The 118101-nt window shown below is 37.8% G+C and overlaps 3 protein-coding genes across 3 annotated transcripts; 2 read left to right on the top strand and 1 right to left on the bottom strand.

The window, feature by feature from the left end:
* Positions 1–548: 548 nt before the first annotated feature.
* Positions 549–69401, top strand: gabrb4 (gamma-aminobutyric acid type A receptor subunit beta4). The gene is made up of 10 exons (XM_053478489.1): positions 549–628; positions 2898–2989; positions 36940–37007; positions 49404–49624; positions 57820–57902; positions 62806–62943; positions 65741–65893; positions 67917–68173; positions 68747–68836; positions 69045–69401. Exons 1-10 carry the CDS (start codon positions 549–551, stop codon positions 69399–69401), a joined length of 1539 nt encoding a protein of 512 aa, XP_053334464.1.
* Positions 69402–88848: 19447 nt separating this feature from the next.
* On the top strand, positions 88849–96280 carry LOC128507517 (V-set and immunoglobulin domain-containing protein 1-like). Its single transcript, XM_053478494.1, has 7 exons — positions 88849–89010; positions 90446–90606; positions 92086–92293; positions 93114–93269; positions 94430–94546; positions 94728–94857; positions 95993–96280. The coding sequence occupies exons 1-7, from the start codon at positions 88968–88970 to the stop codon at positions 96048–96050; spliced, it is 873 nt and encodes a 290-aa protein (XP_053334469.1). The 5' UTR covers positions 88849–88967; the 3' UTR covers positions 96051–96280.
* Positions 96281–106478: 10198 nt separating this feature from the next.
* Positions 106479–109194, bottom strand: gpr34l (G protein-coupled receptor 34 like). Its single transcript, XM_053478493.1, has 2 exons — positions 109119–109194; positions 106479–108096 (listed from the first exon to the last, which is right to left on the bottom strand). Exon 2 carries the CDS (start codon positions 108089–108091, stop codon positions 107108–107110), a length of 984 nt encoding a protein of 327 aa, XP_053334468.1. The 5' UTR covers positions 108092–108096; positions 109119–109194; the 3' UTR covers positions 106479–107107.
* Between the last annotated feature and the right edge of the window lie 8907 nt (positions 109195–118101).

A 118101-nucleotide genomic window follows, 5' to 3' on the forward strand; every position in this document is an offset into this window, starting at 1 on the left:
CCGGAACCATGGCTCGGCTGAAGATTCGGACCGGGATTTTATTCATCTGACTGACAAGAAGAAGCGCCACTTTGATTCATTCTTTCTTTTATACCTTTTCCTTTTCTTTTTAATTTTTTCTTTTTAATTATTTTTTTTTTTTGGCTTAGGAAGACCTTTCCCTCCCCAGTCCTCCTCTTCCTCCTCCTCCTCCTCCTCCTTCTTACTTCTGAATCTGAAGTCAGATGTAATCATGGTGTGTGATGTGCTGTTGGTCGAGCTGCTCTGTGACCTGCACGGATTTCCATAAGCGGGGAAAACACCTTGGGACCAATTACAAGCTTTTTAAATACCCCACTTTCTCTGCTCTTTTTTTTTTTTTTGCAGAGCAATTACACACACACACACACACACACACACATGTGATCCATTGGGTTTGATCTGAGCGATTGATTTGGCCCGTTTTCCGTTCTCTGTGTTGGATTTTTTTCCTTATGGTTTTGGACCACAGGCGCTTGGATTACTGAAGGTGTACATATCTATATATATAAATAAACGGATTTGTGGAAATGTTGGGTCCTCACCAAGAAAAAATATGTGGAATTGTCTCTGCTTTGACAGTGTTGTCGTCTGTCTGCTTTGTACAATGGTAAGAAAAATGATGGATGGATGGATGGATGGATGATTAATCTATATTTCTTTCTTTCTTTCTTTTGAAAGCGCTGGGTTTTTGGAGATCAATTGCACCAGGCTGCTTATTGCTATTGGCCATGGCTGATCATTCACTGATAGGGTCCAGTGTGTAGAGAATACTTGTCAATCCACTGGCATAAATACTTGAGATGTGTTTGTGTGTTTGCCTGTGTGTGTGTGTGTGTGTGAGTGCGCGCAACATGCGCGTATCCGTCTCCAGACGCATGCATTATCAATAACCCTGGCACTCTAACATTTATGATTTTTTTTAAAAAACACTCTACATGTATAAATGTTTTATTTATCTATGCCCTATATATATATATATATATATATATATATATACACGCACACCTACATGTATTCTTTGCATACACACACGTCTGCTCGGCCTGGAGCGACGTGACACTGAGACTAGCGCAGTCTCCAGCCTTTGACGTGAATGTGCGTCTAAATGCACAAGATGTTTTTCTCTCTCTTTCTCTGTTAAATCAAACGAGCTATAACTATCATTTTGCCGCAGACACATCTGATCAATGCGTTCATAGGCTTTCTCAGTCCACCCCCACCCCCCAGACTACTAGCTACCACCATCATCATCATCATCATCATGCCTTCTGATTATTAGCCCTGCTTCATCATGGCTTAGGAACATCAGATCAGACATTAAGTCTTCTTTTGTGCTGTCTAGATGTTCAACTGGTTTCTTTGGCACTGCCACCTTAAAGCATTGATGATAAGCAGATTATCAATAATTAAGGCACTCCCTGTATGTCAGGACGGATGGAGATGCTAACAAGTGGACATGTCCATATGGTTATTAAAATCAGGACATCTCCATGTTTGGAAAGCGCAGGCCTCGGATCGAGCATCTCCTACTGGTCTCATAGCTCTACACGCAGCAGATTTCCATAACGAATCGGTGGTGCTGCATTTCCCCCGTCGTATTAAGCATGAAATGAAATAGTGACTGGATAGATTTGGATTTGTCCTCATGTCTGATTTATGTACATACTTAGTCTGGTTTAACATCACCTTGGAAGTCGGGATGTAAATAAATTTATATCAGTGTGAGTCAGATTTTAAATAACCTAATTATTCATTTATTATTATTTTTTTTTTAAGTAAAACCACCTTTAATACGAAGCCATTTTGCAATGTTGGTATTCAAACTCCTTACTCCTAAGCATGTGCATAATCATGACCAAATGAGCTGTGCATGTGCTTGTGCTGTGTCGTGCTAAAGTGCAAAATGATATAGACTTCATCGTCATGCAGTACACCTTGATACAGTTTCGATGACTGGTGGAATATAGAGCTGGGATTCTGAATCGTCATCAATCATGATTTACATCTCAGATTGTCACTGATATCACTCAAGGCATCATCATTACAAACGACTGCATGCCTGTGAGAATTTATTCTCACAAAGCAGAGGTGGGAAAAGTACCAATAAACCCTACTTAGGTTAAAGTACAGGTGGGCTTTGAAAATCTGGAACTGTGTGAAAGTATGTACGTTAAAACCCATTCAAATGTTACTTAAGAGTAAAAGAGTAAAAGAAAGGGGGGGGGGGAGATCTGATGCTGATCTGACATCGCCGTCCATCCATGTCTAGATAGTTCGTTAAGCAATCAGTCATAATGGAACTATCCCGCTAACGCACACAAGCAGATTGTAGCTTTTGGCTTGCTGGTTAGCTAATCTTTAAAAAGCTATTTTAACGAGCCGTTTTTAATTAACCTAATTATCTAGTTAATTCAACAAGCGAATGTAAAAAAAAAAAATAACTAGCTAAATTTACAAAATGAAAGGTTAACATTTGAAAATTTTGCTTGAAAAGCTAATGAAATGTCTTATCTTTAATAAATCAGCAACTCCAGCTATCTCTTATCATTATGTAAAATATAATAGGATAAAAATACAAGGGAAAATATTTCTTTTTGTGGTTTATGTAGTTTATAGTTTAAAAGAAAAATAATTAAATATAATATATAAAAAGTCATTTTTTCTTTCTTTTGGGGATTTTCTTGAGTACGGATACAACCATTCAGCTTCTATAATAGTTGAGTATTATAGCACATAAATAGAGCATGTTCAAAGAAAATTATTTGATTAAGGTTTTCTCCAAAAGTGTAAACATGTTAATTGCTATTTAAAATGCAGCAGTTATGATTGTCCATCATTGTGCCTGTTTTTAATGACTGTAACTGTCTCCCCCATAGCAATTCTGCTGGATCTGGAATATCTGTGGCCAAATCGACAGTGGACAAGCTGTTGAGGGGGTATGACATCCGTCTCCGGCCGGACTTTGGAGGTACGTCCATCCCGTTCTCCCTCCTCTCCTCTTCACGTGTTTACTGCTGATGTGAAAACCTTTTTCTTTCAAAATGCTGAAAACTCTAAAAAGCTAAGCATCTTCTCCTGAACAGATTAGGCCAATGAATAGCTCTTGCCATCCTGATGCTCGCTCACGGATCATAGTGAAGTACGAAAAATATTAAAAGTAGTAGGAGGCAATAAGAGTCAAAATGTTATTAACATTGTAGAAGATCTTGCTGGTATTCATAAAGCTGCAGGAACAATTTCAGGGCTGGGAAACAATTTCAGTAGACGATCCGGACAGGAAGGAACGTCGGAAAAGAAGAGAATATTTTCAGTCTAGGAACAATACATTGTTCTTAATTCACAAATTTATATTTCTGATTACATTTACTTATCGCCTGTGTCTTCGGAAAAAAAAAAAAAAAAACGAAAAGGCAAAAACAGCAGAAGGACTTCTAAAGGCTGAGCAGACTGTTTCAGCCGGCCATGATTCATAGTTATGCACACGTTCACAATTTTAAAGAACCCCAGGGATGCTTCTTCATCCACAAAACACAAAATAACTTTGCCTCACACACAAAAATGCTTTGTTTGAAGGACGATGTGTCCAACCATTCATTACAGGTCTCGGGTTTGTCCCTTGACATTGCAAAGAGGCAGTAAATTTGCTACTGGAGGTGTTTTTTCTTTGCACCGTTCGACTCACCCTCAGCAAATTAGCTTGTATTTCACCAAAGAAGCAAATCTTCGCCATGGATTACAAAGGACACAACGGTATCAGGAGCTTCAGAGGAAGCGGACGCTAACTATCTGTCCATCTACCAATGCATCCATCCATCTAGCCATCCGTTCTCTCGTGCATTACCACTGTTTGTCTCCATTGAATGGGCTGCAACAAACAGAACAAATGGTATTTGAGAATCTACACATTATTCTAAATTTTCTTAAACAGGTAGAATTAGACGCTGTAATAAGACGCAATAATAAGATCTGCTAACTTTAAAGCATTAAAACAGCCAATGGAATTATGCAAGATTGTTTTCTTCTAATGTGAAAAATCTTGAGCGTCCCATTTGTTCATGTTAAATAAAATACATTTATAGAGATTACATAAAAAAAAATCAAGATAATCTTTTACTCTTAAAACCGCCTGCAAAGTGCGTAAAGATACATTTTAAAAAATTGGTCGTTTGTGTAACAATCTCAGCATCGACCTCATTTCCCCTCTCGTCTGTTCCAACCATTCAGCATCAGCGGTTACTAATCACCGGCCGATCATCTGTCATCATCTGCACCTGTTTCTCACTGGTCCGTGCCTTCGGTTAGATGCTTTTTTATGTTTGAATGATTCATAGGTCACTGTGTGGCTTAACAAACAAAAACATTTCTCAGGTACAGGGACTAGAAAAGAAGATGAGAGAAATCTTTCAGGAAGCCTGGAGAACTATTCCTCAAGACCACATTAAAAAATAAAAAGAAAGTCCGGATCTTTAAAAGCACAATATGAATTAATGAAGGGGGTGTCAATACTTTTAAGCTATAATTCTTATTAGCATTACTCATGAATAGAAATCGTAATTTAATAAATATTACTCTGTGTTTACATTTGTAATACTATAACACTGTACAGTAGTGGACCTGAAGCACGTTCCTCTTCGTATGTTTCATGTGTAATGGATTTGTTTATTCTTGTTGATCTCGCATCGGTTATTTCCTTCAAGTGTCCTTCTACAGAATTACACTGGTTTATTTGCACCGGTTCATTTAACACGTTCGTTCAGTGACTCGTCAGTGCCTGATACGGCGTTAGATGTTGGTGTAGGTGTGCGGTGTATGGGAATACCCAGCTGCTAGGTTTGGACCGAGGGTCTGCGTCATCTGCTTGGCGGTCAGGGCTAAGCTCTGCTTATACGACTGCCTTAACTCTTTAAAGAGACTAAGGTGGCTTCTGATTCCTTTTAGAGTACAAAGTAGGAAAGCTAAGGAGGTTAATCTAGACCTGGGGTTTCCGAGCGATTGTGTCATCTGAATCCCTTCGGCATAAATGATTTGTCTCGTACTGTATACAGGGGGGCTATACAGGGGGGCTGTATACCCCCCCGTGATCTCCAGCAGGCCAACATTAAGTGTAACATTTGCTTCGTGCTCAGCTTTTGCTGGGTATTTATTTATTTATTTATTTATTTATTTTTTTGCAATACTCATGTTCTTTTACATGCTTTGTTTTTTTATTTTTTTTTTTTTAAAGAAAGCTGCTCAAAGCATATCATGCGCTCGGAGGCGGGTTTAGCCTCGTCAATATCTGAGGACATAAATCTGACATTTGAAATTACTTCTCGCTGTACTCACAGAACGCCGGTCGCTTTGGACCTATTGTGTGTGATTTGTGCTCGGATGTTCTTCCTCTTGGGACGGCATCCCTGTCCTTTTTAAAAGAGATGTTGCTAGTCATGAAGAATGAATTAGCTAGCTAACACTGTCATTTCCATTTAACTTGCTCGCACTTGCAAGAGCTTTTAATACATGACATGAGATCATGTCAACCTCTGCTCACGTTTTACTACTGAGGTTATAATTCACTAAATAAGAATTCCCAGAAAAAGAATATAAATTGTCTCCATTAGTTTGTAAACCCCTGGTTGGAAAACCCCTCATCATACTGCCCTGCCCATTGCCCTAGCGCAAGGAATTATCACAAGCGTATCATCTGCACATAAAGTTAGTAGGTGTTTTTAAAGCCAATCGGTGTCATGTTAAGATTCTACCTATGAAATGCTGGACAGCTTTAGATACTCACAGCACTAACACATCCAGAGATGTGGAGCTCTCGCTGTTCAATGCAAAAAAAAATAAAAAAATTTTATCTTATCAAGTGAAATATTCTTGAATCGGCAAAACATGGTGTTGGTGCCAAAAAGTGTCTCACCCAGCTAAAAAGTGATTTTTTATAAAGGATCATATAACACCATTTTTCACAATAATCAATGTTTCTTATGCATGCACATTTATATTTTAATCAGATAAAAAGAAACACATTTGCCAAATACAATTTGATGTGGTGCTGTAACTTTTGTAAATTTTAATCTTTTAATGATCTTAATTGTCCTTCAGATGAAACTTGGACGATTTATATTTCATATAAAAAGACATAAACCTGAAAAGTGTATTATTGTAAAAAGATATGGCGACATAAATAAGACATGGTTACGGACACTACAGATTTTTTTTGGGGGGGGGGGGCCGGGGCAGGATCCTTAATTTTCCACAGAAGGCTTTAATTTAAACAATAATTTTTACAGGTCATATGCTTCTAGAAGCTCACATTTTAGTAATAGATTTAAACTTTAGAAGAAGCTTCTTTGGCAAACACATTTTCTGTTTTATACAGTATGTATAACATACAAAAAAATCTATATATTTTTAATAATATTACAACAACACAAATATAAGATTATAAAACTTTCTCATCAAAATTAAAAAAAAATTTAGTTAAATGTTATAAAAAATTTCAAGGGTAAAAATGTCTTGTTCTAATGCCAGGTAATAATAATTAATAAAATAATATTTAAATAAAACAATATCAATAATCTTCCAGTAGAACAAATTAATGTAAACAAGATTTCTTATTTTAAGAAATTATGGATAGGTTGGCTCAATTCATGAACATTTCACTTTCTAAGATTTTATTATTTTTTTTGCTGCAGTGTTCGAGCCAATCAAGTTTCATTGTCAGAAGCATTAACGCAGAGCCGGAGTCAGGCCGAACAGCCCGTGCATAAATAACACGCAACAGGTCGAGAATGTTATCAGCAGCTAATCAGGATTTAATTAGCCAGTTTGGTCATTCTGAATGAGCTTTGTTATGTAGAGGGTGAAATGGACAGAGAGAACGTTAACCTTTCCAAGCACAAAGAAAGAACCTGTGACTGTTGCTACAGCCCTTTTTTGTTCATGTAAAGAAAAAATAACACAATGGAGCATCAGACTTTTGTGTGTAAAGGGAAGGAAGGCTTAGTAACAGAAAATCAAGCCACCAGTTATTTTGAGACATAAGTAAAATTAACTTTGCTGAACAAAAATAAATAAATAAAATCATAGGAAGAGTAAATAAAATGTTCTTAATTTTAAGTAAAAGAATTATGAAATTTTATTATAAAATTACATTAAATCAAATCTTTTTCTAGACTTTAATTTGTACTAATTTCAAGTAAGACTTTTTATTTTTATTGACAAAAAAGGATCCTAATTTTAAGTATTTTTTTCTACATGATTTGCCAACAGAATTAATATTTGTAATTATATATAAATCTTGAAATCATTATAAACAAATTAAAATAAATTACATACAATTTATTTATAAAAATCTGAATAATTTATTTCTTAACTTTTTTATAACTCAATTAAAAAAACTGGTAATTGTAATCTTATATTAGTAAATAATACATAAATCTTACTATATTCCTGTTTTTTTAACTTTGTAACAACAAAATAATAAACATTTCACAAGCATGTTACAGGTAAACCCCCTTACACACTAAAAAAAACTATTTAAATATACTGTAATAAACTCAAACCTAGCAAATGAAAAAGTCTCTTTGCTGTATATGTAAATATTTCATAAATAAATTACATTATTTAAATAAATAATTAATTTAGATGCAGGTTTTAGCTATTTGTTAAATGATGCAAAATCTAATATGTATCAAAAGAATTTGGTATGAAATGTGAATGTGTACGAATCAAAATGATCAGATTTTAAATTATTTCTGATCCATTGAATCCATGCTGCTGGCTATCGGATGGATGCTATCTAAGTTTTCAGGCAATTATATATTATTTTACATTATGTGGCGTCTGATCTTATGCTTATATTCTAAGAAGCTGATCTGGAGTATTTGTTTGTTCGGGATACAGTTTGCAAATCTGGAGTATAGATGTTTTAAAAGCCTAAACTCAAGTACCTAAACTAGCATCATAAAGTATAGTCCTAAAGTTTAAAAGCTGGCATATGAAAGCTAAAAATCAATCTAATATGAAGCTGGGAAATACAGAAGTGGGCGTCGGCTGTAGCAGGAGTGATGCAATGTTTCCAACCCTAACCCTGTTATACCCTTCTAAAGCGATGATGTCTTTCCCGAACTGCTAATCCCAACATCGGATCTGGACCTCTTCCAGGAAATCCTAAATATGTAGTACACATACAGTAGAGCGGGATAAAGGAGGACACACACAGATATACACACACACTGTACTGTAGGAAGCTAGAAATATATCCACAGTCTTTAGGTTGCAGGTTTCTACCATTTGTTATTAAGTGAAGTAACTTTTCTCCACAAAGTTTTAAATCATGGTCAACTTCTAAACATAGAGATTAAATAAAAATTCTTTTGAAACAAAACTCTGGATGGATTGCATTCACATTAATGAGAATGAACGATGCCCTAAGTGTCTTTAGATTCTGCGTAGACTGTTAAAACTGTTAATTAATTAATACTATTGTTCTTAACTTATTCATAAAATAAAATCCAACATTACAAACAAAATAAAGGATTATCAAACCTATTCCCAGACTAATGTTACTAACTTTTTAAATGTAACTTAATTGTTCTATTGTCAGATAATATTGCTAATTCCAAGCATTTATTTCTTAAACAAAGCAAAATTATCTGCTAATAGAACAAAAAAAAATGTCTAGAATAAGGTTTGATAATCTTATATTTGGTTTGTTGTAATCTTACATGAAGAAATTTTAGATTTGACTAGAATTCAAGATACTTTCACTTGTAAGGATAAGAATAAAATTAAACCTTATTTTAAATTAGACATGGGTTTTCTTTATGTGTGTGTGTTCCATTTAATATTTAGATTTAAAAAAAAAAAACAGCACATTAAACCTACATTCACAAGTCCAATAAGCAAAAAGCCATTACTGGCTGGCATTACGCAAAACGTGAGAGTGAGGTGGTCATCCTTTTTAAAAATGAAGTGACAATGGAGAGTGCCTTCGCTTCTCAGTACCGATAATTCCTCACTTAAGGTCTCGCTTCCTGCTCTTAGCCAAATCATCGTCTTTAGTCTGACAGATAGGAATATGTGTATGTTTTGACGTAGTGAGCTGCGCACACACTCACACACACTCACACACACATTATGCATATATGGTCTTGCTGGTGGGACAATATTTAAGTTAAAAACTTGTTACCTGTTTTATAATGTACTGTCTCCTAGCGAGCTTTCTCTGCTGTGTGACTATACACTGGGTTATTCTGGTGATGTTTTAATGTAGGTTTAATTGTGATAGCGTTGCCTTGAGAGAGGGTATTTTGCTTAGTGTTTTGGGATGAGAGGCAAAAGTTTTGTTAGTTTAATTCTCACTGAACTTCCCAGAAGTTTATTGTTAAGCCGCCACAATGTTTGCTTTCAAGCTGTGCACTGGCCATCTGCAATTAGAAGAGCTGTGATGTTTAATTCAACAGCATCGGCATTTTGTATAACATTTAAGACATGCATCGAAAATAAGGCGTGTGACAAGGATGGGTGAATTTGAGGTGAACTGAGTTTTGAGGTGCATTTCTTAGCCGTGCACATGTGCATCACTCACCAAACCCAGCTCTCTGCTCGTTTTTTCTCCCCAGTTCACTGCTGATAACATGTCCAATGCTCGAAAGAACACAATGCTTTAATATTTTTATTGGGATCTAAAAATTTAACACAAACTTGGCCCTACTGATCAGAGTCAGTCCCAGCTGAAGTTTCCGTTGATTGTTTTTGATGCATTACAGCTTTATAGTGGTCTAATCTACTCTATACAAGATATATATGGTCTAATCTATGCTATAAAAGATACATGTGATCAGGTGACTCTACAGTATATAAGATATCTATGGTCTGATCTACCATATTTAAGATATTAGTGGTCTGATCTAGTCTATATCAGATATCTGTGTTATGATCCACTCTAAGATATTTGTTGTTTAATATACTCTTTATAAATGTGGTCCGATCCACTCTAAATGAAATATATGTAGTCCAATCTATTCTTTATCCAGTGAGATGTCTGTGGTCCGATCTATTCTAAATAAAATATCTGTGGTCCGAGCTACTCTATATAAAATACCTGTGATCCAATCTACTCTATAAAAGATATCAGTGGTCTGATCTACTATAAGATTTCTGTGGTTTGATCTACTCTGCATGAGATAAGTGTGGTCCAATCTACTCCATATGAGATATCTGGGGTCTGCTGTACTTTATGTAAGATATTAGTGGTCTGATCTACTTTATATAAGATACCAGTGGTCTGATCTACTCTACAGGAAATATTAGTGGTCTGACGTACTTTATATGGGATATCAGTGGTCTGATCTACTCTACATAAGATATCAGTGGTCTGATCTACTCTACATAAGATATCAGTGGTCTGATCTACTTTATATGAGATATCTGGGGTCTGCTGTACTTTATATGAGATAGCAGTAGTCTGATCTACTTTATATAAGGTATCTGGGGTCTGATTTACTCTACATGTAATACCAGTGGTCTGATGTACTTTATTTAAGATATCAGTGGTCTGATCTACTTTATATAAGTACTCTACATAAAATACATTATCATACAAGACTCATACATTATCTACTCTACATAGGATATCAGTGGTCTAATCTACTCTACATAGGATATCAGTGGTCTGATCTACTCTACATAAGATATCCGTGGTCTAATCTACTCTACATAGGATATCAGTGGTCTAATCTACTCTACATAGGATATCAGTGGTCTGATCTACTCTACATAGGATTTCAGTGGTCTAATCTACTTTACATAGGATATCAGTGGTCTAATCTACTCTACATAGGATATCAGTGGTCTGATCTACTCTACATAGGATATGAGTGGTCTAATCTACTTTACATAGGATATCAGTGGTCTGATCTACTCTACATAGGATTTCAGTGGTCTAATCTACTTTACATAGGATATCAGTGGTCTGATCTACTCTACATAAGATATCCGTGGTCTAATCTACTCTACATAGGATATCAGTGGTCTAATCTACTCTACATAGGATATCAGTGGTCTGATCTACTCTACATAGGATATTAGTGGTCTAATCTACTTTACATAGGATATCAGTGGTCTGATTTACTCTACATAGGATATCAGTGGTCTAATCTACTCTACATAGGATATCAGTGGTCTGATCTACTCTACATAGGATTTCAGTGATCTAATCTACTTTACATAGGATATCAGTGGTCTGATTTACTCTACATAGGATATCAGTGGTCTGATCTACTCTACATAGGATTTCAGTGGTCTAATCTACTTTACATAGGATATCAGTGGTCTAATCTACTCTACATAGGATATCAGTGGTCTGATTTACTCTACATAGGATATCAGTGGTCTAATCTACTTTACATAGGATATCAGTGGTCTGATCTACTTTATACACGTATAAGATATCTGTGTGTTAGTTGCTAACTGCTAAACCTCCAGATGGCATGTTGCATACATCACACATCTCCAAACGTCAGACCCCTGTTCCACGACGGGGGTTTTCCCTTTCACACAGATCTCGTCTCACCCTGTCACTACCTCCACTCAACAACAACAACTGAACAACAACCCCCAATTCCGCCTCTGTTCCTTTCATACATAATGCCGAGGCACAACAATGGATCAGTATGGAAGACATGTTTCCTTCCGCATTTCTGCCTTTTTTTTAAAAAAGAATTTATCGAGCATGAGTAAATGTTGTGTTGAGGCATAGATATAAAGCTTTGGTTAATACATCGGGCTAACAAACACTGCACGATGGTTGGAAAAACAAATTGGACAAAATGCCTTTCAGCGAAAGATGACCAAAACGCCATGGAGATTTAGTCTACACAGGATTAAATCTTGTGCCTAGCTGAATTGATGTAGTTTCACTGTTGCATTAATGAATCAGAAAACATTGATTACATTGAGGTCTTTAATGAAGTTGTCAAGTGCATAATCAGTGTCTCTTGCATTAAGTGAGCTACAGCAGACAAGTTCATGGGGACTTAATATGGGCATACAGTGTACACACAAACCCTTCTATTTGTTACTGATGGCGACAGCAGTAGCATCATCCCGCTGCTGCCGCCATCATCTCCCTACATTGCAAGTCTTTTATGGAAGCTCGGTTTAACCAGCTAACCAGCAATGAGTTGTGAGAAATTTAACAATCATTCCCATGTGCACCATGCTTGTAGTACATCGATGAATTCCGTAAGGTGTTGTAAAGGTTCCTACTAAGTTCACACAATTTTTGTGCAGTCGTAGTAGGAGTGTGGCTCATTTTGACGAGGAGTAACAATATTATATATAGCATATGCATCAGTGTGTAAAAAAAAAAAAAAGAAAAAAATTTGGTATAGTTAGGGTTAGGTACTGGACCTATTAAACTTCATGCCTATAGCTAAAAGGCTGAAAGTTAACTATGAAACCAGGTGATTTTAACTGAGCTGAAAATCAGCAAACTTTTTCATCAAGATTTGACTTTGTATGTTTAGAATGTTACAATAAGGATGTTAATAGAACTGTTAGTCTTGGTCTTGTAAAGTTTCAATAGTGAAGATATTGTGTAAGAGCAATGATATTATTTTATCCTGCTAGTCTGTCATTGTTATGTAAATTTTAAATTCTAACAATTGTTCCTTACATTAAAACATTTACTGCATAATATTTACTACACTAGAGATTGTTGCTTGTGCGATATCACATAAAAATAAAACCAACCATGAGCATTGCAGTAAACATTCAGGGTACGAGTGAACAAAGCAACTGGAGCAGCTGGAAGCTAACCTGGCAGAAGCAATGTTTTTAACAGAGCCGGCTGCGTAGTCAGCTATGATGCTTCTAGTCGCTAAGCATGATGAAGATTTCTCCAGGGTGAGCTTGGAATAGGAAGAGTGCTGAACTATGATGTACTATTTTAATACCAATTTATGATTATCATCTGTCAGGTGTTGGGTAATTTTCTGCTACAGGTACTCTATAGCTTTATAATTAAATTAATTGTTTAGTAAATATAAATTGTAAATTATTCTTTATGCTTTTGTCTTCATATTTTTGAATATTTAATATTATAAATAGAGTTAGCACATTTTATGTACAGCGGTACCTCTGCATATAAATTTAATCAGTTCTAGAGGCAAGTTTTTAAGGTGAAATGTTGTATTGTGAAACGCATCGTTCCATTGGAAATAATCTAAATGCAGATAATCCGTTCCAGCCACCCAAAAAGATTACCAATGTTACCAATTTCCAAAACTTTAATCATATTTTTAAAATATAAATCCATATAGATTTTTATATATCATATAAAAACAATCAAAACATTTAGAAAATACATGTAAATGAAGTAAAATATAAAATAAATAACTCTTACTTAAGCTTAATTTAGGATTTCTCTCGGCACCGGCTGCTTTAAAAACCGAACTGAAAGTGGCTCCCTTTTCTTCTTGCTACCGTCCTTGCTAACATTCTTGGGACCCATGTTTCTACGTCTTCACTAAATCTAAATCACTAAACAAAATGTAAACTTACTTCGCTTGGCTTTCCACTGACGCAAACAAGTTTTAAACAGCTTCCAGACTTACGCGCAACTTATCTGGCGCTCGTTTTGGCTCGGTTCGTTCGCTCGTACTGTATGCCGAAAAAGCTTTATATGCCGAAAAAGCTTCATATGCCAAAGTAAATTTCTTGCAAAATTTTAGTTCTTAACGCGAAAATAGCCTGAGGTATGCTAAGCTTGGTAGGAGTTAATGCAAACAGAACATTTAAGAGATTTAGACTATAATCCTGCAGGGTGTGGTGTCCTCTGGTTCCTGCACAGCGACTGGAGAAATCACTCTGTGTGGGCATCAGAGAAAAACCGAACTGTGTCTTTATATAACTGGAATTTGGCAGAACAGATGAAGAAATCCCTAATGTTCCCATTACCTGAGCGAAGGCAGAGCGATGTGTAATGGAATAAAGGCTCACATCCAGCTTCAGAGGGATTTCAGGACATAATCTCAATCCACGGTCTGTAGTCGCCTGGAAATAAGTGTTCCAGGTCTAAGTGTGTTGGGTTCAGAGCCAGATGTAAAATGTAGAGGGGAAATGACCTGCATTTAAGCCATAAATACCCTCTGGTAGGGTAACAATGTGCACACTGTACCTCAGCCTTAATTCTTTAGCTCTTCTTAATTCAATTTTATTTTATTTTATTTATATAGTGTTTTAACAATGGTCAAAAGCGCTTTATAAATAAGATAAACCAGCTTTACAAAAATGAATAGAAAATGTATAGAAGTGTGTATGTGTGAAAAAACTGTGTCTACATGATAACGAGATTGTCCCTGATGAGCAAGCCAAGGGTGACGGCGACAGTGTCAAGGAAAAACTCCCTGAGATGGCAATAGGAAGAAACCTTGAGAGGAACCAGACTCAACAGGGAACCCATCCTCATCTGGGTGATAACAGATAGAAATTATATAATATCATATGTGTTATGCAGGTGATAGTTCAATATAACAGAAGATATTTAAATTAACATGAAGTCCAGTTCAGCACAGGGAGTCAGTAGGTGCAGAGGGCAGATGGGGTCTGGATCACTGGGAGCACAGGAGCAGGATGCGTAGCTCCAACCAACATAAAGCAGAATCCAGCTGGAGCTGGTCCTTCTCTGGATGCCTCAGGATCCTCGCAGGGTTGGCCTTTGTCTACTAAAGCTGGTACAATCTCCAGATGCCTTGGGATGGGTAGAAAAATACAAAACAGATGGAGAGAATTAGTGTAGTTGCCATTCAGGAAAGATGTACTGGAGTATGAAGTTATGGGATGAGTTACGTGTATGCCAGATTAAAGAGTCTTGAGTCTACTTTTAAATTGGGAAACTGTGTCTGAGCCTTGAACACTGTCTGGAAGGCTATTCCAAAGCTTTGGAGCTAAATATGAAAATGCCCTGCCCCCTTTTGTAGATTTTGATATTCTGGGAATTACCAGAAGTCCAGAGTTTTGTGATCTTAAGGAACGTGGTGGATTATAGCGTATCAGAAGACTGGTTAGGTATGTGGGAGCTAAACCATTTAAAGCCTTGTATGTAAGTAATACTATTTTGTAATTAATTCTAAACTGAACAGGTAGCCAGTGCAGGGATGATAATATTAGGGAAAATACATATTTTCTGGATCTAGTGAGAACCCTGGCGGCTGCATTTTAGACCAACTGTTGCTTGTTTATTGAGGATGCAGGACAACCACCTAGTAATGCATTACAATAGTCCAGTCTGGAGGTCATGAATGCAAGAACTAGCTTTTTTGCATCAGATAAGATATGTTTGGCAATGTTTCTAAGGTGGAAAAAGGCAGTTTTTGTGATACTGGAAAAAAAAAAAGTTACTGTCTAATATTACGCCCAGGTTTTTTTACTGTCGAGCTGGTAGTAACAGTACATCCTTCTAAACGCAGGCTGAAATGTGAGAGCTGTTGTGTACTGGTTTTTGGCCCAGTAAGTAATATCTCTGTCTATCTCTGAATTTAGTAAAAGAAAGTTATCAGTCATCCAATCTTTTATATCCTGGACACACTTGGTTAGTCTTGAGAACTTTCGTCTGGTTTTGTTGAGATGTATAATTGGGTATTATCAGCATAACAATGGAAACTAATCCCATGTCTTCTAATGATGTCACCCAAGGGAAGCATGTACTGTATATTGAGAACAGCAGAGGTCTTAAAACTGACCCTTGTGGGTCCCCATATTTCACTGGCATTATACCAGACAGATTTTGTTGTTGTTTCAGGTGGATTGTAGCAGCAGTCATTTAAGGATCTGAGTAACCATCTTTTGTCTAAAAATGTAAGACACTATTAAATGGGATGAATGTGCTTGAAAAAATAACTTTACTAAGTTAAAATCTTATAGGAAATAATATTTAGCCAAAATGGATGCTTAGTTTTGTGTCAAAAATAACTTTCTATATTTACAGACAAATTATAAATATATAGTAACAACAATAGTAAATATATTGTTATATTGTCTAAGAGAGTATTCAGGACCTTGGACAGTTCAGTTTTTTTGTTTATAATTTTTATTATAGGTACTATTGTTACATTAATAATAAAATATTATTATATAATATAATAATATTATTATGATGTCAGTATTTTTGCGAAAGTTATTTTATGTGACTTTTGATATTTGAGATTTTTCGATTTTTCAAACTATTATCATTTATTCAAAATACAAAACAAAACAAGAAAAAAAATCCATTTAATGACTAACATACAAGGTGCATTCAAGTCAAATTGGGACTTGTGATGAAATTTCTGGTGAACAAAGGCATAAAAACCATTGACATTTACAGAAGTACAGTGATGAGACTTGCAGTAAAACATTTGAACAGTAAAAACCCTTTTAAAAAAGGCAGATTATTTCCACGTCCCCTGTACAGTCTTAACCTCAAAATCCAAGACATTTCCACATGTTTGGAAGCACAATTAAAGGAGTTCCTGGGAGGCCGGTTCTCCATTTAGATCTACAAAATGGTATCGATCAGACAGGTATGATCTAAACCATTTTAATGCCTGTCCCTGAATACCTATGTGATTTTGTAAGAGATCTATGAGAATATTATGATCTATAGTGTTGTATGTAGCACTAAAATCAGCTAAGACTAGTATTAGCTAGTATCAGCCTTGGTCCGAAGCTAAAAACAAGCATTTCCAATTTTATCTGATGCAGTTTCTGTACTTTGATGTGGCCTGAAACCTGACTGATATTTTTCAAGGATTTCCTTGTTTTCCTGCAAGAATGTGCATATTATATCAATAATATTATTGGTATAAACGGAAGGTTTGAAATCGGTCTATAATTTGTTATTTCATTCGGGTCTAAATTAGATTTTTTTTAGCTTAATAACTGCCAACTTGAAGGTTTAGGGACGTGACCTAGATATAATGAGGAATTAATAATGTTTAGAAGCGCTCTCCAACAGTATGCATCACTTCTTTTAAAAATCTGATTGGGATCTAACACGTTGTTGATTTAGCTGAGTAAAGCACTGAAATCTAAATGTGAAGCTTTAGGCTGAACTGGATCATGAGATGCTATTAGAGGTTGAACTTCCGTTATTTTCTTCCTGATACTATCAATTTTTTCATTGGAGAAGTCCATAAAGTCTTCACTTCTAAACTGTGATGGGAGACTCTCTGCGGACATCATAAGTTTTGTTAGCTCTTCAGCTCTTGCATCGTTTTGGCGTAGCTCTTTTCGGAAATAATCTTTTTCCGCACTGGACTGGATTTATTGCTGTTGTTTGTGTGAATAAAGTAAAATATGATCCAGGTCAGGGACAGAGCTTAGTTTTATCAGGGATTATTATTATTATTATTATTATAATTCTTAGAGAAATCCTAAGAATTTTGTTGTTGCTCTTTCCTGGACGTACTCTTCCTATTACAGCGAGCAGGTGGATTGTAGCAGCAGCCATTTAAGGATCTGAGAAGCCATCTTTCTACAGGTTAGAGTCTAAAAATCCTGTAAGACACCATCAAATGGGACGAACGTGGTTTAAAAAAAAAACTTAGAGAGTTAAAATATTACAGGAAATAATCTTTAGAGAAATTGGATGCTTAGTTTTGTGTTCGAAATAAATTCCTATATTTACAGACAAATTATAAATATATAGTAACAACAATAGTAAATATATTGTTATATTATCTAATGGAGTGTTCAGGACCATGGACAGTTCTCTTTGTTGTTTTTTTTTACAGTGATTTATAATTTTTATTATAGGTACTATTGTTTCATTAGTAATAAAATATACTTCCTAATATTAATATGATGTCAGTATGTTTGCGAAATTTATTTTATGTGACTTTGAATGTATTTTTTGAACTTCAAATTCATTTAATGACTAACATACGAGGTGCATTCAAGTCAAATTGGGACTTGTGATGAAATTTCTGGTAAACAAAGGCGTAAAAATTATTGACATTTACAGAAGTCTTCAAACACAGTACAGCAATGAGACTCTTAGCCGCAGTAAAACATTTGAACGATGAAAACGTTTTAAAAAAGTCTGAATATTGCCGCGTCCCCCGTACAGTCCTGACCTTACTCCAAGACGTTTCCACATGTTTGGAAGCACAATTAAAGGAGTTCCTGGGAGGCCGACGTACTAGTGAGACACTAGAATAAGTCCATTAGTGTATCAGGGGATTATATAGAGAAATAAAGGGAGTTTTTACTCTCAGAACTGTGTTCTATTATTCTGTACAATAAAAAGTCCCAATTTGATTTGAACACCTGTCACAGATGACATCATCAACAAAAACAAAAATGCAGAGTTGACGCAACTCAGAATGAGCGAAGGAATTTTAAATGAGCTTGTTTGATAAAACTTATCTTTGGTTTAAGAACAAAATCTTTATAAAGGTTATAATGTGTCAGAAAATTATAATCCACTGTATACTATTGCTGTGACTTGTTTAGTTTTTTTTTTTTCTTTTTAAAATAAAAGACAGTGGATTTCTTTTTTATATAATGCTACTCATGTAGAGCCTAACCCATAGAGTCTGTTTTGTACATACTGTAGGCTCACTGTTAATGAAATTATTATTTTACATCTCTATTGAGGCATTTGGCAGATGCTTTTATCCAGAGCAACTTACAAAAGTGCTTTGAAGTTTGCGGTATTGGATAAATACTTATTTATTGCCGTGCCATTTTCTTTGGGGAAAAAAAAATAAAGCACGTCAGGTTTTTTTAGTTAATGTGGATTTCACGATTCCTTTTTAAAACTGTGTACAGAACAAACCTTGAAGAGTTTTTTAAAAGAAATTGTTGTTCGCAGAAGTAAACAATGACACTCTGTCCAAATCGTGACCTAGTGAGGGGTGCACATAGTGGCTTTGCCATGGTTAAGCTTCTTAGTGTCCGGCTCGTGTGTGTGTTTTTTTCTTCTCCTTTGTGTTGTAGTTTAATGGGTTTATCCAGGAGAGGCTTTTGAGCAGATCATAGATCTTGGTGTTGCCGGATGACATTGATAACGACATAGCCTCAAACAACATAAGGCAAGATGCTATCAGACCTGACTTATGCTGTAGGCTACTACCTGGTGAATTCTCAGAGGAACCCTGTGATACAGTCTAACGTTTTCTTTAAAACACACGATATTCTTTGTTCTTTCCAAATTGTGAGGAAGCTCTTTGCTATTTCAGTTCATGTAAGTGAACGAGAGGGCTGTGTGTGTGTGTGTGTGTGTGTGAGAGAGAGAGAGAGAGAGAGAGAAAACACTGGACTAATTACACCCACGAGGATCTTATTTATGACCTCAATAATCAGGTCAGCCTCCGAGGACCATGATTTTTACGAGATTGAGGTTTCTCATTTAAAGTCATTCTTCCCAACGAGAGATACCTCTCTGTGTCCGAATCCATCCTCCGTAGCGTGCGGGTCTCTGAAAACTGCTCGTGTTCCTTGCATACAAAATATGTCGCAATTTTAATTAACAGAATGGAATGAGATCTGTGACTGTCTCACCTGAGGCCATGAATCATGACAGCACTTTTTATTTATTAATTCTTTTTATCTATTTATTTATTTTGTAAAAAAAAAAAAATGTTGGGCTATTGCTGATGTATGTAAGATAATTAGAAATATGCAAAGTGATTTTATGTGTGTGTGTGTGTGTGTGTGTGTGTGTGGTTCACAGCGTAGAGCTGTTCCTCTCCTATGTGTTCGTTTAGTGAGACGTCTATCGTGGGAGAAAGATTTCAGATTAGAGAATGTCACTCAGCAGGCCTTCATACACAATTCCACATCATCACTGATTACTACACCGACTCCTGTTTTAGCATGGAGAGGTGCGAGTCCTGATGGAACAGCAGTCTTAATGTCTCTGAGAGCTGTTTAACGATCCAAATAGCTGTTTCAGATTATTTCCGGAAACGCTAGAAAATTCCCAGCGACATGATTTCAGAACCGATGTTTCGATCCTGCTCGCTTAACTGTCCCGTGAACGTCATATCTGACAACATGACAGTAAAGCCCTCCTGCACACGTGACTTCATTGTCAGGTCCCATATCACAGGATGAGTCCTCTAGACACCCCTTTAACTTTTTTGTACAAGCTTTAAAAATATATAAATTAAAATAATCGATGTCGGTTCAGACGCCTGTTTACTAAATATTGTATTCTGATACAGTAACAATTCTAATATTTCATGCTTCTCAGGCCGGGTTGTACATCCTCAGGGTACATACCCATGAAGTACAAGCCTCTGATTTCTTTGGTCCTAAAGAAGAAACACCAGAAATCCCAGTAGAATTAAAACCATGGACCAAAAGCCACAAATTGCATTACCTTTGAGGAGCCCACCATTCCATCCACGTTGTAAGTGGCCCCTGCGGACTTCAGGGAAATCTAATAAAAACTCCAGTGGCCGGTAAATTGTATCAGTAAGTGTTCACGCTCTCCACCCCTTCTCTTACAATCTCAGTACCTTTAAAAGCTTTGGTAAAGGAAAAGTCAACGAATTAGGTTTGCGATTAGGGATCAGATCTCAGCCATGTACCAAGAGCGCTATGTTGCTTATACGGCATTTTATATTTATTTAAAAGGCTTTTTTTTTTTTACTATAAAATGATAATAGTCATTTTCACACTTTGCCTTTGCATACACAGACTTATAGAGAGAACTGGACAAACCCTCGTTGACGTCACCCACAGGCTGTAGGTTTTTTAAAGATTGATTTTGGGGCTGAACTGTAGGAGCTCTGGGCATCGCCATTTTGGCAGGACATGACTCCGCCTAGACCCCCATTTAATCCATAAATGAGCAAATCGGTGGACTGAATGGAGCCTGGCTGTTGGTTGAGTAACGCCTCCCTGACGCAGTCATCACAAGCTAGCTTAGTTTCTTAGGTTGGATTCCTGGCCAGGCTCGGTTCTTGTCTCTGTGTGCATGGAGGTTGCATGTTCTCCCCGTGCTTCGTAGGTTACCTCCGGGTACTCCGGTTTCCTCCCACAGTCCAAAGATCTGCAGGTTAGGCTAATTAGTGCTTCCAAATTGCCCGTAGTGTGAGAGTGTTTAACTTAAGTTAAGTCTCCTGGGATAGGCTCCAGGCCCCCCGTGACCCTGTATACAGGATAAAGCGGTATAGACGATGAGTGAGTGAGTGAGTGGTCTACTATACGGGGATCGACTTACTTTTGGAGCCAAGTGTCCTGGTGGACATTTGAGGAACTGCATGTTTTGGCACTTCTGTATTGTCCTCTTTTTTTAGAACCAAAAGTTGCCCCCTGGTTTGACCTCCTTAATTCTGTATAATTGGTTTTAAGCCTATGAGCCTTCCAGAGATGCAAACCTTGCTCCTTTTAAAAATGGTGGTCTGGGAGCTCATCTACCAAATGGTGGAAATGAGATCTGCATTAGTTTTCTGCTTTCTGCCAAGTAAAGTGTCGTGGTTTAACCTGTCATGTAGCTTCCTGTTTCAGCCTTAAACACTTTTACCACCAGGGTCATGTTTGTTATTTTTTTACTGCTAGATAAAAACATTTTTTAACAGGACTACATCCTAAAAAAAACAACGAAAAAAACGCTTCGTCTTTACTGCTCGAGTTCCAGTGCCAATGGGAACAGTGCCGATCATTTAAGACACACTTACGAGCCCCGCCTCCAAACGAGCCCAGAATCGGCCCTCGGGGCGACAGGCTAAGTGTGGTGGCAGTTGAGAATGATTATAAGCCTATTATGAGACATGAATAAGCTTTAACTGTTGCTCGTCATGCATTCGTGACAATGCTTGTGCGCATCTTTAAAGAAGAGAAAACTGCTGAAGCTTTATACAGGACATTTCCAGATCAGTCAGCAATTCACTCATAAAACAGGAAGAAGCTGGTCCGTTTCGAGTGGGTGTGCGCCGTGGTGGTTTCCTCGGACTCCTGTGGGCTCTGCAGAGGGAACGAGGGATACAGCAAGTGAGAGACAGGAGGTGAAAGTGTGTGCCCTGTCATCAGTTTGGGAAGGCAAGTGGGAGCACTGAGTGAGTCATGGAGCTCCCAAAATCTTGTGAGTGGGGTGATTTCTGTGTAATGAAGCTGGCAGAACATGGCGCAGAGAGAGAGAGAGAGAGAGAGAGAGATGCCCACTGGGTCCCTAGCCCTTCGTTCTTTCACATCACACCCCAGAGGCCACATTTTAAATCTAGCTGTCATCAGCACTGGTGTGTGGTTTTTATTGCCCTGGCTCTTGGCTGTTATGTCTGAGGGACTGTAAACACTCGGCCCTTTCAGCTCCTCTCTCACCTCACATCCCCCCACAGGGACCTGCCGGTTCCAGTTCCGGAGGACGGTACTGTAAAACTGTGACGTCTTCCTCAGATGATCAAAAACAGCTATTTGGTTTGTTTGATAGACTAAGAATTGAGGTCTGTGCTAGATTAATGTTTATACCGCTGCTACATGGACTGACATTCTGAACCACTACTGTTTTGGGATTTTGGGTTCCCCTTGTGCTACCGGTGCAGCTCCGGCCCCTTTGGGGCGTGGCTCTGCAGGCTCTGTGATGGTGTCTGGCACCAGGAGGTTTGCAGGGGTATCCTTTGGGTGCTGTGAGTTGCAGAGGGGGGTCTCCATAAATCGGACCTGTTTGTCCGGTGCATCCAATGGGGCTTGACCGGGTTGGGATCTGGGGAGTTTGCAGACCGGGTTGGTGGCCTCGGGCTCTTTGCCGGCTGAGCCCCATGCGTATTGTGATGCACTAGATGTTGAGTTTTTGTATTGTTTGTGCTGCATTGGCATTTCTGTGGGATTGGACCTGACGGGCTGGCCTTTGGTTCCCTGTGGGCATGGGTGAGCCTTGGCCGCCATGATTCTGACACCAGTTTACTGGCATGTAATTGATAATCAGTGGTGTGCAATTCAACTGGGGTTGGTCATAACATTCTGGAAGATTCATGCACACACTTGTGCATTTAAGCAGCTTTAAAATGTTACTTTTTAATTGATTATAGTAACATTTAATTTACAATCAGTTTATCATGTGACTCAGAAACTGGAAAACATAAAGTCATCAGTTCCTCAGCGTCAGGAAAGTGTTACAAAGTGCTGACACTGGAGACTCCTTACACACATGAAATTAAAATGTCTCCTGACCTAAAAATGCACTACATCAAGGATTTTGTTAAAGAACGTTCCATGTTACCCTAAACTGGACAGGCTGCTTTGTATGATGCTGTCAGAGCGAGTGTTCTGATATAAACCAGTCAGAGCCGCACCATTCCGGAAAATTAATCCACAACTTCTGATTTCCATAGCTTGAGACTATGATAATACGAGAAGTCTATAGCGTGTAGATACTAAACATCAGCAGCTTTGCACCGTGGGTGTTTTGTATAAAATGAGTCGCGTCTCCTGGCATCGGGTCATTTGTCTTTGGACGTAGAGCAGATGAAGCGCGTCTGCACCCCGGACCGTCCAGAAAAGAAAAGCAAAAACAAAAAAGGAGCCAGAATGGAAAGAAAGAAGCAGATTGAAAGAAAATCAGAGACAGAATTCAACCTCTTTGATGTGTACCAGATTACATCATGTTGCTGCAGTCACCTCCCACCTGAGCTTTAGGTTGTCATGGACACCAGCGCTTTCTCCAAATACCTTTGGCACAGGCGCTAGCAGCTAACGCGCACCATCTAAAAGACGTGTAAGATGATCAGATCAAACCAGAAGCAGCTGGAAAAAAAAGGAGAAATAAATCATGGTCCAATTGCGAAACCAATTACTTGTCAAGACTGAAAAAAAGGTGGGAATAATAGTGCAGGAGTGGTATGTTATATTTATATTAAAAAGCACTTACTAATCCACCCAGGTTCGGAGTCTGGAACATCCCTGTGTGCATTATTAAAAAAGTAATCTTGTACGTTTCCCAGAATACACAGCGACTCCTGCAGTATACACACGCCAGAAAATAAGGATGCATCATCGTTCCGCACCAGTTCTCCCAGTCCAACGTAAAGTGTCTTTGTTAATAATAAATGACTCGGTTCGACCAGCAGGCTTGTTAGTCCGTCCCCTCTCATGTGTCTCCATGAAAAATGAGAGTGTGTTTGTGTTTTTGTTTATGATTATGCACCATCCATAAATCTCCAGCACAAAATCTCAGGTATGTCACGGCAGAGGACGGATCACGCGTGACGTGTGAACAATCTGCATCCTAACAGGGAGAGAAATCCCGCTGATCTGTGGCTGGGAACGCTCGAGGAGGCGGTTTTTACTTAAGGATACTCTTGCACTTTCTTTTCCTGGAGGTGTACCCGTGTGTAGGAGTGTGTGTGTGTGTGTGAGAGAGAGAGAGAGAGAGAGTGAGAGAGAGAGAAAGCGAAACGAGGCCTATTTAGTGTGCACAGAACTGGGGAACACAGCCTACATCATTCAGCGTTGTGAAAACTCTACTTATCAGCAGAATCAGAAACGAGAAAGAAGCAACAAATGTTGCTTAAAAGTTAAAGCGAGAAAAAAAGGTGACATAAGCAGTACGCTCAATGTTCACTGGCTGGTGTGTGGGGTTTTTTTGTTTTTTTTTTGGAAAGTGCTGATCTCTAGGGATTTTTTTTATACATTGGCTTTAGAATGGTTAGAAAAAAGATAACGCAGCAGAGGTCAGAGGTGAACGACCAGCTTGGTACAACCACTCTGTACAACCGTGACGAGCAGAAAAGCATCTCGACATCTCAAACCTTAGCGCGAATGAGCTGCAACAGCAGAAAACCATCAGGTTCCGTTCCTAAAGGTTGAGTTGAGGCATGAATTGAAAGTACAGATGTAGGTGTAGAGGTGTTCCTAATGAAGTGGACGGCGAGTGATCGATGCATGAGTCGTATCCTTGGAAACCAGGATGCGTCTGCAAAATCTCTGAGACGAATAAAGCCAGGGTTAGATTATTACCGGCTTAATTACTGCAGGATGTGAGACGGAGTCAGACTCGTGGTATTTATTTAAAGCACATCTCTTCAATCGCACCTCGGGAGGAGACTTTTCAGCTTGTTTTTCTTTTCTTTCTTTTTTTTTTTTGGTTAGAAATGGCTTTCTGGAGGAACCTGAACTGTTCGAGGATCTGAACTGTTTGGAAAAATGCAGAATGGTTCATGTTAGGCGGCGGTGCGGGCACAGGATGTCTGCCGTGTCCTTTTGACTTACAGCACGGAGATATAGTCGAATATAATCGCCTTCCATTCTTGTTCTTGTCTGAGGGATTTACTCATCTAAAATTAAATGCAAGCCAATCTTTCCATCCTGCATTCATCACCATATACAGATCGAAACGACTCGTGTGACCTTAATTATATAATAATGCAGGTTTCTTTTAAATATTATTCTTATTCTTGGTGACGATGACGTGGCTTTTGATTGTTTGTCTGCTCCACTAGAAGGCTGTGCTCAGTGTAGGTGTTCCCATTGACCATTAAAGCATAATAAATAGGCTGTTGGTTCTGACTCATCTCCTTCCAGCACCACGTTTATAAATGTCAACACTGTGTTAATAACTACGAACGTCAGGTAAAGGAACGGACGAGGACTCGCCGATGATTTCAGCATCATCGTGGTTTTAACAAGGAACGTTTTCTGCACCATATAGTTTTTATTTTTAAAGGTATCATTTTTGGAGATATCCCTCCGTCTCTCCCTCCATCCCTCCATCCCTGTGTCCCTCCATCCCTGTGTCCTCCGCCTGGGGTAATCGAGTACCCCCGTACAACAAGATGTCCGTTCTCTGCTTAAACAAAAACAATAACGGTGTTGTTAAGATGTTGTTGATTGTAAAAGGAAGGGAGATAAAATGAAAGGCGGATTGAAAGCAACATACGGGGGGAGAAAACAACACTGTGTCTCCCTTCGCAATGCTAAAATGACAATGCTGCCCTGTTGCTATGTAACCCCTCTGTTGCTAAGCAATGAGTTGATGATTAGAATTCCGAATCCAGAGGAAGAGTGGTATTTTCTTTCCGCCGTTCTGCCAGGAGTTGCTTTCGCAGCTCTCGCCGCGCGTGCCTGCTTCAGTGGAATGCGTGTTACTCTCGTCTCATCCAGATCCGTTCGATGCAATTACGCCGCCGAAGCGCTGAGTGATAATATACATCCTTAATGTCAGTAATATAGTACGGGAGGCAGTAATGGATTTCAGCACCAGATTGTATTTCCATCTGCACTTTATCATGAAGTAAATCTTTAATGCGGCTGGGGATCTAAATACGCTCCGAATACGTTTGGGACGGCTTCGGAGATTTTTAAATCGGTATAAAGTGTAGTAATGATCCGTGAGTGGCAGAAGAGGGCAGTGTACGCCACCCCTTACATAATCAATGAAGACGGGCTCCACTGTGGGCACGGTGTGTTTATTTTCGCTTTGACGTGCGATCTGCATCGAAAAACATGATGCCACCGATAGATTTGAGTTCTCGAATCAGAACGAGGGGATTCATTCCCTAGAACGGCTCGAGGAGTCGAGAATGGCGTACATAACCGGAAGCTAATGATAAATGGGTTTGTGTAACAATCTTTGGAAAGGAGTCTCCAGTAACAGTCAGCCTCTTGTAACAGTCAGTGACGAGATTTCAAAATCTTAAAAATCTTACAAATAGAGGACTTCTTTGAGGTTTCTCGGTAACAAGCTTTTTTTTTATCCACATGTTTATTTTTGCCTTAATGAACTCTAATTTGAATTGTCACACACACAGCCATAAACAGTGTGATATGCAGTGAGATGCTTACACAACTAAAAAGAAAGGGTCCTGTGGGAATGAATTTCATTAGAGAGTACAATTAATAAAAAAAATGAACCCTTATAACAATAACAAAATAACAATAACCGCTTATTGATGAATGCTAATAATAAAAAAAACTGTTTATTGATCTCCATGGATGCTCAGGAACATTACATAAGTGATGTGTTATTCATTATTAAATTAAACTTTTCATCTGTTTAATTGTACTTTTTATTTCTCTATATAATCCCCTGATACACTACTGCACTTCTCCTAGTGTTTCACTCGTGCTTGGACACCATCAAGGGAGAATGTTTTCTCTTCCTCAGTACACGGGATGTCTGAAACGCCGGCCTCCCAGGAACTCCTTTAATGGTCCAAACATGTGGAAGTGTCTTGAAGCGAGGTCAGGACTGTACAGGGGGTGTCGAGCCGAGTTCCTGTAATGTCAGAGTGGTCAATGTGTGTACAGTTCCAAATTTCAAGGATCAGGCGTTCCACCACGGCCGGGATCGTTATTCTTACACTTACGTCCTTCTTTAAAGCGTTTGCACCATTCAGATGTTTGACCGCGGCTAAGAGTCTCATCTCTGTACTGCGTAAATGTCAAACGCTTTTACATCTTCATTCACCAGAAATTGAACCACAAGTCCCGGTTTGACTTGAACGCCCCTACAGTATGTAGCATCCACCTTATGGAAAATTGTGCATTATTATATGACCTTGATGGACTGTGAGATGCATTGACATGTTGTCTTTATGTTGTTGTTGTTGTTGTTGTTGTTTTTTTGTAAAGTTTAATCTCTTCGTCCCTCGTACAGCGTTCCAGCTTGCTCGTCTGATTGTGCCTCGTGTACTTTCAGACATACTCATGTTACGCTCCCCAACAGAATGATAGCTCATCAAGCCCCTGAGCTAATTGAGGTAATAAATCTCTAGCAGAGTACCGTGTTAGACCCGAGGGTCCGCGGCTATACATCATACAGATGGATGCTATACATTCTGCTGCTCCTGTATTAATAAAGCATGCAGAGCTCCACCCTAAAGCTACGAAGTACAACACATTATCGTCATCATTACCTGTTGGGGAGACATGTGACACGTCAGGGAGGAACCACTGACCTGTAAGGATCGGCCGGGGCTCTAGGACGGAACATCATCCATCATTCATCATTATAAATGTGTTCTTTTTTTTGCTCTTTCTTCCTCCTGACCGTGTCGAGCCGTCTCTCTCTCTCTCTCTCTCTCTCTCTCTCTCTCTCTCTCAGTCAAGCTGAGCTCCTGGTGACTGAGCCGCTGTTTAGGAAAACAACGGCATCAGGGGGAAACAAGCCGGTCGTCTGAACATAGTCAGCACCTCCAGAGATGCCACCTGCCAAACATTTGTCATTTAAATATGTACATAGATTATAGTGCCATCTGTCTGCGGAGAGGCAGAGAGGGGAAAAGGAATGGGTGTGAACACGCAGGATTGTACATCAGAAGACTTCAGGTGAAACAGAAGATGTATGCAAAAGGTGGAAGGAATAATCTCACGTTTGGCGTTTAGTGCGTTACCATTTGTCTTAGTCAGCTATCTCAGGAATCCTAGAAGTTAGCGCCGCGTGCTGCTCGCCGATTTTTCTTGTTGTCCCAAAGTCCAAGGTTATCATTTCTTTGAATTCTGGAATCAGATGTCGATTAATCTTCCATAAGAGCAGCCTCTGACGGTAGCTCTGCCTGAAACATAAATCACAGGATTATATGAATATTAATATCGTTATCGTTTCTATAGTAACAGCTGCTTGTTCGTTCTAGTGACTGGTGTCTGTTTGGGGTTTTTTTTTGAACAATGCATTTGTCTAAAATTCTAGATTACGCTCCCTTACAGAATGATTTTGTTTTGCTTGTTTTTTCTTTTGATTATCAGTTTTTACCTCTCAGCCTTCTAGCTCAAAGATCTTTTCCTGGTTCCAGTTTCAGCCAGCTGGTTTCTCTGGCATTTCCGTTCGTGCCCGCTCACTCACTCACTCACTCACTCACTCGCTCGCTCGCTTGGCACGCTGGTTTTCCTGCATGTACCAGTCTGTTAGCTCTAGTGGCTGTTGTATGATTTTGGACTAAGCCCTTGTCTCAGGATCTGGAGGATTATTATAGATTTCTCACACTTACATCCACCAGCCTCAGAGATCATGGCAGAATTTGTACTAATTTTTAAAAACAAATGTAATCTAGTTGGATTTCTTTCTTTTTTTTTTCTTTTTTTTTTTCAAATGTTTATGAATTATCAATAAGATTACTTCTAAAGAGTCCGAACACCAATGTCATGCAGTTTTTATTGGAAACGAATCCATACTCATCTTTCATGCAAAGGGTTTAAACCAGAAAACACTACTGTATATGCAACACTATATGGAGAACTACTGTAATATTTTGCTGAGGGGAAAAAAAAACCTTGGAGAAAGGACTTGAAAAGACTCAAAAAGAAAACGCTCTTAAAAACATACAATGCTATCTACAGTATATACGAGGGCTGTTCAAGTCAAAGCAGGATGAAATTTCTGGTGAATGGAGGCAGGATGTAGTGACGTTACAGACTTCAAGCTCAGTACAGACTCTTAATAAGACGCAGTGAAACAGTTTAACAGTGTGAATGTTTTAAAGAAGGCCGTACATCTATGAATGACGATCCTGGCCGCGCTCCAAGACATCAGCACATGTTTGGGTCATTAAAGGAGTTCCTGGAAGGCAGGAAGCAGGCAGAGTTAAATAGAGAAATAAATGGAGTTTTTAACTCCTTAACGTGTTGTCACAGATGACATCACCACCAGCCTGTTAGATATACGTCATTTTCAGTTTAAGAAGCAGGTGATCCGATCATGGCTCAGGTGTCCTGAGAAGACTTTCTACCTTTATGGTGTCCAAGCCCTAGTGAAACAGTACTGAAAGTACTTCGGATACTTACGATGAAACAAAAGTCCGCGAACATGTCCATAAAGGGGCGGCGGTAATGCAACCTACACACTCCATTCGCAGGGTATGTTAGCACGCGCGTGTCAGGGTCCGCATGCGGGCGGAGCAACACGGAACATCTTGTAGAGAAAGAAATGAGCTTTTCCACTAAGAGCACCATGTGTTCTGGTATTGAACTGTTATTCTGCAAAATCGAAAGACGTGCTTTGACATGAACACCAGGACCACAAAGGACACAAACACTGCAAGAGGTCAACTTGGTAGAGGTAGTCAGGAAATGCTGCAGGAAGTGAATAAAAGGCAGGAAGCAGGAAACATTTGTACAATACAGTGTAGAGGCAACTACTACGACAAGCGGTGCTTTAGTGACATAAAGTCCCTGATAAGTTCCCTGTTTGTTCTATCTCTTGACATCATAAAACCTGCTAATTGTTACAAAGCGCCGACACTGGAGACTCCTTCCAATAAGCAATAAGCTTCATAACACTGTCAATTATAAGTTGGTTATTATAAAAGGTGTTTATTAAAATAAATTAATTATTAGCCCCATGATTATGTTCTACGTAACCAACCGTACACGCCTCTTTGAATGAGTTGTTGCCATGGAAACAATAACAAGTACAGTACAAGCATGTTGCAGATGAAAGAAGTGTCAGCGCTGCTCCTGTAGAGAATAATTGAAAGAAATTAAAATCTTGTTGTTAAAAAAAAGGTAAACAAGTTTGAAAAGAATCATCTAAACTGTTTAAAGTTTTTTTTTTCATCAGGTGAAATTCGCCTTGATAGAAACACTTCAGCTTTAGATTAAGCCGTGTGCTTCCTGCTTGTGTTTAGAATGAGTTTAGAACTTCAGCAAATGGGGGATCATTATCTGCAATGATGATGATGACTCGCAAATCAACTCGTCCACTTTGGCCCAGCTCAAGTTGCAGAGCGTTCTCACCCACATGCAATATAACGCCACCCATTATACAATTATACAGATAATCAGGAAATAATATGGGCAACACACTCAGCAAACGCAACGTCAAAGTGTTTTTGACAGGAAGGGATTTATAGCGTGAGGCCCAAACAAGCTTTTAGTAGAATAGATGAGACTCAAATGCAGGAAAGTGGACTTATTTAGAACTGAACATCATCAACAGTCACAGAAACGCATTTATCTAACTCCGCTTCTGTTACTGAGGAAGGAAAAGCAGGGCAGGAGATCTCGGGGTTTGTAAATAGCTGATGAATCTACTTTGACGTTCTCCGGGGAAAATCATTGCTGGTTGGTGATACGGTGCCATGAAGATGCCTGGAGTTTTTTTGTCTAGTTCCCACCTTTATGAGGAGGAGTTGGCTTTGGAAATGCCTGAGCTGCAGGGGGTTTAGGGTGGAGGTGGGCTGCCGTGTCAGCGACTCAGCACAGAGACTCAGTGAAGAGGGAGAAGTGAGTGAGCTGCCATGATTAAACAGATGCACTTTCAGCAGGGTAATATTTCAGAATTGTATGAACTGTATGTATTGGACTTTTAATAGGGGGTATGGATGGGTTTTTAGGGGTTACCTGCAAGGTAATGTACCGTACCCAAGGAAGGTAATGGAAAACTTACTGCCTGACAAACTCCTTCTGACTTTTTCTCTGCTTGTGTGTGGGGGACATAGGGTCACAGTGTTGCAAACACATGTTTATACATGTACATGTATTATTATTATTATTATTATTATTATTGACGCTTGCAAAGCAAAGCATCACTTTTATTATCTTGCTTATTTTTCTTTCTTTTTTTGTGACGAGGTGTCGAAATCATGCGGCTTATTCAGGAATGGGGTGCTATGATTTTTTTAAAGAAGGGGGCAATTTACTGCCCGAAAAAATCCCATGGATTTACATTGAGACCAACTTTGACAGATTCTAGCGCAGAGCAAGAATTTTGTCGAAATCTAAAATTTTCCACATTTGAAGAGGCTTGCATGTTGTCCGCCCCCCCACAAGAGGGTATAAGTTGTACCCCTGGGGTGCAAGAGGTGCCCAAATTTGCCCCATTGACATATTATGGTGAAGGCAAACAGGAAGTGCTCACTATTGCATTCCCTGATGTGGTAACTATTGCTATTGAACGGTGGATTCCGTTGTCATGGAGACATGGTGGTGGGCTCATTTTACTCAGGCAACCAATCAATCCCTCAGGATCATTGTGAAGCTGTCAAGACACGCCCTAGCAACCACTTTAGAGCACCTTAGCAACTCATCCCATAAATAGTCATTATAAAAGGCCCAAAGGCCCCAGGGTTCTGCCCCGGCAACCACTCACATTTTCTTTAGAAAATTTACCTGTCTAGTTATTATTATTATTATTATTATTATTCCATCCATCTAGGAACCTCTGTAGTCCAACTAGGGTGGCTAATGATGGTGACCATTTTATTTATTCTTATTTTATGACTGTGGTAGGACCTCCAGTCAACAGTCACTCACACATTACGGGCAATTTGTAAACACCAATTAACCTAATTAACCTGCATGTCTTTGGCCTGTGGGAGGAAACCGGAGTACCCGGAGGAAACCATTATCATCCCTGTTCTACTCTCTTTATCTTTACAATAGAAATGTGAACAACCTGGTTTCAATTCTCAAAATTAAATCCACAGGTCCGCTGAGGTGACCCTTAATGGGTACAGTTGAAAAAACATCAACAAAACAACAGTTCCCAGTATCTGCTATAGGAAAATATCTTAACTGCAGTCCAATTTGAAGTACAAATCACAGTCTTGGCAACCGTGACATTAATTGTCCTGTGCGCTGCTCCACCTTCAATCCAAAAAGCAAGCAACAACTCATGGGCCTCTTCTAGCGCTACCATTTCTGACCACTAGGGGTAATAATTATAATAATTATTATGGAGCTAAATGGGGCAGTGAGCACGGCGATGTCGCCTAGAAAGGTGGTGGCACATGAGCTTCAATCTGTCAAATATTAACATTTCATTTACTGAAAAGTGCTCGTGAATGATGACTTTATTAACGTTTGTTAAACAGTTAAGTTATCCTTCATGGTGAGGTGCTGTTAGACCTGCCCCTATTGACAAGCCACCACTGAAGAAGAAGAAACACCGTGCATTGGGCTTACGCATGTCCGTGTAGGTGTCCTCCATGTTTTTAAAATTCCTCGTACATCTCAGGTGGATTTACTCCTCGTAATTGTCTTTATATGTAAATGTGTGTGTGTGTGTGTGCGCGTGTGTGTGTGTGTGTGTGTATGGTGCTCTGTGAACCACATACCCACAGTGTGACCTTTTTTTTATTATAATGAGACTATAATGGTATTATAGTGGCTGGTATTGAAAAAATAAAATGCATCATGGACATTGTGGGATGTAACGTCTTCCATGAACCGGTTTTCCTATTACAGCTTAATGCCTCTGTTTAAAGATGTACAGGTATAATACGCTTCCAATTATGTACTTAGATCCACTTAAATGTACAGGCCGTTGCCCTCGTTTAATCTTAAACACACACATAAACCTGCAGAGCATTTTTTAAAAACAAAAAGACAAAAACTGATCCGTTGCAGTGCGCCTCCGTTGTCCTTGTAGCAAAATAAGACAAAACACGCGGGTAAAATTATGCTTTTACGGAGCCGGTGTTCGGCGATACCCGAAGGTGTGTGTTCCTGTTGTGTGGCGTCAGGTTTCTTTGCAAACATTTTCCAAAACTATATATCTGTTCACTTATACTTATACTTCAGCGCTGTTATTTCAGCCAAAGTGAAAATATGAACTAATCCCAGTAAAAATATTCACTTTATCTTTTCTAATTAATATCTATTGGTGCAGGTGTTTGTTTACATTGAGACAGTAGCGCATTAGTAGATTATTTTACAGTAGATTATTAAATCCCACACATAACTGTTCATAACATCGCTTTTACTCCACATTTAGATTCACTGATGGTGCAGATTAAACTTCAGGTGAAGATCTAAGGACTGCAGGAGCTTCATAAAGTTCTGTCCAGCGGTCGATTTAAGACGCGCCCACAGTTCGACAAATGAAAACTCTGGCTACAGACAGGCACTTTTCTGAAACGACCGGGTCGTTCGGGTCCTCCGGTGTATGAAACATTAAGATCTCACTGAAAGAGCGAGTTTTGGTCTCTTCTTTTATTTATATAGATGATAATGATAATCAAGATAATAAAAATGATTTGTTCTTTTATATATAAAATTGCCTTGCAACAATCAATGTTTAGTATTTAAGTCCTTTATTCTATAAAACCTGCAGAATCTGACTGGGAACAGAGTCAGAAAGACGTCTTCAGTTCTCAACCCACGTGTGCTTGATCGCTTCCTGAAGTTCATGTGCAGCAGACGGTTTATTGACCACTTCTGCCTTTTTCATCATCGTCCAACAGTTTGTTATTGGCACTCGATCTGGAGGTGACCCGGGCCATGACACAGACAGTTTTACACTAGTTTTAACCTCATTAACCACAACTTATCTTCAAACTCATTAGTGACATCACGTGTTTTGTTGTTTTAGTACTGTACTTTTGGTACTGGTGATTCTCAGTGAGATGTGTTGTTCATAGCTGGCAGTTTTCCGACTCCACCACTCCCAGGAACTGAAGCGTTTTATGAGAACCAAAGTCCCGTGTGATTAAATCTCCTGGTTGTAATGCACGTTAATGCTCCTCGCTGACGTGATGCAGTCGGTCTCCTCACCAGCCTGGCAAATTCACTAAATTAGTCTTATCGATTACTTAAAGGAGATGTATTTTTAACTCTATCTTAAGCCTGCTTTTACTGGCTATTACTATGACTGGTGTGTGATATATTTAGTTATCAGAATACCATCTGTGTCGTCTCTTTCTGTATATAAACGTCTCGATTATCACGGCTTTGTCTCGCCCATAACCTGCATGCAGTCTTTAGACGTTCGTGACGTTCCTCAGTGACGACCGCAGAAGCACGGGCGAGGAAGTGTGTGAGTGATGGAACAAAGCCCATATTGTAGCATGGACATTTTACAACACAACACTCAGGGACTCCTAGCCATGGAACAATGTTAATTTCTTTTTTATTTTTCCCTTCTGTACTTCACGACTATCTGCTGCCGATCGTCAGAGCTTTGCACAATTGACGATCGGGAACTCTGATTCTCCGCTCCCGTGTACAAAGCCGTTTCACTCAGGAGGCCGCCAGGGACAGGGCCGATCGCTATCGGAAAACAAAGTGACTTGTAATGAAGCACGGCTCTGAAAACCATATGGAGCGAGAACACGGCAGACGAGAGCGAGCGCTGGCGAGATCATTTAACACTTAGTTTCCACTTCAGTCTCAAGGTTCACACAGAGACAACCCCAAATAGAATCTGCATTTACACCAGGCTGGTGAGGTATGGTGTCTCTAAATGATATTAGACAGTTATGATCGTCCTCATCATCATCATCATCATCATCATCATCGTCGGGTTCTGATGTTTACTCGGATTATATGAGCCCATAGCCTTGTTATACGTCAACGCCAACATGGCTTAGTGGTTAGCTCTGTTTCCTCGCACCTCCGGGTCCAGTCTGTGTGTGTGTGTGTGTGTGTGTGTGTGTGTGTGGATACTCCGGTTTCCTCCCACAGTCTAAAAACATGAGCTGTAGGCTAAATGGTGTTTAATATACTACAGTATGTTTGTTTGGGTGTGTGTGTGTGTGTGTGTGTGTGTGCATGTGATCTGTGATGTGTTGGTACTCCATCCAGCCTGTACCGTGCCTCATGCCCTAAGTTCTCTGGGCATGGAAAATGGATAGATGGATATTTCCAGAAACACATTTCGCACTAGTTGCAAATTATCACTCCGACAAAAATCAACAGCCAAAGATAATTTATTTAAGACTAGCGTAGGCACACGTCATTGAAATAAAAAATAGTTTTTTAAAAAGGAGATAAAAGGTCAAAGCTAAAAGAAATCTGATTAGCTTTAATGTAATCAGTGATGTTATTATTTCAGGTTGAAGCCCACGGACATGTCTGGGTTTTAGCACCACGGTCTCGGAATATGTGAGACCAACTGGTTTTAAACCTCCAGCAGGAAGAGTAAACATACACTGATCTGTCCGTTCATCTTTGAGGGTTCACTTTGCATTTTTTTCGGAGTAAGCCACGCCTCTTCTTTTGTTTGGGTTTCGTAGTGATTTTGGCGGCTTGTAGGTGCATTACTGTCGTTTCCCTTTCTTTATTTCTATAGATATCTCGCAGTAAAACAGACAATAATTTATCTGCCATATGAAGCTGGAATGACTCGCGTCTTGAACTCTCTTTTTTGAACTAACACCATCTGGAAGCCCCGCCCCCTTCCCCCATTTCTAGCAGCGCGCTCTCTCTTTCATCAGCGCATGTTATGCTAACAAAAGACACGACCAGAGCTGGTGTTTGTTACTCCATTCGTCAGGAATTGTTGGGCCTAAAAGTACTGAAACGATTAATAAAAATATTGTATTTAAAATATACAATTATGGTATTTTCTTGGTGGTGGTGGTGGTGTTTTTTTATTTATTTTATTACTTAGTGAACATTACTGCGGAATGATGTAAAAATCCACCCTCCGTCTCAGGAGCGTTGCGTGATCGTCTCTGACTCGGCAGCTTATTATATTGCCATACGTCTCCAACTCTCCCCAAACCTAGCAGGTTAGAAATCCTTATTTCTCCATCTGATTCTAAATCATTCATCATGATTTTTAAAAGTAGTCAGTCAAAGTACAGCCAACAACAAATCAATAATACACAAGCTCCATTTACATACGGACTCTCTTATGGTACTGTGGAATCTGTGAAACGCCCGATCAGCAAAGAAATGAATGAATGTTAAATTATTCTTGTAATTAAATTCTAAATTTATTACAAATCAAAAATTTTCCGAAATGGGCCTGAGCATATGTTTTATACCCTGTTACCAATTGCATTACTTTGAAAGAGCAGTATTGATCAGAACGAGCAGTTCCCAGAATGCCTTTCTGCACTCCTTCTGTTCTCTGTGAGTAAGTAATGTGCACCTGAAAGAATTGCCATCATTTGATGGGAGCAGGTTTACTGTAAATGCTTCCTGACCTTGTGTCAGTGTCATTATAGCTGACCGCTGGCACAGAAAGCATCCTGAAAGAGAACTGCATTACGTGGTTTACTTGCAGCTCAGAAACCGACCTGACTCCTATGTTTATGTTTTGTTTTGTTTTTCTTTCAGGTCCCCCAGTCATTGTGGGAATGAGCATTAATATCGCCAGCATTGACTCCATCTCAGAAGTCAACATGGTAAGTTACGCTTTAGTGCATCTTACTGTAATAGACGACTTCCATTGGCATTCCAGAACACCACGGCACATCTGGTGGAATCGTTTAGAACCGAAACCACAGTGACAGATCAGCTTGTTCCTCAGATAGGAATGGACTGCGGTTCTATTTCCGGTTCAATCAAGGAAATAGCTCTCGTGTATTGTACAAAAAAAGACACTGCAGTGTATCAGTTTACCATCAAAATGTACAATTATATACAATATTTTCAATGTGTAAGTAAAGAAATTAGTCAAATTAAATCAGTCCGGGAGCACAATGATAGAAAATGATGATAGAAAATTCTAATTTCGGAAAATCCTCATCAAAACAAGAGATCACAGTCCTATACAGTGGAAAACAGCTTACAATGGGGAGAAAACAGAGTAGAAACAGAGACAAAAATGCGTCTGGGATTTCCTTCATGATTTAAAGGTCAGAGACAACATTTCACTGTGAGATTCATTTTCTTAGGCGTGGTTCTGACTTTTGGCTCCATGTTTGTGTGGGGAACGGGGGCAGATTTAGCCGAATGGATCAATGCGCTTTACATTGTATATTTATGTCAAAGGCGTGTAGGATTCACTTTGTCGGCTTTAAGAACAAATCAGACTTACAAACGTGCTTCTGGAACGGAACTCATTCGTAAGTAGGGGACCCACCTGTGTTGCTATATTTATGCTACAGTTACAGTGGGGTAAAAATTTATTTATTCAGCCACCAATTGTACAAGTTCTCCCACTTAAAAAGATGAGAGAGGCCTGTAATTTTCATCATAGGTATACCTCAACTATGAGAGACAAAATAAGAAAAAATAATCCAGAAAATCACATTGTAGGATTTTTTTAAGAATTTATTTGCAAATTATGGTAGAAAATAAGTATTTGGTCAATAACAAAATTTCATCTCACTTTGATATATCTCCTTTGTTGGCAATGACGGAGGTCAAACATTTTCTGTAAGTCTTTACAAGGTTTTCACACACTGTTGTTGGTATTCTGGCCCGTTCCTCCATGCAGATCTCCTCTAGAGCAGTGATGTTTTGGGGCTGTCGCTGGGCAACACGGACTCTCAACTCCCTCCAAAGATTTTCTATGGGGTTGGGATTTGGAGACTGGCTAGGCCACTCCAGGACCTTGAAATGCTTCTTGTGAAGCCACTCCTGCGTTGCCCAGGCGGTGTGTTTGGGATCACTGTCATACTGAAAGACCCAGACACGTTTCATCTTCAATGTCCTTGCTGATGAAAGGAGGTTTTCACTCAAAATCTCACGATACATGGCACCATTCATTCTTTCCTTTACATGGATCATTCGTCCTGGTCCCTTCAAACACGAAGTTCTATTTTGGTTTCATCTGACCATATGACCTTCTCCCAATCCTCTTCTGGGTTATCCAAATGCTCTCTAGCAAACTTCAGATGGTCCTGGACATGTACTGGCTTAAGCAGGGGGACACGTCTGGCCCTGCAGGATTTGAGTCCCTGGCGGCGCAGTGTGTTACTGATGGTAGCCTTTGTTACTTTGGTCCCAGCTCTCTGCAGGTCATTCACTAGGTCCCAGGGTGAGATCTTGCGTGGAGCCCCAGATCGAGGGAGATTATCAGTGGTCCTGTATGTCTTCCATTTTCTAATAATTGCACACAGTTGATTTCTTCACACCAAGCTGCTTAACTATTGCAGATTCAGTCTTCCCAGCCTGGTGCAGGTCTACAGTTTAGTTTCTGGTGTCCTTTGACGGCTCTTTGGTCTCGGCCATAGTGGAGTTTGGAGTGTGACTGTTTGAGGTTGTGGACTGGTGTCTTTTTTACTGATAACAGATGCTATTAATACCATCTTTTTAAGTGGGAGAACTTGAACAATTGGTGGCTAAATAAATACCTTTTTTGCCCCAGTATATTTCATATGCTTTCTTTTTACCATTGTTGTATTAGAGCTGTGCAATTTAATTAATTTACATTTACATTTACATTTAGGCATTTGGCAGACGCTCTTATCCAGAGCGACTTACAAAAAGTGCTTTAATGTTTACAACATTGGATACACACTTACACTGGGTCAACTAGGTTAATAACTAAGTACCATTAGTCCAACACATCTGAGAAGAGTTTTTTTTTTTTTTTTTTTTCGGGGGGGGGCTTAGTCCAAGTACTGGAGAAACAGATGCGTCTTGAGTCGTCATTTAAAGATAGTCAAAGTCTCTTTTAAATGAATCTAAGAGTCAGTTTTCGACTTAGAATCGATTCACACTTTTCGAACATTTAAGGTTAACTTTGATATCTTAAATTCTTTAAAACTGACCTTAAAAATAGACCCCAGTCGCGGCAGAATTTGAGTATCGCCTCTTCCATTTTTAAGTTCATGGGCAGTTGTTGCAATACCGCCACCTACTGGGCTGGAGTGTGGAGCAGGAAATACAAATTTGAATGAGATATGACATCATCCACGTAGTTTCAATACATTAAAGTCTGTAAGAAATCTAGCTACTTGAGACAAATGATACAGAGCATATTAATACTATTAAATCTAATTAAATTTTATATCACAATCAATAATCGATTAGAAAAATTGAATCGACACGACAGCCTACCTCTGATTCACAGCTCTACAAAGAACAATTTTAAACCCTTTCAGAGATCCGCCCCATTTCCCCAATGCAAATGACTAACTTATCCTTCAAACACTATGATTCAACATTCTCTAAAAACCACCAAGGATTATTATAAAAAAAAAAAGTACATTTTTGTTTCCTCGGCTCTTTATGTCCCCATAATGTGCATTTGCAATTATGCAGTACTGAGGTCATGACCAGTTCTGTAGGGCTTGTAGACCTTTTTGCTCAATCTTATGTTAAGCATCACCCAGGAGCCTTTAAAAAGGGATTTTAAGAGCGGGACTCTACATTTATGCTGACAACACTCCCTAGACTTCTACCATGTAGACCCCATGCTGAGTTATTGCATTCATCATTTCCCCTATGCCAAGTCAGGGATCTCTAAGATTTTATGAGAGACTCAGGCTGGGCGACCGGTGCCTGCATTCATAAAACGCCACCGAGGAGAACGACAGTGTCTGGATCAGCTTTTCGTCTGAATCTGTTGAAACTAAGACCGGCCTGTACGACAGGGAATTGCTTTCAGGTCAGCGTTTTGCTGTGATCGTTTCTAAATGCATGCTCAGCCTTTTTGGGATGGGAGCACTTTACGCGGCCTGTCATCAAGCAAATAGCTGGAGATACAATCCCACTGGGGACCTTCAGTTCCCCGCGAGCCCCGGAGGCGATCTGTGGCCTCATCATCAGAGGAAGTTCTGGCATGCCTCCTGTCCCAGTCATCAGATTGCAGTCGAGACTTTTTGAGACAGCAGTCTTTACATGACTAAAATAAACCCCTGTCTAACAGATGTGTGAGGACGAGGCTGAGCTCGGAATATAAAAGCTCAACTCAGCTTAAGCAGTTCCTTACACCCCTCTTCTAAACCTTCGCTAAATCCTGATGAGACTATTTTTGATTCAGAGGCATTATAAAGATGACGTTGCTCACTGTCCAGATTTGCCTGAGAATAAAATGATGAATGAGGAGAGTCGAACGTGTTCTCGCGATGAAATCGAGCAACCTGGATACAGTTATAGCACGGTGCTGACCGCTCCAATCTCATTATGTAAAACACTAAACACGCGGAACAGTATTATAATCAATTGTCAGAACTGAATCATGAATCATCTAAAGCGAACACCGAGCACATCGTCGTATACAGAGCACGTAGAAAACTGCTGAATTGTACTGCAGGTGCAGGAACTCGCCTCCATTGCAACACCCCAGAGTTGCTGATGAAAGAAAAAATATTCGAATAAATCCCACTGAAAGCCACCAACATTCTTTAATGCAGGACACTTAAAGAAACAGGAAACTTAAAAAATAAATGAAAGGAATATTCAGCTTTTTATCACTATAGATATTTGTTAGCTCTGGTTTAAATAAGCAAATCAATATTTTAATCTTTGGTTATTTCTGTACATTTAAACAGTACAAAAGGCCCTTTATACAGTATGTTTGATGTCTTGGTATCATATTGGTATCTTTTTGTTGAAAACTTATTTAACATTTAACACAGCCTGGCCTTGGGATGGGTGCATGATGGGTGCATCGCATGTACAAATTGGAGCTGGAGTCTATTATAATGTCCTTATTATAATAGTCCTTATAAATGAATATAGTTATTAATCCAACTGCTTTTCTATTTAGTCTGAGAATTTGCACTACAACGTCCTTAATAAACACCGTTCTCATGTGAAGTTGTGCAGATCTAAAACTCTTAGATCTTATTTTAGTATAAATTCTGCTTTTTAGTACTGTATAATAAGATCATCACTTTCCCGCGTGATGGCGGATTATACTGTACATCCTAAAAGCCTCTTTTTTCCCTCATAGTGGTCATACTACAGAAAATATATCAGGTTTTCCAGGTGCATATCGTCCATACTGTAGGTCAGACCTCCATGCATCATCTTCTGCACGATCGATCCACAGTCCAGGAGAAACACAGACCTGAGATTGTAAGCCCCGCCCACAAAAAACCCTTAGATCTGAGTGCAGATTTGAGTATTTTGACCACGTGTGTAATGATCGGCGTCCACCTTGTGATAAGTGTTAAGGTTTTAAAAGACAAGGCTCTGGGGAAAATATGATGTCGGCTCAAAAGTTTATGTAACAGATGGGTGAAGCTTAATGTCGTGGGCAGATGAAGCAGTGTGAGGAACGTCTGAACTTCTGATTGATAATATTAGAGAGAGAGAGAGAGAGAGAGAGAGAGATTTGGCAAAAACAATGAATAAGCAAGACATTGGGAAATAAACGACTGAGTGGATGTAGTAGAGGAAGAATGAGAGAGCAGATAAAACAGAAGAGAGAGAGAGAGAGAGAGAGAGAGTGAAGGAGAAAGCCTGATATCCTGCCTTGTTTTCCCTCTGCAGTCCTTCCGTTTAAGGCCACTAGAGTCTTTTCCGCTCGGTCTCTGGCAGCAGATTTTATTTTAATTTGTTGGAAGCAGTCACCCAAGTATAAAGTTGTTTTCTTCCCACTATTCCTTCTCTTTTTACAAGAGCGAGTGTGCCTTTTAATTTATTCACGGTGTAATGGAGTTACTGCTGAATTTTTTTTTTTTTCATACTGGGATGTTATGATGTTCCAAGTTCCATGTGATGTTCTATGTTTTTTCTTCTTTTTTTTTTTTTTTACTTCTCTGTATATTTGAGATGAAGAGAGAGAGAGAGAGAGAAAGAGAGAGAGAGAGCAGATGGCTCAGCCCTTTACAGCATTAGGAGATGTACAGTACAGTAACTGGCATTTATATAACTGTAGACGAAATAAGATGACAAAAGCAAGGTGTCATTTAACGGTAACACTTTGTTGGGGCACTTTGAGCTTTAACTGGCATTGTTTCAACAACCTTATGTGGCATCCAGGACTGGACTTTCAGATTTTACTGAAATCTTACATTGATGTCATGAGAGTCAAACCGCTCTATAAAGTCTTCTCCGCTTCTCCTGCACGTCCCAAAGACTCTCCCTGTGGTTAAGGTCAGGAAACTGTGGTGTCCAGTTCATGTGTGTAAATGATTCCTCGTGCTCCCACAGCCGCTCTCACACACTCCGAGTCCTGGAATACGGCAGGGAGGTCATCAGTGAAGAAGAAGAAACCCTCCATAGATGTGATCCTCTGGTGGTTCAGTACATTCAGGTGGTCAGCTGACTTCATTTTATTGCCCCATAACGTTACTGAGTCTAGACCTGAGTAACTGATCAACCCCAGATCATAACACTGTCTCCAGAGGCTTGTACAGTGGACACTATGCATGATGGGAGCATCGCTTCATGTCCTTCCCTTCTCACCCTGAGCATGCGACTTTAGTGTTTAAGTGATCTCCCATCACGCTCATTCAGGATGGTTTTTTTCAACCACATTTCATCTGTGCAGTTGAGGGTTCAGCACTGTCCTTCCAGAGTTTAATGAATTGTCGGACAGTTCCTAACCCAATTCCAGTCCTAAGTTGTTGTCTTTCTTGGTGCAGGACAATTAATTGACTGATCTGAAACACAATAACATCTTTTCCAAGATCACGGGACACGTTTTCCCACATGCTGTGGAGCCCTCAGAGCATTTTACCCATTTCATATTCATACTTTTTTTTTTTTTTAGCATAACCTGCATTTTAATTTTAACTAACTACCCGAACATGACTAAGCAAAAAAAACTTTTTTTAAATAGTTACATAGGCAAAGCAATAGCAAGAATGACCAAGAGTATAATAATAATAATAATAATAATAATAATATGCTCTTTTTTAAATGTATCATTCCCATATTCCGGTAGTGGTAAATAAATAAATATAAAAGTAATAATAACTTTTATTCTACTTGAAATAAAACCCAGATACACAGTTGGCCGTCTGAAGCCTCCTCGATGGCATCCGTATAAAGACGTATTTTTTTTTATCGTCATTAACCTACTGTATGTTGTGTTGCCGGAACAGATCTGTCCTAAAAGTTTAAAGTTATACGAAGTTCCTCACTGCATCAGTTAGGGTTAAAAGAATTGTTGTAGCTGAATCATATGTAATCAGCGCAGTAATGATCCAATCAAAGGCTCTTTAATGCTCGTTTAAATCCAACCTGTGAGGTTACATTTGGCCAGGCTGTGTATGTACTGTATAGTGTTAAGTTGTAATCGCATGCTAGCATTAGCTGTGCCATGACAATAAAATTAAAATAAATGAAGCATGTGTTATTATACCTCCTTCTGATCATGTAGCCTCATATATCATCTAACTAGCTGTGTGTTTAGGCGCTAAACAAACGTTCCAATAGGTAAAAGTGTGTGTAGTCACGTGCTCAGTGACTCTTCGACAGCTGACCTCCTGAACACTCTCGGCCGCAGTGAAAGGTGTGTTTTCACATGGAGGACTACGGCAGTGTGAAAAGAACCGGCCCGAGAACTGTCCCAACACCAAAACACTCCAACATGACTGTGGAAAAGCTATTGGTATAATATGAATACAGCAGAAAACAGCGGCTAGATATCCGCCAACTAGACAGCGAATAAACGTTAGTTTAGGTGCTAGCTGACAAATAATATTTAAAAAAAATAATAATAATTTAAAAATGCTGATTTGTAAAATGCAAGCTGTAAATGTTCCTTCTGACTTCTTTTTCTAATTTTTTAACCACCGCCGGTCTTCATGCAGTTGAAGTCTCTGCAGTTTTCTCGACAGAGATTAATCCTGTAATTAATCAAACGTTTCATCGGGTCTCATGCATTACCTGACTCGGCAACTACAAGGTTACAGCATTTATTGCACCATGGATGGGTTTCGGCTACTTTTTAACAAAGTCCAGCCGTTTACTCCCGCGCTCTTTTCGCTTTAAAGTCAAACTCGGAAAACTTACTTTATATTGTTTTAACGATTCTTTAGGATGCCATTTAATTTAGGTATTAATAGCTCAGTGGTTAAGGCATTGGACTACGGTTCGGAAGGTCTCAGGTTCAAACCCCACAACAACCAAGTTGCCACTGTTGGGCCCTTGAGCACGGCCCTTAACCCTCAACTGCTCAGATGTGTAATGAGATAAAAATGTAAGTCGCTCTGGATAAGAGCGTCTGCCAAATACCTAAATAATATAATAAGTAATAAACAAAAAGGTGCGACAGTTTGAATTTTTTTCCGGTTTACAAAAAGCTCTTGGCTATAAAGTCTTCTTGCAAAGGCCTACTCCTAAATCTTCCAAGAAAGTAACATAGAGGATAAATGTAGAGAATGACTATATGACAACAGTGTTTATAATTTAAGCATTTCATTAATGTAACCTGTTAACTTTCCCTTTTCTCTTTTAATAGCAGGGATGTTTATGCAAAGTTACACTTTTTAGTCTCTTTTTGAAAATATTTAATTTACACTTTATTTGTATTGCAAAGACAAGATTTTAAAAACAATTTCATGCACTTGCAAATTTCCATCACTGGAGTTTTTTATTGTTTTGTTTTTTTCTACATAATTCACTCTTTTTCAATTAATTCTGCAGCAAGCACAATAAATAGAATATTTAAAATACCTATAATTTAATCAAAGTATTCTCGCTGAGATTAACAATAATACAGTAAGTGTTTAGTAATTTAAAAATTCCTAAAATCTGAGCAGGACAAAAGCCTCTTGTGAGCGGTGGAGCCCCTCCTCGTCACCACAGGGTCCAATCCTGTTTTTGGGGGAGATTTATTCCACCTTGTATATCTATTTTTTTTTTTTATGAATGACATTTAAATGAAAGAAAATGAAACAACAAAAAAAATAAAGCCATCTGAATTGATTATCACATACTAGTAATCATTAAAAACTAAAAATTGTAAAGTGGTTTAAACCATTTCAGTTGAATAATTAGAACAGTATTAATTAGGGCTGTAACAATCCTTTAATTAGATGATGATTAAAATTAACTGATTCAACATCCATCACTCAATTTATTATTTTATTTAAAGACCAAACAAAATTCAAAAAATAAACTGATAGATCAACTGGAAATCATTTAATAAACAAACATTCACATCACAGCAGATTGAGCATTATCATTCGATATCAAATCATCACCTTATGAATTAAATGACGTGATGTTTATTGTATAATGTGAAACCCTACAGGCCGTGTAGTTGTGCATTATAATATACACACGGACAAAAGAATCGGAATGTTTTTTTCATTACTTTTCATAATACATAACTTCACATAATCACATGTCTCATTTCATGCACATGCACGGCACCACCTAAGAAGATGCGAGTTACTGTAGGTTTTCCTGATAATAATATATACAAATAATAAAGTTTTGCTCTTCCATAACCCATTTATTAGGATAAACTTTAAGATAAATGCTTCTTCTAAATATGACACTGTTTCCAGCTTGCAGTTTGTTAAAGTGACACAAAAGCAGATGATTTGGTTCCCATTAGCTGTTGTATAAAAACATCCACCTTGATATTCTGGGTCTCCTTTTATCGGACTTCCTTCGATGTTGTGGCCATGTGCAGGACGTTCAGTCTGGATCATATCAGACCAGTGCATTGTTGTGATACCTGAATGCTGAGACACAGTGTTTCTCTCTGTCTCTCTCTGCAACCTTGGAGTGTTAGTAAAGTTCACTCAGGAACCACGTTTCCCATTCTTCACCTTATCCCAGTGTGTAACTCAGTGCCATAATGTCCGTCTGTTTAGTCCACTGTACATCTATAATAAATATTTCTCTCTCTCTCTCTCTCTCTATATATATATATATATATATATATATATATATATAATATATATATATATATAATATATTCATTATGCTATCTGTATAACTAAAAAAAAAAAGGCTTGGTTTGTACATTTGTCAGAACTCACTTTTTCAATGATATCTTTATGTTTCATACATTGGAGAAAAATTTTCTGTACACAAAACTGTCTGTAGAGACTTTACTGAATCTCCTGCAGTTCTTAGATCTCCGTCTAAAGTTTAATCTGCACCATCAGTGAATCTAAATGTGGAGTAAAAGTGTTGTTATGAACAGTTATGTGTGGGATTTAATAATCTACTTTATAATAATCTACTAATGCGCTACTGTCTCAATGTAAACAAACACCTGCACCAATAGATATTAATTAGAAAAGATAAAGTGAATATTTTTACTGGGATTAGTTCATATTTTCACTTTGGCTGAAATAACAGCGCTGAAGTGGTATAAGTGAATTTTAACACGCTGGAGTGGTTTTAAGACAAAACTTCATCTTTATCCTTTGATCTACTTTTTCCATTTCTCATCTGTGATTCACTCTCCGATTACCGAACAGGGAGTGTATTTGTCTGAGCACCAAAGAAGGACAACTTAGTGTAAACAAGGCGTAAGATACTCAACCTTACAGAATGGGATTTCTTTGTATTAATAAGTTAGACAGAGAGTTCTGCTGTACAGAGAGACACACAGACATGGACGTGGGCTTCAACCCCAAATAATAATAATAATAATCATAATAATAATAATAATAATAATAAAAATAATAATAATAATAATCATAATAATAATATCACTGATTACATTAAAGATCAGCAGATTATTATTAGCTTGAACCTTTTTCTTGGCTATAAATTTATCGCTACTGCGGATTTTTTGTGAATAATCATTTGCAAATTCTATCAAAATATAGTGTAGCAGTAAATTGCAGATTGTCCTCCTCCACAACCTCATCACTCAAGTTCATCATCTGTCTCAGCTTGATGTCCTGTGGAACTTTCTGGAAAGCTTTCTGTCTAATGAGACTGAGTAAGCTAGAGAGCTATCTTCAGGATGGAAACAAAACACTTTATTTCCCAAAGCTGGGAACAGCAGTAACCATGAATAATATTTGATCAGATTCATGATTAGTAAATCACGCTAAGAGAATCAACTATGAAATCTGGACAGTTTTTTAATGGCAGTCACGGATGACAGTCTATGAATTGTTTAAACATGACACACAACGCACCAGACTCCCTCAGAGATACCCTGCCCTGTCTACAGCTCTGTACATATTCCATTTCTATAGAGTTATGGCAGACATATCTATTTGAAAGTGCCGTGTGGAGGTTAGCACCATGGCCTCACACCTCACCAGGGTCGAGGGTTCGATTCTCACCTCAGGTGTCCATATGTGTGTGGGGTCTGTGTGTTATCCCCATGCTTGGTGGATTTCCTCCGTTGACTCCGGCTCTTGGCATTCCGCGTGCTGTGTGTGTTAGTGCGTGTGTGTGCCCCGTGATGGATCGGTACTCTGTCCTAGTGCCCCGAATCCCCTGGGATCGGCTCCAGGCGTCCTGCGACCCTGTACTGGGTAAGCGCTATACAGTAGAGAATGAGTGAGTGAGTGTTTATTTCAGGTTAGTGGAACAAAGAAAGATAAACAGTATCATGAGCATCCTACTCATAAATGAGCTCTGGATTAAAGTGAAAATCTCACGCTTGTATAACTTTTCCTGATTATTATAATTTGTTTAATCCAACAAGATTTCCGTCCTGATTTCCATCGTTGAACCAGACACAGTGTAAAACTTCCTATACAGTGAAGCATGACTTATTACATGACTTAGTAAGAGCCGACTAATCACATGACTTAGACTCGTTTCATTAGCCGAGCACCACATTTACAGCATGATATGTTAATTCAGGGTTCGGTCAGTGTCTCAGCGTCGGTTTAGCGATGTGTTACGCTATTAGTACATCTGCATGGATGGTGTCCTTTAACTGTTCGATAAAACACAGCTAATTGGAACATGAGTAGATTCATTTATTCACCTTTTTTATTCTGGTCAGGGTCACAATGGAACACTGGGTACAATGCAGGGATGGGCACACACACACACACACGCACACACACACACAGAGGCAATTAAGAGAGGCTAATCAACCTACCGCGTGTTTTTGAGAGGTGGAATTAGCTTGGAGGAAATCCATAGACATAAGAACAACCTGTAAGTCTCTGCACAGACACAGTGACAGGAGATCTAGACGGAATCCTGGACTGAATGCTGGACTCTGGAGCTCTCAGGCACGAACGCTACACGTTGCTCCACCATGCATCCCACACAAATAGATTCCTGATGCAATTAAATTACGGCGGAATTCGTTCAGTAAATGTCCGAACATCGTTCCAGAGAAGGAACACCGATCTTAACAACTACATTCCCATTTCGGTTTTTCGTGCGAGCGGTTCGCACGGATTCCCGTCTCTACCTCATTTTCCTCGACTTTATTCAAAGTATTGTCTTAATTAGTGTTGATATGAAATAATGAGATCCTCAAGTTCTTGTTTAATTGATCGTTTAACTTATTAACCGGAGTCTCAGTGGGACATCGCCGCACTCCCAAGTGGAGTCTTGTAAACTTTATTAAACGGATTAAAATTACATTTGCATTCAAATGGAACAAATATGGGACGAGCCAATCTAGACGCGGATAAATTAAAAGTCATTACGCGATTCTGTTTTGCTGATATTAAGTTGGATTCAGAAACATGCTCGCTTACTGGAGCAAGCGCTTGATCAAGAGTTATACAGGATTGTAAATTAAACATTGTTGGTTTCATTAAAGGCAAATTAGAAACAAGTTTGTGATTATAACCTATCACATGCTAAGTAGTCGGTGTCAAATAAAACGTTACAGGAGCTTGTTTTCGTTGGCCTGGGCAATTTAAAGATGTTTGCAAATGATTTAATTTGGGATTTTACTAGAGGCTCCTTTGCTGTACCCCTTTGTAGCCTGGATTCCTGTGTTGATTGAAGAGTTTTAAGAAGTGACGTTGGTTCTTCCTGCCCTCTCTCCCCAGGACTACACCATCACTATGTATTTCCAGCAGAGCTGGCGGGACAAGCGGCTGGCGTACGCAGAGATGGCGCTCAATCTGACCCTCGACAACCGCGTCGCCGATCAGCTGTGGCTGCCTGACACCTATTTCCTAAACGACAAGAAGTCCTTCTTGCACGGGGTGACAGTCAAGAACCGCATGATCCGACTCCACCCTGATGGCACGGTGCTGTACGGACTGAGGTAAAGAACGGCGACTTCACCGTTCCCGAGCATTTCACTCGTCATTTATACCATAAGAATCTTCTTTCATTCATTCTTTTTTTCTCTCTTTAAACATGTTTAAAAACAAAAACCTGCATTTTAGATTCAGAAATGCACCTGAACTTCATGGCGAAATCGGATCACTTTGAATTGGTCTTGTTCTGGGGCTGAATGATTATTCATTTTAATAAAAGAAAACCCCAGTAATGTGGAGAATGAGGTATACAGTAAGTTATTTTTATAATTTTCTGAAACCAACACAGGGTCAAAATTATACACACACCACACCTAATAACTGCAGCTGGTGTCACCTTTAGCGAGTGATTTGGTGGCCAACAACGAGCTTCTAACAAAACAGTTTTTGTGGTGTTCAATTAAATCTGCTAGTTTTTTTGGTACTGTCCAGACTTTTAAGCACAATCCACATATTTTTGAAAGGGCTGAAACTGTAAATGCTTTACATTTGTCCTGCTCTATCCATTTCACATCCAGCGTTGGTGTTTGTTTGGGGTCATTGTCATTTGTAACGTTCAATTTTACTGATGATGTTTTGAGTTTCTGTGGAAGAATTCTCAGGTCCTGCTCCTTCATCATGATTCCACACAGTTTTTGCAGGGCTCTGGTTCTACTGGCAGTAAAATAGCCCTAGAGTGTGATGCTACCACCACCATGCTTAACAGCTACTACAGTGTGCTTGGGAGTGAAACCACGCCTTCCACATACAGTACACACCTCTGATCAAAATTCTCTTTGTCTATTTGCCCAGTTACAAACCTTGTTTGAGCTTCATGCAGGGGCTTCGTTCCTGGGTGGCAGCTTTCAGTTCATGGCAGGCCTGTGCCTTGGTGGTTCCTGGATTGTTCCAGACTATCTGAACCAGTTTCCTCTCAGGCTGAGGGGGAAAGTTTGGAAGGTTCTTCCAGACCTTGGCAAATGTTCCTCCACCACCTAATAAATTGTCCTTATAGTGTACACAATAGTTTGAACTGATCTCGGAACCTGCAGGTGTTTAGAAATGGCTCTGGAGACGTTCCTGTCTCGTGTAAACCTCCCATCCTCTTTCTCAGATCCACACTTACCCTTTGGACCTTCCTTTGGTCAATCCCATGCGTTACTTTTTATGTTGCACATAGATGCTACCAGCCGAACTCAATCATCACCACTAGTAGAAAGACATTATAGGGACTTTCAGTCATGCTAAATTAATAATCTAATCTAAACTTGTGGTTGAAATTGTGGTTGAGTTTTATTCTATTAAATATGTGTGTTGTCCTCAAAAAAGACCAGTTCAAGAAATCATTGGCAGCCCAATATTCCCATGACATTGAAGGTCATAATAAGTGTGTGTGTTAACCTTTGAGTGTACATCATGTGATTCTTAGTAGTTTACTGCACATTTAAAATATAATCAACAATATTTGTTCATTTAGCCATTGTTTTTATCCGAAGTGACAATCGGAACAGAACACAACTGAGCAGTTAAAGGTTAAGGCTTTTGATCAGGAATCCCCCCCATGGCAGCATTTGGCACTGCTGGGACTTGAACTCATGACCTTCTAATTAAAAGCCTAAACGCCTGAGCCATGAATTTCCTCAACTAACTCACATTGACTCAACAAAACATACCGGTGAATTTCAGGAATTTCAGTGTTTACTCAAGGTTTTAATAAGCATATAAACTTTTATATTAAGCTTATGTTTTTTTTTTTGTATGTTTGCCCAAAAATAGACCCTTAAATTCTATAAGAATACCCTATTTTTAGTGGATATTGTTTTTAGCATTACACTATAAGGTGATGGACTGGACGAATCTCTCCGTACAATCTCGTAAAAATAATCAAATGAATTCTGTAAATGCACAGCGCAGTTTACAGACATCTTGTAGAACTTTTTTATGGCTTCAGATCCTTTTTTTAGGCCTCAGAAACTTCTGGTCACGAGCACAAGCTGAAAGTTCCTTTTTGGCACCACGGTACATTTCACAGTTCACAGTTACGAGTGACAGGTTGCCATGTCTGGAAAGCTTTCCATTTTGGGCTGTGTTATTTGGGATCTGTGAGCAGTTCACAGCACACCCAGGCCTTGTTGAAAAGGAGGTGATAATGGCATTAGGTGGAGAAAAATAGAGCGATCGTACACTTAGACTGTCCGTTTGAGATTTGATGTCATGAACCAGAGATATCACAGGATTCAGGGAAAAATATGTGTGTGTATATATATATATATATATATATATATAAATATATATATATACACAATATTTACACCCCTTGAACGTTTTGTCACGTTGCAACCACAAACGTAAATGGTTGTTATTGGGATTTTATGTATTAGACCAACACAAAGAGGTAATTGTGTTATGGAAGGAAAATTATTGTATGCACGCCCCTTTATCCACCAGTGTGTAATTTAATCTCAGTATAAATACAGCTTTTCCGTGAAGCCCTCAGAGGTTTGTTAGAGAACATTAGTGAACAAACAACATCATGAAGCCCACTGGACACAACAGACAGGTCAGGGATAAAGTTGTGGAGAAGTTTAAAGCAGGGTTAGGTTATAAAAAGCATTACTCAGAGACAACTCTAAGTGTCCTTCTTCTTACCACTCTTCAATAAAGGCGTGATTTGTGGAGAGCACGACTAATAGTTGCTGTGGACAGATTCTCCCACCTAAGCTGTGGATCTTTGCACCTCCTCCAGAGTTACCATCGGCCTCTTGGTTGCTTCTCTGATTAATGCTTTGGATCTAAAGTGTAGAATTTGTGCTTAATTTAGATTTTTAACTATAATCAAGTTATTTTTAAAACCCTACGTGCATACATACTATAACAAGAGTAAAGAGGAACTCGTTACTTTCTGCACCTGGATATCAGCATTACATAGTTCTCTCCATTTACAGAACTGTCGCCTTGCACCTCCAGGGTCTGGGTTAGAGTCCCACCTCTGCGTCTGTGTGTGTGGAGTTTGCATGTTCTCCCTGTGCTTGGTAGGTTTCCTCCAGGTACTCGGTTTTATTTTTTATTTATTATTTCTTTATTTTACCAGGAACAGAAATCCCATTGAGATCCAGACCTGGCCAAAATGGCAGCACATTAAGTTTTACATAAAACACTTTTGAGAAGATGCGTAAAACCCAAAACACACACACACATCCACTGATACTAGACAAAACATGTAGATATTTCCATTACGTCACATGTTTCCTCCCACAGTTCAAAAACATGCAGATGAGGCTAATTGCCGTTCCCAGATTACCCGTAGTGTGACTGTGTGTATCTTACGATGGATTGGCACCCTGTCCAGGGTGTACCCTCCCTAGTGCCCTAAGTCTCCTTGGATAGGCTCCGCCCCCATGACCATGTATACAGGATAGAGCGGTATAGACGATTAGTGAGTGAGTGAGTGAGTGAGTGAGTGAGTGGCTGGTCCGTGTTGATGGCGTTAGCTAAGGGAATCACAAAATAGCTATATTTACATTCCTAATATTCTACTAACGTTGGGAATAATTGCCCAATTGGAGTTAAAAATGCATCACGTGACCATGTACCAAAGAAAAAAAATCTTCTTATATTTACATTGACATTTAAGCATTTGGCAGACTTCTTCTTCTTCTTCTTCTGAAACCAAAAGAACCTCTTTGTGCATGTTAAAAAAGTGACTTTCTAATTAAATGCTTTAAGCATATAAAGGCACATTTATCCGATCAGTGTCCGTGTAAACAGTTAAGTGGGAATCTTTATATAAAAATGATTTTTGTCCATGTAATTAGAAGCTAATAAGTCAGTTTAGTTTTTTTGTCAGCTTCCTCGATTCTGATGGTTCACGCCGGCACCACTATTGAAGCCCAAACATCAGCTTGATCCAGCACTCTTCCTCCAGACAGAGACTTAAAAATAAATAAATAAAAGAATCCAGAGCTGGAGCGTTAGAGTGCATTGGGCCGTGCATTAACCCAGAGCCACCTCGATCTCAGCCAAGCTGGGAAACTGTAGAGCATCCCACTCAATCGAGCTATCAATAATGAAAGATGACAAACTATTTCCTCTTTCTGTAAGACTCTGCCACAGGTGCTGTCATGAAGGAGGAGGAATCAAGCTAGGGCTTATTTATATATATATATATATATATATATATATATATATATATTTATTTTTTTTTTTTATGAGTGAGGGGATGGACGGGAGGACGGAAGCGAATACACGATTCGGGACCGGCGTTCCAGATGCGTTACGGAGTCAGTGTATTATTTATTAAATGCAAATAGAAATGTCTATTAATACATAATGGCATGCTGGAATTTGTAAGGAGATCGTCTGAGATATTCTGGGCACGGCTTTTAAATGTGCAATTTCAATCAGTGCAACGTTGCTGGGATTTCTGAATACATGTTGATTTTACGAGAACGCTGACCGCTGTGTCAGATGCAGAATATTTATAGACTGTACGTCCGTAATGCCGGATGTGCTTGTGTTTGTTTTTACAAGAATTCGTAGCAGGGTTTGAGAGGAAAAAGGAACATACGGTATAAAAGCTGAAAAGGAGTGGAAACAGGCTGTTATTAAAAAATATATATAAAAATACAATTATGGGCTTTTGCTAATGTTGTTTTGTTCATCGGTTACACCGAACATTCACATTCAGAAATGTTTCAGGGCTAAAAACAAACCCAACTGGAAATGTTAATTATAGGAGGCTCACAGATAAATGCACAGAAGCTACTGTAATGGCCACGTTACTATGTTACGCCTTTGCTCCATTACCTAATTTAAATCCACAATGGGCAAGTGTGGTATTTTCACTTGTCACCTTCGTCTGTACGGAAAAAACATGGCTACGCTTTCTTAAATATTTTTTTACAGAAGCTGACAGAGCACATGAGAATTCCCTTGCAAAACAATGCAAATAGAAAAAAACAGATAAAATCTTTATCAGGCTTTATCATGGCTGATTGTTTAACACTAACGGGCAAAACATGGTATTGGTGCTAAAAAAGTGTCTCACCTACTGAAGGTGAAAAAATGAATTTTCATATAACACCATTTTTCATAATATTCCTTAAAAACGCTTCTTATCTCGCCGATCCATGCTTCGCTTTTTGTTAATATGCATACACATTTGTTTGTTTATCACATAAAAAGATACACATTTGCTAAATACAGATTTATGCCTTTGTATGTAGTGTCCGTAACTTTTTCAATGATCTTAACTGTCATTCAGATGAAACTTGGCCAATTAATATTGTTAAATATTAATATTGTTAAAATATTGCAACTTGAATTTGACATGGTTACGGACACTACGGATTGTTTGCTTTTTAAGCTTTTACCAAAAACCATCTCTCATATAAAGCACTGAGTATGTGTGGGTATAATGATAATTATAAGGCCGATGTTTTGTGGTCACATAACATAAGTTGTGTTTCTACTTTGAAATTGTGTTTCTACTTTGGAGCATTTAAACAAAACTGCTGTTAGCAATTTGGGCAAAATTACCTTCATTTTGCATAGAAGGCTTTAATTTAATCAACATTTTTTACGGGTTATATACTTCTAGAAGCTTACACCGATTTTAGTATCAATACTCTTAAAAAAATCTGAATTATTTGCATTTTAAATTATTTTTGTGTAAAGTGTGACAGTATAATGTTGAAAAATGACCACATATGACATATATATCTCTGCAAAATGGCTAAACTTGACATTTTTAGGGAAGCAGGTCACTTCCATGTTCAGAAGTAGCTTCTTTGGCACATGTATTTTTAGTATTATATGCATAACATGGAGCACCAATAAAAAAAATTTGTTGTTGTTTTGCGCCAATACTGCATAAGCAAGTTGCTCGTTTTGGTGTCAGTGTCAGTATTAACAAGCAGCTAAAACCGAGCACATACTTGGTTGGTCTGGGGGACAAAATAGCACAAATGCATCCAAGAGGATTTTGGAAGGAAAAAAAAAAAACATCATGGTTCCCTGTCTTACAGCTGAGATAATACTGAACGTCCAGACTGGTGAGACAGAGACGGAGAGGCTGATGAGACCAGAGTCTCCAGCTGCAATATTAATGGACAAACATGATGATATCTTGGAGCAAGTGGAGGAATTAATGGAGTGTTAAATGCTGACTTAATATGTCTCCTGACGGAGCAGGCTGAGGACGGGTTTACAAGTTGGATGCTGCCGAGCTTCAGAATTAATCTCAGGGTGTCTAAGACTAGTTTTATCAATTTCAAGCTAAACGTGGACGTAGATTTCCAATGGAGGTAGATTTTATTTATATGCACTTTTTACCTTTATGACTTTATCACATACCGCTTTAGAGAACTGCTAATGATGTATTTCCCGAGAGATAAGGGAGAAACCTTTACAGCAATGATGTAATCATGTCAGCATAATAACACACTTTTGAACAAAGCAAACTTGCAAATTGAAGCATATTTAAGTGTTGATTTAAACGATGTAAAGATTAACTTCCAGATCGTCCTAGATTTTCTCATCGCTCATATAACACCAGCTCTTTACTAGAGCACCACTCAGGGACTGACCCAAAATGGCTCGAGGGCCTTTTAGCGGTCTCAGACAACGCGAGCCAAACACGAGCCCCGGAGCCACAAGCGTTCCACGTCTCTCAGATTTCCCTCCGAGGAACTGCAGACCCACTTCCTCTCTCTCTCTCGCTCTGCTCTTCGGCTCTTCTTAATTAACGTCAAACCTAGAAAAACAGATTAAGATCAGATTGTTTAGATGAAATGAGTTAATTACGAGACACATTATTTTTCACACAGTGTCGTTGTTCCAAAAAAAGATCCCTTTTTACTCAGAAGCTTAAGCTGTCCATAAATATGCTGGCTTGATTATCTTTAACCAACAAGACTGCTAGGACGCTTCCTTGTTTAGCCTCTTATTAGATTAGCGCTAGGACATTTCAGCCAGTGCTCAACTAAATTACAATCAATGGGAGCCTTTTAGGCCGGGACTAGGGTTCATTTATATCCAGATTCCCCCAGACTGATGGCTTCCGGCGTTCCTGCGTTCTTGCAGTTGCTAACTCAATGCTAAGCTAAAGATAATGCTGAGCGTTCGTTTACCATTTCTCTCATGGTAGCAGAGACTGGATGTTGTGACAGTGCTACAGTATGTTTGATTATTCACAGCTTTGCCTTACACACACACACACACACACACAGTCTCACTGTACCTATCCAAAAAGTTCCATGGGGTCCAACGTATTTACGCCTGTGACATAACAAAGCGACGACTTGAAACTGAATTACTTTTTCCCTCCCCTCGAAAAAACAGCAGGAGCTGCCATGATTTAACATCGCCAATGTAATTAGGAAAATGCGGCGCGGCAGTAAATATCTCTGTGAAGCGCCATCGACTCCCACGCAGCTCATTAGCAAAGCGTGACGCCGCTGCTCCGCCCGGGCCGCTGCACTTCCTCCAGCTGCTCTCTTGTGTTCACGCATGACGTAAACCACAACAGGAGAGAGTCCCTTTGTGTCAGAATGTTTGATTCATTCCATAAAATGTATATAATACTATCATTTACAGTCTTTACAGTAGCCTTAGTGCACTTCCTGTTCCTGCAGTACCAAGGCTGACGTACCCCAGGTGTCGTGAAAAGGTGTTTAGTAGAAATGATTTGACTGTATCCTCAACCAACATGGTCTCACTGCATAGCTCGTGAAGCTCTGCCTGTGTAACAGAGAACGTAGAATATATAAACGTAAACGGCGCAGTAGAAGAGCAGATGATTACAAAATGTCCTTAAAGGAAAAGCACTAAACAGCACAAGATGTTACTGCAGAGACAACATGCTGCTAAACAAGCCAGGTTTGCAGTGAACAGCATCCTCTCTCTCTCTCTCTCTCTCTCTCCTTCTGTCATTCTCTCGATCTTTTTCTCTCGCCTTCCCATCAGACTCCATACAGCACTCGTCAACCAAGCACTGCATCTCCCTCCTTCCCCTCCTCCCTTATTCTTTTTCTTGGCTGCCAAACATCACTCAGAGATTCAAATGGCACCGTCAAGGCTAAGCTACGATTTCCTAAAGGTTACCAAGGTAACCGTGTCTCTCTCTCTCTCTCTCTCTGTCTCTCTCTTCCTGCCCCTCCCTCCTCCTACACTCCCACTCCTCCTTGCTGTTCCTTGTGCCTCCTGCTTTCTCTCCACCCAGAATAACCACGACGGCTGCATGCATGATGGACCTGAGGAGATACCCCCTGGATGAACAGAACTGTACCCTGGAGATTGAGAGCTGTAAGTTCAACACAAACACACAGATACACGCTGTCGCCCTGTACTGACTGACTAGACGCATATCTTCACCATGTACAGCAAATCATGGAGTAGATCATCTGCATGGGAGCTTATAAAAATGGACTTGTAGTGTTGCACGGATTACTGATTAGCTGTGACAGCAGTCTACCAAGCAAAAATTATTCACTTAGAAGAAAAATAATAATAACACAGACCATTAGAGACCAAAAGTAAACATCTAATAAGGTTGGAAAAATGTTTAGTTTCACTGCTTAAACTCACATACAGTCCACATGGGTAATTATAGGTGAATTAGTCAAGATGAGAGTTCTGATGTTACGTAAAGTTCTAAAGTAGGTGATGTACGACATTAGAAGTTTTTTTTAGCTTGTTTAATCAGCCTCCCATTTATTTCCCATGTTCCCCAGAGCGGCCAGCGAATGTATGATTTTTTTTTTACCCCGACATTAAATTTCACCTCTTTGTCCATTCAGCTTCTTTCCAGCCGCATTATAACACTATAATACCTTCCTGTTTTTCCCTGTAATGAGCTCCCAGGGGATTTTCAGATGACCCTCACTAACGGCCTTATCTACTGTAGATAGCTTCATTAACTGCATGGCATCACATACATTTCTATGAGGGTGTTTCATCCAAAGCGTAAAAAAAAAAAAAAAAAAAAAGTTAAGCCGCAATTCCAACAAGTGGACCATTTATAAGGATTATTGTTACAACCAGGTCCATAAGGAAAGTCGTTTTTTTTTTGTTTGTTTGTTTTTCGTTTATGTTGGCTATCAATGTTCATTCCAGTTTTACCCATCTTGTCATGATTTTTTTTGTTTTCTTTCCCTTATATACTGTTGGGGCAGTGTAAGTGTGTAAATGTATTCTTGGCTTAAACAATTATTATTATTTGATTCCTGATTTTTTTTTTTTTGTAATAATAAAAAACAAAAAGAAACAACTTTTGCACCTTTAAATAACACGCATATTTACAGGCAATCATTCTTTTTTCATCACACTAGAAAAATTGGACTTGGATGTAGGACATCTAAACCCGATCATTTCCCAAGATCACTGGGAATGTACCTTTAAATTAATGTCCGTATAATGTCATAATAATGGCTTCTCAAATCCCCAAAAACAGGGCTTTAAATCACCTCTCTGAGTGCTTCAGTTTCCTTCCTTAAAAAAAGATGGCAGATGGCAAGTTGCAACTCATCCGCCTCGTCTATTTGATGGCACACTGCGGTCCGGAGAGACCCGGTGTCAGCAAGTATGATCATTACGTTCATTTACACTAGTCACAACATAACTGCAGTGTTGCCTACATAGCCAGTGGTGATAAATGCCTGGAAAGACTTTGCGCTTAGGGGCAAAGTGACAGCAGTGGTGTTCCTGAAGCAGACGCGTCATAAAGACCGGGTGAACGAGGGCGATTCCCAGCCTGACCAGGGACCCAAAATGCATCAGTTGTTATTGAAAGTTATTGAAATTACAGTCTATTTACTAAATACAAATAATATGTTTTTCTACATGGTTTTTAGCATTTTTGTGGCAAAGATTTATGAATCTTAGAGAACCCCCACCGTACTGTTTGGATTATACAGTATAGTCTCGGCAGATCGTTCTCTCTTTGAAGAAGTCGTTGTAAATCCAGAGCATGGACAAGAGGCTGAAATTCGATATATAGTTACTAGAAAAGAACTTTTTTTCTCAAAAACTGGTGACATCACCCATTGGTTTTCTGAAAAGCGTTTCTGAAGCCCAGCTGTAGGAGCTCTGGTCATCTCCATTTTGACAGGAGCTCCGTCTAAACCCTAGTTAATCCATAAATGGGCACATGGGCAGCGCCTGGCTGCCTACTTACTCACAAGCTAGCTGTTTAAGTAGCTAACTATACATAATTTCATGTTTTAAAATAAGTATATACATCTAAGTAAAAAATTCACCCCTGCACAGTTGCCATGAATGTGAACTCTAGCGATGAAGGCCAAGACTATTTTTTGTACCATGGTATAAACATGTTTAGCATTTTTAACATGGTGCCTTATGGGGATTGACTCCCTTTAGCCCCCAGTGGACATTCGAAGTAACTGCACGTTTTGGCACTTCCATGCTGGTTCAAATTCAAATTCAAATTTTTTTGTCACGTACACAGTCATACACGTGACAAATAAAATTTTAATTTGAATTTGAAGTCTGTTTATATGTTCGTGTTTGTTCATACTAATTCTAATTGTATAAATAATGCTAAGCTTATTTTGCTGTAAGTAACACTTGCTAGCACGGCGCATGATTATGTAATTGAAGTGGATTTAATTGATTTTTTATTCCTTTATAAAAGTAATTCATGCTACTTACTGTATGTAAATCAATGTTGCTTTGCTGTGTCGTTACAATATATCTGCAACAAATAGTGAATTCCATAAGCTGAGCTGTACGGTAGCAGCATTATGCTATACATGTACTGTACATCCACTAGTACTGTACATACAGTGGTGTTCAAACTTGTGCTATGGAAGATCACACAGCCTTTAGGTCTTTATTCTAATCCGAGTCTACACCAGGTGTTTTCCCACTAAGTAACTCAGCCAGGTGACACCCAGCGAGGAATAACTAATCAATGTTATAACTTACATAATAAAAACCTGCAGACCTGTTGACTTTTTTTGCAATTTGCTCTGATTCCACCAGAACTTATTCACCAGGTAAGTGCTTACTACTGACACTTAGTGGAGAGAATTGATAGGACATCCTCTTTATTGCTGCTGGTCTCTCAGAGGTAACAAACACATTTTAGTTGTATTACTTCAATGACAATAAGGTCTCTTTATTAAACATATTTCCACAGCTTATGTGTTATACATAAGATATTACGTTTACATCAGAGCTGGCAGCCTATAAAATACTGTTATACCGCTAATAAGTGTGTGATTAATTTTGTAAAAGCTTCAGATGTGTCATATGTGTTTTGGTGTATATTATATTCTTGTGGCAGTTGAACAGAAATGCCGTTGTCTACAATGCCCCACAATGCTATATGAGTCCTTCACCAGGCCCAGAACCTCTACCAGCTCCCTGTACTGAATTAGTACTGAATGCAGCAATGATGCATGAATGTGCTTGCTGGCTTTTTAAAATGCACACTGACATATTTTTTAATTAAAAATCCACCACCGAGCATCATGCTGGTGCAATGAGAAACTCGCAGCTCTGGGGTCTCCGGTCCGATCCTGAGCTAGGCTTACTTTCTGTGCAGCATTGTGTATGTTCTTTCAACATTTGCATTGGGTTCTTCAGGGACCTCCAGTTTCATCCCACTGTGGGTAAAACGCAGGTGTTAATTTGGGATGTAGTGGAGGAGAAGCTTTTCCGAATGGGATTTTCTCAGATAGAGCCTCATGGATTAAACTAAAATGCGGGGTGGTCCTAATTTTGCATTAAGCAGTCCTGATATCTCTGGCTCTGAATCCACGATGAACCTGATGAGGATAAAGTAATGAACTAATGAGTGGAGGATGCACTTCACATCCACAAGTACAATTTTTATCACATTTTAATGCAAAACCAGTTACATGACAAGTCCATTATAACTATAAGTTAACAGGTTAATAACAGTAGTATTTTTTGACACCTGTTTGTGGTAATTCCTTAAAATTACTTGTTTGCTGCTATAGGATGCTTTAGAAGGATCTCAGGTCAGGAAAACAAATTGGCCTATACACAACCAACCCTTGGCATCAAGGCAAAATGATTAAAAAGGGATGAATTCTAATCCAGGCAGGGAAATGATGTGACCCTTGACGGAGCGCTGGAATACTCACTGAGTTCAAGGCGTAATTAAAATATGAAATACAGCCGTACCAACCTGGAGCCAAGACATATATGGTTTCAGGGAACTCCAAGAGCTCACTGTAAATATTTTAATGACGTATCAAGGGACATGTGTGGCTTTTCTGTTACTGTTTGTGGGTGTTTCTGTATTAATACATTAAGTATTAATGTGCTGTACAAATTAATTTAGCACTGTTTGGCTCTGTTAAATATCTGAGAGCATTTTTGCTAATCATTTAGTTCAGCATTCCTATTCCTCAAAAACAAATCATACCTTTAACTGTATTTCAAATCTTCATCTTTATAGTTTATATTTGTCTATAATAAAACAGTTTATCATTACCCTCATTAAAATTAACACTTTTGCTCACTCTTTACTTAATATACTTAAAAAAAAACAGTAATACTATATACTGTAGCGCTTGTCACTCTTAGCTTGTTGTAACATCTTGTTCACTGTTATCCCTGCAGAATTATTATTATTATTATTATTATTATTATTATTATATTTATTATCATTATATTTATACATTATTATATTTATGTTATTTCTAATGCATTATCATTATTATTAATGAATATGATTTTTGTCATTATTATTATTACTATTAATATTGTTGTTGTTATTAATAAAAAAAAAATTATATTATATCGCTGAGCTTGTGGTAACATCTTGTTCACGGTTATCCCTGCAGAATTATTATTATTATTTTTATTATTGCTATTATATTTATATTTATAAATTATTATATTTATGTTATAATTTATAAGGTATTATTATTATTATTATTATTAATATGCATATTATTATTTCTATTATATTTATAAATTTTTATATTTGTTATAATTTATAAGGTGTTATTATTCTTATTATTATTATTATTATTATTATTATTATTAATATGCCTATTATTATTGCTATTATATTTATATTTATAAATTATTATATTTATGTTATAATTTATAAGGTATTATTATTATTATTATTATAAATTAAATGATAATACTATATATCGTTTGTTACGCTGAGCTTGTGGTAACATCTTGTTCACTGCAATCCCTGCAGATGGATACACCACCGACGACATTGTGTTCTTCTGGCAAGGAGGGGACAACGCTGTGACTGGAGTGGACAAACTGGAGCTGCCGCAATTTTCCATCGTGGAGCTGCGTCTTGTGTCCAGAGAAGTCCGGTTCACCACAGGTAAGTAAAAACAAAACTTAGATAACTAGATCCTTCATAACGCATACTCTAAAAATGTAACAAAAACTCCTAACATCCGCAGGTAGTCCCCAACTTACAAGCATTCGAGTTACAAATTTTCCGCAGATATGAACGAACCAAGGTTCTGCAACCGGCTCAATTATGGAAGTAGCTCACGTGTATTGCACGCAAAATAGACAGTGCAGTGCTTCAGATACTAATATTTACAATCACACACAATAGTTTCAGTTGAGATTCATTTCCTTAGACACGATTATGGTTTTTGGCCACATGATGGCAGTGTGGGGAAAGGGGACAGATTTAGTTAAGTGGATTGGTATTTACACTGTATATTCATATAAGACTCACTTTGCCAGACTTACGAACAAAACTTATGAACGTATTACCGGAATGGAACTCGTTCATAAGTCGGGGACACTGTATTCCAAAACTAAACGAGAACTTTCACATTGACGTGGTCAGGTTATGATATTACTGGGTTATTACTGGCTCTTAGTCTAGAGTGATGCTAAATGCTAATCCACATACATAGAAAATTATATAGCATGGCTGTGCCTATCTGCGTATAGTAGCATCCCTATTGGGCATGAAAGCTTCAAAAAGCCCTAGCTAACATAACATTAGGCTTCATCTTATTAAGTAAGTTAGCATTGCTAAATCAATATCATCAGTTTAATATACCTAAATACAAACTGAAGAAACATAATGTTATGTCTCCAGTGATTTGTAATGAATATTGTTGGTCATAAAATGCAGTGGAATAGTTGCTTTTGTGTTACCTAAACATATGGGTGTCTACTCGCCTACAATCTTTACTATATTATTCAAAGTGTTGCCAGGGTTGCCAAATCATAAATTTTTGCGTCTAATATTAACCCTATTTTTAGCTCAGGTTCCAGCAGACATCCACGCTCTACTATAGCATTACAGTTTATGAGTGACTTTTGTCGTTGTTGCGTAGTTTGTCCTTGAAGCCAGTCTGAAAATAATAAAGATTTAGAGTTATTGTCTTAAATTAATTTAGGAAATGCTGCTATTTTAGGTTTAACTGCCATTGGCTACATTTTTACTCAGATATATATTTATTTTCTTAGAGTACTCTCACTTCAATCAATCAGTACTAGCAACCTTTCAGTTGTTGATGAATGAAACTAATCTTAGTCTAACTCCGGATTGCTGTATATTTATTTGGGATGCAACTGAATAATGATGCATTACTGAACAGACACCGCGTTCTAAACGGATTCAGATGCGAGTAGTAAATGTGATATTATTTTTTTATTGCCAGAAGGCTAGTTGTGTGTGTTGGGCAAAGGAAAAAAAAATGTGTTTGCATAAGGTTTTTAAATTAATTCAACGATGCGGCATAAGACAGGGTTGCCAGGTTTCATCCAAATTCCCGAAGCTACACAAAAGACTTGAAAGAATCACACAATGATCTGGTAATGGAAAACTGATCCAGGTTTTTCCTCCTGTTTTTATTCTTTAGATGAAATACAAGTAAACAGTGGTGCACACGCATTTCTACTTCTGCAAAAATCATTTCATTCATTTTTTAACATGTTTTTACACCATTCTTCACATTTTTGTGTATCTACTGTATGTATAGCTGACGGTTTAACCTGCCTTGGCTGAGATGTTCTGGAGGACAGTACAGGAATGATGAACATCTTCTTCCAAAGATATTTGTTTAAGATAAAGATTTAGTTATATGTCACATGTACCTTACAGTAAAATGAATATATACATTTCATATCCCAGTACAGTGAAGTTACGGACATACAGTAGTGCAGGGAGAGCCAGGATACAGCAACCATAGAGCAGATAGGGTTAAGGGCCTTGGGCTCAACTGTAGCAGCCTGGCAGTGCTGGGACTTGAACCCCCGACCTTCCGATCAATAACCCACAGCCTTTACCGTTTGAGACACCACTGCCCAAACAAAGATATTTGTTTAGCTTGTGTTTTGAAATTTCACATGTTGAAACCACTACGGTGGTGTAGTGTTCAGCACTGTGGCCCTGCACCTCCAGGGTCGAGGGTTCAATTCCACCCTCGGGTCTGTGTGTGTGTGGATTTTGCATGTTCTCCCCATGCTTTGTGGGTTTCCTCCAGGTACACCAGTTTAATTTGTGTTTCCAAAGTGCCCGTAGTGTGTGGATGAGTGTGTGGTGTGATGGACTGGCACCCCGTCCAGGGTGTTCCCTGCCTAGTGTCCCGAGTCCCCTGGGATAGGCTCCTGTACAGGATAAACGCTAAATAAATTCCATGACAGAAATATTAACAGAACTACTTCTTGGTCATGAAGCTGATTTAGAATAAATACGCTTCATGAAATTATATTGTATAATTGAATAATAAAGTGTATATACACCATGCGCATACTTCATCGCACAAATTTCAGCTAGATCCAGACCGTCTGGGTTTATGCAGCAAACTGGACAATTCAATAGTTATTTCCTTTTTTCTTAGATATTTGCTAAAAAATGGGGAAAAAAGGCACTGCGGTTTTATCTGACAATTCTCCGAGGGACACAGGAGCTGCCTGCTGAGAGGAGGCTTAGAGAAAAATCTGCTGCGCTGGCAACTTCCAACCATGTTCAACTGGAATCAAATCTGTCCCTAGAAAGAAGTACATTGTGTAGGAGAAATGAAACGCACCATACGAGCAGGAGAAACAGCCATCCTGAGTGTCATGAAAGCATGCTTTTGGAAAAATAATAAAATCCTACTTCTTCATTAATGCCTTCTCTGCCTTCCCTTTGTCCCTTCTTCCAGGCTCGTATCCCCGGCTGTCGCTGAGTTTTCGCATCAAGAGGAATATAGGCTACTTCATCCTGCAGACCTACATGCCCTCGATCCTGATCACCATCCTCTCATGGGTGTCCTTTTGGATCAACTATGACGCCTCTGCTGCCAGGGTGGCACTCGGTAAGGGCGCTGTTGATGTCCGAAAGCATGAAACGTGACACAGAATGTGTTTTATGTTTCTTTTAAGCACAAATGTGTAAACATTTTTACAAACGTCTTTACAATATCAGAATCAGAATCATTCAAGACAGACAAATTGTCCATTTGTCCAAATTATCAGCTCATATACGAGGAAGAGGGTAGATAGAACTGTCTTTTGAGGTTGTTACATCGCCCTATGATGCAGCTTAAGCGAGGTGTGTGTGGCTGAATTCATGTACTGTATACGATTGTGTAAAAGTTAGTGCCCCTTTTGAATCCTTTTTATGCAAAAACAATAAAAATCATCTGATCGTAGCAGGTTTCACAATTGGGCAAATACAACCTCAGACAAACAACATGCAGTGGAACCTCCGCAAACAAATGTAATCCGTTACGGGGGCGAGTAATTAAGGTCAAATGGTTTTGCATATAAAAACAATCAAAACATTTAGAAAAGACATGCGAATGCAGTAAAATATCTTCTTGGCTCCAGCTTTAAAAAACAAACCTTTTCTCCTTGCTACTGTCCTTGCTAATATTCTTGGGACCCATGTTGCACATGTCTTCACTAAATCTTAAACTAAATGCAAAAAACCCACAAACAATATGTAAAGTCACTTCGCTTGGCTTTCCACTTTAAAGTTTTGAGCGGCTTCTGGACGTACACTCAACGTAGGCAAGCTTCGTATGCTAAGGTACCACTGTATAGCTTTTTCCATCATGCAACTATTAATTTAACAAAAATCAAGCCAAAAAAAAAACATGCAGGCAAAAACATAAAAAGTCCTCATTACTTCCATAGAATTTAAAAGGGTAAATTGCAGCCAGCTACTGCTAATCATCAGCGCTTAATTAATTGATAATTTTTGCAGAAGTTTTGACAGTTTGCTGGTCTGGAGCATTCAGGTGTGAGTAAACACAATACCAAGGGCAAAAGACATCAGCAAATGTCTCGGAGAAGAATTTTAGTTGAACAGCAATCTGGAAAAAGGTTATAAAACCATTTCCAACAATTTGGAGTCCAGTGTCTACAGTGAGAAAGATTATTCACAAGTGGAAAGCGTTAAGACAGTTACCAATCTTCCCGGGAGTGGACGTCCCAACACATTCACCCAAAGTCAGACCGTGCAATGTTCAGAGAAAAAAAAAACAAGAGCTTCATCTCAGACCCTAAAAGCCTTACAAATGTCCTGAAAGCACAATTAAAAGAAGACTGAACAAATACGGTTTATTTGGACAGGTTGTCAGGAGAAAGCATCTTCTGCCTAAAAAGAACATGAAAGCACAACAGAACATGTTCACACAACTGCATCTGAACCAACAAAAAGGCTTCTAACCCTAACCTAATGTCTCATGGTCCAGATGAGACCAAAGTGGAGTTGCTTGGTGGAAGTGTTTTGATGTTTGGTCTTAATGTTTGAAGAAAACCGAACAGCATTTCAGCAGAAACACCTCCTACCCACTGTCAAGCACAGCCGTGGATGGGTGATGATTTGGGTTTTTTGGGTTTTTGCAGCCACAACCTCAACACCAATTAAAAATTCTGTGGCAGGACCTTAAGAGAGCTGTGCATAAGTGAATAAAGAATGGACCAAAATGAAGTGAGAGACTGATAAAGTCAAAGGAAACCATTACGTCAAGTTATTGCTGCTAAAGGTGGATCTCCAAGCTATTGAATTAGGGTACCTAGTATTGCCTGCATTCATTTTTTGGCCTTAATTGGTCTTAATGGCACAAAAAAAGGTACATGATGTTTGTCTGAGTTTGTATTTGTCTAATACAAACACCCGCAATGATCAATGATATTATTATGTTTTGGAGCAAAAAAAAAAGAAACACTTAGAATTAAAAGAGCAGGCACTAACTTTTACACTTGACTGTATTAAATGAAAGCACATGTTACCCTTTACACTCCAGGATCCTTGGTCCCAACCTAAACTGAGTTCAGTCTCACTCTCTCATCCCAGGTCAATGAATGCTGTGTATACTTTCTTTCTCACAGGGGTCACTACGGTACTCACTATGACAACCATCAACACCCACCTGCGGGAGACCCTCCCAAAGATCCCCTATGTGAAAGCCATTGACGTCTACCTCATGGGCTGCTTCGTTTTCGTGTTCCTGGCCCTTCTCGAATATGCCTTCGTCAACTACGTGTTTTTCGGACGAGGACCCCAGCAGCAAAAGAAAATCAACGAGCGTCTGAACAAGGCTAACAACGAGCGCCCACGCTATGAGGACAAGCGCCTGCGAGAACAGGTTGACTTGACCATCTGTCACTGTCGCTGTGTTCATATCCATCCAGTGGTCTTTCTAACGGTCAAATGGAACCAAATTAAAAACGTTCACAAGTGGATTGTTTTATTTTAGATTTGTACAGGATATCGACTTGATCACCTGATACATTCAGAGGCTCATCTTGAGCATATACAAGCTAAAATTCTATTTATTAACCTATAATAATGATAAAGCTGGATATGTCAGTAACTAAACCACAATTCCACCCTATTAATCCATTAGATCTGATGAATTTCCTGCCTTTTTCCTAGAAAGCAATCGGGTGATCGGATATAGAAATAGTTTGAGAAATAGTTGAGAAAATACGTTTTCCATGCACGAAATCTGGTATGTTTTTAAACATGCAATATTTCTGCTGCTAAACATGACTTTAAAGATCAAGAGCCGATAATGAAGCCAGTTGTTTCATGCTTTATGCAGACGTTCCTTGTTGACCTTTATGTTCATGTTCAGGGCGAAAGAATGTACAGATTGTCAAGTTGTTTTAAAACTGTATTTTAACATTGTCTTCATCTCTTCTTTTCACGTTGCAAGGACTCCATGTCAGCGCCGTTTCAATCCAACACCCTCAGGTCATACACACAGCGAAGAAATCTGTATCTTGAAGAACAAAGAAAAGTTGGGGTACATAAACTTAGACCTCATCATAAACTGCACGACAGATGCATTTAATTAATAAGTTGTCAACCATTATATTCTGAGAGAAAGCTGTATAAAGTACTGGTTGTTATAAACATGACGTCGCATAATCGCATGTGAAGTGTGATTTCTGATGATTTCCGTATTTTCCAAGTGACTGTGTCTGTCTCTTTGTCATTTCTGTCTGATCCAGGTGGACGCTTACGGCAACATCCTGCTCACCACGCTGGAGATGAACAACGAGGTGATGCCGTCGGACGTGGGTAGCAGCGTAAGTGACTCGCGCAACTCCGTCATGTCGTTTGACAGCTCGGGCGTGCAGTTCCGCAAGCCTGTCGGTTCCTCGCGCGACGGCTTCGGCCATCACTCGCTGGAGCGCGGTGCCATGCGCAGCCGCGCCAACTGCCGCCTGCGGAGGCGCTCGTCCAAACTCAAGCTCAAAATCCCCAACCTGACGGATGTAAGCACCATTGACAAGTGGTCGCGCGTGATTTTCCCCATCACGTTCGGATTCTTCAACCTCATCTACTGGTTGTACTACGTGAATTGACACACATACATCCTCCCAGGAAACATGGGCCATATTTTGAGAGCACACACTGAATTGGCTTTGATACAATTGGAAAATATGTATACACATATAGGGAAAGTTCATACATATGTATATGCATATTTCTATATCTTATATTTCTATACACACAATGCGGAAAGGACTTTTCTGATGTAAAAAAAAAAAAGTATTATATAGATTGACTTGAATGTTTAAGAATCATGTGAGACAAACATTTCTTTTACTTCTGAAACTAACAAACGTACGAACAAAAAAAAAAAATCCTCCTGAGGGTTTGGGACTAAGGACTGCATGATATTTTTGCTAAAAAGAAAGATTGCAAGATATACAGAAAAGGATACGCCAGAGCATCCTCATTTGGCTTTTTATTGATACATACTGCAATCAAGCTTCCCCAAATGCAGCTTATGAAAGCAGTCATGGCTCGTATGCTTTTGGGCACAGACCAGGCCGAACAAATCCCCTCAGCCCTCAGTTCCTCCATCCAGTGCACCTCCTTTCCTCCAGTCCCTCGTGAATGGGACTCACGACCCCGTGCCCCGCGCCCCTCCCCCTGTCCCTCTGCTCAATTCTATGCTGTACAGCAACCTCCTTCTTTGGATCATGTGTTGTTTCCTTGTTTTGTTTTGTTTTCGTTGTGAGAGACTTTTCTCTTTCCTAGATATAAAGCTCTGGTCATTGGTTTACACTGGACGACCATCCCGCGTTTAAAAAAAAAAAAAAAAAGGAAGAAAAAATCCCCACCCAGAGTCTTCATTTTGTTTTGTTTTTTTGTTTGCTTTTTTTGTTTGTTTGTTCGTTTTTTGTTTTTGTTTTTTCTCCTATTTCCATATTTGTGAGCTTTGGGAATTTTACTTTCATTTTGGTTGTAAGGATTCTGACTACTCTGGTTGCTATTATTTTGTCTTCTGAAAAAAATAATATGTTCTGGAGAGAGCGGTTAACTAAGCCTAGAGTTATAGAGTTAGCACATTGCTAGATAACGAGCCACCTATACGCATTGTTCATTTTGGTTTGGTTTTGTTTTGGGAAAAAAAAAAAGGAAAAAACAGCATCACGTGTACATTTACTCAATATCCTCATTGAATATGGTTAGGTAGTAGAACTGTACTCTTACTTTCTTCTTCTTCTTGTTCCTAGTGCTATCCATCTGTTTTGTAGATAAAGTACTCATCAACATCATCTTCATCATTATCATCATCATCATCATTATCGACTTTGTGTTGTGTAAGGGCGTGAAAAAAAGGGACTGTGGTGAGCTACAGTTGTTTGTTTTGAAGTTGTTATTAAAAAAAAAAAAAGAAAATGATTTGTGTATTAAAGTCGAAGAGATGGTCATTGTTTTTGAAATCTGCTAAATATTTCAGTGATCAGCCCATAATGTGACCTGATACTGTATGTGATAACTCAGTCATCTTTAACAGCCCATTCTGAGAACGATTCATTATGTTATGGATTTTTTTTTTTTTTTTTTTTAGTTTGTTTTGCTTTTTGGTTTTGTTTTGTGCTGTTTTTTTTTTTTTTTTAAGTTCCTCTAATATGTGCCTGTCTGCAACCTGAAGTAGGTGTCCTCAATCGATCACTGAAGTAAAAGAGGGCTAAACGGCACTCAATCTTTGACCTGCAGACCCACCCACAGCCCTGATGTTACACAACTTAGGATTCAATCCCAAAGACTGATGACATCAGCATGATCAGGAAAAAAAGAAAAGAAAAAAAAAAAAAACAGAGCTTCTGAGTCTTAATGGGGCAAAAATAAGATGTACGATATAAGCCATGAACTGACGTGACAACCAAAAAGGCCTATAAACCCATTCTTATCTCATTCTTATGAATTTCAGTGTAATATCCACTCACATCATGTCATGCAGCAAAGATCCATCATCTAGCTCCATTCAAAGCTGCCCTGTCTCGCAAAGACGCCAGCGGTTGGCTTGGTCCCTCAGGAGGTAATGTTACAGGATGGGCGCGGATTGCGAGAGCTTTGTCTTTGATTAGACGTCAGGGCCAGTGGAGCTTGAGAGCCCTGAAATCTTCTGTGGTCCGGAGTTGGAGGACGTTCTGAGCAGGTCTCGGATTCCTCTGGCTCTCGGCTCGCTCTCATCACACTCCATCCACCATTCCATCCAAGAACATGGGTCAAGCAGGATTAATAGAGAGAGAGAGAGAGAGAGAGAGAAAGCTAATCATTACACCGTTAGTGCGGTACACTCAAAGGAAAAATGGACAAGGGGTAAAAGATGATCGTCACTGATACCAGTCTGCGGTCACCGGATTGGGTTGCAAAATACCTTTATTTCAAGTGTAGCAATGTTGTGTGTGTGTGTGCGTGTGTGTGTGTATTCCATGAACCAGCACCGAATGCATGAATGAAAACAGAGATAAGGTTTCCTGCGACGAAATGTTGACCTACGGAAGCGATTCGATGAAGGATGTTGGACGAAAGTATCAGTTTTATTCATGTAGTTTAATCACACGTAGACGGTAGATAAACTGGCAACATCAGGCAGCTGGACTCTGGTGATTCCTTCATGTTCAGTTAACAGATGAAGAAAAGTGACTTGACGAAACTGTCCATGAAAGTGAAAGACTTTAAGAAAATGTCTCATGATACAGTACGTACAAAACGTGAATATTGCTTGAATGCTTGAATAGTAGCCATCTTCTTTTTGTTTTTTTGTTTTTTTGCCCCTTTTATTGCCCCTGCTTGCACATCCTAAAAAATATCTAGAGAAAAATAATATTTCTACATTTATCAAAGAGTTTGTTAAATTACTGTATTTATCTTTGAATCGACACTGGAACAATTATTTGTCTGTAATAATCAAATTGTTCTAGGTATAATAATTTTTTAATTAATAAGAACTATAAGCTTATACAACTACTAAGATGGATTATCAGTAGAGAAGGTTTTTATGTAAAAGTTACTCTGTTTTATTTGGATAAAGCTAAAGCCGTCACTCTTTGGATTATATATTATAATATATATAATATAATATTTAATAATCTGATCGATTAACACACTAACTATTACTGATTTTCTGCTAAATTCGCAGATCTTTGCTAAATAATTAGAAATGTTACTGGGCGTGTCTGTGTTCAACCAAACGAAATAACCGAGCTTTCTAAACGTTTTGGCTTCGTCACATCCGTCGTCATGTCATCTCCACATATCACGTTGACGATCTTGTAGCACCAGCAGCAGCACTCGGCTAATTCATCTAAAACCCTTTTTGTTTTTTGGTTTGTTTTTTGTTTTTAATTTTAGGTAGAACGATGATTTGGGTCGTGGGCGCCATGGGCTCCGTGCGAGATTTGCCTTAATCAGATCACAAAAGCATTTGAACACAGCAATACAATGCAAACACCACACAGCGCGTCGATTTCAAGCCTTAACGGTCATAAACGTCATTACAAACAATCATGCTTTGTTGTAGAGATAAATGAAAGAAAACGTTTGGTTAGATTTGATCCGCTCCTACTTTGAACTTGGACTATAATAGCGGTGTACATACAGTACGTCAAAAATAATAAGTATGATCCAAATTCCTGTTCGAGACCTAGCGCAGCACTGTTGCTAACATGACCAAAATGTGCCACGTGAAATAAACACTCAATCTGCAGACCACTATGGTATTTTATTTTTATTTTTTTTGGAAAAAAGGCGCTACTTAAGAATACTGTAATGAAAAAGAAAATAATAATAATAATAAAAAATTTAAAAAAAGGAGTACACTAATGTGTTGCCCGATTGCTAAGTAAATGATTTCACTCTTAGCATCATTTGGGCGGTAAAACGACCGCCATGCTAATTTACAGCGATTAACTGATGAAATACTTAAATACTTAAATATATGTAGCAACTCTGGGTGGTGAAAAGGTGGTGTTTGTTTTGTGACACTTCTTGCTAACCACTGCAGTCATGTTTCGGTTTTGTTTTAAACGTTAAATGTTTTAATATATTCACAACTAGACAAAAAAAGAGAAGATTTCCCCCGTCTTCATGTGACAAAGCTTGAGCTTAACATAACCTTAAAAATAAAACGCGTACCTTTTCTTTGTTCGTTCGTCGTGATGCCCTGATCGGGTTTTATATCCACTCTCGTAGCATCTCTGTCACGTGGACAGTCATCTTAAAAATCTTGAACTAACCGAATAACTAAGAGGACCCCTTCGATTTTCCATAAGTCATGGAGACTTTGAGAGGTTTGACAAGATGACGGTGTAGAAACTATCATGATTTGACTCGTTGGGGGGGAAAAAATGAGCGATTGTTTTTTTTTTTTTCAGTCTGATTCCTAGGTTTGTTCGTATGAACGTAATCGTTGTAATGCTGATCATTAGACTTTCTTAGACATTTGATGCATGAGATCAGGTTGGGCAGGGAGATATTAACCCTGTTAGCATCTCCGACCGTAAATCGCTCCTAGTATCTGGGAGTTCGGTCACGTTCTGTACCTTAAAAACTGTGAGTTAAAGAGGAAAAAAAAAACCTGGTTTACTTATACTGTAAATTGTCACCCATCCACGCTACAAAGTCAATTTTTATACTACGACCATGAAATCTTCACGATGGCACCGGTCATTTTAGAATAATCGCAGTTAGATAGCAGTAGATAGCGGTAGCGCACACGCCACGCCGTCCATCTGCAAAGATGATGACCATGCCGAGCCAGCCTTTTTTTTTTCCGGAGAAAAAAAAAGTCACAGCGTGAACATGACTCACTGGATCGTTTTTTTGTGTCTTCATGGTTTCAGAGTAAAATGTTGTTTGATTTGTTTGTTCTTATATTATATATATATATATATATATATACGTATATATTGTATATGTTTATAAGGGAGAGCTTTATATAATATCAGGGATGGGATGGGAAGGGGCGGGGCCATAAGTAATGACAACAGATGATGACATGTCATATCTTCTCATGCACTTCACTCACTCAGAATCATCTCGATATATCCATTAACATCTTGATAATTAATCATCATCACTGACGTTTCGAATCAGCTTTTGTTGTTTGTTTTGTTTCTTTTTTTGCCACAAAACATCAGAAAAGGAAGTACAAAAAAAACTGTTGAACTGATTTCAATGTGAATTTTTCTTGCCTCTTGTGTATATGTGTAATTACATGTGAATTGTATTGTAAATATGATCTTTCATCTATATTTCTTAATGCATGAACTAAAACAGGGCAGTTGGTAGTAACAGCTAGCCTCACTGCGACTGGCATGGACAGCTTTTGCAGCACCTGCATTAACTTCTGCAAACGAAACCTCCGAAAAAAAATCGTCAAAGGATTTAAAAAAAAATTTACAGGAAAAAAAATACCGGTTTTGTTTTGCATGACTTAATTTTTTTTTTTTCTGAAAGGGTTTTTTTTTTTGTTTTGTTTTGTTCTAATTTTAAAAATGTTCACATGTTCACCTTGACACACAAACACTGATCTAACTTTGCTTTTTTACGGTGCTTTTACTTGCACTCTTTATGGAAAGAGATCAAACTTAACAATCTACACTTACAACAAAAGAGTCAATTTTACAAGAGCAAAGAAGCGAATGGCTAAAATATATTTAGTAATAATAATAATAATAATAATAATAATTAAAATAATAATAAAGGAATATGCACATCTTCATCCTTTCTTGATTTTATATATAAATATAATTAAAGATGGATAGATAGTTAGATAAATAAATAAATGCACCCAGTAAACCAGAAAAGGAAGCATGTACGATTTTATTTACTTATTTATTTTTTGGCTGATGAACATCTCCTAGTTTTTGCAAAAAAGAGCTTGAGTTATGTGAATGCAAGACAGGTCTGCAGGTCTGATGAAATTTTTGCCTTTACCGGATGACACACCTCTAGATGAGAGGTCATCTGACTTTGTAAAAAAAAAAAACTAAAAAAAAAAAAAATGTCTGAATTAGAATTATATTTCAAATCTCCAAATCCCTCCACCTAACAAAAAAAAAAACAAAAAAAACACACACAACCATAATGAAATGGAATATGATTCCATTTATTTTATTTATTTATTTTTAAAGAAACCAGTCCTTCACTGATCAAAAATGAAATCATTCTTCAGTATCATTTTGTTTCTTTTCTAGTTGCCTGTATTTGTTGTATTTTAACAAGTCGTTAATTCTTATTGTTGCTGTTGTTTTTCTCATAGAAAAAGAAATATATTTCTACTGTACATGATGCCCTGAGAGTTTAAAAAAACAAAACATTTTGTGTTGTACTGGTTCCTTTAATATTTTTTAAAATATATTATTATTATTATTATTATTATTATTATTATTATTATTTATTCTGTTAATATATAGATGTTATAATTCATTTTGGGGTATGATTTGTCTTCATGAAATCAACATTTGTACAATATAAAGTTGTATTTCCATTTCTTTTGTCAGTGCCAATTTAATGTAATGGTGTCCGTCAGCTTTTCTAGGTGTTTGAGCAAAATGTGTTTTTTACTAATACAAACTGTAACAGTATGTGGTACAAAAAAAGGGTTATACTTAACCAACTGACTTTTTACAAATAAAGGCTTATACAGTACAGAACCGTAACGCAGACGTCTTTTCATTTGCCATTTGTGGACTAATGGTTCTGTTTGATTTCTTTAAGCTTGACACGCTCCTTTGAACTGATTAGTCCTCAAATGGTAAATCGTAAACTTTATTAGAGAAAAACGTGACTCTTTTTGACATGGACTATGAAACACTCTGATGCATCTCTTTAATTTTCTTTCTTTTCTTTTTTTCTTTTCTTTTTTTTTTTTTCTTTTTTTTGTAATGGCTGCTGGGAAGCAAGAGAAATAATTTCATATGTTAAAAACTAAGAAAAGGAGCAGACGCAAGAAATGGCCATAGCATTGTCTTGTATAATTAATCTGAATTTGATTAAAGTCATGATACATTAATAAGGATATACCTCCCTCCCAACCCTTGGTCCTGAATAAAGAACCAACAGAATCCCTGCTGGAAGAGTGTTATCTTTGCCCTGTACTGAATCCTGGCCATTTTCATGACATGACGCAATGTACTGAAAAAAATCAGAAACGGGTGGAGTAATTGTACTTAGTTTCTATGGTTTTAGCATAATTAAACTTTACTTGATGGTGGTATCCTTAGTTAATCTTAAACCTCGATCTTATATAACTTTTAAAGCTCTGTTATTATTTCATTCATCCGGTGACTATAAAACATACATCAATCAAACTGAACTATTTTTGCATCCAGACATTTTCAAAAACATGAGATATCATTAATCATTACATTGTTCGATGCTACACAGCGTTAGCGCTCTAGCTATAGCGTGAGGATGAGCGTCAGCGTCCCCACTTTGGTAAAACATCTCAGTTACGCTGAAATAAACTTGTATATAAAATTGAATTGTCTTTTTTACCTCGCTACCGCTAGGCATGACCGCTATCTAAAAACATGTTGAGGTAGATTTTTTTTACTAATTTGCTAACAATAACTAGCTTTATTAACCTAAGCATATTTTTTTGCTAATGCCAGTGAAGTCAATTTCTAGTTACTGAAAAAAAAAATTCAAAAATAAAAAAAATTATTGAAATTGTTAAACCATAATTCTGATTAATTTGTTAGCATACTACATGATGCTAGTCTTGTGGACCAAACTGAGTGATGAGTTCAAGCAAAACAAAGCACGATTGAAAATCATTCTGTTTTATATAAGCGATAAAAGTTATAGTTTAAAATAAGGCTGTTGATCACGTTAACGTGATTAATCTAGAAATTTTAATAGCTTTTTTATATATATATATAATATGACCGTGTTTGACCCTAATGGCTTCCCATAATGGCTGTGCAGTTACCTGGCTGCGTGTGATAATAAATATCACGAAAAATGTTTGATTGGCAGGCGGCACAGTGAAGTTCTGGTTATAGCACTGTGGCCTCATAACTCCAGGGTCAAGGGTTCGATTCCTGCCTTGGGTCTGTTTGCGTGCAGTCTATGCTTATTGGGTTTTCTCTCCAAAAACATGCAGATGAGGTTAACATTCCCAAATTGTGCGTAGTGTGCGTGGCCTCCGATGGATTGGCACTTTGTCCAGGGTGTACTGTGCCTCGTGCCTTAAGTCTCTTGAAATTGGCTCCAGGCCCGCCGCGACCCTCTTCAGTACTTTTTCTACTCTAAATAAAAGCGCTATATTAATAAAGCTGAATTGAAATTAATGCCTTCCATCTACCGTAAATACGAGGGCTATACTGTAATGCAAAAGTGGGTATAATTTTTGTTTTTTATTAACATAGGTGTTTTAAATTCCACATGTTGGTAGAGTAACTATTCCTCCATCACAAGCCATGCATTCGAATCCTCTTTGAAAATCCCCTTTGTTGCTGTTGATGGTCTCCCACTGCGCTACAGAATGTTTACTGGGACGACACCATTGATGAGAGCAATGTGCACAGAAGGGAAAACCAGCACTGAAGACAAACCATGCAGTGAGAGCCCATCAACTATAACTATGAGACTATGTTGAGTAATGTCGTTGCGTAGAGGGAGAGTTACTCCACCAGCATGTGCAATTTGAACCATGTATGTCAGTTAAAACGTAAGCCCACTTTTGCATTACTTACCCTCGTTTTTTTTTGTTTTTTTTTTTGCTTTATTATATATTGTTAGTGTTGAGATACTTCCAACCGGTTTATACACTGATAAACAGTAATATTTAAATAGATTTATATTTATAAGTGCACTAATCCAAATACATAATCTTTAACCTGCGTTTAAAATTTTAAACATCTGGAAAAATGAATGGTGTAGCAATAAACAAGAAACCGGCTTAGGTTTATCCTCTTTTTTTGCCTTGGTGAACCTGGTAAAAAGCCTCCACCGGAGGAGACGCATACTTAGAGCTCGGTTAGGAGGATGGACGCAGGAGCCATTGAACCAGATCAGCAGAATGTGCCTGGCATTTTCTCGTTCTATTGTCAGCACTCCATAAAGAAACATCAAATATTGAAAGGGTGCATTAACACGGGCTAGAAATTGATGGCTTGTCTAGTGTGTGTGTGTGTTAGAGTGGGCAATCATAAAAGCAGATGCCCATGCCCTCTTGAAGAAACACAGAAGTCTTTAAAAGCAGATTTGATGGTGAAACTCCAACACCGGAGTCTTTTTCCTTTCTCTCAGGTTGGGAATTTGCTGAATGAAAAGTGGGAATCTCAAGCAGAAGAACAAACTGTAGTTAATATTTCAGCACATGGCATGTACCTTAAAAGGTTTCTGGTCTATTTTAGTCTATTTTAAGCTCTCGGTTTGCTCTGTGAGATCTCTGCAACAACACCGGTTCACATGTGTAGAAATCTTTTTTTAGCAAGACTGAAACATAAACAGCAGGTTTACAGTAACATGCTAATGCTAATTCCAATATGTTAGCATTCCTGTAATTTCAATAAAAAAGGCAGAAGATGGAATGAAGGTTAATAGCTGTTATACGAATCTGGACTAAGTACATAAATATTTTACTTGTGTAAGAGTAAAGATTCCCTACGGCAAATATTGCTCAAGTAAAAGTAGAAGTCGTTCATTTACATGCAAATTTACTGAAGTTTTAAAAGTACATGGCCTGTATTACTGTAGCTTATAATAGTCTTTATCATAATAACAAAATCTCTCTCTCTCTCCGCTTCTTGATTGTGAACATGCTGTTTTCCTCACTTTCTGCACACACCTCTACTTCTGATTTCAAACACCTGTTACGTTATTTGACGTGTCTCAAAGGAAAGGCACATAATCACGCAAAATACTTTGCAGGTGGCGAAATTCCTGCTTTAAATACTGCACAACGCTGTGGTTATGGAACAGAATGCATCCATCTAAGAACCTCTGTAGTCCAACTCGGGGCCGTGGAGGCCGGTGGAGACCGTTGTGTTTATTCCCATTTTCACAACCGTGGTAGGACCTCCGGTTCACATTTACACACTCATTTACACACTACAGGCAATTTGGGAACGCCAATTAGCCTAATCTGCATGTCTTTGGACTGTGGGAGGAAACCGGAGTACCCGGAGGAAACCCACCAAGCACAGGGAGAACATGCGAACTCAAGGTGGGAATCAAACCTGGACCATAGGGGTGAAGAACGACAGTGCTAACCGCTACGCCGTTGTGCCGCAATGTTACGCTGTGCCTTGCAGAAATGCAGTGAAGAGATTTGCTGTACTTTTGAGCAGAGTAAAAAGTAAAAAATATCCTCTAATAAAACTTCTCAAATAAAGTGCAGATGTGTAAAATAAGTACTTAAGTACAGTAACGCTGCCTCGGCATAAGTGATTATTAGGGAAGAATGATGTTTGTTAATCAATTCAAAATGGTTCTCATTGGGAAACACTGTAGTGTAGGAGGAATAAGACACGTTTCACACTGTAAAAGAATAAATGTGAAAAGTGTGTCGTGTCTTCTTGTGTCCAGAGGGTGAGAGAGAAAGCGAGAGAGACCATGGAAGCAGTTTCTCTCCATAAGGGTTTTATTATGTCTTTATAGTATTTATTTTATGTTTAGTTTCACTTAAATGTAGTCATAACACTCACAAGACTCAGTGTGCTGCTTGGAGTCATTAAGAACATTTGTGATAGCAATCAATGACTGCAAATAACGCGCGTTAAATGAATTCCTAGTGAGGTTTAATTACTTTAAAATCGAGATCGTGACATGGCTTCATTGCTGTGATTTTATATATCAACAAATATATCTTCATTGTTGGTGCATTTTTGTCCGATGTGTTGAAGCGCTTGACGGACAAATAGCGTTCAAGACACGGCGCACTACGTCTGATTTGTGTAAATACACCTGAACGAGCTAGCTAAATGGGACCTAATGAAAGTTTAAGGAGAACTTTTTACTAATCACATGGTCACTCTTGGTGGCCTCACACCTCCACGGTCCAGCCTCGGGGTCTGTGTGTGTGCGTGGAGATTACATGTTCTCCCTGTGCTTCTTGGGTTTCCTCCGGGTACTCTGGTCTCCTCCCACAATCCAAGGACATGCAGATTAGACTAATTGGCATTTCCAGATTGCCCGTAGTGTTTGAATAAGAGTGTGAATGTTGACTACCGCAATTGTAAAAATGGGAACAAATACTGTGCATGGAGTTTGCATGTTCTACCCATGTGCTTGGTGGGTTTCCTCCAGGTACTCCGGTTTCCTTGGACAGTCCAAAGACATGCAGATTAGACTAACTGGCATTCCCAAATGTCCCATAGCGTGTGAATGGGTGTGTTTCCTGTGATGGATTGGCACCCCGTCCAGGGTCTACCCGCCTCTAGCCCTGGTTCTAAGCAATGTCCAGCAGACAGGCCTTGGTTTCTCTTTATGTGCTGCATCGTGCTAAAGCATGAGATGACATAATGGGAGACACTGTGGATATAATCAGAGTAAATCGTTCATTTGTTCATTTGTCTTTATTTAAGGGCAGTTTAGAATACTCCATCCTCTCCTTCCACTTTTTTTTTTTTACGTGTAGGGAATCAGGCCTATTTCCCCAGGAGGATGAAAGAGCTGAGCCATGTTCTTAACCGAGACACACTCATCTTTGTTGTCAGCTTTTGCCTCCAGCTTCCTGCGGTTTCAGAAAAGAAGGACGAATGGTTTCCTTTGAACAACATCGCCCTCTGCTGGCACAGGGGTCAGCACTCTGAACAAGAAATAATAACTATTAAAGTCTATTGTCATGTTGTTGTTTTGTTTTTTGCTTTGATTTCATAAGAAAATGTGGACTTTATGGAAGTGGTAAAACTTGTATCGCAAAGGAAAGTGTGCAACACACAGAAATGTGGTATAAGAATCAACGGTAGGAAGGGTTTAAATAACAATAATAATAATAATGTCCCTTCTCTAGCAACTTAATTTACACAACCTCAAATATCAATTGGTGTTTAATTAACATTCTCAGTGTTTAAATTGACTATATACGGCATTTATTTCCATCCAGAGTCTCATTAATTTCTCTCCAACATCTTGTATTGATGATGAGAGAGTCAGACTGCTGAGTAAAGTCTTCTCCAGCACATCCGCTCATTCAGCACAACCAAGACCTGACCAACAGAGGCAACCCAAGATCATAACGCTGCCCCCGCAGGCTTGTACAGAAGACACTAGGCATGATGGGGCATCGCTTCATCTGCCTCTCTTCCAACCCTGATGCATCACTTTGAAATGGGGGTAAATCTGGACTCATGACCTTTTTCCATTGCTCCACAGTCTAATCTTTATGCTCCCGAGGAAACTGAAGCATTTCTGTTTCGATTAGTCCCAATGATAAGTGGATTCTTAATGCTACATAACTGTTGAGTCCCAAACCCCCTTGAGTTTTTTTTGCATTGTGTGGTGAAAATCTTTTGTGTGGTGTACAGTTCTACTGTTGTGTTTTTATGATTTGATGTCACTAAGCTTTTAAGTGATCTCCCATTAGGCTCATTCAGGATGTTTATTCTTCAAAGATGAATCCATCAAGGTTTTAATAATGCATTTGACAGTTCTTAATCCGATTTTAGTAGTTTCAGCAATCCTTAGTTGTTTTCTTTGCTTGGTGCAAGACAATTAACAGAGAAACTCGAAAGAGAGAAACATCTTTGCCATGACAACAGGATATGCCTTCTGACGTGGTTGTTTAATTTTTACCTTGAAAAACGAGCAAGTCTTGGTTTACGAGTACTGAGTATCATGTATCATGTATACGCTTCTTGTTTTGACGCCGAGGGTCACATGATCACAACTAAGCTTTTTTTCTCTCTTGCGCTTTGTGCATGCGCATTGTGGGTAATCGTCTCCCCTGCTGGGTCTTAGTGCTCGTCTCTTACTGGTATAATCAACATCCGTCCAAGCGTGTACTATTACGATAACACTATGACCGCACGCGTGTGTGTAAAACATATTTTATTCCGTGTTTGTAAGCGTGTAAATCTAAAGAAAGTCTCATAAGAGGGTAAAGATCCATTTTCTCCCTTTTTTGTATCAGCCTGTCGGTATGTGTGTGCGTGCATGTAATTTGACACCGTACCCCTTCACACACACACACACACACACACACTCTCTCTTGCCTTTACATATATATATATATATATATATATGTATGTTTACATAAAGAACGCTTATTTATTAGTCATTGTTCTCAACATTATTTAAAGAGAGTGTAAAATAATCATTTTAGTGGATAAAATTTATGCTATGAATAAATTTCCTGCCGTTGTCATTACATGAGAGACTTTTGGCTAGATTTGTGTAGATCTGATTTATTATCTTATTATGTATCATATTTATCATTATAATCTATTAATTTTAGGTTCTCATGATGATTTTAAAACATCAGAGCCTTTAACAGAAATAAAAAAAAAAACTGGTCTTTTCCCAAGGACAATCAGAAGCATTCAGAGTGGATGAACTCAGCATTTCATGGAGCACAATCATCTCTGATGCCCGCGTTCATGAAGTGAAGTGAAGTGGAGAGAGGTGGAGTGAGGTGGAGTGGAGAGATAATTGAAGTCAGAACTGAAGATATAAACCATAATGGTTACGCACATTCAAAGATTTTACCCAGTAATAAAATAAATACCTATATATATAAAACAAAGATAATAAATTGACTAATAAAGTATTTATTAATAGTTAATGTTCCATAAAAAAATCACAAAAATAAAAAAAGTGACTTTTGACAGGCTTGAAGTGCCGTCCAACATACTGTAAGTCCATAAGAGATGGAGATAAAGTTATTCTTTTATATTTTCATGCATTTCTCTGATTTAAAGCTTCTGTTCCCTTGATATATTCATATTAATGGCTATTAATTAGTTCTAATCTTACAGACACAGATCTGTTTGTACATGTATCTTGATGAACACATCAACACGGAGCTTCAAGGAAGACGTGATTTCATTTTTCTCCTTGGCCAGCAGGTGCCCCTATTTCATCAGCTGCCCCATAAGATGGCTGTAGTGCAAATCTTATGACACGAGGGTGTAGGGAATTTTGAGACGGTCAGGAGATTAAGCAAAATGTTCATTCTTTAATCTGATTATGATGTGAAGAATCGGTTTTATTGTCCCATTGGAGCTGAAACAAACAAGAAATAGCAAAAATAAATGATGGTATTGCTGATGCTCTTTACAATTCTTTACAAATAAAGCGTGGAAAGAGTACATGAATTTATTTACAGCTAAAAGTCAACATTCTACTTTTGAAGAACTCCAAAATACTAAATAAAAAAAGTAGATGAAAAAAAAATCATTACTACGAATTTCCTACTTTTATTTAACAACTTACAACACATTCAAAAATGCACAGTATAAAACAGCCGGTATAATAGCAACTGAACATAAATGTGTGGACAGATGGCATTGAGATTAAAAATCTCATTTAAAAAATTACATGAAAAGAAATGATGTATTTCCACCAATCTAAAGCAGCGTCAATACGACATCCTAGTACATTAGCCTTTCATACAATCTACAGATTAAGTGCAAAAAACCTTGTTTACTGTACAGAGTCTGAAAAAATAAAAAAATAAAAAATAAAAATTGTGGCTAAAAACTATTATATCAATATCTCAATAAATAAATTATGTGTTATATCAATAAATAAAAATAAATAAATGAGACAATTACATAAAATAAGCTTCTCTGTAATGCAGGATTGTGTCAAAAATTTGATTTATGGAATGAAGACTGCGGGACGTTAAAACATTTAGAAACAGTACCTTCTTTAGGACGTTTTTAGTTCTGCAGCTGGGTGTGGCAATGCAGACCAACTAACACCAGCAGTAGCTGAATCAGTCTCCTCGACACCCAGTCAATCAACACCAAAATTCAACACAACATCAGAGTACACCCAGACACTGGCTATAGTCTAAGTCAAAAAATAAACTTCCAAAATTTAACTCTTTCATACTTTTGCAAACTCCAGACATTTGCTGTTGAAATAACCAAGAGAAAATACCAATAATTGTAAGTCAGTAAAGGCATTTATAAAGTCCTTTTACACACAGACAAAAAACATGGTCTCACCAAGGAGAAAACACACAAATACACATACACATTTATACTTTTATCAGATAAAAAGAAACACCTGTGCTAAATACACTTTCACGCCCTTTTGTGTTTTAGTGTTTATAACTTTTTTGAATTCAGATCTTTAAATGATCTTATCTGTTCGATTTCACATGAAAAAAACTGAAAAAGTATTAATATTTATTAAGAAATATGAATAATTTGCATTTTAAATGACTATTGTTTAAAGCAAAACAGTATAACGCTGAAAAATCTGTGCCATTTTTGAGGCCCATATAAAATCATCTCTCCCAAACAGCTGAAGTTAGCAGCTTGAACTTTTAGTGAAGCGAGATTGGTCACTTTGATGTTGCAATAACTTCAGGAGCTTCTTTAGCACAAAAAAAATTGAGTTCAGGTGCGTCCAATCTGTATTAAAGTGGCTCTGAGAGCTGGAACTTAGAGTCCATTGCAGCCATGCTTCCATGCACCACTGGACACTGGGAGCTGGAGTTCGAGGGTTTTATCTGACAGTCGCAGAATGAATAGTTGTCTACTTGTGTACTTGTGTATCTTATGTAAATAAAACTACTGCAGCATCATTTTTTAAATTAAATTAATTTAATATTGTTTGTAACTGGTCATATGTAACAATATGTTAGGTGTTTGAGGTGAACAAATAATAAGAGCCTAGAAATAAAATAGAATTTACAGTAAAAGGCAACATTTAATCCAGTGACTTAAGTAAAGTTTAAGTTAAAAAAAAGTTTTAACTTTTGCAATGCAGGATAGTGAGGTTAACAATTAGGACAACCTGTGCATGTGCAATCTCAAAAATATTGTTTATGTAGTTCATCATGCTGTGTAAACGCGTGTAACAACTGAATCAAAGTGCGTTATGTGACATGAGCAGGCAACCAACTGTGCTGGTCTGGTAGTTCTTCTAGAAAAGGAATAAATAAATATTTACTATAGAGGGTTTTTTTCCCCCAAAGAGCTCCTTAAAGATTTGAGACCAAGGGTTTCTAAGAGTGGACAGTGAACTGGACAAGACCATTTCCATGGCCATCCTGATTAACGAGTGCTCGGGATTCAAGAAAAATACACAAGTACACACGAGTTTGTCAAAGAAGGGAGAAACGAATTAAAGATTAGTTCCTAAACTGGTTTATTCCATCCTGGGAAAGTACTTGAGCTGATATCTCTAGTATTTATTCCAGGTAGTTGATATTTCACTGTTTGCTAACTTGCCAGTTCTCTCCCATGGCTAACTCTTCTCTCTAACACAACTGGGACTTTCAGGGGGTCGAACTCACAATCTGCTGGAGACAGGGCAAGCAGCTTTCTGTTGTATCTGGTACACCCTGTTTCTCACCATCTCATTTCACCACTTTTGACATTTGAAACTGTTCAAGTACCTTTTCAAGGCTGAATATGACTATTTTGTGCATTTCCAAAAAAACATTTAAGTTTTCTTCCCTGAGATTTGAAATTTCATAGCATTTCACTCAAAGAAACTCTGGTGCTCTGGTGCTTATCTACTCTATCTACTTTATATTTCCATCTCATACACAAACATTCTCTGTTTTCTCCATCAAAATGACACCCTATGTTCCCAAAGACAGTTTTTTATTGCAAAGCTCTAAGGTTTGGTCTCAACCTGACCCCTGTATTTGTCTATTACAGTATATTTGTGTAAAATAGAACGCTGTGTTGTAACAACTCGGCAGAATGGTTCAATTGTGCAACCTAACCAATCAGGTTAAACTAACCCAGCATGATTTTTTGCTAATATTTACTCGACGGTGTGTATAAGCCCATTGTTGGATCAGGAAGTTTTGCAGAAGGGGAGCGGATTCAGTACAGTTGCCGGGTCAGGGTCAAAGAACGCAGCATCTTCCACACACCCCTCCCTTATTTGTAATTATGTTTTGTGATTTAAGATATAATAAGAGTTTCGTCCTAATTAGCATACTAAAAGTACAAGAGGAACAAAACAATTTAAAATATATATATATTTTTTATTGATAGCTAGCTGTGCAAGATATGCAACATGAATATTCTTCTTTTTTATTGTACACTTATATCGTCCATCATACCTGTTCAGTTTGGGTGGAATGTTTGTCATCTTCCAATTTCTGAGATGGTGTTCTACTCACCGTGCTTGTCAAAAATTTGATGTACCATTGACTTCCTGCTGGAATGAGTCTGGCTGTTCTCTGCTGATCTCTCATTGACAGAATGTTTTTTGTTTTCTGCAAATGTGTGTAATGACTGCTGTGGAATTTTGCCTCAAAGGCGATCAGAATAATTATGAAATATTAAAAATTGATATTAATATGAACTAAATCTCTTGATCTGTTTTCTGCGTCATACTGCCCTAACGTGAGTAAGCCCGGTGTATTTTACACTGAGACACTTATGGACATTTTGAGAGGACAGTTCTCTATCCTGAGTCTTAGGGGACAGAACAAGCAGGAGAAAGAGTGGAAAGACTATTTTAAACTAGATTTCAACTTAGGACAAATTGTTTTGTCATTGTTTTTGTTCTTGTTGTTGTTTGGGTTATGTACAGTTCCTTTTAAAAAATCGAATTAACTGATAAGCGTTTTCCTGCAATTAATTTAAATTAATTACGGTCTTTTTCTAGCTAGGAAACAGGGGCATTGTTAAACTAGCTAACATCAGGATAAATTCAATATTATGGAACATAATAATATTTTAAACATTCTGAAAATGTTCAGAGCAAATTAACCTTATTAAAGTGATTATTAGACAGTTTTATTTAATATGTTAATGTTTTCTTTATTCAGTCTAATTACAGTTTATAATTTTACATAGTCTGTAAAACTTTACAGCTTAAATCACAAATAAATCACTCTATTATAATTTTGTAATTATCTTATAACTATTTAAAAATAAATACATTTATAGATTTAAATATATAAATTTAAATTTATATCGTACATATAAATTTTATGTATGGACTCCCAGGGGCGAACTAAGGAAACTTTAGCCCTGCCCTGTGCATGTCTGGGAGTTTAGGTCTCTTAGTACCTCTAAGTTACAACCTCACGTCTCCTGTCCTTATTAAACCTTTTTAAACACCAGCCTTTAGAGTGATGTTCTGGAGTTGAATGTAGTGAAAATTCATATCAGAGCTCGGAGACAAAAGTGTTACTACAGATTTATTGCAGAACGTCCCTAGCAGTCCCTACTGCCTGGCCACACTAGGGTTTATTTACTCGTGGTAGCACCTGACACACCCAGGTAGCAAAACAAAAAGCTCGGCACTGCCTTGTTCATGTCGGTTGGAGGGAAAATCTACATTACCCAATCTTGGGATGTCAGTAGTGCTCATTAAGGATAGAAACTGGTTAAATCTTAAATATTGTATATTTGGCAATTTTAAAATATATAAATTGCTTTTGCATAATCATGTTCAGTATATGGATGTGTGACAAGAATACAGTTTTAACGCATAAAATTAGATCAACACACACTCAAGAGAAGATCCAATCCTGTAGGTTCTCATCATATTGCATTGTTAAAGAGTATGTATGCCTTTTTTTACACAGACTATGAAAGTGAGATAAGTGCACATTGTGTCTACAGTATATAGGAGCATGGCTGCATAAGTACTGACTTCCAGAACTAATCATGCATTCATACACTAAGAATATGCATTACTGTACCTTGATGCATAAGAAAAACCCAATGATTTGAATTTGCTCCCTTTATTTCACACGTAAGACAGAATATTTAACTTTTCAATGTCCAGGTTGTAACATGCCGCAGTTGAAATGATTCAGATTTGCATCAGTGACCTGAGTTAACTATTAACCTCTGCTGTGTGTGTTTAATCAGCTCTCGCCACATTAGAATGAGTGCGTTTGGGCGTGCGTCATTACTCACACAATTAGATAAGTGTTTAGGAGTTTTCATAACAGAAATTAAAAGTTTGCATCTCTCCCACTTTAGGGATTCTAAGGTAAAATTATAAACGTGTTTATTGCTTTTTACAGAAGTTAAATTTGTGGATATTTGATCAAATTTATCAGTGAATTGTTGGGTTGATGCGTATTCCAGTAATGTGGAAGAAACTAAAATGTAAACAATAAATAAATATGTTTCTGAAAAAATTAAAAACAACACAGTTGCATAAATTTATGAATTAATGCTCTTCTAAGCAGCGTTGCCATGTCTGCACCATGAGTAAATAACAGTTAATAATAGCAAAAATGTAGCTGGATCTAATTCTTTTCTGGTCAGACAGAATATCAGGTAGGGCAAACGTCAGCAGGCGTGCATGGGCAACGGGAACGCAAACTCAAACAGTAACAGCAACTGTTGATTTGTTCGTTGGAGTTTCGGAGGGTGTTGGCCTTTCACGACTTGGAAAGATAAGTTTGGTTCAAAAAAGGAAATCATTGTTACAGAGCACGGGTCCTGTGAGTTCATAATAGCAATTTTTATTTTTCCCTTAAAAACCTGCTTTTAGCATCTTCATAACATCTAACAATGTCAGCACTCGGGACCATTGTCATGTTGTTAAGTATTGTAGGTAAGTCATTTTTTCAAGTTTCTCAGTTCTTTCAATTTTGTTATATTTATTTCGTTTAAAGTATATGATACTTAAGCACCATGAACTAGGCATTCTAATAAACTGGAGCAATTCAGTAAATGATGTTTGTAGTGTTACTTTTTTATTATTCATAGCTGAATTTGATTTTTCATGCTTATCTTTTTGATTTCTCATAACTCCGCCATCCTATATGAAAAATGTTATAGCATGTGTGGGCCTACTAACATAAGACTAGCTTTTATATGATAAAACCAGTTTTAGATGAGTTAACTATGGTTGCTCTAAATTTAACCTGTGAGTTAGGTTTAAGTGTTAGTTACACCAGGAGGAAAACGCCATGGAATAAACACTTAACTCACACTGTACTCACACAATTGTGGTGATGTACAGCGACAAAGGAACAAACCATGCATAAAAAACTTCACATCATGAATGCATAAATTAAAATTATCAGTGTATTGTATCATATATAAAAAATTTTTTCAATTTAAATTATATTAAATGTATTAATTCAGTTTTATTTAAATAGTGCGTTTAACAATTGGCATTGCAGCTTTACACAATCAAAAGTATAATTTAAGTTATATAAATAATAAAAAGATAAAATTATAATCATCTTAGGAAATGTACAGTACATGTAGCCTATTACAATGGTTAATCATTTTTGTCTGGTTTTATCATTACTACTTTACAATGCACTTACAAACAAGTTAAAGGTGAAATTTGATTAATTTTTTTGAAGGTTGAAAAAACTGTTCACATTAGAAGCATTTGAATTTAAACATATTTGCATTGACAGGAGTTAATTTACAGTTTATTTCTATAAATCCAAATAAGTTGGCGAATTTCATACTTTAGGTCAAAAGTATTTTATCTCACTTTTTTCCCCAATATATATATATATATGAAATACAAAACAATTTAAATCTTAAGAATTAATGTTGACTTATTCTTACGGTCTACGGTTCTAACTTTGACAAACTACACTATGCAGGTGTAAACTAAGTATAATCTGTTTATTATTATTATAATTATTATTATTATTATTATAATTATTTTAAACTGGAGTAATTAAATTAGGATTCGAGATTAAATTTATGTTTTTTCAAACTCTCTTCCTGAAACAGATCGCAGGAGGGGGGTGGGCGGGGGGGGGGGTGTTGTAATGTTTGAATTAGAGTGTAAGCGCAATGAGCTCTAAGGAAAAGAGTTTGAATAATGCAATCTCAAATCCCAAGTTAAATTTGATGAATCACATGCTGATGGTTTCGGCGGTTACAAACCCCAGACAGGTTTCAGCAGGTCCACAACAAGCTATAACAGCCTTCATCATCCATACCCTAAAAAAATTGCAAATGTGATCCATTATAGTTTACCATGTTTGTAATTCTTTTGTTTGGTGTGTATGCTGTAGGTGGCACCGTGTCGATCACTGTGCAGGTTACTCCAAAGTTTCTCAACGTGACCCTTGATCAGACTGCAGTTCTTGATTGCATTTTTTCCACCAATCAGCCGTTGACCAATCTCATGGTCCAGTGGAGTCTCTACCCGTCGGGCTCTGATAACCCTGAACAGGTGAGTTCTACGCTCGGGTAACAAGCTCTGGTGATAACTCTCATTTTAGTGTTCTAATGTTAATATCACACCAGAGTTTTTACGTCTTATTTGGTTTTGTAAACTGATTAATACACATTAATTTTAAAAAAGGAAATTTTAAAAGTTTAAAAAAAAACTAAAAGTTTCTTAAACCCCAGTTTTCATCTTCAAGTTCAGCTTGCTGTTAATTAAGAATTATAATAAAGATAATTATTTTTTATATGTTTATAATTATAATGTAAATGTTAACCAGAAGTCCTGCAACGGTCGTACATAGTGGAAATAAATACAATGGTCGCCACTGGCCTTCACGGTCCCTGGTTGGACTACAGATAGATGGATGGATAATTATAATTAGGAAACATTCATAATGCTTTACTGACTAACATCATGTAGTTAATTGGAATTAACAATTCAACATTAATAACCATACGCAATGCTAATAATCTTTTAGTGTTTGAAAAAATACCAGCTACACAAATTGAAACATAAATAAAGTCTGGAATGACAGAAGACAGAAGCATGTTGTCATAGGAAAATAATGATCTCTGTGGAATGTGATGCAGGATATGATGCTTAATTAACCATTAATTAAGCAAAGAACCACATTTTAAATATACAAGTTCCAGTTTCAGTACCTTTTATAATATTTTTTTATTTAAAAAAAATTGAGAATAAGTATTTTTCCACACTTTTTGGAAAAAAAATATTACCTTAGATGGACAAATAACTAGTTACAGTATGGTAACTTCACTGATCTTTATTTACAACATCAAAATGACAAAAATTAAAATTTTTGAAATTTCCTTAAATAGTTAAAAATTTTCAATTTCAATAAAAAAAAAAATTTTAAGAACTCATACATCCTGCGATATACTGTATATATAAATCATCTAATTGAGCTCTGAATTCTTTAATTTATTATATAGACAATACTCTCTCTCTCTCTCTCTCTATATATATATATATATATATACTGTATATGCTGTGAATATTTATGTACATGTGATTTCTAAGTTTTTTATTTCCAATAAGTTTGCAAAAATCTCAAGTAAACTTTTTTTATGTTGTCGTTATGGGGTGTTTTGTGTAAAATTCTGTAGAATTTAATCCATTTTAGAATAAGGCTGTGACATAAAATGTGGAAAAGGTGATGCGCTGTGAATACTTTCCGGATGCACTGTATATGTATATCACTTTTTATTAGCAGAACAGCAGACGAAAAGGATAATGTCTGGCTTGTGGTTGAAATGTTTTCAAGTCATCCTGTTATACAAAACTTTCTAAAACTTTATCTTCACTGTAGTATATAACAATATTAATTATTTTTTTACTAAATGTTAATAGTACATGATATTGGTACATCATAGGAAGTTAACATTTATCAAAGAGATGGTAAAGAAAAAATACTAAATAAACATTGATATATTGTTCCATTTTTATTTTTCTCATTTTTAGGTGTTCTATTATCAGTCAGGAAAATATCTGATTGGGCCGAAGTTTGTGAACAGACTGAACGTCCTTTCTAAAGTTGGAACCTTCATGAACGCCTCCATCTCCATCAGCAACATGCAGACCGCAGACGCCGGAACCTACACATGCGAAGTCCGCAACTTCCCTGACATCGAGGGGACGACTGAGGGCAACAGCAGAGTCCGTGTCCTGGGTATGAAAATAACACCCCAGTGTTAGATAGTTTAACATTTGTAGATACTTAAGTTTATCTTGAGGCTATCACATTTGACTTAAACTGTAAGTTACTATAAAATCTATTTTAAGAGTAATTACATAGTAGTTTTTTTATCTAGCTGCTCGTTGTGAGATGTATCGTTGGTATCTGATGTATCTGTAGCTCAGTATCAGTCACCAGGGTTGCCAAATTTAAAGCAAGTCTCTAACCTAACTACATGACAGGGGTCCTTAAAGTAGCCCAAATAAATTGACTTCATATACATGTATATATATACAATATACAAGGGGACGTTCAAGTCGAAGCAGGACTTTTGATTGTTAAACATTGTTCAAATGTTTTCCTGCAGCTCATCACCGTCCTGTGCTTTAAGTCTTCTGTAAATGTCAATCACTTATGCCTTCATTCACCATAAATTTCATCACAAGTCCCGGTTTGACTTGAACGCTCCTAGTAATATATAGTATTTACTTTTTTTCACTTTTTTGAATAATTTGTATCGACCTACAATTTTATTCTAAACGAAATCTGTTAAATATCTCAGTTTTCAGCTCATATGCTAATATTAATAGGACTAACATTTAATATAAACTATTTTTTTTTGAGTTTCACTTAGACCCTGCCACAGACAAACAAAGGCTGAAATCTCATAGTTTGATTGTTTGTTTGAATTTATTTAATTAATTAATTTTGTTGTTTAACTGATGTAAGTATTGTCTGATAATTTTCACTTCACATCACCGTCCCTCACAGTAATGCTGTAAAATGCATCTTTCTTTTTTTTTTTATCTTTTAGAGAAACCGTCACACCCATTCTGCGCCGTGCATGGAGACGTGTCGACGGGTCACCTGGTCACCCTCACCTGCCATTCGGAGAAAGGAAGCCCCTCCCCTACATACACCTGGACTAGACTGAATCAGGGGATGAGGGCACAAGTGATGGGCATTACAAGTGTGTGTGTGTGTGTGTGTGTGTGTGTGCATGTGTGTGTGTGAGAGAGAGAGAGAGAGAGAGAGATCCTAATGCTGCCTTTTCACTGCTTCAGCCAAACAACCGTAGACCAGAAATTATAAATTTTCTATAAAGAGCCACACAAGTGGTAAAAATTTGTGCAAGGAGATACCGAGTAGATAAGCATGCAACCGAACCTTCTTACATTTTAGTCGCCAATGCACTCGTACCATCAGTTCTTATTAAGTTCCTGCTTTAAATCTCACAGTTGCTGCAAATCATTTATCATTATCAGTAAGAAGTTCTTTAAATTTGGAACAATTCTGAAATGTAGTTTAGCTTTAACATGCGAGCTAGCTAGTGTTATTTTAACTGCAGCTAGTTCGGAAAAAAAAACATACAACATCCTTCCTGTGATGTTTGAAGTCACCACTAGAGGGCAAAATATCCAGAGCAGTAAAAAGGCAAATCTGTGTTCACGCTAGCAAGTGACAAGGCCATACACTTATAATTAGGTGTGGGCGTGGCCTGTCTTATCCAACATATATATACAACCCACAGTAAAATATATACATGCACCTGTTTAGGATGTATTTTATTCTTTTATTTTTCGAGCACTAAACATGTGAGTTACTTTTGCAAGAGCAGGAGTAGGATTCTGGGGACGAAAAAAAACGTGTCTTTTGGATTTTACAGATTTAAATTTTCAGAATTAAAAATTTTGTTTAGCGCTCTGTGGCTTTGTCTCTAGCTGGCATGAATGCAGAGTTTTATATTTATTTATTACTGAATTAAATTTACACTCAGCATCCAGTTTATTAGGACATTTTATCTACTGTATATTTCTGTGCATTAACTCAATAACTCATTTTTCTAATCAGTCACAGCAGTGCTTTAACTTTAAAAAGAATTTCTGAGATGCTTTTCAGCTCAGCGTGCTGATTTGGGTTACTGAGTTACTTTTGTGATTTTTTCATCATTACAGAACAGAGTAATACTGAAATACACAAACCAGCCTGTCCATGCTACAGTCAAACTCAATGAGTTATTTTTATTTTCATAAGTTTATGCATTGCACTGCTGAAACATGACTGGCTGATTGGATAATTGCATGACTGTGCAGGTGTCCTTTCTGAACTTCTGCTTTTGTTCTGTTGAAGATGTGAAGACTGGCACACTGTTCATCACAAACATTTCTCAATTTGAGTTTGGAACGTATCAGTGCAACGCCTCCAACGTTTTGGGCTCCTCTGTCTGCACTGTTGATCTGAGCTCAGGTAGTGTGTGTGTGTGTGTGTGTGAGAGAGAGAGAGAGAGTTATATCACTTATACATTGCTAATTCTATCATACTGTATTTAAAGCATTTTTCTCACACCACCATTTTCTAATGTTCATGTTGTGAAGACCGAGTGACATTGTTGTTAGTGTTAACAAGCTCGTTAAATCTGGTTGCCCAGAGATGAATGATGCCGCCATAGCGGGCGCAGTGATTGGAGCCCTGCTGTGTGTGGCCTTCATCGTGCTGCTGGTGTGGTTCATCGCTCATCGTCTGAAGAAGAAGCAATACAACGCCGCCAAGGCTAGAGAGTGAGTCTCTCACCAACAGGAAAAAATAAATAAAATATGACGTGTGGTTCTGATCTAATGCATTTTGCAATTCTATAAATAATTTTGTGCATTTAAAAAAACTTTTAAATAAATTATACCATCACCACTAAAAGTAGGAAATTTACATATGAACAGTTTGACTGCAAAACACGATAAGCAACATTTTTGGACTTTTATTCATTTTGACAAATTATTGTCCTCAAGCACAGATGATTTGTCTATAACAAAACTTTAAAAACCACTATATAGACTTATTTTAAAAGCTTTGAACATGCATATTTTTTGGCATAACATGATAGCGAGCGGCCTCATTTCATAAGTAAACGTGATGCATCCATAAAGAACCAATCACGTTGCTTTCCACTGTCACATGATCAGTAAAATTAAACTACTAACTGGGCAAAATAATAAATGCCATTGCAGTTTCCCCAGCAGTCATGGACTTCTATAATAAAAAGCTGTCCTCAGCTACTGAAGTCAAACGGGTAGATGTGCGGGCTGATGATGCTGTAGACTGAACTTTATATTTATCAATATATCAATTCTTTTTATGATTTTAAGATTTTTTTACATGACAAAACTCCACACTTTTTTTCCCTTGTTCCAATTTGCTGCGAGTGACTCAGAACAAAAACACATTCAAAGCATAAGTTTGTTATATTTTCTTTTAAAACTTCACAAACATATTATGGATACTAAATATGTATATTTACACTGATACAAACAGGCTGAATAATCCACTGTTGGAGTTAGAACAAAACATTTGTTTTTGATTTTTAATTTTGAAGTCAAATTGTCCAAATGAACAAACACATACAGTACGTTGCAAAGTTTAGATCAAATACATCAGAGTGTCATATAAACATGTGCTTGTAATAGAATAGAAAAAAAAACTTGAGGAAACTCGACAATTTTTTTTTACAGATGATTAATATCACAACATGCATCAAATAAATGGGGAAAAATCTCAGATTTTAAATGTGGTCTCCTTTTTTCCCATCTTCATAATTTTAATATCATTATAATTATATTTTAATCTTACACTTAAACTAAAATTAAATAAACAGGAGCACAAAAGGATTTATATTTTTGTTATTGCTTCTCTTTTGAACAGGACACAAGCTGCAGTGGACTATAAGGCCGTCCCTCCACAAGACACTGTCCCTGAATAAGCAAGTCACCCGCATTCCTGAGAAAGCTTTTTATATATTTGTTTTTTCATTTTTTGTGTTTTTTAAGCAATCGAGATACTGAATGACATTTCTGTAATTTGCTTTTATACGCAATGACATTACTGCAGGATTTATAGTGGTAGCTTAACTGCATTTTTTTTGTCCTTGTTCTTTGCTCTCTTTTTTTTCTTTGTTTTTGGCGTAATTTTTTTGTGAAATAAAAACAAAGAACTTTAAATTAGCTTTGGAAAATGATCGACTGTGTATCACTGCCGGGTGTGAGAGTTGCATGTATCTTGTTCATTCTTCACCTGATGTTCACGTCAGCACGGCTCACCTGGTGAGTTTAATATCCTGCAGCTTGTTTAAAAGTGTGTTTTTCTGATATAGGACATTTTCTAATGAGGTGTGTCACATGTAAAAATGTCATTTGTTACAAAATTTAACAAGCAGTTTCGCATCAGAAGACATCTTTACTCTTAGCTAAGTCATTTCTGGACTGTTACTTTCTCATTAGTGAATTAATACTACAGTCACAGAAACTTTCCTCACAGCTAGTGACACAGCGGTGCTCAGAATGAATCATTTATCCACCGATATCACAGACAAAAACAGAGATAAGGATGTTTATTAATGTAAGGTGGGAAATTACAGTGAAAAAGGAAACCGTTATGGAACATATGTCATCACTAAATGATATCACCTCTTAAAGATCCTTCACCCATATTTCACCTTTTTGTACACTTCAGGAATATCGTACATCATTTTAAAGCCTCAAATCTGTAACAACAAGCAATATACATGTAGTATCACAGTATACTGATAGAAAGCTAAATTGTATTGTATTTATATAGAGCTTTTAGCAATGATCAACGTCGCAAAGCAATCTCAGTCATTTTATTGACTTATTCACATTAAAAGCACCAATTGAGCCAGCACTAGTATACCTATTAGTCTTATTTATAGTACTAGTGTAGTAATACTTACTAAGTGTACTTTCTAATGCATAAGGTCTATAGTGGTGGCCTGGTAGACTTTCTAAGGTCACTGTGCTCACCTGAAGCAACAGCAGACACTGCTCTATCCTTAGGTGTATAAAGGTGCAGATATATATATATAATATTTTTTTTTTTAACTGTTTGATAAAACAACTAAGTCTTGGCTTTTAAATGGCATTACACACATGCATGAGGACCAAAATCTGTGGAAACAGTCATCCTTGAATCAGGGCATGCCTTTCCAGGCAAAATGGGTAAAACTAGGTGTGGCCTTTAAGAGTGTAAATGGTGGAACCTGTATATTTAAGATGCAACATAGCTTTAACATTTCCTTGCATGGCTAACATAAAAAAAAAAGCTGAGCAAAATAGAAGAATAAAGTAAATTTTAAGATTTCAGTCAAGTATTTTATTATATATATTTTGAATAACTCTTCATTGATTTGTGTGTAGATAAATTTAAAAAAAATTGTTTTTGTAACAAGATTAAGTTGGGATATTCCTCAAGATGTCGGTAACAGGTATCACTTACTACTCATGACTCTAGATGGATGGAAAACACCTTCAGTGCACTTAAAAATGGGGAAATACATAGACGGTGTATAGGAACAGGAAGCAGATGTGCAGAATCGCATCACGTACGTTACCCACTTCCTCTCCCGGTTCAGCTCTGTTTTCCCCCCCCCACACCACACACACACACACACACACACACACACACCAGTCTGCACTATCTTCTTCTCTTACTATAAGGACAATACCTTATTATTAAAATGCATGGTGATGTCAGAACAGTGTCTTTGGTGGACGTGTCCCGGCTGATCTTTAAAAATGAATGTGATGGTGACGTGAGGCCTCAGCCCAGGTTAGGTGGTTTTCCAATGAAGCTTTGATCAACTGTGTTCGATGTAGCAGGTGTGCCTTCAAAACCTTTAGACTAATGTCTCAAAAACCACACAAAAAGACAAACTTGTTTTTTTTTTTTATGTGGTGTGTCAGTGTTAGCGTGGGAAAGAAGGAGACCATGATGCACGTATTTCTCATATGTAGATGACCTCCACTGTGTATTCTTACTTTCCCTCTTCAAATCTTTACTTTAAAATGTCTTATATAGTCGCTTGTGTACATCATACACACATGTTCGCACTTATACTTTGCCTTTGTTTTTGAATTTAATTCTATATTACATGCTATTAAACATAGCATGTTTAACCTTAGAAAGTTTGTGTATTTTAGTGTAATTGTTGATGAAGGTGCTAGTAAAAAACACAAGCCTTATATTTAAAAAAAAGCCTTAAATATCCAGTGTCGTTGGTTATTTTGGGTTGTTTTATTTTCAGTTGGTGTGTTAGAAAAAATTATAATAATCATAACAGAATAAAAATTAAAAAAAAGAATAAAAACGGCCAGACTACCGTTGTTGACCTATGAACCAAATTTCATCTGCTCCTCATATAAACACTGTAAGCATTAACATTAAAACTCGGGAATTTTTCTGTGTCTGACTTCTGACTTTCATCTTTCAGTTTCAACCACAGCATGTTGCAGCCTTTGCATTCTCTAAGTGATTCATAGCACTAATGTGATAAGAGAGTGATAAAATCTAACATCACTGCAAAAACGAATGAAAGCTAAAGCAGCAGGGGCGAGCTAGCTCAAAAAATAAGCAAACAATTCTAGGAAATTGCAGTAAAATGGGCAGTATTTAAGACGCAATTTCCTAAATAAAAGGTTTCAAGTTGTAACCATGTAACATGTAAATGATTTATTTGATCATCAGAATAATACAAGCAGCTCATTATAAACACGTATGCATTTATTCATGTGCAGAAAACAGTTTAAAACATTACTGTTAGTCTTATACTTAAGTAAAAGTTTTAATTATGCTTTAAAATTGTTTTCCATTTAAAATGTTAAAAGGTTTTCAGGCAAATTTTATTTGTCAGATAGAAGCAAATGTTTGATTGTAATGCACTTGTGCTCACTGCCCCATTTAACTCCACAGAGCTCTTCAAGGACCAACCACTACTTCTGAAAAAAGAGTCCAGGACTTATGGACTTATGAGCAGTTCCTTGAATGACCACTAGGAGTTGGCTTCAAAATTGAGTCTATCACTATAGATGTGAAAATTCCTGGTTTACAGTTTACAGCCTGGTGCAAAAAACTGTTTGGAGTTCCCATTCATGACACCTGTACTGGGGTGACTGTTTATGTTACTCATTAGTTAAAATCACAATAAACCTTTTTTTTTTCATAATTAGGGGCATGGCTAATTTGAGTGACAGTTGTTTTGCACGTGTCCAATAGCTAGATGTCTCTTACCCAGCTAACTGGATTCAGTGAACTTTACTTTTTAGCTGTTTAAACCTTGCAGAGCATTCAAATTCTTATTTACTTCAACATATTTAATCTATCCCGGAGGCGAGTTCTTGAGGCACAATTTCGTATTGTGAAATGCATTGTCCCATAGGAAATAATATAAATGCAGACAATCCATTCTAGTCACCCCAAAATATTACCAATATTACCAATTTCCAACACTATAATCATATGTTTGCATATAAAAACAATCAAAACATTTAGAAAAGACAGGGAAATTAAGTAAAATATGAAATACAGTACATGGACATTAAATCTCACTTAACCTTAATTTATTTTTATTTAAATTTTTTTTTTTTCAAAATTTCTCCCTAATTTAGTCAAATTCAAATTTTATTTGTTACATACACAGTCATACACATAGTCGTGGCCAATTCCTCCCCGTCACTAGGGGGCTCCCACATTAAGGCTACTACTACCACCCAGTCGGGAGGACGAAGACTATCCCGTGTTTCCTCCGAACCGCGTGACGTCAGCCGACCGCATCTTTTCGAATTGCTCGAAGTAACACACTCGGAGGAAAGCGCTAGCCGCTTCTTCCGCATGCGCGAGCTCACAGATGCCCCTGATTGGCTGTAGATCCGTTATTAATGTGGGAGCGCAAGTACCTCTCACCCCTCCCCCCTGAGAAAGCTCGGCCAATCAGCTCTCTCGGTGCCTCCGGCTGTGAGAGGAAAACAGCATCACCCGGGGTTCGAATCAGCGATCTCTGAATGATAGGGCGAGCACTTTACCACTGCGCCACTCGGAGGCCTAACATTAATTTATGGTTTCTTGGCACCGGCTGCTTTAAAAACCAAACTGAAAGGGGCTCCCTTTTCTTCTTGCTACCGTCCTTGATAACCCATGGTGCTGTGTCGTGAAAAAAGAAACCGCTATGGAACATATGTCGTCACTAAACGATATCACCTCAAAAGTATGCGTAATCGGAAATATGCGTGACTGGCTGGGTCGCTCGTATGATGTAAGTGCTTCATAGGCCGTGGCAAATTTCTTGCCAAATTTTAGTTTTTAAGGTGAAAATTCACAAGTGTTTGTATGTAGGAAACACTGTAATATGGCTTGCAGTGAGGTTAACTAAATTCAAATTCAAATTTTATTTGTTACATACACAGTCATACACAGTACGAAATGTAGTGAAATGATTACACGACCGCCAGTGACCTTAAAAAGAGAATTAAAACTTAATAATAAGTAATAAATATCAATAGAAGAAATGTGATAGAAAATTTAAATTAAAAAATTAAAATAAAATTTAGCTAGAAAAAATAGAACCTGAAAATAGAAATATACTGTACACAGAGAACTATAATGGTGTGCAAATATGCATAGAAAAAGTGACTTTGTGCAATGGTTATTAAAGTGACTTTGTGCAATGGTTATTAAAGTGTCTTTGTGCAATGGTCCAGAATGTAAATGTGATGTGCGTGGAGTTGTCCCTGTTGGGGAACTATAGAAAAAGATAATACTGTGGCGTGGGCGGGACGACAGCTGATGACCAGCATGCCTTGTGGGGGTTTCTATGTGTTCACCCTTAAGGGTGTTTGGGGTAGTGGCTTCGGCCCTGTTTGTGTGTGGAGGTGTGTGTGACCTGTTGAATGTGCTCCGGTTTATGCTAAGGCTAAATTGGATGTGGTTCTTGTGTGAATGTGCTGCCCTTGCTATACATGCTGTGTGTGAAATAAAGCCATTGCATTGGGCAGCAAGTAAGCTCACTCGTCTCTCCAACATCCTTTCCGGCGGTAAAATGCTACAATACTGTTGTTCCCTTTTCCAATTGTTTGGACTAGTTTCAGGTCCGTTGTGTAACTTTTGCTGAATCCTGGTTAATGGTGGGGGGAAACAAAACTCACCTGCTGTACGGAAAAACAGCAGGACAAAGCTATTAGGTTTAAAGCATTTCCAAATGAGCAGCTCTACTGTACACTAGGTGACTTTGTTGTTGGCTCTCAACTGCTTAAAAAATTACTTTAAAAATTCACAAGATTATAGTCTATAGCAAAATCTGCAAGTCAGGTCTCTAGACTGCATTTGCTCTGAGGCTATTGTGAAGAATAGAATCTAACACCAAATCTTTGGTCATGAGATCTGTCTCTGCTGCTGAATTGGAAATTTTACTATTAAATTATTATTGTTTAAAGATAAATTATAAGAGCCCTTTAAGGGAAATTATGGGGATATAACACAGACCACATGGAACACATTTTGAACATCACCTGGCATTTCCCCTGAACGCTTTAGGGTTAAACATGCTGTGTGTCATATGTTATAGCAGTCTTTTCTTAATTTGATTCAGATCTTTTTTTTTTCTTTTTTAAGAAATGCAGTCAGAACAGGTTAAACATAAAATATGAGATGCTATTAAATCATTAGAATTTTACATAGGATTAAACTTAATGTCATTTTAAAACAAGCTTTTTAAAATGATTGATTTCTGTCACATGTGCTACGTAGGCACACCATCATTTTGGAAGTGATGTCATGGGAACACAGGTTCACAGATTGTCACATGACTGCACCTGGATGCTCATTAGATATCACTTAGGGACTTTATGAGTTCAAGTTAAGGATAAAGCTGAATAAGGAACGTTCTAGAACAGGTGAAGAGTTTGTGATACTATGGGTTCTTATGTGCTACTCTAAATTTCCATATCATAATCATTAAATATTGACATTGCTTATTTAAAAAAATTACAGGAAATAAATGATTTCTCCAAGTCGAAAAAAAACTTTCCATGAATTAATACAACACTCTGTGAACAGAGCCGATGTTTTTTTCTGGACAACTATTAAGTCAGCCACGTCTAGACGGATAGATATACAGTATTTATACTGTATGAATACTATTTGATTTAAAAACCCAAAATAATTTTTTTTGTATCTCCAATATTTTTAAAGTCATAATCCTCAAAATCAAAAAAAAATATTTATTTCACTTGATGTGTAGTGATTTTAGAATATTTGACTTTGACTTAAATTACAGCAAAAAAAACTGCTTTTAATAAAATACTCACAATATTCAATTTTTTTACAGATGCACTTATTATGTTTGTTCAACATATTTCACTCAGGTTTGTTGATGGTGAAGTGACAGGTTGCTTTACATTCCAGTTCCCCCTCCTGTCTGTGTTTCCTTCTGGCTCTCCCATTTAGTTCCGTCAATATAGTTAGTCCCTGCTTTCACTCTGAACTGAAGGTATACTTCCACCTTATACATTAGGGGACTGTGACCATGTGACAAAACCTAACTGTTATCTCTCCTTCTTCTTCTGCTCTTTTCTCTCTCTCTCTCTCTCTCTCTCTCTCTCTCTCTCTCACTAGCAGAGGTGGGTAGAGTATCCAAAAATTGTACTCAAGTAAGAGTAGCTGTACTTCAAAATAATATTACTCAAGTAAAAGTAAAAAAGTATTCGGTGAAAAGATACTCAAGTACTGAGTAACTGTTTCATCATAATGTCAGATTTTTATTGTTATTTTTAAAAATAAAATAAATTAATTCAATAAAGTAGATGAATAAAATTAAATATCTTTACAAAATATCAAATTAAGGAACAAGAAACACAAATTTGCTAAACCCCCTTTTTGTTTACAACATAAAGTTTTTTTTAAACACATCCCTACTGTAGGTAATGTCTGTATGTTTGAACAGTGTAAACTATTTCCAGTGATTTACTGTATATTCAGTTTCCCTCCAAATGGCTCAACGGATAGAAAATAACATTAGAACATACAGTATGTACAAGAGGTCTCACTATTTTTATATATTATACATTTTTATATACTATTTTATATACTATATTTTAGCCTCTAGCTTATTTGCTAATTATATATTTTAACATTGCAACACAAAATAAAACAGCTAAACTAACCGCAACATGTTTCCTTCGCTGTCTACAACGGCTGAAGCGCTATGCGGCATTTGTGTGTGGTCATGTGACTACATGTAGTTATTGTTATGTTATTAGTGTGAAGTCATGTGATTAGTGTTGCTACGTCTGATTGATGAAACACAGTCATGTGGTCGATCCACCGGCGGCATTTGTCTGGCAAAAACAAAAAATATCTAATGTGCAGAATAAACGGTTAGAAAAGTAACGAGTCGAGTGGAGCCGAATATAGCGGAGTAAGAGTTGCGTTTCTTCTTCACAAATCCACTCAAGTAAAAGTAAAAAGTATGGTGCAGTAAAACTACGAATAGAAGTAAAATATTTTCAAAAAGTTAATTGAGCAAATGTAACGGAGTAAATGTAACTCGTTACTATACACCTGTCTCTCCTGAGCTGCCAGTGATCCAGACCCCCTCTGCCCCCTGGACCTGCCTGACTCGTCCTGGTGCCTCATTTCTGGTTGGAGATCTCGTCATATGGATGTCCCGTGTGGTCTGTCTGGGATGCGTGTGGTGACTGGGGACAGTTCCACTTTACCATGAAGACGTTCCTGGCCTGGGCTGATGCAGACAGCTGTTATCTGAGTACTTGTGACTGCAATCGCTCAATAGTTCAGGACTGGAGTTTCCTCTAGTCTACCTGAGCCTCCAATAATGAACTGGACTCCATATGAACTTCTCCACATCTCCTGTTATACTAAACTTCCAGCCTCCTAACACACAGTATGAGTGCAGATCAATCCCTGCTGTCTGTTATCACCCAGATGAGGATGGGTTCCCTGTTGAGTCTGGTTCCTCTCAAGGTTTCTTCCTATTACCATCTCAGGGAGTTTTTCCCTCAGCACCGTCGCTTGTTCATCAGAGACGATCTGATCATTTTGATTCATACACATTTTTTACATTTCATATAAATTTCCATAATTTTCTTTTGACTGTGTGAAGCTGCTTTATGGCAATGACAACTGTTAAAAGCCAAACAATTAAAAGTGAATTAAACTTTATTGAATATTTCTCTGAAAACATTAATTATGTTTGTTCATGAAGTTTTAACAAAGGCATATATGATGTATACATTGAAGCAGAAATTAATTATTTTTTAATTAAGCTATATCACACAAAAGGGAGTGCTATATTTCTTCTATTATATCGTAGACACGATTACTAGCAAAATAGTGTAACCTCGAACGTGATATTGCTTTTATATAGCAGTTCCACGAACAATATTTATTATAAACAGATTATGATTTGTTTCATTATTTAACCAGTTATTTTGCTCCACCTACATATATCCTGACCAAACTAACCGCGACTGGCAGAGCTGGCGACCGACAGTTAGCGAGCGACAGTTGGTGTAATTAACAGGAGTGAAAGTAGTTTTTGAGTCTTACTGGTACCATGTAGCCAAAAGCTGAGTCTCAGTCCTGTAGATCTCGTACGTTTCTCTCGATATGTCCATTTATTCCACTTCAGAATATCAGATAACTTACAGGTTCCAGGGTTAAATCTCAAATACCATTAAATGGAAAGCTAGTGCATAGGCTGTACAATCCCTTGTCACACACACCAATAGTGCCCTTAATTAGGGGTTAGTGAGCGATCGTGTTAGGAGCTAGTTAGCTTTGTAGCTGTAAATAAAAGAATACGGACGTTTCAGATGCTATTCGGACCGTCTTAGAAGCGATTATTAAGTAGTCAGTGTGTTGTTTAAAACGATATAACGTTATCAGGTGTGTTTGCTTGCTGAAAGTGTTTCTGTGTTTTAAATGTGGTTTTTGCCAAGCAGTTGCTCTCTACTGACCTACTTTCACCCACGCTGCGACCGCCAGCAACAGTAGACTGTAGAACACCTGGGGTGGCGAGTGATACATATAGTTAAGCGACCCAGTGCTGTTATCTCATTATAACATTATCACTATTCCTGGAATGCATCTCGCCCAATCAGATTGCTCAGTCGGTAATAACTGTTGTATAATATTCAATATTATGCATTTAAGAAGAGTTAACAAAGAGAATTGGGTTTATATTTTGTTGATACCATTCTTATCACTATATTATTATTATGATGATGATTTGAGTAATGGCTAGAGGAGGCTAAAAGTGACACAATATGTTACTTAGGAAATACTTAGCAATTGTAGGGCTTCTTGGAATTAACACTAATCATAAAGAACAGCATCGATAAGGTGTGCAGGACATATACAGTTTTTCACAGGGTGCTTTTAATAAAAAAATTATAATTACTAATGTATGAATTATCATAAAAATATAATTAATACCAATTTATTTATATAATTTTAGCAAATCTAATATTTACCAAAATCAAGTGTTTGCTTAATTTTTTTTTTAGACTTTTACAAATTAGAATTGCTCATAATAATTTAATTTAATTTAAAACAAATACAGAAGATATCATATTAGTTATCATGGTTAGTGATATTAGTCATTATTTAGTAAATATGTAAACAATTATAAAAAAATAAATAATATATAATAATTAGAATGTAAACTGTATATTGATTATTAAAATAATAGATTTTGATATATTATTTAAACACATTTTGTTTTATAAAGTTATATATAGTAAACAGTATATTATTAGAAATGAATTAATGTCTTGTTATTTGTTCACAAGAAATGTGTGAATTTGGTCGTTTTATAGACTTTATAACCCGTTAGTGATGTCTAATATCCTTTTGAATATGGAAAACCTTTTAATATATAATAAGTTATTATTAAATCGTTATACTACAATTACTTGATGCTTGATATTTGACTCTTACTCTTAAATTATGCAAATTTAAGTTTATAATATTAACACTAAAAGTTTTTTATTGCAAATAATCACCACTGGTAATTCAATCAGTAATCATTTAAACTTAACAGACCTTCAATCATGAAAAGCTCTTTGATCTTCAACAAGCAACAATAGGGAAATTGTTATAATATTGTTAATAAACAAATAAGAAGCTGTTAATTGATCTGCTCCTGTGTGTTAACCAGCTATAAGGTTTTTGAGTGTTAATGCAAACGTTTTTAGTTTATTCATGTAAAACAACATCAGTAATTAATACTTACTAAAGAAACAACAGCAAAGAAATTACAGGATTCTACTTTTCATTGTATTTTTTATTGGTATTTTTTAAATACTTTGTTTCCCATAGCATATGATGTAAGCATTTTAAAAAAATAGACAAAATATCCAAACCTGTACGTATCAGAATATTCAAAATAAGCAATAATTTCAGATATAAAACATTTATAAATACTTTATATACATATTTCTACAGAAATGTACAATAAAACACCACCGTGATTGCCTTTTCATCTTTTGTTCATGGACAAGAAGAAAAACAATCAGCAGAAAGATCAAGCAGATTGCATTCAGTGGGAAATTCCTGATGACATTATATTTAGAAGAGTTTCTTTTTTTTTTAATGTCAGGGCTCCAGACTCGACCACAGTAGTAAGCGTCTTCAACATTTAACACAATGTATCTCGTACCCACAACACGGTTAACGCAGTGCACAAATTACCACAAAAAAGTAAAAAACAATTTTTTTCAAATGTCATATAGGAATTCTCACAACCTCAAAGGCATTTAAAAGGTTAAACGTCTGATTCACATGGAATGCTTATGTGAGCAGATGAATAATATACATCTCTGAATAAGTGCTCAGACCTCTTTGCTACAAAACATCAGTATTTAAAATATAATTTAATATATACTCTATATATATATATATAGTCTGTGCAAATATTTTATTATCTCCTCGCCGGTATCTGTCGTTTTAAGGCTAGATTTCCGTAATGGACCGGTTAATGCTGATTCGTCTCCTGTTCAGGTCGTACACGGTTTTAAACTTGCCCTGGATGGCACATAGGATTGTCTTCCTGTACGTGCTGGACAAAAAGTAATAAATGATAGGGTCCAGGCAGCTGTTGAGCGCAGACAGGAGCAGGGTGTTTTCATTCCAGATGTGCAACATCTGCTTGCTTTCCAGCTCTTTGATCACATTCATCTGGGCCAGAACGTACGGCACTCTGACCAAATGGTACGGCAGGAAGCACAGCGCGAATATCACGGGCACCAGGAACGTCTTCAGGACGAGATTCTTCTTGCGGTTCTGTGCGTTCGGGTCACCTTTTCCCATCTCTACGTTTCTAAGCTTCAGAGCAATCTTCACGTAGAAAATGATAAACAACAGGAAAAAGGCACCAAAGAAGGCCACGGCGGTCAGATTGATGCTACCAGCTAACAGCCCCTTGTTGTGGAAATGAAAGCAGATCTTGTCGCATGGGTCTTTCTGCTCGTTACTGACAAAGAACAGGGCTGTTATTAGGAAAAGGACCGCCCAGGTGATGCCACTGGCTATGCGGCTCCACAGCACCTTCTGTATGCGGAAGACCCAGACCGGCTTGACGATCTTCAGGTAGCGGTCCAGGCTGATTAGGCTGAGGAAGGAGATGCTGGCGTACATGTTGATGTAGAAGAAGACACCCACCACTTTGCACAGAAAGTAAGGCCCCTGTTTGTCATGGTAGTAGATCCTCAGAGGCAAACTCAGGACCAAGAGCGAGTCGGCCAGCGTCAGATGACGCAAGTACACTGTCATGGAGCTGTCAGCCTGGCGTCGTATGAAGAAAATGAAGACGCTGATGGTGTTACTCAGGAACCCGAAACAGCAGATGATGATGTAGCTGATGGGTAAGAAGGGTGACAGGCCTCCATCCTGGATCTCACAGGAATCATTGCTGCTGAAGTTAAGTCTCAGAGACATTGTGCCTGTGGAGACACAGATGGTCAAAATGTTTGCATCTTATCAGGTTTTAACTATTACATTTTGTTTATAAGTATTGAACAGCCCTTTTTTTTACACACAATTTAAATGATATAAATGAACACACTTTTAGAAAGAAGGGAAAAAAAGGTGTTTTATTGTGCAAAGACTTGTCTCTTCAGTGGTACTGCTATTGGAAGTCTTTTACAGGTTTAGTTCGAGCAGTGGTTACCAAAATAGGGCAATTAACCTCAAGAGGGTTTTTTTATTCGCAGATGGGGTGATTAGAAACCCCTCTTGAAAGCCTCTTGTTTTCTTTTGTTTATTTTATTTTACAACATAAAACTAATCATGTCATTAATATCAGTCTATGGACTTTGGACACTACTATTATAAAAAGCTACTGTGACTGATATTTAAATGAAGAGTGTACATGCTTTAAATTTGGGCTTTTTCACTCTTCTGACACTTTGCACTAGCGTGGGGGTTCAGCAGAAACACGTTATAAAAAGCCATAGCTGGTTAGCAAATTCTTCGACCTCTGGCTCAGGGAAAAACATTAAACAAAGATAATATTTATTCAATACAGATTACCAAGATTTATTTGAGAACTTTGGAATAAAAATAATGTATCGTGGACACGTGTTGCAGAAAAGTTGATGTCATGTCCATCTTGACTCATGTAATGAAAAAAACTTTACAGAGTTACAGAAACTTAATCGTTAAAGGACCTATTTTCATTTTAAAGACCTGCGTTTTATCTTTGCCAGCCCTGGCAAAAAAAACGCACCTATACAGAATCTTTTCACGAAGCGTCAGCAAGCGTCATATAATTAGATTAAAATAAAAGATTTGTTAATGTATGTAGTGTAATATAACCCCAAAAAGCAGCATACAGTTAACTCATTAGAGTTGTTCTAAAATAAATCTAAAAGTCAAATAATATCATAAATTTGTTTAGTGCTTTAACCATAAAGAGTAAAATCAGGTTTTACTAAATCTCTAAATTGTAAGAATGCAGTCTTACCTCTGTGACCGTCTCCCTTTACTGAGTGACTGAGATAAAGGATGTCTGAATGTGTCTCCTTACGCAGGAAACCTTCTCCGCTGATATTACGTTTGCTTTGTGCTCATTTGTGGTAAAAGTGTGTCAGTTCATACAGTTCAGAGAAACACAGCCCACAAGCATCATAACGAGGAAATGACTCTGGTCTTCGTTTCTGCCGGCTGTCATTCACCACAGTGCAATATAATATGGACTTTTTGATTAAATGACTTTTATTAAACCTGAGTTTAAAAAAAAAATGCATTTAATTAGCTTTTATAGAATTAAAGTTTTCACTATTAGAGTTACACAATAAATAAAATAACATTTGTAAGCTGACACATTAAGTCACATTTTGGGTTTATATTATATAATTTCATACCAAGTTTATTACAGCATCATGTCCGGTTGCTGAGATATGGCCAGTGCAGGTTTGTTTATTATTATTATTATTATTATTATTATAAAGTACTTTATTAATCCCAAAGGGAAATTGTAACTTTTGCATTGGGAAGCTGAGGTTAGAGCGCAGGGTCGGCCAGGACACAGCGCCCCTGCAGCAGATAGGGATTAGGGCCAGGCTCAAGGGCTAAACAGGGGCAACTTGGCAGGATTCCATGATGTAATGAGGAGCAAAAATATAAAAAAGAGAAATATCTTTGCCAGCAGATTTATAGCAAAAAAAAAAGGTTTTTTGTTTAATTACAACTGGAGAAAACAATGTTAAGGATTAAAACTTTCTAAATCCTGTTGAAGGATCAGGAAAAAAAGGACTTTATCAACCCGATTTTTGCCAAACTAACCTGTGTGATATGACTAGATACTGTATTTGACAAAAAATGTTTTTATTTTAAAGCAATTCTTTCCAAGCGTGGATTAACACGTTGGATGGAACTTTCTCAAACATGCCTCCTAGATCATTATATTTTAACCCATTCTTTGGTTTACCATAGTTTTTACTGTTCCACCTAAAGAAACCTCAACAGGCACGTACGCAAACACCTCCAGTTCTCACAGCAGAACAGACAAACCGTACTTCCTTTGTCTTCTATAACATGGTTGCATTTATACTTTTTGTTTGTTTGTTTGTTTCTTTGTTTGTTTCTTTGTTTTCTTCCTGTAAGAAGTAAAACAGCTGAGAATAATTCAGATTTTTTTATTTCTAACATGATTTCCTTTACATGGAGATTCAATCAACAAAGCCGTTCAGGGATCTCTATGAGTTCTCACATCATACTTGATTGCTTGGTCACACAGTGTTTAAAGAGAGGTAGAAGAGGATGTTCATTACTACGAGGATGTTCATTAGCACATAGACAGGAGATTAAGGAGTGGTGTAAGGTGTTATAATATGATGAGAAGGTTCCTATGCTCATAAAATAACCCCATTACACTTTGTCTGACTCCTTATTTGGTAACACTCACTACAGCCCGTCTCCAGACGAATATACAGCCAAACAGCTCGTGTCTGCTGGAGCCTTTTTATTTAACCAGAAAATAGAAATTAGTTTCCCATCGTCTGTCTGTCTCCAGGTCTCTTTATGACAGACATGTTCTGTTGATGTTGGGTAGATTCATCGATATATACACAACTCTTTGGTTTCAAACGAATACTCATAAACATGTACTCTCGTTATGACTAAGCATTAGAGGCAATTATGTAAAGGTCGCTTTTGACTCACGCTGAGTTGGCGGAAGTTCCTTTAATGAAAAGCCCAAAGGCCAACCTGTAGTGAGAGCAGCCAGGTTTGCTAGGGATAGCCAAAATGAAGTCAGAGCAGGCTATTTGTCCGAAGCAAAATACAAAAGGTCAGGGCAGGCTCATCAAACAGGGTCAGGTCTAGTATAACTTCTGTTGTTATGCAGATGACACACAACTCATTCTCACCTTTCCTCCCTCAGACACTCAGGTTTCCACCCAGATCTTAGCAGGACTGACAGACATCTAGTCTGACAGACATCATCTCAGGAAAACCAAACTGCTGTTCATCCCAGGTGATTTATCCCCCTATCAAGATTTTGTGATCTCCCTGGATAACAATCAGATTATTCCCTTACTTACCGCCCACAATCTTGGAGTACCCCTAACCATTGCCAACCTAACTCTTCCAAATGTCTTCTTTACAGGCTACTCAGGTGCTTGTTCCTCAACTAACTCATTCCTGGCAGGTCCATCACACTCCACCATTCGTCCTCTGCAGCTGATCCAGAATGCAGTAGCACATCACATTTTCCACACCATCCCACTTCTTCACTCCCTGCACTGGCTTCCTGTAGCTGCAATACGTTCCCTCGGATCCTGCAGCATTCCTCAACTGGTCCTACCATCTCTCAGAGATTGAGGAAGATGTGCATCTAGACTAATTTCTGTTCTGGCATCTAGGTGGTGGAATTAACTCTAGATGTCCATACTGTTGAGTCTCTGGCAATCTTTAAACAACGACCAATGACCTGTCTTCATACTTCACAGCTTTCTTTTATATTAGAGCTCAATTTTCTGCCTCAGAAAGTCTTCGAAACAAAATGGCTGCTCACCCAGAAGATCAAATCATGACACTAGGTTTGCTCTGTATTTGGCTCCATCTATCTCAACCCTGACCAGGTTCTCATGTTGATGAAAAGCAGCTGCACAACTTGATGCTACCATCACCATGCTGCACTTTGGAATTCAGTCAAAGGACGTGCTTTATGCCAAAGGATGTGCTTTTTTTATGACCTTTTTCATGGTCTGATGTAACTTTTTTATGAAAAAGTTACATCAGACAAGGGAATCTGGATTTGTATCACTCGGTAATTTGGATTTTTATGGGATTCTTTATAGTATTTTCTGTTTGTTTTTAATATGCAGAATTTCTTTATTAATGCTGATATGTGCTGGACATGTTTGACCTGTTAATGCTGGAGCTCTTGTAAACCTTGTATACTGGGGTGAAGCAAATACTGGGGTGAACTTGGCATTTTTATCCCGAATGCCCTTCCTGATGCAACCCTCCCATTTTTCTACCTACAGTGGCTGGGTAGTATGTGGTGATGTAGGGTTAAAGGTCTTTCCCAAGGACCCAACAGCACCAACAAACCAGCGGCAGAGCTCAAACCTGGATCAGCCGAGCAACAACCTAGAGTCTTAGCTGCCTGAGCCACCACTCCCCTCACAAAACAGCTAAATAGTTATACACTACTAAATAGTGTGCTTTAATAGACAGAACATCCACAGCTATAACAAGGCTATCACAGCAGTTCTGCACCAAATGAAGTTATCAACAATGCTACAGGCCCTTAGGAAGATACCATTCCTCCTGGCAGTATAAAAAATAACAAATCATCGAAAACCTACTTAGTATCAGTTTGACTTGCTTTTAGCCTAATATCTAACCTACTTGATGTAAGAATGATCAGATCTCAGATTCAGATCAAAATGAACTAAATAGTTTAAAGGGGTCAGGATTTTTATGCTTCCTCTTAAGTAAATTTTCACAGTCACATGTTCTTGTTGAACATCTCATCCCAGATTTATTCCCCTGTGTTTGTTGCTCCACTCTTTTCTTTTGGGAAGGTTTTCCACTAGATGTTGGAGTGTGGCTGTGAGAATTTGTGTTCATTCATACATTCTACAAAAGCATTACTTGATGATGTTAGGATGTCCAGGAGGACATTGAGCAGGACACACAAGTTCTTCCAGTCCAACTTTAACACATCATATTGTCATGGAGCTGACTTTAAGGATTGCACCACATCCATATGTTTCTCATAATTTAACACACTCATTATATCTTAAGGTTAAGGTATAACACGCAGCAGCCATGATGTTATAAAAAAAATAACTCACAACTTCAATAAAGTTGCCTAGAATGTGCAAGTGTTTATTTTCGGGTATCACTAGAGCAAAAGTTGCTGCGTAATAACCAAACAATTTGCAAGACTGCTTACATGTAGAAATACTGTTTGTTACAGTGACCTAAATTCACTCTCTCCTACTTGTATGCTTATTTTCGTTTCGACAGCCTACATATCAAGCCTGGCATCAGATCAACAACACAAGCGCATCCAGCAGCACTGCAGAGGCTCAGGAAGTGGAACTCTAATGTCAAAGCATGAACAAGCAAGGTCTGTGTCAGCAAAACATGCAGCACGGTCCAGAGCTGTAAAAAAGTTGTTACATAGTGGTTCACCTCACTCAACCAGGATGAGTGAGAAAATGTCAGATAAATCATCAGGCCGCTTTTCTTGCAACCTATACAGGAAATCACCTTAAGACCTCTTGCACGCTGCATCTATCAGGCAAAGTTTTGTGTCCAAGTGTTAACCACAGGGCAGCCTTTTCATCTGAAATCCAGATTTCAAAAATTACCCGGTTTGAACCTTTCGTTTTACATAGAGTCACGTTCAAAAGTTACAGTAATACTCCCTCAACCAATTCTATGTTGTAAAAATCCTCTATAGTGGCTCTCAGTATTAGACAAACACAACCTCAGACAACCAACAACATATAACTTTTTTCACTTGTGTCATGATTTATTTAACAAAAATGAAGCCAAAAAAGGAAATAAGTGCACCGTTACTGCTTTCACAGGATTTAAGGGGGTAAATTGCAGCCAGGTGATTAATTGATCATCTACAGGTGTGTAGACCTCCTATAAAAGCAGACGGAAGCGTTCAGGTGGGTGTATGTGCTGCACTTTAATCTGGAAAGGGTTATAAAACCATTTCCAAACAATTTAGAGTCCAGTGTTCTACAGTAAGTAAGATTATTCACAAATGAAAAGCATTTAAGGTGGCACGGTGGTGTAGTGGTTAGCACTGTCGTCTTGCACCTAACTGGAGTTCCTGAATTACCCGTAGTGTGTGAGTGTGTATATGTGTGTGCCCTGCGATGGATTGGCACCAGGGTGTACCCTGCCTCGTGCCCTAAGTCTCCTGGGTTAGACTTCAGGTCCCCGCAACCCTAAATACAGGATAAAGCCGTATAGAAGATGAGTGATGAGTGGAAAGTATTCAAGACAGTTACCAATCTTCCCAGCAGTGGACATTCCAACACATTTATCCTAATGTCAAACCGTGCAATGCTCAGAAAAAATAAAAAAATTTAAAAAAACAAGAGCTACATCTTAGACCCTACAGGCCTCACTGAGCATGTTAAAGTCTTTGGCAGCACAATTAGAAGACGACTAAACAAGTACGGTTTGTTCAGAAAGGTTTGCCAGGAGAAAGTGATCTTCCAAATAGATCATTGAGGCACAACTGAGATTCACTAAACTAACCACAAAGGTCATGAAAAAATGTCATGTGGTCAGATGAGACCAAAGTGGTGTTTGGCCTTAATGTCGAGCGCCAGGTTTGGCGAAAACCAAACATTTAGCAGAAACACTTCATACCCGATGTCAGGCACGGCGGTGTAGGGATGATAAGTTGGACTTGTTTTTGCAGCCGCAGGACCTCGGCACCTCACAGTCATTGAGTCGACCATGCACTCCTCTGTGTACCGGAGTATTCTAGAGATAAATACTGTATCTGTTCCAGAGCTAAAGCTTGGTCGAAATTGTGTCGTGCAACAAGACAATGATCGGAAGCGTCCCAGTGAATTTACATCAGAATGACTAAAAAATAAAAGAATCAAGTTTTTGAGATGGCCTAGTCAAAGTCCAGACCTTAACCCAGCTGAGATGCTGTAATGGGACCTTAATAGAGCTGGGCATAAGCGAACGCCTAAAAACCTCAATAACCTGAAGCAATGTCGTAAAAAGGAACGGACCAAAATTAAGTTAGCAACTGATAGTCATGCAGGAAATGATATTTAAAGGTATTGCTGCTAAAAGTGGAACTACAAGCTACTGAATCAGCTTGTAGATCATCAAAGTGCTTAGTATTGCCTACATTATTTCAGCTTAATTTAAAAATCTAATGTCACTGTGAAATTTTTTTTTATCTTGTTCATCTGTTGTCCTTCCTAACACTAAGACCCGAGGGGGTACTAACTTTTAAATATGTCAAGATTTGTTAATATGTACTTAGAATAGCAGGAATTGAATGCATCTAAACGTTCAGTTAATCATGGAATCTGCCCCACTTTGGGTTTGTGGTAAGCGGTTGGAATGGTAACTGCTGAATATTACTTTCAGAGACTGCCCTCAATCAACCATCAGATTTTCTCAGTTTCTGTATATTGTAAATCAGATTGGACAGCCTGCAAAGTTTTTCCACACAACAGTAAGAATGAATTGTTAAACTAAAATCGTTCCCAGGTTATACATCATCAGGCTTAATCATTTTAAATATTGTGCCGTTCTTTACTTAATACTCGGTAATTATCTGATTTTGACTTATAAACTACTTGTAAGTGGTGGCACTTACAAGGGCATGGTGGCTTAGTGGTTAGCACTGTTATATCACACCTCCAGGGTGGGGGGGGGGGTTCGAATTTCACCTCTGGTCTGTGTATGTTTTTGGCATGCTCGGTGGGTTTCCTCACGATACACTGGTTTCCTCCCACAGTTCAAAGACATGCTGTGTAGGACAATTGATTTGTCCAAATTTGTGACATTTATAGTTTATATTAAAAATTGCAGCTTTTTTATAAGATGTTAGATTGAATATTTTACGAAAAAGTCAATGGGTCTGATTATGGATCTGAATACAACAAACACTACTTCAGTTAAGCAACATTCTGGGGATGTGTGTTTATTCATTTTAAATACAGATTCAGGGACAACATAAAATATTTTTTATTATATGGATATGGATATAAGGCTATATATAATATATAAGGATATCTATTATAGGAAACCTATACTACGTACCAACATATGGTTTATTGCAAATTACTGTATACTTTAACACATTTTTTTTGTTCTGAACTTCAATATATGCTTCATATTTCTGTCTTATATAGTTTTAAAGCTAGGATTGTATGCACCTAATTATAGAAGAACTTCATGCTCACTGTTTACCATAAGTAGCAGAATTCCACAAGACTGTTGCCCGCCACCAGAGGGAGACAGAGAACTGCCACACAGAGATTAGTGGTAACTTCCTGCACCTGTAGCTGGCCTATTTAAAGGCTGATTACAGAACACTCAGTCACTTGATCTTGAGTTCTCCTTGTTGAGCTTGTGATTTGTTAGAACCTCTTGAGTGGCTCAGGTTTCCTTTCTCTCAAGCTTTCTTTCTGCATCAGACGAAACCTCCTGGAGATTATCTCCTGGGGTTTCTGTGGCTTTCTCCAGGTTCTTGTTTTGAAAAACAACACTGTAATTCTTAGTTCCTCTGTAATTCTGTTCTTTCTGACCTTTTATTTTCTTTTTTACTTTTCTCATGCATTTAGATGGGTTAAATCATGGTGGTTTCTCGAGGCTCCAGCCCTGGGTTGGTTTTCCCCCTTTTGTTTTTTCTTTAGGAAGGTCTCGCTCCACTTCTCCAGGCCCTATCCCATTGCATGCTGCTTTTAGTTGGCCCTGGGCCAGTCCTCCATTACAGCTGCAGGCAGCGGCATTACATTACATTCGAAATCCAACATCTTTAATGCAGCAAGACTTAAAGTTTTGTTACAGATAGTCAGCCAGAAATATGTTCCATGTTTATGGAATTGTTCTTGTATAAATGCGTATTCTGGAAATAAATCTGAAGTTTTGTACTTACTATTATTACTATCACTAGAGTTTTTTAACTGGCCTGTCTACACACTGAATGGTGAATGATGAGCTGGCATGGGGGGGGGGGGGGAATAACAACTACAAAAAATTGTACTGTATAGTTTTATGTACAACAATTGTGACAAACATGTATTTAAGGGGCACTTTGAGTTCACAGCCAGCAGGGGGCGGTAGATCTTCATTTAAATTTATAATCCAATTCTGATTTTATAGACATTTATTCTTTTCTTTTATTTATCCATGTGCTTCTAATACCAATGCAATTATGCTTTATTGTATAAACTTTATAACTGTTTTTTTATTAGATGAGAAATAGATAAACCCCAAGCATGAATTTTGCTTATTTACAGCATCACACAAACATTTTACATAATTTACCAAAATATTATGTTGCTGAGCTATACCAATTATACATGAACCATTTTATAAAAAATACTACCAGTTGCTGAACACAGGCCATACTGGTCAAATTGGTGTACCATTTTCATCTACTGGTAGCTGCTACTAATGTTCCATGGTAGACTTTATAAAAAATAAAACAATACATCCATAAAGTCAGAAAATCTGAAATACACACTGATCAGTTTAAAATATTTAATAATATATGAGTCAGTAAAGTAGTTTAACAGTTTGATCAAATTGGCCGCAGCTGGTAGCTCTTCAGACTGCATACATAGTATATCTCTATGAAAGTCTAAATCAGGGTTATAAACATGTAGTGTGTGTGTGTGTGTGTGTGTGTGTGTGTGTGTGTGTGTGTGCATAAGGCTTTAACGTGTGTAGTAAAGGCAAACTGATGTAAAGTCCACTCAGCTGGCTGTCATGGTGTTGTGAGGAGTGTGTGATTTAGCCTTGCAGTTTAACAGAGGTGAACCTAAGAGCTATCTGCTACTACACTAACCCTGTAATTCTAATGACAAGACATTCAAACAGAAACGTCAGACAGTAAATATGCCAAGGCTGGTTGACTTTATTTAGATTGCAATAGTGAAATTAACACCTTGTTTTTTTTTTTTTTTTGCTTAAAGTATCCCTTTAATACTGTGCCACCAGGCTTCTGTATAATGTAGTGTTTAGGTGTGTGTGTGTGTTTTGTTGTACAGTATTTGGTAAATCCCCTTAGCTTAAGCTGGGTGGCCTTTTTATGCTGCATTGGGGTTGTTTTGGACCAGGGTTCCACCTGAAAACCAGTGGTGGATTAAACGGTTAAGGCTCTCGGTTACTGATTGGATGGTCAGGGGTTTGATTTCTGGAGCTTTTTTCCGGGAAACTCAGAAGGGCACAAGGTCAAGGTTGGGGGACACCCTGGAAGGACAAGG

The sequence above is a fragment of the Clarias gariepinus genome, chromosome 19, assembly GCF_024256425.1.
Source record: "Clarias gariepinus isolate MV-2021 ecotype Netherlands chromosome 19, CGAR_prim_01v2, whole genome shotgun sequence".
In the NCBI taxonomy this organism is placed as follows: Eukaryota; Metazoa; Chordata; class Actinopteri; order Siluriformes; family Clariidae; genus Clarias; species Clarias gariepinus.

Coding starts and splice junctions, on each gene's coding strand:
- LOC128507517 (XM_053478494.1), top strand. CDS start 88,968: ATGTCAGCACTCGGGACCATTGTCATGTTGTTAAGTATTGTAG. Junction 90,607..92,085: donor GCTCTGATAACCCTGAACAG/GTGAGTTCTACG, acceptor TCTCATTTTTAG/GTGTTCTATTATCAGTCAGG. Junction 92,294..93,113: donor CAGCAGAGTCCGTGTCCTGG/GTATGAAAATAA, acceptor TTTATCTTTTAG/AGAAACCGTCACACCCATTC.
- gpr34l (XM_053478493.1), bottom strand. CDS start 108,091: ATGTCTCTGAGACTTAACTTCAGCAGCAATGATTCCTGTGAGATCCAG.
- gabrb4 (XM_053478489.1), top strand. CDS start 549: ATGTTGGGTCCTCACCAAGAAAAAATATGTGGAATTGTCTCTGCTTTG. Junction 49,625..57,819: donor ACGGTGCTGTACGGACTGAG/GTAAAGAACGGC, acceptor CTCTCCACCCAG/AATAACCACGACGGCTGCAT. Junction 57,903..62,805: donor TACCCTGGAGATTGAGAGCT/GTAAGTTCAACA, acceptor CAATCCCTGCAG/ATGGATACACCACCGACGAC.